Source organism: Ischnura elegans, chromosome 8 (genome assembly GCF_921293095.1).
Source record: "Ischnura elegans chromosome 8, ioIscEleg1.1, whole genome shotgun sequence".
Classification (NCBI taxonomy): Eukaryota; Metazoa; Arthropoda; class Insecta; order Odonata; family Coenagrionidae; genus Ischnura; species Ischnura elegans.
In genome coordinates, this window is record NC_060253.1 from 22,961,911 (window position 1) to 23,098,065 (window position 136,155).

The window sequence follows — 136,155 nt, forward strand, 5'->3', positions numbered from 1 at the left end:
TTGCTCAGAGAAATGGAAAGAAATAACCGCCATCCTGCGATCAGAAAGAAATCACTGATGATTATTTGTTTTATGGTTTTATGAAGCGGAATCCTTAGATTAGCCTTCGGAAACTAGAGGAAACCTCAATGGCAAGAGCAATAGGCGACTGGGCGATGGTTTTACAGGACGATTGTGAGTGCATTTTTTTCCGAAATATCAGGTCTTTATGTGAAACACGTATTTTCCGTTGGAAGTGTATACAATCATGATGAAAGTGGTTCCACTACCGCTCAACTCCAAGGAAAAGTGATAGCCCCAAAAGGTGGAAAACAAGTAGGTGAAGTTACCTCCTTTGAAAGTGGCTCCTCGATGACATTGTGCTATATTATAAATGCTAAGGTTAACACAATTCCTCCATTTTTTGTGTTATCTAGAGTGAAATTCCTCCCAAAAATACAGCTTAACTTATGAGACCAATATGTGACGAAAACCCATCTGGATGGCAACTATCAATTTATTTTTACTGGTTTTAAAGCATTTCATCGATCACACAAAGTGTTCTAACGTAATACTACATTGCCAATTTTACACAACCATGAATCGCATATTTCTGTTGATGCTATTGAGTTAGTAAAAATGAATGGGGTGGTAATGTTTACTTTGCCACCTCACTGTAGTCATATACCGCAATCATTAGATTGTGTTTGGCCCTTTGAAATAATATTTAAATTACTGCGAATGCCCCAGAAACCACTCAGGAGAGAGAATAAAAATTTGCAACTTGGCAGAGCTAGTGGGTACAGTATATAAAAAAGAATTTTAATTCAATAATATTATTTCTACGTTTAGTTCAACCGGGGTATGCCCTGTTAACCCAAGTATTTTTAATGACAAGCACCTTGCACAAGCTGGCCAATGTCGAAGATCAGTTTGTAGCACCTTGTAGCCATTGTGATCAACTACCGTTTGAACAATACTGTTATCCGTTTCATGGGGCTGTTGGAAGATATCTCCGTTGAAGTGGAATTGGGCCCTGTGCATATGCCCACAGTTCCTCAGGCATGGGCTTATGGTCAATGTCACTTAGATTGTTATTGATAGAACCTTTGTAGAAGTGATGAGCCCGGTAGAGGAAGAGATGAAGATTCCAGATGAGTTTTTTTTTTCTAGTTGAGCGGAAGTTCAGATTGAGCAAATACTGAGAGTTGAGGGATAATAAAAACCGTATTAGAGGAAAGAATGTTTGGAAAGCAAGGGAGAGGAAGGAAGAGAATGATAGTAATGAATAAAACGAACAGGAGCAGGCCAGGATGATCTAAAAAAAATACTTGCTGCAAATCTACTGGAAGAATACTTGAAAAAAGGAGAAATTACGAAGGCCCAGCTGACCATGTGATGAATGGGTATTTTAAATAGTGGAAGTTCTACATGTTTGGGTTCATGTGAGGTGCTGGATTTAGACTACTCGTTAAAATATTTCACGATAAAAAATGATGTAATACTTTCCTAGCGAATAATTTGCATGAAGCTGTCTCATGATCTCAACAAAAAATCCAATCTTTAAATATCGCAAAAGTTTCAATGGACTACTCATTTATCAGGGAGATCAGGGAGACCGAATATATTTGACTGAACAAAAAATCATTGAAATTTGACTAAGAATGGTTGGCGAAACATTGGTCATGAAGCCAATCATATTGCTGGAGATGGCAATAAAACTGAAGCCATAAATGCAATGATAATGAGAACAAACATAATATCTGGACACCTGATAAAGTGAGTGAATTCGGAATTGTACAACGAGCATGCATATTACGGTTATACAACCAATTAAGGTGTGATGTCGTATAAAAGATAATGAGCGCCGATAAAATAAGTAGAATAAATTCCCTCTTTTTGAGAAATAAATGCAATTTGAATCCGAACGTCAACATCTAAAAAAAAAGATCTATTACACGGAAATTTAAAAAAAAATTGTTGCCAGGTATAAAAAACGATTTTTAATAATACTTTTGTTGCCAGGCATAAAACAATTTCTTCAAGTAAATATGAATTTAAATACATATTTACTTGTAGAATTTATTTTTTGGATTTTCAGTTTTTTTTTGGTGAGTGAACTCGGAATTGTAATAGGTGCATGCATATTACGGTTATACAACCAATTAAGGTGAGATTTCGTATAAAAGATAATGAGCTCCGATAAAATGAGTACAATAAATTCCGTCTTTTTGAGAAACAAAATGTAATTTTAACCTTTACGTTAATATCTGAAAAAAAGGACCTACAAAACGGAAATTTAATAAAAAATTGTTGTCAAGCATTTTTTTGCAAAACTTTCTTTTAAATGCTTATTTACTTGCAGAAAATATTTTTGCTTTTTCGTTTAAAGAATGAATATCAACCAATATTTCCTTCTTTCGCATGGATATCCGGCTTCCTACTTTTCGATAACTAGAGGTTTCCCGCGGTCAACATAAAAATTTTAATGCATATAAAAATTCATACATTGCTCTTTTTCTAATTGATGGCAAAAAATATAATTAATGCTTACATAATTTAATAACAATAAAATGATTAATCCCTAATCTATTTATTCATTACTGGCTTGCGATACCTATCCATCTTTGCCACTCCATTCAAATGTGTTGTGTGATGATTTTGAAATATATAAAATAAGCGGCTTTAATATATTTGCACTCGAGGAAGGAAATAGCCTGAGAGCTCGAAACTAACTTGTTATCGCTAAAATTTGACAGGAAAGTAACGACGGATGCAGTTTATTATCAATATAAAGGCGGAAGTAGATTGAATATCGGCTCATTTACGGGCGTGAATTGTCCAAAGGAAGAAGCAGTATTGACTTGAGTTCAAGAAATCTGCGAGCTGAGAAACATATTAACTAAACACGAACCAAGAATGAGTTTCTTCGATCATATCATGACCAGGTGTGTCTTGGCGTGCGTTTGTGTGGTGGCTGCTCTATTGACTATCAACGGACAAGGTAAGTCGTTTACATTTGAATGAATTAATTGTGATGATGTGAGCCACAGCCCATGTTACTAGAACCGAATATCTTAAATTTGGCGATATTAGGTAACTCTTAGAACAGTGCATCAATAACATTAGTTTTCGGCTTCTGCGGCCATGATTGAAATGCTAAAATACGAAACCGCGTGATATCAGACTGGTAAGTGATAATCTCCCTAAAACCTTTTACAATGAAGCGACCCAGAAAAAAATCCAGAATAATGAAGTGAGTCAGCATGTAATGAATTTATAGGTATCGGATCAATTATTTTATTGCTATTAAATTTAATAAGTATCTATTATAATAAATTTTTCTCATCGGTTAGAATCCACCTTGATGAGCAATAAAATCATTTTTTTATGTGTTAAAATTTTGACGTTGATTGAGGGGAAACCTCTACTTATAGAAATGCAGGGAGCCGGATACGGAAAGAAGGAAATATTGGTTGATATTGATTTTCGAATGAAAATGGAAAAATCTTTGATGCTAGTAAAAATGCAATAAAAAAACCGTTGTTTGTGCCTGGCAACAAAGGTTGTTTTTAATATCCGTTAACCATATACTTTTTCTAGGATTTGACTTAAGGGGTAAAATTGCATTTTATTTCTTAAAAAGACAGGATATATTTTAATGATTTTATCGTAACTAAAATCTTTTTTCACTTTATTATACGACATCACACCTTACTTGGTTGTTTAACCGTAATATGTATGCTTCATGTAAAATTTTCTAAAAAGGTAATGAAAAAAAAAAGTTGTTCGTGGTATTAAGGTGTCTTAGGTGGAAAGTCGAAAACTTTGGCAATGTCTTTTAATACTTGACATCTTTTTTTCTGTTCAGTTCTTGTACAAAATTAAGCTTTCCATTAGTCAACCAATAAAACACAAGAACTGACTTCGTTCATGTCCACTTAGCATACATGTTTTCGGACCTTGTTGGGTTTGGATTATATTTATTTTGAGTATTGGACCGCATTAACATCGGCAAATCGGAAGCTCTCATTCATTCTGGAACCTCACTTGATAATTTGACGCGAGAAATATACATTATAGGCTATATATTTGTAGCTGAAGTATTTCGATTTCTTAAGGTAGAAAATCAAAAACTTTGCAATCATGAAATAAATTTGTCGGAGGTTTAGAGTATGGATATTTTGAAAGTGAAATAAGCGAAATGTAAATATGAATATTGAGCTTCAACCGTGATATTATGCCCAAAAAGCATTCCAAACCGAATATATAAGACGAGGAAGAAGCTAGCAAATAAGTGGTAATTTTCATGATTTCCTCTGAATGAGAAACTAAAGCGATATGGAAGTCATTCCCAATATGGCCGAAAGCGTAATTCCTCGGATCCCATCAAAAAGGAGGTATCATCATTCCATTTTGATAAGATAAGGATTCGTTACACATTTTTGATAGGGCTATTGCTTTGAGTTGGAAATTCAACGGTATAAAATATCCTCTAATTTAAAAACCTTCTTACGATATCTAATAAAATTATAGCGATATCCCTAAGTTTCTCCGCTTGTACCACTAACTACTAAACTCTCTCCTGAATATCCTAAATTAGTAATAAATGCGCATAAAATCTATTGCAATGTGTGATTCAGCATATTTTAAGGGTAAGTAATAGGGAAGTTAAGCACAGGAAAATGTTTCTCTTTTTTTATCTGGGACTTTTATTTGAATGGAATATTTTGGGTAATAAGGTAACGTCTACCATTCATTGGATTTTTGATTTACAGATCTGAATGCAGTAAAGAAGATTGGCATGGCATCAGTCACTGTTCATGACGGGATGCATGGTCCCCCTCAAATTTTGAGAGGGAAAAATTTGTCTTTGCTTCAATATTTTGCATCTGGAAGAGAAAGTATTTCAATGTGTATTATAGGAAACTTCAATTACCATACGACAATCTTAAGTTCATTAGGATTCATACGTAAGTGTATGCAACTTTAATTTTATTTCTGGCCAGTTTTCATATGCATGTTATCAGTCGATGTTATTCATTGCACGTAAATTTTCCAATTTTTTTAAATAGCCTAAATCGAAAGATTATTACTCCTGGAGCACGTTTTCACGCTTTTAGATTTTTAAATGACGGTATCTATTTTTCGCGATTAAATGAAAAGTGAAAATTTTAAAGCGCGCGAAAACGCGACGGCTAAGCATGAATGCTGGGAAAAGCCCGTGCGACGCCTGGCAGCCGCATTGTGAGGCCGCCTGGGTGCTAGGCTATGAACGCCGCTACGATGCTTGCTCCTTGCTGCCGAGGACGGCGGTAGCATTGAGTATCCTGCTAGCAGAGCGCTTGGCTTATTATTATATAAGGGGTATTAATACCCTATCAAATGAAGGAAACTTTCCGATCATAGGCACTTTTTTTGGTGATTATTAAGAGATGTATCCCTGAGCTCTGTGCCTCATGCATGTATTGGTAATCTCAGACGATGTAAGCCTCCTATCTACTCGTATATTATCGAAGTCCCTGTGACGTCACGTGGAGTGGAATCGCATGGGCGCCTATCTGGCTTTTTCAAGAGAGGTTAAAATTGGCCATCAGCATTCGTCTACACTGGGATTTCTAAAGCTAAATACTTTGCATATTATGAATACAGTAACGGTGGGTAACGAATCGCAATCAATGCCTTTCGTTTATTTTGATGAAGGAGAATACCCTATTGGTGTGAACTCAAGGCTAGCAAAAATATAGCGCTTGACACGGCGAAGCGCGATAGTTATTAGCTAACAGGTACATATATACAAAACACAGCAAATGAACAGTTAATTCGAAAAAGAGAAAGATAAATTAATTATGGCACTAAACCACTACAGTTGAATTCCTTTATAAGTGGACATGGTCCTTTTTCGGTCCATAATCGCATTACAGATGTATTTACTTATAATGGCGAAGTCTACAACAAAAACAATCAATGTAATAAAAAATCACCTACCTTAACTTCGCCAAAAAGCCTTTGAATGGGGGAGTCAAATGGTGCCAGGTTGAATAAAGGCAATTTATTGCAATATTATCTTAAATCTATTGTAACACATAATAAAATTATTATTTTTCAATAAGGCAGATGAAATTATATCGCAGTAATGTTTTTCCAATATTTATGTTATACTTTATTATATGCGTATTTTCATTTTTCAACTTTTAACGTGGTGTCTCATCTTCAGAATATGAGAGTTTCCAGATGGATGATTACCATTCCGGAAACAGCAGTGTGCCAGCTCTATGGGACTGCACCACGGAAAAAAAATTGAAGATTTTAAAGCGAAAAGTAAGTAGCTCCTTCATTTGAGGTACTTTCATTCTATTGGAAATGTCGCGTTGAAAAAGTATGCCATTATTTTATGCAAAGTGAACTTTGATCGTGCTCTGAATAATATTCATTTTCTTATGCTACTTATCATTAAATGCTTTTCAAAATTTGCATATCTTCCTAATTTATGTTTTTCCATTTCCGTAATGTAAGGTTTCAGATAAGTCAAATATCTTGCTACTCTTGAATTTAGATTATACTATGTAAATAATGTACATCTTCTTATTCTCTCTTGGCGCTACGGCCTTTTGTCAGCTTTGGACTCCGTTACAACCTCCCTCCAATACTCTATCTTGATGGCCTACTTCCTCCATCTTCTAAACCAGGGGTCTTCAATATTTTTTATTGCAAGGACCAAAAATCGCTTTCACATCGTCCGGAGAGCCAAAATGCTCCACTTCATCTTACAATCACATCATTAAAATAAAAAATATAATTCTTTCAAAGAGTTCAAAATAATTTCAAAGTTAATTTAGAAAAAAATAAAAGTTCAATCAATCAATGCATTTTTTACATTGTTTTTTTGACGAGTTTGTCAATACATAGTTTATAATGTGTGGCGTGAAAGAATATTTTATTTGGCCTGACGCAAGAAATTGGCCGAACGGTAGTATGCGGCTAGGGGACAGTGGGTTGAAGACCTTTGCTCTGAACTATCAAAGTAGACAGGTTTGCTGCCACCCGCATTGTCAATTCAGGCGTGGGCGTCCTTTTCTTTATAGGTTGAATAATTTTCCTTCCCAAGCTATTTTGGACACACAATACTCTAGAATTCTGTTAAAACGAATAGAGCTTACCCCCAGCATATTGTATTAGTGACGGATACAGATTGGGGGCGCAGGAGGCGCGCGCCCCCTGCCACTGCGGGCCGCCAGTATTGCCAAACATTGCAGAACCACAATTATAAAACATTTTATATCATAAGATGGAATTCTCTCTTATATGTGTGTAATAAATTTTATTAAAATTGTCTTAACTCAGCATAAGACTTTATTTTTTATGATTGGAATAAAAGTAAAATTAACTCAAGATATCATTTGCGCCCTCCCCCCTTGAGTTTTTTTTCTGTATCCACTACTGTATTGTATTGCCACATCGAAATTGCTTGAGTAATCGATAAATTGTTTCCTGCAGTTGAATGTAATGATTTTTCTAATTTGGAAGTTGGAGGTACTGTGGTACAGTTCGTGACAGAGGAAGTCCATATTGCAACGCGATAAAATGCTACAGAAATAGGTAAAGGAAATCCAGGAATACCCCTTTCCTCAGTACATAACGATGTCTATTTTTAAATGTAGGAACTCTTATTTTTGGAGCCTGCAAAAACATGCGACTACTGTATGTGTCGCGTCACGGGGCCGTTGCGTCCCGCCCAAAATGCAAGTAATGCAGGGCCGGAACAAAGCCTTACGTTTACAACGAAATAAAATAATAAAGAAAAGGTAGAATGACGGACAGGAAACCAAATCTTGATATATTGAAAAGGAATGAAAATATAAAGGAAGACAGGAAAGGGTTGGAAAAGAAAATAAGGATGGGAATCCCGCCTTACTTTGGCCTTCGCCAAACTCTGCACCCCGTGCGTTGTCAGTCTTACCGTCAACATGTAGATCCTCGCCCGAGCTTCGTCGAGATAAAAAACAAAACCTTCCTCTTCACCTTGATACAGGCGAAAAGATACTCTGGTGCAAAGCATGACGGTAATCTTTGCTTCCTGGGCTTCTAGAGCCATCTATAGGCGAAGAGGAAATAAAGAAACGAATACCAAGTCAGGCGGGAAAAAAGAAGAAAGGAGGGAAACTAATCTTTAAAAAAATAGAAGAAACATAAGTCTGTTTCGGCCCGAACAGTATGCGTATTTAAAATTGTGCTATATGAATTCCTAAAAGCCCTATACATTTCAGCACAATTCTTCGGCCTCGACCAAAAGCCCTCATTTACCCTCTGAAAGACCGACAGTTCAGTACACGTTGCGTCTCATAAAAACACTTTGAACGCGGTCATTATAAAAGTAATCCCAATAATCAATAAAAAAGCCCCAATTTAGTCAAGCAAATATCTCATAATATTGCATTCCTCACGGTGATCTAGCGATTTGATCGATGGATTTTTCTTCCTCATAGAATAATCCTCCAAAATTGCTAGAATAGCAATGGCTTTGCCTGGTTTCGCTATTTAGTTGGACCCTCTCCGCTTCTATCGCGTTGAGGTGTTTCGCCCCGTCCCATCCCCTCCGAACCTATCCTACCCCAGAGTCGTCGAAGGGCTCCTATCGCGGCGGCGCCTCTTTCCTTTTTCCTTCCTCTCCAGCCCCTCCCCGGGTGATCAGGCGTATAAGTCTCTGGCTTGGTCCCCGGCCCCGGTGAGTTGTATCCCTGAAGGGCTCCCTTTGAGCCCTTAATCCATTCCTCACGGTGATACGTTGTGGTGAACATATTGAGTTCGGTGCTGTGAATCTGATATGATCATTTACATTACGTTGTATTGCACTACTAATGATAATCAACGTTTAATTTTAATCATATTGGATCATTGCTAAAGTATAAGTTAGTAATTTTGGAATAAAGACCTTTTTAAAAAAGGTTTTGCTGAAATAATGCAAAGCTCGAAGTGCGATTTGACTTTTCTTTCGAGTACACATTTTAAAGTTAATTTCTCTTATGCCAATCATTTTCAGCTGCCGATCTCTTGAAAAACTTTCGAGTGAATCTTTTCCTATCAGATCCAAAGGAAAAAAGGAAGGTTCAATATTGGATAAGCAAGGGGAAAGAAGCGAATGCACGTGGAAGATATCCAATGAGCACTTTATTGACCTTGAGGCCAGAAAAACCGACTTCAGTCGAAGGTGTTGAATTGCAATTGATGTGGACTTTGTGTGAGTGATCTCTTCCGTTTAGTTCATCACAATAATCTCTCCCAGTATCGAATGGTGCATTTTAATTATTTTTGCACCCAAAAATCGGCAAAGAAGTTTATTTAAAATTTACTGTGAAGAGCTTGATAAAAAAAGACTATTGGAATTTGGAATCAAAGAAAGGTTTTCCATTTTACTAGAAATCTGCTCCTTTAAGGGTATTTTTTCCCAAATTTCTGGTTCTATGGAACAACCCTCACCTGTATCACAAAAAGCATCAGCTCTTTTATCATACTAGATATATCGGAGGAATGTAGTACATACTATCAGAAAAACTCATAAGATTATTCTGGGATTTTCAAGGTTGGCCATTCCTATTTGAAAATACAAAAATTTGAAATACAGGACATTTTCAAAGAAGCAAAATATTAAAACTGTTTCCGAAATGTCAACCATCAATAATTATGATTTTTCATAAAATCTTTAAAAGTGAACGATAGTAACTTTAAATGCTTAGTAAGTAGGATTAGATAACTGAATAATAAGAGGAACCACATTACATTGCTTTCAGAATGTGTATACTCATCGCTGAAAATTTTAACGAAATATATTGAATAGATATTCACCGTGATCAAGGAACTCAATTGCTTCATCATTATCATTTTCCATTCACAGATTTTAAACATGTCGAAGTAAGTGTTGATCTCACCAATTATTATAGTTTTATATTGACGGCAAATAATCAGTCATTGTCTCCAGCATTAACAATTGAATTCAACGGTGGCATTACAATTAATAACTATCTGGAAGTAACCCTTGAGCCACGAACGCTAATATGGAAATTTCCATTGAAAGGAGTTAAAATAAACATGGAAAACGGTAAGTTAACCTTGTAATTAAAAGAATATATCATTTGAAGCCTCGGATTTATTTATTATAATAGATCACTAGGGCATACTTTTTGCCTGGGAGTGTCTCAAAAAAGCCAAATAATTACTAGCTAATAGTGAAATTCCACACTTGATATTTTTCCAAATACAATAATATTTTCCGCTGTAGTATACATTACCTCCGAGTGTTAAAATTTCGGTAAGATCGACAGTTGCATCACTTACAAACTCCGGTCAAATTTGGCCTATTAATTGTTAAATACGCGGAGGTCATGGGAAAAGATTATTCTAACGGCCGAGGTGACCGATTAAAATCTGAAGGGAAATAAATACTGGAAAAATGACTCTCTACGAATACCTATTAAGTTACTTCCCACTATCTCAAAAATATTTCGCTAAAAACGTAAACAAAATCAGGCAGATGGTAAGGTTTCAGTTGTTTCAGTCACCAGGTTTTTCAATTTTACATTATAGTTTATATTGTCACTAAATAAAAACAATTGAAATTTGTAATTACTCTCCAAAACTCTGAAAATTGAATGACATAATTCTGCCGCATAATATTAAATGTTTTCTTTAAAATGCGCAAATCCAATGTCCACAGGCAGGGAATATCTGCCCGTAATGCCCCTTTAAATGCCAATGGCACAATTGTCACAAGAATCTATGATTTAAATTTGACAACATAATGCGATTTCAAAAAACTAAAGCACGGAATAAATATTGCTGGTCATAGACTATTAAAAGAAGAAAAAATTTCGAAATATTCAGGACAGCTCCATTTCTTATACTAGGAACCCCACTGGAAAATTCAATTGAATGTATCCTTTGGTATGTTGACTAAAGGCCTGGTTACACGGCACATTACAATGTACAAGATTCTGTACATTTTTCTGAATGGTTTTCTGAACAGATTCTTGTACATTCACATGGACATGATACACGAATAGGTGGTTAAATGGTACATTTTTTCGGACATTTTTGCGAACATTTTTAAATGAGCAACAAATTATTTCAACTTCAAATATAAACTAGTGGGGAACATGCTCACTTTTTTTAAAGTACTAGAATAAGAAGATCCTTACCTCAAATATACTTCCCGAAAACTTCGCGGATGAATAATGTCTTCTATCTGAGCTATGAATATTTAAAAAATAATCTTCATCGACTGCTTGAAAACACGTGACGGTGCTTGCGCGCGTTTCATCACGGCACGGTATTCACTGATGACAGACTGAGGAAGTGGATAGAAAAACTGCCCATGCAGGGGCTGAAACGAAAATTTGGCGAATATAATTGCTGCTTAAACGTCAAAAGTTCGGATTGAGAATATATTGGGTTGACCAGGCGTTGTAAAATAAAGGGAATTGTTTCGGGGGATTTGGAAAGATCAAATTAATATAAGTTGATTGCAGATTGTGATCTACATTACACACCTAAATGTTTGCTTAATGCAGTAAGTGTATTGCAGCATGGATCTTAAATAGAAAAAAGTGTGAAAACCATATAAATAATGCATATCGTAAAACCATATAAAGTGCCCCTTCGTCTAGTACCCCTATTTACTCGCCGGAGAAGGTTTTTCCTTTTGCTCCAGGGAAAAAAATAAGAGGAATAAGTGGTTGTTGATCCACAGAATGGAGTTAAATATGGGGCGGCCGCACCTCCTGCCTCGCCGCCACACCGCTTGCCCAGAGGCAAGTTAAAGAGCGCTCCGTCACCGCCTCCTTCCAGCAGTCCGGATAGCCCAGCGGTAGTGCGGTCGCCTCACCAGCGGGCGGCCCGGTTTCGATTATCCATGCCGGAAAGTCTTATTATTTAATTTTTCTGGCCTTCTAGAATTCTCTCCTAGAAGTTTCTTTAATGTTCAAGAAAAGTAAGTTAGAATATTCTGGAAATGGGCAAATTGAATATATACAGCGGCCTTTCGGCCGGCAGTTCAGTGTGGAATTGTACACGAATCAATAAACATCGTCCAAACCATTCCAACGAATCTTCATTGATAGCAGCCTACTTCGACGACTGCTACAAATACATTATCTATATTGTCAACGGGATACTCTCAACATAAGTACGCTCATTACGAAGTGTTACCGTAGTGTTTTATCGAGTCGCCAGTTTTTCTCGGATGATCACCAAAATTAGGATGTATCACTTGTATCACTTTGTAAACAACTCTAAAAATTTACTTATTATTCTGCCCATTGTAGGATCAAATTATAAGGAAATTGGCTGTTTACGAGAATAAATACTGATTATGATCAAACCACGGGGAAAAATAAGGAATGTAATGGGCGCCCGGCCTCTCGTCGCAAGGAGCCTCTAACAACGAACATTAACGAAGTGTCTGTCGCCGATATCGTACAGATTTGGTAGGATAGTAGTGTTTCATAAAAAAGCACATTTTCAAAAATTTTCGTGCCCTTAAGGCTTGTGACACAATAAACAGGACATTACAAAGGCAGTTGAGTTTTAGACCTGAAAGCGAGTGTGTCGTGATTTCTCTCCATCCTCCTGTGAATCGGCGCATGCTACGGTAATGTACGAGAAATTGGAGGCTCTTGGCAAGGTAAATTCTATATTTATTAATGCGAGTGCCCATAACGTTCGCTTCATGTCAAAGCAAAATCTAAAATTTCGACTCGTTTTTGCAGTCGGTCTCGGTTCAAAAACAGGAACTCGAGTAAATTCAGCGTAAATAGTACTTGAAACCTACTTCTTTCCCTATTGAATGCTTTTTTATTACTTTTTAACAATCATTTGTATCTCAATCTTGGACGCTTCACGCGCTTCACACATTTTGCGCCTTTACATTCGATCCTTCCTTTTACCCATCCCATTTCTTATGTTTCATCCTATCGCTACCCATATCCAATCAGTGAAAAATCCAAAACAAGTAAGACGTCAAAATAAAAATAACTATCGGAGCCGTAAGTAAGCAAAGAAGTCGCCAATACGAGCCAATGAACTATATATGTTGTTTTCGTAGTCTGCCACCACGTGACTCTGATATGACTGTGTTATGAGCCAACTTGTACGATTCTCTGAACGAAATTAGAACAGGCGTTCAGAAATTCATAAATTGTTGCTTTTTCGCGTGGTTACACGATGAATTTTCGCGTTCATTCTGAAACTCAGACATTCTCACATTATCTTGCAGACTCTATTCTACCATGTAACCAGGCCTTTATATAATGAAGGTTAGTCGCGAAATAAGCGACTTTCCTCGTTGAAGTGTAAACATGATGCTAATGCAATCTGTCAATAAATTATTCTACTCATGGTATCAGGCAGGGGCGAAGCTAGGAATTAAGGCTTTGGGAGGTTTAGGTGCAACTAAGACCGGGGTGTGTGGTGGTATCGAATACCCAACAGGATAAGCTGTAGGTGCGAGATAAATAAATTGCGGAATTTTAAGATAAATGGTTCAATATGGTGAGGTTTACGGCTTTCTGAGGGATATTTTGTTAAAACTTACATTATTATATTAGAAACATCAATCCCATAAAGTAAACAAAATTAAACTTAAAGGTATCTCTGAGCTCTGGGGGGGGGGTTATATCCCCCAAACCCCCACCCCCCCTTCGCTACGCCACAGGTATCAGGAAAGCCTTTCAATGGTACACAAAACACGCGAAGATATCATGACGCCGAAAGGCCTCCAACAATTGAATCCACCCTGCGTGAATCCATGGCAGCGAAGGAAATTAGATTTTTAGGTAGGGTTACTGTTGAATTGGCGAGGAATAACGTGAGTGCGCTGTGTCAGTCATTAGCTTCATCGCTTCGCCCTTGTATTTAATTTGTTGACGCTGGCCATGAGGTTCAAAAGGAGGCGATTATGGGTATAAATATTTATGGGTGTCAGTGAAAATAGGCTCGGTACAAGTAATCATGACAGCGTAAGTACATCTTTTCATCATTTCAGTTGATCTCATTAAGAGGTTGTTGTTATAGTGCTTATAATATTCATCAATGCCATCCAGTGAGCATTACATTATTTAGAAAACTAAGAGACATCCAAGTAATGTTCCGTAAAGTATACCCTTTGATGAATACCTGTTTTCATATAAACCATGCATTTGTCGTATTCAGGTAATATGGGGAGCACTTTCTACCTTCTATGTAGTCGGTTGCCGCATAGCACCACTAAAATTGTTTGATGAAAGGACAAAATAGCTTATTTGTACTCATAATTGTGATTTTCTCTTCCTAATTTATATTCTTCCGTTCCAGGTTCTACTATTGACGTTAAAGAAGAGGAAATGTTTATTAAGGGTTCCGGTTGGGCTACCCATCCTTTCAAGGATTTTATTCACGCAGGAAGAAGTTTCTCAGGCGCACATTCCTATATAAAAATACTTTTGAAAGTAACAATCAGCTCACGAGTGACAAGCATTAAAATTACATTCAACGATACACTTGGTAAGGTTCATTAAGTTGATTGAAGCTCATTCCAGCCTTTTTATGGGGGGCTTAAGATTAATTAACATGAATGGTGAAGTTACGTGAATTATTTTGATTTCATCAAAGAAAACCGCATGTAAATCTGAGTTTTTCTTCACGATATATTCAATCATAAATATAACGAATTTTAAATCGCGTCAAAATCTCCCTTACTCCGAAGCCGCTGCCAACGAAGCCTAGATGACGTCATAGGTGCCGAAAAATCACACGAAGCAATTGTTGTGTTTGTTTGTTTGAGTTGCCAGCAGTTGTGAGAGCTTCGTTGGTGAGACGTGTTGATTATTTTCAATTTAAAGCAAAATATCCGGCGATAAAGCCTCGGAAGCCTTTTCTTATTCTTGTTATTTATAATATTAATATCTGAGTAAGCGCATAAAAAATGAAAGTGGAGCAGTTAAAACAAACTTTAAATACCTAAATGAAATCTTGGTATGAGTCTGATCCACAGTCGTTGGAGGGGCATACGTTAATTGTACGTTGATTTTGTCGACGGCACCTCATTAATTCATGTAATTAGCACAATTTTCATGTTCTATAGTGTCCGTTATGCTTTTGTTTACATTAACTTCATCCATTTCTCATAGTTCGTCGTTTAGGACTGCCAAAGCTTGAATAATAAGGTGAATTCGAGTCAATGCAACTTTTTCTCGCTGCTTGGAGATTTCTACATACATCTTTTGTGTCAAAATAGCTATTGCAAGCAATTCTATTATGGTCTTAAACAAAAAGTCCATTTAACTAAGTTTCAATTATAAATAAGCACCAAACAAATACTCGTTATGAATAAAAACAGGAGACACAATTGAATTCATAAATTTACACGATGACATAACTATGAAAGAAAAAATGGAAAGTCTGTGGGCTAAGCATTTTATTTTATCCAAAAATCCCGGTAGTAACTTTGCTTGAAAGTTGTGAGGCATAAAATAATTACGTTTCTCTATTGATATTCGCTCGTCTCCTCGTAGTGCTTTTGGCTTGTAGATAAATTGTTTGTAATTTTGATTGTCCGTTATCTTACTTATCTCCTTTCGTATGCTATTTTACAAATATTAATCTGCTTTCAGGTAACCTTTTCTTTTTAGAAATACTACCATAAAAAAGTTATCAGGGTGAATTTGGACCATGCAAAAAGAAAGATAAAAATTGTCAACGTAAAGAAACCTTAGGCAGCAAATGTGAAATCCGATATTCTGATCCGAAATTCGATGTCTTGCATAATTCAATATAACATATTTTAAACTACCTGACCTGTTTACACTATCCGTACAATGAAATGAATTTATCTGGAATTTCATAGGCATTTGAAAAATAACTATCGAGGTGACCGTTTGGTATTTATAAGCGTTGAGAATAGATTACATAATTAAAAAGATAAAATGACAATTTTCTGCCTATGAGCGGTTTAAAAGAGCTCCACAATTAGCTAAGAATAATTTTTCTTTTTTCACAAAAGCATTTTTGGCGCTTCAAATTAACCTTTAGAGCCTTATGTTTAACACATGCATTAACATTCCTATGCATAAGCCATACGCAATGTCATCTCTACTCGGCCCCCTGGAGACATCTCCGTTTAATAGCGTAAATCGATTTTCAATAATTGAGTTGGCAAACATTAATTGAAGCTACATTAAAAATTAAGCATAAAAAAGTTAAATCTTAAAAGATATATTCACATGCTGATACCAACGTTTTAATCACCATCATCTATTGATTCAATTGACGGCTTAAAAACACCTGAAACATTCAATCTTTGTTTCGATTCGATGTTCGTTCTCGCTGCGGCGATTTCACTCGCTTCTACTTGAATACGTCCACAGTACTCACTTTATGAATTGCCCTTAACATTTTCAATTTTAAAGGGCTGATAGCGAGTCGAAACATTATTGAGTGCTATGTTCAACTCATCAAGCAGAATAGCATTTTAGATTCCTATGTTTCTATTTTGGGTACCGCAAAACTGTGTCTATGTTCAATTGCATTAAACATACAGCTAGAATGAAAAATATACGTTGAAGTATTTTCAGCGTGGGGGACAATGGTTTTTTAAAACACGTGCTTTGTTTTTTACAATCTCATTCACAGAAATGAAGTTGGGCGACAGGCAGCTGTCCATGCATAAAGCACTTGAGCCGAAGGAAGGTGAGGAACTTCGCGTCATCTATACTCTGCCGTCACCTCTTACAGAGCGGTCGGAGATAAATATGAGCATCAGTCCATCGCAATGGTATATTGAAAAGATATCCGTGATCCCGGCATCGGGAGGTAAGGGAGCAATCATAAAGTTCTATTTACCATAGGAGGCCCCACTATTCTCGTCTTCCGCGACTTCATTGATTCCCGCCGTTAGCCGTAAATTCTGGAGCTCCAGTCGACAGTACCTATGCATGTCCACATATTTATTAGCCCTCAAAAGGTACGCTAAGCTAACAAATTAAATCGTTGAATTCTTACAGTTAATCTAATGCCAGCTAAATGCAAATATTTAATGATTAAAAACGATTTGATTCTGTCTAGCGTATATCTTTCGGGTGTACGTGTATTGATAAGAATCCTAGAGACTACAGCGCCACTGTCTACAGTAACATGTGGGAATCATTGTAGTCACGAGAGTGGATAATCCTGCATACAATATTTATGGGAGTACTATACGATGGTTCCTATTTTTGCCACAATTCCTTGGGATCCTAATCTTCGTTGAGACGCGTAAAATAAATGAGGTCAAAGTGATGGTGTAGTAATCCAGAGTTTAGGCCGTCCTTAATTTGTAGCATTTTGACCGACAGAATGAAAAAGTAAGGGGAAGCAATACTTATTTTCATCTTGTTACGTGTTATACTTACCTTCATCGAGTGGGATGCTATTAATTGGGAACAATCTTACATACTGACTAAATATGGTGAAAACTAATAAAACCACCTTTACAGGACTCAGAAAATAACACATTTCCAAAATTTGGCATTGATATTTTGTATAATACATAAAATTTGGCTGGATTGGATAGTAATCCGACATGTCAGAGGGGATAACTTAAGTGGTAATTAAATTTCGATCAGCAATGGAAATGATATCATCCAAAGGCCTCGTTACATTGTACATTGACACGTGCGAGTAGATGTGTGAATAAAAGATATTTACACAGAGGTAATAGCCGTCGAGCCTATCCGGGTTACGCGGGGAAAGGTGAGGCTCGCACATGTCATATTGTGTTATTTAAATCACATACTACATTCACTGCAACGAAATGTAAGAAATGTAAGTGCTCTAACGAAGTTGGGAATAGCGTTTATTAAATATCTTTATGGTTCGGGGGAAAAACGTATTCCCATATCTATCCTTTCGGCAAAACATCTCTTTTAATTTATCGCTTCTATCGGACCTGGAATACATGTGGGAATCACAAATATCGCGATCGTGAATTGTTTTGAGCAGAAATCAGTGCCAGTAGACTAAGGAGTATTGCCAGTTGGATCGCAAAAAGGAGGACAATTGTCTTGTTTTAAGTGAAAATGGGAGATCATTGAGTTTCTTACGAACAACAATTTTCGATATAGTGTCTGAAGGAGTCACCAATAGAATATGAGACCTCTCAGTCAAGAGCATGGCCAGAACTTTATTTTGTGAACAGGTCATATTTAATCGAGGTCAACCATCCCCTTTTAAATTAAGTTTTAATGCATCAATTGAATGAGAGAATTGAAAATAAAGAAATAAAAATTTGTGAGGTTCACTAGTACTGTAATATGGGCACGACCCGGGTTTCATAACGTGGTTACATCTACAGGTGACTGATCTTACATGCCTCTTATATTTATAAACACACATGACAAGAAGTAATGAGGGCCCAGGGGACCCCTACGAGAGTACAACACACGGGGCCGGGACACGGCAATCGTGCTGATAAGCCCGATCACCCGGGGACGGGGAGGAAAGGAAGGAAAAAGGAAAGAGGCGCCGCCGCGATATGAGCCCGACGTTGCCTCTGTGGTAGGGAAAGGGAAGGAAGGGATGGGACGGGGAAAAACACCTTAGCGCTATAGAAGCGAAAAGGGCCCACACACTAGCGAAACCAGGCATCAGTAATTACTGTGCCAGGGATTTTAGAGGATTATCCTATATGGAAGAATGTGGGAGCACTATACGATGGTTCCTATTTTTGCCACAATTCCTTGGGATCCTAATCTTCGTTGAGACGCGTAAAATGAGGTCAAAGTGATGGTGTAGTAATCCGAAGTTTAGGCCGACCTTAATTTGTAGCATTTTGATCAACAGAATGAAAAAGTAAGGGAAAGCAATATTTATTTTCATCTTGTTAGGTGTTATACTTAACTTCATCGAGTGGTTTGCTCTTAATTTGAAACAATCTTACATACTGACTAAATATGGTGAAAACTAATAAAACCACCTTTCCCGGACTCAGTAAATAACCCATTTCCAAAATTTGGCAGTGATATTTTGTAATATAGTAAAAATTTGACTGGATTGGATAGAAATCCGATTTTCGATCAGCAAAGGAAATGATATCATCTAAAGGCCTCGTTACACTCTACATTAACCTATCCTATCCTCAATGACCTACCATAGACTATTGTGATTTGGATAACTCAATGCACCCTGTTAATCCTTTCTTTCTTCCCCACACCGCTACCTTCCTTAGCTCTCGTCTCCTCACCCACTTTAACCCCGCCCTCCCCTCACTGGTCAGATACTGATCCTCACAGGAAAAACCATCGCCCCAAGTCAAGACTGCCCCTTTCCCCCCATCCTTATACCATTCCGTGCTAAACCCCCACCCCCGCCCTCTTATCCAGTCCTGTTCCTGCCGATAGATGTCCTCAATGTCTATGTATGCATAAATATAATATGGTTGTAAGATCAGTCATCAGAAGATGTAACCACTTTACGAAACGCGGGTTGTGCCCATAATAAAATAATATTGAACCTTACAAAGTTTCATTCCTTTCTTTTCAATATGGAGAGTTTTAACAAAAGAAAGCCTGAATTTATCAAGTAGTATGAGAGAATTACATGAAATTGTTGAAACATGCATTATGAAACGGAAAGCTATTCATGAATCCACACGCTGACTAAAAATCGCATTTAGCCGGTCGGACACCGCATTTTCCGGGAAACTGAACTAAATTTTAGGAGTGTAGAGGGGTGTTCATGTCCCCGAGGCACCCTTTCTTGTTACGAGTCTACACTTGATCATAATTCCGCATTTACAGACAATCGTATGAATAAACTCAACAAAGATAGATGGAACTGATAATTGGCTAAAATGCAAATTAAAAATTAATGTCCTGAAGCCAATCCTTCTCATCTTTATCTTCACCTTCGGCAAGGTTAAAGAAAATTCTCCAACAAGATGAGAATAGCTTCGCCAACCGAAAAACTGGCTTCAGAGACTTTAATTCCTGTTATATTGGGCTAAAGGACATATATTTGCGAGCCCATTGGATCATTCATGCCTTACTGCAAATGGGCAATGACATACTTGCCGGTCTATTAGGGCGCGTGGCAGAGGATGAGAGAAACCAGCAATCGATTTTTCCTACCACTTAGTACTTTAAAAAAGAAAACCTGACAATGATTGTCACCTCATATATTTTTTATTTTCTATAATCCCCAGCACATGCAATGCCATGCTCTCCAGACGATGGATGCATCACGTCTAATGCTATGTGCATGAATAGGACTGAATCAGACGTAGTAACTAGATGGACGTGCCAGTGCACACGAGGTAACGACTACATTGAGGTGGATGACAAATGCTCAGGTGGGTAATGGATTAAATCTGCATCTACGCACGACCCCGAAAGCCGCCTAAAAAGACATGTGGCAGGGGATGTTATGTCATCAGCCGTTTACACATTAAACAAAATGATCAAATAAAATTTCGACTGGCAGAATGAATTCCCACATCTATCCGTTCGGCAAAATATCTCTCATAATTTATCGTACCGGGAAATATATTGGGGCTCTAGTATTATGTTCACTGTGTCGCTATTAAATATATCCATTCTCAATTGTTCAAGCAATCTAATCCTAGCGCGCAGCCTCCAGCGGCTCCCAGCCTGATTCTCTTAACATCCATTCTCTTAACGGTGACTGTAAACCCGTAGTGGTTTTTGACGAACTGCGCAATTTACTTTGTACTTCATCCAGTTCACGGATCAAATCTACCGGCACGATATCCCATAAGGTCACTGCAAAACCAAGGTGCGGTCGGACGATTGCGAAATATCACCTCTTTGTTTTATTTTCTCATCCGAAAATCTTTCACCAATACTAAAAACACACTTACAAAAAAATATAAATAATACATATCATTGTCCCTCCAAATATGTGTTCATTGAACTAAATAAATGAAATGCAGGGAACGGTTGGAGACGAATCAAGATTGTCTTACTATTATTATGACTAGTCCTACTTTTATTATTATTATTAAAAAAATATATTTTCACAGTATTTTTGCTTGTTTTATGCGCGGTACGGGTATCACCAAGCACTCTCGTCTTTATACTCTGTGTTGAAAATTTTTCTGGCAATCCGGCAAGTATTTAAAATTGCTGCTTTTTGTGTTGTAATATACAAGTTTTTCGGCAGTTCAAGAGTTTGAAGACATTGATGGATTGAATGAGGCACTACTCCTGTGGTAGAGATAATGATTGGTATTATGTGTACTTTATCTGATTTCCTCAATCTCTTGATTTCATCTTTAAGTTCTTCATACTTTTCCATTTTGTTGATGTAGGCTGTCGTGATATTATGCGAATCAGGTACGGCAATGTCTATCAAGTACGTTTCATTGTGCGTTTTATCTTATCTTATACTACTAGATCAGGTCTATTGCTATGGACTGTTTTATCGGTAATAATTGAACGTTCATTCTCGCGGCTGAGCTTAAAGCCACCGAGTGCGTCCACCGGGTTGCGGATGGTGGGTCGACCTTTAGATATAGAGGTTAGCTGCGAGATAAGCGAGTTCTCTTGTCAAATAAGCAGTCGTGGACAAAAAGCGGCGGTATTCTGAGGGGGTATTGGGCTACCCTTGGGTAAGGTAGACTATTTAAATGATACCAAAACCTGTGAAGATACCGTGACTTGGCGACTGGGGGCCGCCAATAATTATACCTCTCATCAGCCGGGGGAGAGGGCAGCAGCTCTTCTTCACATGTGCGAAGGTGGAGACCAAACTGGTCGGTACAGCGACACACATTCCACTACGGGTGTGGTAACATTTACTTTAACGGCTGTAGTACTGCGATGTGGAAGGCAAGGGGAAACCACCACATTATCATCCCGAGGAGTCACAGCTACTCCACTCAATTTATATAATGACATGATGGAATTCTCTCGGGTAAAATATTCCGGAGGTAAACTAGTCCCCCATTCGGATCTCCGGGCGGGGACTACTCGAGAGGGTACATCGGTCAAACGAGATAGAATGTTACGGATAGGAACATGGAACGTCAGATCACTTCGTACCTGCGGTAAGCTAGAGAACTTGAAGGTGGAGATGCGAAGAATGAACCTCGATGTATTAGGCATCAGCGAAATGAAGTGGCCCCAGGAAGGAGACTTTTGGAGTGGAAGCTACAGAATGATACACACGGGATCGCTAAATGGTAATGCTGGAGTAGGCATAATGCTTAGAAAGAGCGCCGGGATGCGTGTTAAAAGCTACCTGCAGTTTAATGAAAGGATAGTAATGGTGAAGATAGATACTAAACCCGTAGCTACTGTAGTGGTACAGGTTTACATGCCTACGTCAGATTATGAAGACGAAGAAGTAGAAGATGTCTACCAAGATATAGCGGAAGTTATCAAGCAGGTAAGAGGGGAAGAAAATCTTATTATTTTAGGGGACTGGAACGCTGTCGTCGGCGAAGGTCAAGACGGAATAATAACTGGGAAATATGGGTTGGGTAACCGAAATGAAAGAGGAGAAAGGCTACTTGAATTCTGCACAGAGCACAGGCTAGTGGTTGCCAACACTTTATTCAAAAATCCCCTGCGAAGAAGATACACGTGGAAGATTCCAGGAGACCGTAGAAGATTCCAAATCGACTACATTCTAGTGAAACAAAGATTCAGGAACCAGGTGAAGGACTGCAAAAGCTATCCAGGGGCATATATCGATAGTAACCATAACCTAGTTATGATGAAATGCCACCTTAAATTTAAAAAGTTGAAGAAAGCCGTGAAAAACATATCGCAGGTTGAAAAATTGAGGGAGGTTCAGCATCAACTGGCTTTTAAAGAGGCCGTACAAAATAAAATAGGGGAGGATACGACCAACAAACCAATGGAAGAGAGTTGGAAAACCATTAGAAGTGGTCTGCAGGCGGTAGCTGAGGAAGTTCTTGGTAAAAGAAGAGTCGTTATGAAAAAACCATGGATCCCACAGGAAGTATTAGATCTCATTGAAGAAAGAAGAAAATACAAGGCTGCGAAAACAGAGGATGGACAGAATCGTTACAAGAGGATAAGGAACGAAATATGTCGTAAAGCGCGGAAGGCTAGAGAAACGTGGATGAAAAGCATTTGCGAAGACGTGCAAAACAATCTTAAACATGGAAAAGTAGAGGCCGCTTATAGGATAGTGAGGAACCACTTTAAGGAAAGGGGCGTAAGATGTAATACCCTTAGGGACAAAAACGGAGAACTATTAACTGAAAACGAAGAAAAAGGGAAGAGATGGAAGGAATATCTGGAAGATTTGTACAAAGGAAGTCGCCTCAGAACGAATTCTATCGAAAACGAGAGGGAAGTGGATGCCGATGACATGGGAGCCCCAATTTTAAGATCGGAATTTGATGCGGCTGTAAGAGACCTCAGGATAAATAAAGCGTCTGGCATTGATGACATTCCTGCAGAACTAATCAAAAATTCAGGACAGAAGACGTTGAACCAGCTATACAAAATCATTAGTGAAATGTATACGACAGGTGAGATACCAAAGGATTTCGAGAGGAACATTATAATCCCTATTCCTATGAAGAAACGAGCGGAGAAGTGCGAAGATTTTAGGACCATAAGCCTTACTACACATGCATCAAAGATACTGACAAGCATCATCTATAGAAGAATAGAACGAAAAGCAGAAGAGTACTTGGATGAGGACCAATTTTGATTCAGAAAAAACAAAGGCACAAGGGAAGCAATATTGGCCCTAAGACTGCTCATAGAAAAGAGAATGGAAAAGAACAAGCCAACATTCGTTGCGTTTGTGGACTTAGAGAAAGCATTTGATAACGTGGATTGGAGCACAATGCTTGGAATCCTAAAGGAAATTGGGGTTCTTTATAATGATAGAAGAATCATCCACAGTTTATACAAAAACTAAGTAGCCGTGATAAAATCAGGGCCCAGCTGTGAGGAAGCAAGAATTAAGAAAGGAGCGCGACAAGGCTGTACATTGTCACCCGTAATTTTCAACGTTTACATTGAAAAAGCCATTAAGGAAATCAAAGAAAAGGCATTGGGAGTGAATATCCATGGAGAAAAAATAAGCATGCTAAGATTTGCCGATGAGATAGCCGTTATAGCAGAAACAGGGAAGGATTTGAAAAATATTCTGATTAATATGGGTAGGGTAATGAGTAGATATCAACTGAAAATAAGCACGAAGAAAACCAAGATCTTAGAATGCAGCAGAATTGAAGAAGTCAAGACCAACATTAAAATAGGGAGGCAAAAACTGATAGAAGTGGATGAATTCTGTTATTTGGGAAGCAAGATAACTAGTGACGGGAGAAGCAAGAAAGAAATTATCAGCAGAATAGCCCAGGCGAAGAGAGCATTCCACCAAAAGAGAGACCTGCTTACAGCGGGAAACTTAAATATGGATGTAAAGAAACAATTTATAAGAACCTACATCTGGAGTATGCTCCTATACGGAAGTGAGACATGGACAATGACCGCAGCGGAGAAAGCAAGCATAGAGGCCTTTGAAATGTGGTGCTACAGAAGAATGATGAAAATCAAATGGATCGACCGAGTTAGTAACGAGGAAGTCCTAAGAAGGGTAGGAGAGAAGAGAAGACTCATGAAAACCTTAATAAGAAGACGGAACAACCTTATAGGCCACATCTTGAGACATGATAGCCTGATGAAGACAATCGTCGAAGGACAGGTGGAAGGCAAGAATGGAAAAGGAAGACCTCGAACAAAATATATGGAACAAGTAAAGAGAGATGTGAAAGAGAAGAAATACGTAGGAGTGAAAAGATTAGCTGATAGGAGAACTGAGTGGAGAGCTGCGTGAAACCAATCCTAGGATTGTTGACCAGTGATGATGATGATAATAAGTCTTGCAGTGATCGTTTTCAAGCATGGTTTTAGGTGTGTACTTATAATAAGGAACTCCATCATCTATGAGTTTATACTTCAGAGCTAATATCTGGTGGATGATGTTGCACATTTGATTGTGACGGTGCAAATAGTCTTTTTGTGAGTTATTGTGAGTGAGTCTTATAAGTTAGTGCATCCAGTTGTGATGTGCTGTATCGTCTCAGAGGCATTATCACATTTTCTGCATCTGTCATCCAATACATTTGGGTGTTTAATAATATATTTATCATAATGTTTTGTTTTCACCACCTGGTCTCGTATTGCGATCATAAATCCTTCTGTTTCTTCGGAAAAGTTGCCCATGCCTGTGCCATGCGTGCGATGCATCTTTATCGATTTCAGGGGCCTCTGGGGCATGAGTGTGTCTTCCGTGAAGGGATATAGCTTTCCACATTGACATTTTACTGTCCATAGCAACAGTGGTTTCACTAATTTACGTTCTTTCGTCAGATAGGTTTAACAATGTGTATTTATTGTCTACGTCGAAGATGGATCTCGGGAGATACGACGCACAGTTCTTGCTGAAAAAGTATTTCCGTAGCTGAGAAAGATGTGAGTTGTGCTGATTCTTGATGTCTACGATACCCCTTCCACCAAATTTTTAGGGCAACGTGCTCCTCTCTATATTCGAGTTTTTATGGAGCATGTTTTCCTCTGTCATTTGGGACAGAATTTTTCTTTTTAGGTAGTCTAGATTTGTTTGTGACCATTTGATTACATCAAAGGAGTATGTCAGAAGAGGGATGGCAAAGGTATTAATTGAATTAGTGAGGTTTTTTCTGTTTAATTCCGTGCAAACAAGTTTCTTGACTCTATTTTGGAATTCAGTCGAAAGTTTTTGCTTTATCGTAGAGTGGTCTAGTCGTCTTGCTTGTTGGAATCCAAGGTATTTATAGGTATGTCCCTCATCCATGGCCTCTATTATTTGCCCATCCTGCAGTGGATATCATTCCTTTGTACTCTACATCGGACCATTGTGATAGTTTTACATTTATCTATTACTATTTTCCGTGTTTATATCCATAGAAAATATTTCAGTTAACCGGACTAATTGATTTAGATTATTATTAGATCCTGCATACAGCTTGAGATCGTCCATATAGAAAAGATGTGATAGAGTATGGCATCTTGGTGTCCTTTCCTTTTTATTTTGACTCAATATTGAGTATTATTCAGGATGTTTAATAAAGGGTTTAGCTAGAAGGCAGAATCATAACGCACTAAAAGAGTCACCTTGAAATATTTCCCGTTTGATTTTGATATTATTTGTCTGTAAAAGACCCTCGTCAGTTATTTTGTGCAAGATAGTGCTCCATTTTTTTCATCACGGTATGGAGACTTTTAATAACTTCTGGGTGAATTTTATAGATGTTTAGTACTTCTATTAGCCAGGAATAGGGAACAGAGTCTAAGGCTTTTTTGTTATCTATGTAGCAACTGCGTAGGTTCCTCTTCATTTCCTGTATTGGTTTAAGAATTATTGAATCAATTATCAACTGTTTCTTGCAAGCTTTGTTTCCTCTGCGACACCCCTTTTGTTCTTCCGTAAAAATGTGGTTCTCATCTATATGGTTGTTGATTACTTCTTTTATGCAAGAGGTGAAAATTTTATAAAATGTTTGTAGACAAGTTATCGGTCTATATTTTGATGGATCGTTACATGCAACTTCTTTTGGCAAAAAATTTGTTTCACCTTCCACTAAAAAAGCTGGAATGTTTTCTGGAAACTTCGAAAATTCGTTTATGCATTTTAGCAGAAGCTTATGGCGGCTGGTGATTTTTTTTGTACCAAAAGTTTTGTACATTATCACTTCCTGGGTCTTTCAAGTTATGCGTTCAGCTGAGAATTTTTTCAAGAATTTCAATTGTAATAATAGCGGGAAGCATAGTTTCTATGTCTTCCGCTGCTGTTCTTTCATTCCTCATCCAGGTTGTATTTCCATTATGGGATGTATCATTCGACCATATATTTGACCAAAATTTCTCCATTTCCTGAGAGTTAAAACTACTCAGGTTTTTATTTTCACAAGAAATGGATTTCTTCTGTTTTTTATTTCCCAATGTTCTGTAAAAATTTCGTTGATTTTTTTCAAATTGGGAATTCTGTTGTTTTCTTCTTGTGCATTTATTATAGATATCTGTTGAGTCTCATTTTTGTGGCTGCAAGTTTTTGCTTGAGGGTGTCAATAATTTCTTTTACACTTTCATTTGGTTTGTCGTAGAGAGTGTGGGAACGGTATTTTATGAATGCCTCTTCAACTTTTTTTTTCAATGATGTATTGGGATTACCAGTGGAAAACTGGATTGAATGTGCAAGATCTTGTCTTATTGCATCCACTTTCCGTTCTAACCGGATTTTCCATCTTGGTTTTGCCAAATGCTTTCATTAAATACCATTTATATGACAGTTGATTAAATATATATGATTGTTTGAATTTCTATTGCAACAATAACTATTGTTGTTGCTATAGTTAATAACAATTAAATTGCCATATTCATATATGGATTCGTTGAAAATGGAATTATAATACTTATTTACAGTGTTAAAGTCTCACTTGTTCGCTGTTATTGAAAACTTATATTGTTATATCTGCGAATTTTGTTAAATTAACTTATTCCTGAAGTTTTTGTTTTTTTCATTTATAATAATAATATTATTATTATTATTTGTTACGAGAAAATACGTACGCATGATAGATCAGTTTATTTCATGGTGCCATTTCATGCGCATACGTTTACGGCCAGCTTCAGTAGTCTCAGGAAAAAGTGGATTCTGGGAAGCACTTTCAGCTGTCGCAGCCTGTGTAGGTGTTGCGGTGCTGCTTATGTGGCGGGCTGTATTTTCTTCGGGTCTCCCGGTCAGCACTCGCCTCCTCAGTGCATGACCACCGTCAGTTCGCATACTGTTACCTCCAGCGACGGCTCCTAAGGCACCCTGGCGATCCCCATGCAGCGGCAGGCCATCCGAGGCTTCCGATTTAGTCTCCATCATTAAGAATGGGTATTGCCTTTTATACCTACGGCCAGGTACAGAGACAACCGCCCCTAACATGGTGACAAACGATGACCAGGACGCCGCCCAATATGGAATCAGACGCGCCTGGATTTCGGTTTCCGTTTTGGTCCGAGGGTGGTATTTTATTTCCCACCTACCCTGCATATCTGCCGAGCATTCCCCTATCCGCCACCTGGGGACGCGCCCGATGGGGGACGGAAAACCCGTCACGGGTTATTATTATTATCATCATTATTATTATTATTACTATTTTTAATTTTATTGTTATTCCCAAAAATTAGTACATTTTCCGCCTACATACGGTTTCCAGTTGACGTTACTTATGCTTACGTGTGCCGATGCTCTTCTAAAAATAGTCTCCTAAGAACCCAAGCAGAAGGTAGTTATTGAGGAACAAAGCCGACAGGGGAGTGCACGTTAATATGCGAATGTCAACTACTACATTAATTATCGGTAAAAATACCTCATCAATGACTTGTTGTAACGTGGAAAATTTGAATGCGAGTAAATTGAGTTGTTTTAATTTACGCAAGCTGATCTTTATTTTTCTATTCTCTTTTCAGTAGATACTGCTTATGGTACCCTTACTAGAATCGAGCTAGTTCCAGTAAAAGAAGACACTGGCGCTATGCTGAATTATTACATCCAGCCTAACGGAGAGTATTGTTTGAAAGAAGAACGTTGTTTGCTTGACCTCAACTCGTATTGGCCCATCCAATGCAAAGTTACTTCACGGCTCCACAAGGATTTTTCCATGAATTACAGACATTTTTACTATCCCCACTGGAGGGACTGTATGATATTATTACAAAAATGGGAGGGGCTACCTCCCAACATAACAGGAGAGGCTAAAATATGGTGCCCCATTGAAATAGACGATATAGAAGGACTACTATCTTGTCGTCATGAACTCATTGAGTTACATGCAACGATGCTGTTCCGGTTCACGGTATGTTATTTTTGTAATTCGATACCTTTCATACCCTTCTTAACTCAAATTCAGCAACAATTTTTTCTATATTTCTGTTACGGAAATGTATTAAGCTAAGATTTTTGTCTTCCTTTTCAAGTTTTCCTTTTCATTGACACTTTATGCATATGTGTTTACGAGATTACAATTTAATTAATTTATTTATTATTATTCTATTAGGTCCCTTTAAATTCTTAAAACCCCCATTAAACTTTGTAAACTCCGAAAGAAAGTTACCTTCCTTGTCCCCGTGGATCAAGATTTCGGAGTCTACAATATGCTTACAGCTAAATCAAATTTACACAGTGAAATGATTGATTAATTGACACCAGGAAATAATTGACAGCGAAATAGAAAGTGTGTGGTGTACAGTTAACAGCGAAACAAAAGAAATATTCATGTTTGCTCTTTTTATAGGCCTCCTAACTCCGAAGTTATTATTATATACCAACTAAAAAAATAAACATCCGCATTTCCTCTGGGAGACAGTAAAAATGTAATAGTTATTAGGGGAAGATTTTAATTTTCTATCTACAAATTGGTGTACTTACACTGTAAAGCCGAACTGATAGAATAGTGAAATCAGCGAGATACTACCCAAAGTACATGCAAATCACTCCTAACTTCATGAAAGAAATCGATATTATTGACGGTATAAGTGAACACAGAGTAATTTTTGATACGTTAAAAATTGATGCAGTGACAGCTACAAAACCAAAACACAATATTTAATTTTTTTATAAATTCAACATCATTAAATTTGGCGAGATGCCTTATGACTCCTACAAAAAATTCGTAGCTATACCAGAGGATAAAAGCACATATGTAACATGTAAACACTCCTTAGAAATTCTGCGCCAAGGAATCAAAAAGCACATTCCGCAAACACAGAAATGTGATATTAAAGAACCAAGTTGGTACAACAATGATGGCATAAGAGACCACAGGAAAAAGAGTAAGCTATACAACTTGTCCATTACGTTTGATAATAAGTGGAAGGAAATACAAACAAAAGAAAGTTATGCTGTACACGCTCAATACCCAAGAAATCAATGCGGGCTGCACTGCGAAAGTTCAAAAGAAAGGTACTTGATGAATTACTCGAAGAAAATTCGAAATCGTTTTGGTGGTATGCGAGAGAGCTTCGGGAAAAACCCTCAACCGTATATTCGTTATTTGATAAAGATGGTAAACTTGTCACCAAAAATATGGAAAAAGCTAACATTTTATAATTAAAAACATCAGGATTAATTATAAACATTGCGATATTATTCCATCGAAACACAATTTGTTCATACAATACAGACAGTCCTGAATTTTATTTAGATAACCCATGTACCCAATACCCGCGCGTGTCCTTAAGGGGTTAGCTTCACATATCGTGCCTTACTCTGAGATTAAGAGAAGCAGCCTTGACCCAGGCAACTATCGTCCAATTTCGTCAACGTCGATTATAGGCAAGATACTCGAGCATATCGTTGTTAGCAATATCATGACTTTCTTGGACTCTCGTAACCTCCTCCATGGCTGTAAGCACGGATTCCAAAAAGGTAGATCATGCGAAACAAAACTCCCCCTCTTTCTCACTGAGAGAGATTTTTTACCAAAACCAAAATGAAATATTTCGAGATGGGCTTTTTATGAAAAACGTTCTCGCATCCCTACTCACATATCCTCTCACGGCCATCCATAAAATTATTGCAATTTTAGGATGCCGTGAGTGTTCTCTTCACTTTCAGCTCCTCCCAATACCATGAAGTGACAGATCTACTCGATACGTATACGACTCAAAATCAACAAGAGAACACGACGTACTACATATTGGAAAGCTTGGAGGAAGACACAATCCGCGCCCGTGTGTCTTTCCGCGGTCTCAATGACGAGTTCCAGGGCGAGGATTTGGACTGGAATGAGCGCATTCGCAACATGAGAGACTACTTGGAGAAGCACAAGCCAGGTGCCGTAAACTTGAGGAGCACCAGGTATTGCCATCCGGAGAGAGGACACGGGTTGACGTGGCCAAAGACTCCCCAGGGAGGCCGCACGCTTCCCGAAGAGTCTTGTCCGAATAGCGACGACACCATTGGACCACTTCGTAGTTGCCAGGGTGATTTCTTCGAGGTAAGCATGAAATACAATACGCTTTCTTATACTTAAAAAAAAATTAAAAATACGAGTCCCAAAAAGGAAAACTAAAATGCACAGACCGTTCCCCGTGACAAGACATTACCACTGGCAGAGAAAGATAGGGTCTACGGAGGCTCCAACCCTCGAAAGCTAAAACTGAAAAAAGCATTACTTATTTGAAAATTTTAATGATTGAATTAAAACGTTTTAAAGTAAAGAATTAAATTGTAATGCATAAAAGAAACTTACCATGAGGTAAATTTACTAAATATGTACATTAATATTTGTTTTTAAAACTTTATTCTTAGGATAATCAGGTACCAGTTAAGTATTTCTCAAATTATTTGTAACCTCCCGGAGCTCTGCTACTGCTTAGAGGTTATCCTCAAGGCTTCATACCTAACCACACCCCCCCCCTTTCTCCCTACCCTAGATCCGCCACAGGAGTCCTCTCAGAATAATAATAATATCCTTATTGTCGACTGGTTACTGCTCTCTAGTAACATCAATTACTCGAACTTCCTGTCGACTTTTGGGATTGGCGGTAAATAAAATACTGAGACTATTGTAAATAAAAAACACTAAGACGGTTCTAGGTCAAATACTGAGACGGATATTTTCAAAACGCACATCCTTAAAAACATACTCCCAAATGGCATAAATAGTTGTTTCATCATGTAAGACACTGCACAAAGCGTGCGCCACGGAAGAAGAGGCGGTAGCATGAAGTGATTATGGCATAAAATATGTGATTAAAATAAAAATATTTTTTCCGAGCAAACAATATTAAAAACTATTAAAGCGCTGTTTTAAATTTCTTGAAATTTTGGATCTATAACCTTTACTGTGCTAAAACTTGAACGAGTACGGCTTGTCCCCCTCTATTTTTGATCATAGGCACGCCTTTGTACTTATGTGTGTTGTCACGGGTAGAAGGGTTTAAGACATTCCAACCGCATAGCTATTGAGCATATCAGTGAATGAGCAGAGTTGACCTATAGTAGTCATACTTTGTAACGGTTGACACCCGTCACCCCATTTTTCTTCATCCCATCCCGCACCCCTGTTTTTGTCCGTGGTTCCTGGCATTTATTAGTCAGGACCAGTTCAAGACATCAATTTCACCATATCTACCGAGTTCTAACGCACGTAGGTTTTCAAAAGTCAAAATAAATTATCATCGAGGAAGGACTTTGTGTGACTTCATGCCAATCAAAAGTCCATTTGTGGTCGACAGGTCACTTGAGCAACCGAGTCAGTAGGGGGTAATTGCTTGCTACTCTTCCGCTGCCGCCCCGAGGATCACTCGTTGCGCCTGAATATCTTCAGTACCAGTATATCATATCATCTGGTATGTTATCATTTCTTCATTTGAGATTGTCCCCAAGTGCTGAGCGCCGACTGTGTCGTATTCTATACATTCTGCACTCTCTCAGGCGAGGTCGATGACAAAAGACTAGTTTTGGTGTTATTCTACAATTAGTGGCATTAGGAAAGGGGATTACCATTCATTGATACCATTTTCCAACTATTTTTTTATGTAATTACAACAACAGGACCCTATATATAATCAATACCACTTATTTATTCATCTTTTATTTTTGTATGCAACCCTTTTCTCGTAATAGGGTCGTTTCCTTCATCAAAGAAATCGAAAGGCATTGATGGCGATTCGTTTCCTATCATTCGTGTATTCATAATACGCAAATTATTTGGGTTTAGAAAAACCGGTTTAGACGAATGGCAATGGTCAAATTTATCCTTATTTGAAAAAGGCAAGATTAGCCCGCATGCGAAGCCTCTCCACGTGACGTCACAGGGACCAAGTTTCTACACGAGAGGATAGGAGTTTTACATAGCCTGAGGTTACCAATGCATGCATGAGGCACAGAGCTCAGAGAAACACGTCTTAATAATCACCTATTAAAACTGGCTAAGGTCGGAAAGGTTTCTTCGTTTGATAAGGTATTAATAATCCTTATTTAAGCCAAGCGCTACCAGCTAGCATGGTACTCTGCTACCTGCTAGCATTCTGCGTCGTATCAGCGCTCAAAGCATCGCCCCAAGATCGCCTCACTTGAGGCAGCGGGAACCAGGACGACGTCACACGGAGTTTTCCCAGCATTCATACTTAGCAGTCGCGTTTTTGCACGCTTGAAAATTTTCACTTTTCATTTAATCGCTAAAAATAGATACCGTCATTTAAAAATATAAAAGTGTGAAATACGTACTCCAGGAGTAATGATCTTTTGATTCAGGCAATAAAAAATAGTAGGAAACCACCCTATTGTTGCATTATTTTTAGATATCATGGTCAATATAAGTGGTAAATATCACAACAATTACAATTTTTTTAATTGGGTTAATATTTTTCAGCACAATGTCTGAAGAGGAATGAGGCAAACGCAATTTTTCTGCGGAAAATACTAATAATATAATAAAATTTCAGGTCTGAAGAGGTTTAAGCAGGCGAATGTCACTCAGTAATTTTGGGCATTTCTTCCACGAATAAGTCGTTAACATAAGGTCACTCAGATGATATTGAGCAAATAACACTCACTTTCACCTCAAAATTATATTATTTTTCTGAATTGTGCAATGGAGATCCGGTTGTATTATTTTCAACGTATTGCAGTTTTTTCACATCTTTTTGGCACCAATTTATTTACATTTCCATGCTGTGTTACATACTGTCTTTTGCTAAAAAATTACATCTAATCCCAAAAAGTTGAGATAACTTCTGACTACTCTTCATTTATACTAGGTATGCTCAGATTTAAACCTATCTTTTTTAAAAATATAGACTTTTTCCAGCCATTTCAAGGTGTCCTAAGGACGTCCATTTGACAGCCAGACATCCACAACCCAGACGGCACAGAACCCTCCGTATCTAATTCGTATGTACATAGTACCCATTGACTACGGGGATACTGTGCCGCTCCGTCGCTTTTCGTCAATGGATAATTTCCATTCGCGGCCTGTTGACGAAGCGCGTACGCAGCATGTGAATGTCCGCTACGAAGCACGTACGATAGGATACGAAGCGCGCAGGAACACAGCACTCAGGCTAATCTCAATCGATTAGGTCAAAAATTAGATATATCGTAACTCGCACGATCGAAAAATGTATCGAACGCAACACAATCGATAGCTACCGACCGTAGCGAGAACCTTAATACGAATCATTATGAATTGTAAGTTCTCAACAGGTAAATAATACTATATCATGGTATTTAGAATTCATGATACAGTATTATTTACCTATTGAGAACTTACAAAACTTATTCGGCCACTTAAATAACTGCGAAAAATGAGATTCTCAATGCTAATTCACGCATCCCCAGCATCCAGCATTCTTAAGTGGCTCGTACCTACTTGGAAACCTTGAGATGTTAATAAGAGTTATTTTTTATTAATTTTGACACTAAATAAGACATCACATAGCCCACGAGCATTAAAAAGCTTACCCTAAAGCCTGACGAAATAAAATTTTTAAATAAAAATTGCCGATGAAACAGGATTGCTAACACATCTGCTATTAGTATGATCGAATTCATCAAAATGCAAGCAAAAATTAACGTATAGTTCAGTCTCAGCTACTAAAACTTACCCATATCAGGCGCTAAAGTACTTGAAAAATTATTTGGGATGAGTAAAAATCTCTAGGTCACTGCAGTAAATGTATCAATCCTATTAAAAATATGAAAGTTCTGCCAAATCACCAGCATAAACACTTGTAAAATAAAACATGGTATCTCTTAGATCACACCTCCGATTTTATACTTACTTTGCATGAAGTGACTACCACAAGAAATTTAAAAGAGGCAGGAAAGAAAAAACCCACAGAAATACAATACATATATTATGTATTTTCTATTGTCAACCACGATAATATTTCCAATTTTCTCTTCTATCCCACATCTAATTTAGCGAAACAATTACTCTTATTCTCTTTCGAATAGAAAATTATTTAAAAGAGGACTGGTCGATACATACAAACTATCGTCAATACTTTCTCCGATGAACGTCCACTATCACAGCATCAACTTGCACAAATCAAATCCACATCCACAAATATGTCACTTCTGCCACAATGTCCGTCTTCTTGGCGACAGGTAACAGTGAAGCAATGGTACCTTCCTCCAATCTGGGTGCCTTCAATTCAGCAAGAATTTTCTCCTCGTCTTCTCGTCCAAGGCCACAGATTATTTTCTGATATCACAAGGTGCGATGTGAAGCTCACACACCTAAAATTAATAAATAATAAAATACCATGTAACTTATTAGGTCAAATCATTTCCAATTATTGGTATTTCTGCATGAGAAATCAAATTACTAGGCTCGTAAATATAGTAAATATTTGTATGCCTGATATTTTTATTGTTTTAAACTATAGCATAAGATAATTTGAAATGATAAAAGACGACGTGTAATACACCATAGGGATGCTAAGAAACAATGTTCGATCCTATAAACTCGGCAGCTTATTCCTAGTTTCTCCTTTAACCACACGTTTACTGAATGAATTAATACAAAAAAGACAACTAAAATGCAAGAATTTTCAAAAGAATTGCTGTTACAATATTTTGAATGACCATTTTTAGTACTGAATAGTACTATAGTACTTCAGTACTGAATAGTTCGGGATGTTGATGCATCAACATCCCGAAGCCACTTCTAACTTAAAATTACATCCAAATAATTACAGCGAGAAAGAGTACATACCTCACAGTTTTTCGTAGGGGTTAAATGTTTTCTTCTCATCGCCCAAATGCACTTATTCTTCAACTCAGGATCTTTTGGAAAGCTAAAAACTTGAACCATGTCCCGGAGTTTCCATTTCATCCCCACAATACACACACGAAAGGCATTTTTAACAAAAATATCTCACAAACACGTTTCTGAAGCCCAGTGAATGAAATTAAAGAATAAGGGAAACTTCACCATTACCAGACACTCTATTTTTCACAAACTTAACCACAAAAATCTCTGAAATGTGGTGAGACGTGACGTAAACGATGCGATCTCCAACGGCTTCTCCCAGCTTGTGAAGGCATGTGATCTTTCTAGGAGGATATTGCACGATGGCACCACCTGCGAAAGAAAATAGTCCCAGACCTAATACAGTTTTATCGATGAGATACAATTTTATCGATGCATATGAATTTGCCAGTCCTCTTGCATCTTTTTTCGTCATTAAAGGAAATAAAGAAACAAAACCTTTTAAGTAACTTCCTAAGAGCGATTTTTGTATCTTGATGGTCCACCCTCGTATTCAGGTATGAAAACTTCCTGTGCCGTCTGGGAAGTCTCTTCTGAACATCCTTTCGATGTCTATTTCATGCCATTAAAAATGATATCCTATAAAGGTCACGCAACTTCTGCCAACTATTCATTTATCCTATGGTCAGATTTGAAAATACCTTTTCTTAAAAATATATAGACTTTACTTATGCTGCTATATGTGCCTATCCTACCCAGGTAGTAAATTATCCTTCTTTTCCAGGGCGTTTATTGGGAGCCTTTACCATCACCAAACGACTCTCGTGTACTATGTCGTCAACCTCCGCAACGCTGGGAGCGATTATCAAATTTGAGTCTTGGCGTGGAGCAAGGTGATTCCTTCGAGAAGTTCGCGAAGGAAGTGGAAAAATATTCTAATTTATCAGCAATTGAGGTGAGATACCTGGAGTAAGCGTCGTGCCATAATACTGAATGATGTCATTATTTTCTTCAGGTCATGGTACAAGTAAGACTGACAATAAGGATTTTGTCCATTTTTTTCTTATCTCTGCTCCTAAAGTTTATAATCATTGTAATATTTAATGGAAGCCGTTTATATCTAAATTTTCATTCCATATTATATGTATCCAATCCACAACTGGAAATCCAAGCCTTTCGAAAAACAAGACACTCGTTTAGGGAATTCCTTCATTGCATAATTTAATTTTTTGGTGATTTCATTCCTCCATTAGGCCTGATTTCGATATTATCTTTTGATCGCTCCCAACTCTGTTGATTTCCAGATCAGTATCATCACGGAAGTTTTAACTATGGTTGCAGACAATATAAGCGATGCTTCAAAGTTGTCTCGCCAAGATATTATTTCTGCTCTAACACTTGCTAACACTGTTTTGGACACAAATCCCATCGAAATCATGGCATCAGACAACGCATCAGGGACTTCAAATGACTTTCGTCTGGCGACTGAGAAGCTGATGGTGGCTGCTGCGACGAAAGATGTTGAGCCTATTTCTCTCGAGCATGTGTCTGGATTCTCAGCGCTTCCTGAAGCAGGAGTCAGAGGATTCAAGGGTATGAATCAGCGTAAAGAGTGAAGACTAGCTAAGATGTTAATCCAGTTTTCCATAAGCTTAATCGTATACGTATAAGAGTCTAACGACATGACACATTCATAAGCACATGTTATCGTGTGAATGCATGAATAACACAGGCCAACGATAAAAAAAACTTTTTTAGTGACAATACCTTACTATTATGTTTTTTAAGCTGCTGAATCCAAGTAAGATGCTTTAAAAAATGCATCGCTCACCGTTTATTCACATTTTACTGTTAAATTTATGAAATCAAGTAATATTTTTAGAAATCAACAGCTTTTTTTTGTTAATATAAAATTGAAAAATTAGGTCTAATGAACGAATACAATGGGGGATTGCAGTTGGCACTTCATCGAAAAGTGCAACAAGCGATTCAGCGCAAAAAATCTACACAAGAAGCTTAAAGGAAAAAAGGGAAAGAAAATGTTGACCAATTCCAGTTGACAAGTGAACCCTGTATTATCACGCTACATTACTATTGTTAGTAATTTAACAGTAATTACAAACAATTTTATGATGTAACACCGTGCTTCATTGATTTCCCTATACACCGTATAGGGAAAATAAAAATCTATTAATATCAGCTTTTAAAATGAAATATTTTCAAACAATATTTTTTTGTTGGCCTGTGTAATCGAGAATGGTTTACCGCGCGAACCACCAAAACTTAAGGACATGAATGATCAGACAGGAATTTGGTTTATAATTTAGTTCATTTGTTTGAGTTTGATTCATGTCCAGCGATGTCTCAAGTAACGTTGGGTAAAACTCCAACCATCTTCAATGAGAATGCTTTTATTCTCGCTGAAGACAGTGGTGAACTAAATCCTAGAAAGTTCGTTGACCAACACTTCATCTACCCTATAGAAGAGGTTCATTTTCTGCTTTAAATGCAATTGATGGTGTATCACGAACATTTTATTAAAACAATTTTGAAAAATTAATGGAATTTGGCAATATATTATCGCCTTAGCTCATTAACTAATTAATTTTCAATTTCAATTTTTCAAAAACATTTTTGTAACGTTAATCCCCTTGTGCAAATCTATCTCTTTAAGCTTAAGAATCAATAAAAGTGGATATTTATATTTCACTGTTTTATAAATTGACAATCACATGATATTAAATGAAATAAAACTTTATATTTTAAATAAACTTTCGTCATTTTTTTAGGCTACCAAGAGATGAACGGCAATGGGTCAATGGCGGTAAATATGACACCTATATTCTGGAATAAAGATAACGAGAATGACAACGCGTCAATGGTCGTCATGCTCCTGGAGAACCCAGACTTTTACACTGGCATTACAGCCATTTTGTACAATAAAAACAGTTTATATCCTGTGAAACCATTCGAGTCTTATGAAAATGTCGCCCAAGTTGGCTCAACAGTCGTCTTCAGCGCACATCAAATGGATGGAACAAATAACAAATCACCAATAAAATTACTTCTACTTTTCTCAAAAGGTGAGTATGAATGTAGATATACACTGGTGCCAGTGGCACAGTGAGGGGGGGCGTTTCGGGGATTAAACCCCCCCAGAGCTCAGATGAATTTTTAAGTTTAATCCATTTCACTTAATTGGATTAATATTACTTACAGAATAATGTAAATATTAATAAAATATCCCTGAGAAGGACGCAAAACTCACCATTTTGAACCATTTATATGAAAAATATTTTTAGGGGAGGGTACCCGCACCTCCCGCTTACCCTGGCGGGTATTCCACACCCTCAGACCCCCCAGTGCTTAGCGCCCAACCCCGTTTGCCTAGCCTTAATTCCTAGCTGCGCCCCTGCCTGATGCAGCTGGGAGAAGAGGGTGCATTTTAATAAGAGTTATAATATTTGTGGACTTGCCCCTCCCCAGGCTGTTTTTCTTTTTTTAATGTATTTCACCGATTAAGGTCCCAGACGGCACAGAACCCTCAGTATCTAATTCGTATGTACATAGTACCCATTGACTAAGGGGATACTATGCCGCTCCGTCGCTTTTCGTCAATGGATATTTTCCGTTCGCGGCCTGTCGACGAAGCGCGTACGCAGCATGTGAATGTCCGCTACTAAGCACGTACGATTGGATACGAAGCGCGCAGGAACACGGCACTCAGGCTAATCTCAATCGATTAGGTCGAAATTAGATATATCGTAACTCGCACGATCGAAAAATGTATCGAACGCAACACAATCGATAGCTACCGACCGTAGCGAGAACCTGTAAGTTCTCAATAGGTAAATAACACCATATCATGAATTCTAATTACCATGAAAGACTCACGACCGACAAAGTTTTTACTCGGCCACTTAAATAACTCTGCGAAAAATGAGATTCTCACGGCTAATTCACGCACCCCCAGCATCCAGCATTGTAAAGTGGCTCGTACTTACTTGGAAACCTTGAGATGTTAATAAGAGTAAATTCTTATTAATTTTGACACTAAATAAGACATCACATAGGCCACGAGCATTAAAAAGCTTACCCTAAAGCCTGACGAAATAAAATTTTTAAATAAAAATTGCCGATGAAACAGGATTGCTGACACATCTGCTATTAGTATGATCGAATTCATCAAAATGCAAGCAAAAATTAACGTATAGTTCAGTCTCAGCTACTAAAACTTACCCATATCAGGCGCTAAAGTATTTGAAAAATTATTTGGTATGAGTAAAAGTCCCTAGGTCACTGCAGTAAATGTATCAACCTATTAAAAATATGAAAGTCCTGCCAAATCACCAGCATAAACACTTGTAAAATAAAACATGTTATCTCTTAGATCACACCTCCGATTTTATACTTACTTTGCATGAAGTCACCATCGCAAGAAATTTTAAAGAGGCAGGATAGAAAAAACCCACAGAAATACAATACATATATTATGTATTTTCTATTGTCAACCACAATAATATTTCCAATTTTCTCTTCTATCCCACATCTAATTTAGCGAAACAATTACTCTTATTCTCTTTCGAATAGAAAATTATTTAAAAGAGGACTGGTCGATACATACAAACTATCGTCAATACTTTCTCCGATGAACGTCCACTATCACTGCACCAACTTGCACAAATCAAATCCACATCCACAAATATGTCACTTCTGCCACTATGTCTGTCTTCTTGGCGACAGGTAACAGTGAAGCAATGGTACCTTCCTCCAATCTGGGCACCTTCAATTCAGCAAGAATTTTCTCCTCGTCTTCTCGTCCAAGGCCACAGATTATTTTCTGATATCACAAGGTGCGATGTGAAGCTCACACACCTAAAATTAATAAATAATAAAATACCATGTAACTTATTAGGTCAAATCATTTCCAATTTTTGGTATTTCTGCATGAGAAATCAAATTACTATAGGCTCGTAAATATAGTAAATATTTGTATGCCTGATATTTTTATTGTTTTAAACTATAGCATAAGATAATTTGAAATGATGAAAGCCGACGTGTAGTACACCATAGGGCAAGCTAAGAAGCAATATTCGATCCTATAAACTTGGCAGCTTATTCCTAGTTTCTCCTTTAACCACACGTTTACCGAATGAATTAATACAAAAAAGACAACTAAAATGCAAGAATTTTCAAAAGAATTGCTGCTACAATATTTTGAATCACCATTTTTAGTACTGAATAGTACTATAGTACTTCAGTACTGAATAGTTCGGGATGTTGATGCATCAACATCCCGAAGCCACTTCTAACTTAAAATTACGTCCAAATAATTACAGCGAGAAAGAGTACATACCTCACAGTTTTTCGTAGGGGTGAAATGTTTTCTTCTTATCGCCCAAATGCACTTCTTCTTCAACTCAGGATCTTTTGGAAAGCTAAATAAACTTGAGCCATGTCCCGGAGTTTCCATTATATCCCGACATTACACACACGGAAGGCATTTTTAACAAAAAATATCTCACAAACACGTTTCTGAAGCCCAGAGAATGAAATTAAAGAATAAGGGAAACTTCACCATTACCAGACACTCTATTTTTCACTAACTTAACCACAAAAATCCCTGAAATGTGGTGAGACGTGACGTGGACCATGCCATCTCCAACGGCTTGTGAAGGCATGTGATCTTTCTAGGAGGATATGGCACGATGGCACCAGATGGCACCACCCGCGAAAGAAAATAGTCCCAGACCGAATACAGTTTTATCGATGAGATACAATTTTATCGATGCATATGAATTTGCCACTCCTCTTGCATCTTTTTTCGTCATTAAAGGAAATAAAGAAACAAAACCTTCTAAGTAACTTCCTAAGCGCGATTTTTGTATCTTGATTGTCCACCCTCGTATTTGGGTACGAAAACTTCCTGTGCCGTCTGGGGTATGTTTCCATTACGTTCTTAAAATGCATGCTTGCAGTCTTACCTTCTCTTATCAATTGCCAATATGGCTCACTCCCTTTTATTCCATCTAAATTTTCTTCAAAGTCTCCTACGTCTCTCCCTCGTATACCTAACTTTCTATCATCCAACACCGTTTTCAACATCCCTTACCCGCTAAGTACTCGCTCCATTCATGCTTCCTGTCTCCTTCGTATCTCATCTAAATGCTGTCTCTCTTAACCCACCGCGTTCAGCACTTCCAATCCACGTAGTGTGCACTCATTCCCTCGTTCTCTTTCTCCCTTGCACCCTGCTCTCCTGCTAATGCTCTACTGGCGCCATAAATTGTGAACGGAAATAATGCGAACTATTGACAGTAACGAAATGTGAAACCGCAGGGTAGTGTTAGGACATCTGTTGGTTGATTTAAGAATCAATTTCACCATGCCTCTCGGTTTGTTCACGTTTGTAATTTGGACTGCTTAGTATTTTGACTTTTCTGGCACTGATTGGACGCTCCTTCTACACATAATGAACACAAAGTACTTATGCCGTTTTCCAATTCGCAATTATTCACCCTTCGTGCACTTTTCGATCGTTAACTTACGGATGTGACGACAGCAAGGGTGGATCCAATCGGCGAGGGCGCAAGGGAACGAAGGGTAAGTGAGCAAGGGAGCGCGGATGCTCCCTCACTACCTTCCCCTCGTAGGAAGTGGACGTCAAAATGGCGGCAATGGAAAACTCGGAAATCTTGAACTGGAGTTGTAAGTAATTTTTTGTTTATTATGTGAAGAGAGAGCGTCCAATCGGTGCCAGAAAAGTCAAAATACTAAGCAGTCTAAATTACAAACGTAAATAAACCGAGTAGTAGGGTGAAATTAATTCTTAAATCAACCACAAGATGTCCTAACCCGACCCTGCGCTTCACATTTCGGTACTGCCAATAGTTCGCATTATTTTCGTTCACACTTTATGGCGCCAGTAGAGCATTTGTAAGGGAGCAGGGTGCAAGGGAGAAAGGGAGCGAGGGAATGAGTGCATACTACGTGGATTGGAAAACGGCCTTACAGCTCCAGTTCAAGATTTTTGAGTTTTCCATTGCCGTCATTTTCTCGTCCATTCCCTGCGATGGCACGTTAACGAGGGAGCATCCGCGTTCCCTTGCTCACTTACCCTTCGTTCCCTTGCGCCCTCGCCGATTGGATCCATTCTTGCTGTCGTCACATCCGTAAGTTGACGATTGAAAAGTGCACGAAGGGTGAATAATTGCGAATTGGAAAACGGCCAAATTATTCTTCCTAAACGATTATTCCTCCTCTCAGTCCACTTCACTTTCTCCGTTCATCCTCACACTCACATCTCGAACGTCTCCAGTCTTCTCCCGCCATCCTTCCTAAGTGCCCGCGTCCATATTTCATTTACGTTTCGCACCCGTCTCTTTCCGCCAGTGGGCTTATTTCGTCCGGCTTCAAAAATCAAATAATAAGTGGATAAGTTGTTGCAAGCTTTGCCAACATATTTTTGATAACTCGACAGCAAAAAGCAGTGCGCATTTTACACAAGAGCCTCATATGCTCAGAATTGTAGGACTTTATAGCCATATGGCTACGGTGGGTGGAAAAAGGTTAACAGAGTCATCTGCAAGTCCACATTGCGTGCGAACATTCAACAAAAGAAACTTTATTTTATGTAGAAGGGGATTCTAAACCTCACATCTCGAACGTCTCAAGTCTTCTCTCGTCCTCCTTCCTTAGTGTCCGCGTTTCCGCGTAGAAAAGCGCTACTCTCCAGATCAGACTCCTCACTTACCTTTTCTTTGAACTCTTACATAACGATTCTTTCACACAGTGGCGCCGACTCCATGGGGCCCGAGCCCCCCCCAAAACATTCGTTACAGATGTGAGGAAAAAATGAGTCAGGCTTATCGATTTTCATCGCGGTGTCCAGAAATAGAGATTCGAGTGATCAGGGTTCTAATGTTTATCATATGACTCTTCTAAAATGCTTAAGAAAACTTAAAATTCACTACTTATAAAATTTACCGAGGCAAGGTCCCCGGTTTGGGCCCCCCAAATATTTTTTGTAAGTGGGCACCCCTACTCTCCTAAGACCCTTCACGTTCATGAACGCCTCCTTTGTTAACACAATTCTATACCTCATGTCGTTACTGCTGTATCCGTTTCTCGTTAGGAAGGCAAATGTCCGTTTCCGTCTGTTACCAAAAGCAAATGGACAAATATCACGAATAAAATACTAAAATATACCGAAAATCCCAATTGAAAAATTATTTGAGATATGCTATCACACTATTTATCAAAGATTATTATGTTGACATTGTTTCTTCTTAAGATAGTTGGAAATTCAGATCGGGTTTTATGAAGGCTTTCTCGAATGAAGGCCGCAAGCTATGCAAAAGTCTGCCGGAATTAATTTCCACCCAAAAACTTTCTGATAAAAGTTAGCGAATATTTAGGTACGTTGGCCGTGTTTTTGTTCAATTAATCAACTTGTTTATTAAGAATGACCCGAATCCATTTAGCTAAACAGGGTGGTAATGTGGTCAGAAATTATTATTTTCAAGTGACCTTATCAGAATGGATAAATCTTCAAGGAAAGCATATTTTTGGAAGAGGGAAAGTTGAAATAATTTATACAATGCCATTCCCAGTTTGCTACTAGGGTCTTTCAATATGTTTTTAGAATTTCCGATAGATTGCGCTCTTAAAATCAAAAATTAATTTTTCCCAGCAAGCAGTACTTTTGACTTGTCGACTGTTTGAATTGCTGTATCCATGCCATAGTTTCATTGTTGTTGCCAATGGAGAACTTGCACATTTTTTGAAAAAAATAGAAGAGATAGAAGACGTTAAATCTTGCACAACGCAAAAAACCCGAGGGCTAGGTAAGGCTTCGTTCCCGAGATAAAAATTCTCAAAGTTGTCGAAAATCCAATGGCGCGAAAAACGGCGTTCGAAAGGGGGCGTGGTTGTTTCCAAGGGTCTGACGTCATATATGCCGTTCCGAGTACTCCGAGGCAGTACTGCAGCGGGGGCCGCCGTTCCGGCCGCTTCCTCCGGGACTCTGGGCGGCACTAACGGGGAAAAGGTGCACGGGCGGAGTTTTGGGGAGGGCAGCGGAGCCTTATATGGTAATGAAATGTAACTTAAATGGCAAATTGTCAGAAAAATTGCGTACAATTTTTGTCAATGAAATAGCTGCAGGATTGATAAATTTAGAAAATAAGATAATTAAGAAGTGTGATTAGTTATTGAAATTTAATGAGTCAGTGAGAGCTTGTCTATTATTATTGCAATACTTGTAAATAAAGGTATTAAAAACATTCTACAAACCTCTGAAATCAGTATTTTACCATAAGTTTAGAAGCACCTCATATTTTCTCAGGTAACTCACATTTTCATATTCACATTACTTACATTTTGCCATCCAGAATCCAACCATTCCAATTATGGAATACATAGATAGATTGTTAACATAGACAGTTGACTTCTGGTGAAATTTAAATGGATTAAGGTTTTAAAAGAAATTGTGAATTAAAATCCATTAAAACATTTTATTGAAATCATAGGGCTTTAATTAACAGTGGGAATATATTTTTTCTCCAGAATTCTCTGGCCCAGTCAACCAGTGTCTTCGCTAAATTTGTATCATAATTGACAATTTTAATTTCAATTTTGGAAATGACTTGTACTTAGAGCCAGCAACGCACAATATTCCTTTTTCCTTCCTATAAAACAACATTTGGAGTTGCAGTTGTGCATGGCATCTACTGCCCACTTTCCCACATTTGCTAACATAAGTCTTGCATGTTTCAGATGTGGGACGCTTCACCTTTACCACATATTCAGAACTAATCAGGCGATGCCACAAATTCAGGGAGTTCAGCTTTCAATAAAAGTCCTGTATTTTCAAAACTAACACCCAACTCTCGTCTTAATGTCTTAATTACATCACCTTCTAGGCCCTTCCCCCTCTTCATTGGCCCTGTGATTTTAAAGGGTCGAGCACCCAACAGCTGCTCAGCCAGGGCACCACCACCATCCATCTTACAGTTAGCCTCTGTATAAATCATTGAGGCACCCAATCGTGCATACCTCAACTTATGCCACAGGTGACATGATACCTGCCCAACAGTCAATGATGATGCTTGTAAACAAAGGGGCAGGGTCATTTTTGACTTAGCAAATTGAATGAAGTCCTCATAGAGCTCCTTGTGTAGGCTTTCGCGGTGTGGTGAGGATTCAGCAGACAGGTTTTCGGAGTTACTACCGCGTAGATTCATCTCTGCAGACGACAGTTTCGCCGGCATCGCAGCAGGCTTCTTGCACCGGCCTCCGACGGGGTGTTTAAGAGACGGGCGATACCACGGATCTCCACTTCATTGACCTGAAGAAGCCTGCTGTAATGCCGGTGAAACTGTCGTCTGCAGAGATGAACCTACGCGGTAGTAACTCCGAACACTTTTCAGCTGAATCCTCATAGAGCTTATGGGTCAAATTTTGAGTTTTAAATAAAATGCCCAAATAAAATAAGCCCAACTGCTCAAGGGAGTGAGAGGGAGAGTTGTAAGCCAACAGAACACATTGATCGTCATTTTCCCTGCAGTCCATCCATACCCGGTCCTTGAAATCACCAATTCCAAGAATTGGGTCCACAGGCTTCAAATTTCCTAGATCAGTGGCCATAAGGAGTTGGTTTCTCACACCAGACAAAGGTGGTTTGCGCCAATAGCACTCAGTTTCAGTTGGGGAAGGCTCTAAGCTTTTGTTGTGGAGCCACACTAGGAAAGCCAAGGAAGGCATGCTTGCATCCCCCTTAAATTGAAGTGGTAAACTTTGCATCATTAGTCATCTTCCATACAAATAATTTACATTTTATTTTTTACAAATTATTATTTTACATATTACCATCGATTCTACTAGCATATTTCGTCTATAAAAAACGTCGGTATACGTCTAAACTTTGATGAAATAACAATAAATTTAAGAGTTACTTGAAACCATTACAAATAAACATCATAACATAAAGGTACTTATAAAGCCATTAACTGTGGTCTCAGCTACTAATAAAGATATGCATGAATTAGTTAATAATTAGTTCTAATGAACCATTACGCCGAAGCATAATAATTACCCGACGACGCTGTGCAATCGTGACAGGCAAGGCTCAAAATCGTCTTCGGCGCTTCGTCGAATACTATGGTGGCATTATAATTTTTGGCCGTAACTTTACGTTCCAGAAAAACACTTCACCCGGCATAAATTATTAGATCTTTGTAATGGCACACGTCAAGTCACCCTCTCAATGTATTCTTTTCTCATAGATCTGAAATAGAGATTCATAATGTAAACATTGCGAAAAGGTCACATGTATTATCAAAACTTTGCTAATAATGACGACCTACTGCAACAGAATTCACATGAAAACAATTTATATATTCATTTATCTTGTAAATAATATAAAATACTTACCGCAAAGCCTTTACAATTCGTATTTCAGCTGATGTTTATTTGTCACCGCTCATTAAGTACTCCATCATTATGGGAGAATCGAGTTCGGGCAGATTTCCGGACCCCTCACGAATATATCCAGCTTCCATGCCGATAATTCTCTTAAGTGTAAAATAAAAACAGATAGCGTACTTCTTTAAACTTGTACTACAGCGCAGGAGATGTATATCTCAAGGTTAATCCACTTTCCAGCGTCTCGAACTGATAAACACTTTGTTATGCCTGGTTACCATGCCACGGAACGGCATATATGACGTCACGCGTCATAAATGCCGTAAAACGATATCATTATTTTCAGGGCGCGATTGTTCAGTTAATATGCGTCACTCAGATTAAAGAGAAGTATACACATTAAAGATTTTTGATTTTCTATACGATGCATGAGTTAAATTGCCTATACAAAATCCTTGCAAGTTCTCCATTGTAAAGAACAACTTTCATTTGTTTTTACAAATTGATAAAGTTGATTTTCGTGCGGTGATAAAATACTTGTTTTTAAAGCGGGTAACACCGAAGGAGTCAACGGTGAGCTGTGTGAAGTTCATTTCACATCTGCTTTTGTAATTGCAACTATTTAAAATTGAATAAGTGAATTAAACCGTGGCCGATGCATTAGAGCCGATCGGAAAAATCGATTTTTTTCAAATCCATCAGTCATACTGAAAAAGTTCTGGAACCTTGCTCAAATGCAGTTTAGGGGGGAAGGGTCAAAACTCTAAAAATGCATAATTTTATGATCTCAAACTAAAACAGCGGATAAAATGCGTCTGCCATTATGAAAATGCCAATGAAAGTACTGCACATCTCATCATCATCATAAGGCAGCAATCCTAAGATTGCTTTGATGCAGCTCTCCATTTCTCTCTTCCTACCCACTAACCTTTTCGTAGCAATGTATTTCTTCTCTTTTACATCCTTTTTAACCCGTCCCATGAATCTCAAAAAGGGCCGTCCCTTGCCCTTCTTTCCTTCAACGATTGTCTCCATCAGGTCATGTGGTCTACTAAGTTGTCCCGTCTGCTGCTTAAGGTTTTTAGGAAGCTTCTCTTTTCTATCACTTTTCTTAGGACTACCTCGTTACTTACATTGTCAATCCATTTTATCTTCATCATTCTTCGGTAGCACCACATTTCGAATGCTTCCACTCGACTTCTCAATGGCATCTATACCGGGGATTCTCTTTTTGCTTTCAGGACCGTTCAAAGGGGCAGAAAATAGCAAATGCGTGTTCTGGAAGGAGAGCGCTCGTCATTGGACGGATGAGGGATGCAGGCCTGTGTGCGACACCCACTTGGTACCACCAGACATGTTCGGATGCATCTGCGACCACCTGACCGACTTTGCTTTGCTCGTGTCCCTACCGCCTAAGAATGGCGAGTGGGAAATAGACGATGCCCAGATCTCAACGGTCCACATCGTCTCCTCTTCAATCTCCCTGCTTTGCCTCGTGGCCATGTTCCTCTATGCTGCACTGTGCCCGCATTGGTGTGAATCCCTGTATGTGAAGATCAACCTGAACCTCAGCGCCTCAGTGGCCCTCTCGCTGGTGATATGTGTCGTCGAAGAGATTCGAAGGAAGGCCATCCACGAATGTGGCCAATCCATATGGTGCATCGTCCTCGGAGGTTTTCAGCACTACTTCATGGTCGCCTCATTCTGCTGGGTCGCGGTGGTCTCAGTCTTCCTGTCCTCACAATTCCACCCGAGCAAAGTGCTACGGGTATGTCACCCATACATTTGATGATTGGATAAAGTACAACCGTTTACAGAACGTGGCACAAACCACGTGGAAGATTTGTTACGGCCTATATTGGCTCGTAAAAAGCAGTCATGCAAATCTAACCTCGACATTACATTAAGCATATATATTTTTAATTGCAGGAACTTCTTTCCACTTTATCAACTTCTATGTTCAAGATTGTAGGCATTTATTACAGAGGAAACGGCGACTTGTGCATGCATTGACGGCATTCAATATGGGGTCTGACAAGGAGACATCGCCAAAGCGATGTTCGGGATCTGGATGCGGATATTATTTTCTAAAACTATATAGGTAAGATAGAAAAAGTGTCACGGCTTTCTTCCACATAGGCCCGGGTTCGAGAGATATTCGCATGTAAAGATTTTGGAGCAAGACGTCCCTTGAGTTAGCGCCTCCTCATAACTGTGGCCGAGGAGGTGCGGTCTGGGGCGCTAATCCCTAAACCTATAGGTGGTATCCCGGGCTCGAGTCCCAGTGTCGGCAAAATTTTTTCTCTCTTGCAATTTTTGAAATCACTGTTACATTTTATCCCCATTTGTTTTATTTCGTTACTTCGCGAATTTTTAAAATTTAATATCAATTTATGGATTTTAAACGAAACTCTGAATTGTGCCTTACCACGCGAATTAGAGGACGTATATAATTACTTACACGTGAATTTCCGCGTAATGTGCTCGTCGTGTGCATCGGTGCACACCTCTGCCTCGAATCAATTAACCGATTGCACATCTACTCATGAATCGTTCCCCGGTTTTTGACGCGTGTGCCTCCACTTTCATGTCTATTTTCCATTTTTGAAGCACTGGTATTTTCTGGCTTCAACGTTTTTTATTCAAAATATCATTTCCACTAGGCATTGCCTCCATTATATTTTCTTCGCAGCCCACCCACTGTTTTCCCAACAAATCTCGATCTTTATAACAGAATGTCCTTCCACTCACCATGCCTCCCTTATGACCTGCCTTCTAGGGCCCTTCAAAGACTTCCGTCCCAACAACCCTCCGTCCACAGCTGACCCTCGATAATCCCTGAATGAAGCGCCGAGGCCCAATTGTGTGAAAATGGGCGCGAAAGGTAAACAAATAAGACCTCGAAAACGACTTGAGTACGCTGCTGGAAAGCAGGATCATTGTACTTGATGGATAGGAGGGGAAACTGGCTAGGGTCAGTAACTGAATGTGAGGATAGGCAATGATGTTTATTTTTGTTGAGAAGAAATACTTGAGATTACGAATATACAAAGTGGCTGTGGGAGCAATGGCTAGGGCGAGGATGATCAAATTTCCCGGGAATTTGCGGGTAAATCGTTATATACGCCCCTAATTCGCGTGGTAAGGCACAATTCGGAGTTTCGTTTAAAATCCATAAATTGATGTTAAATTTAAAAATTCACGAAGTAACTAAATAAAACGAATGGGGATAAAATGTAACGGTGATTTCAAAAATTAAAAGCGAGAAAAAAAATTGCTGACACTGGGACTCGAACCCGGGATACCAACAAAAGGTTCGTGTTATAATGCCTTAGACCGCACCGCTACGGCCACAGTGTTAAAGTTGCTTACTCAAGGAACCTCTTGATGCGCAAAATCTTTACATGCGAATATCTCTCGAACCCGGGCCTATGTGGAAGAAAGCCGTGACACTTTTTCTATCTTACCTATATAGTTTTAGAAAATAGTATCCGCATCCAGATCCCGAACATCACTTTGGCGATGTGTCCTTGACAGTGACATGCACTTGGGCACATTTTTCAATGGGATATGTTGTGCATCTTACAACAAAACAATACCAACTTTTGGAGATCTTTCCAAAGAATTTTAGTAAAACTAAGCAAATGTGGAGGAAGTACGTAAACTGGTACTAAAAGTCTTTTTTAATATTTTTATCACCTTTTCTGTGGCCAACCGACTGCTTTTTCAATTGTTACACTCTTCATAAAATAAAACAGGTTGCTAATAACATGCTACCCAAGGGAAATATACAATTCTCATTTAATTCTGAAACATTTTAATAAAAATTATCACATCAGAGACCATTAAAACCATAAGGCTGCGTTACTATGAGGTAGGTTCAGGATAGAACTGATGAGCTGCCTCAAGATATCAAAATAAATACAATGCATTTTAAATATAGTGCACAAAATATATGAGAAGTATTCTAGGAAAGAAATAGGAAAATTATACTGTATACTTGCAATGTGTGTGGCACTGATGCTAATAATAGATGGAGAGCATTTACGGGTCATGGCTGTAAAAGGTTCCTCCAACATACGGGAATGCTTCATTGCGTAAGCACATATAAATATATAAATGTAGGCAACTAATAGTCGATCATTGCCAAACGCCCTAGAGGTGTCCATGGGTGCAGTATTTACATAATTAAGTGGGGGAGCGGGCCTCTTGAGCCGCCCCTGTCATATTCATTCGGGAGGAGAATACTATGTATTAGCAATGCCTATCATTGGTTTGGCCACGATCAAGAGTATAACATGGCAGCAGCAGCCATTTTAAGTGCATTAGGCTGGGAGCCGCTGGAGACTCGGAGGCTGCGTACTAGGCTTAGAGTCCTTGAATAATTGAGAATGGATATCTTTAAGAGCGACACGGAGAGCATGATATTAGAGCTACACTATATTTCCAGGTCCGATAGAAGCGATAAATATGGAGAGATTTTTGCCGAACGGATAGATATTTGAATTCGTTTTTCTCCCTACCGTAAAGGACTCTAATAAATGCTAGTCGCAACTTCGTTAGAGAACTTTATTTTTGTGTTAACCGCTGGTGTCCTAACACCCCCTGCCACATGCCTTTTACGTGGCTTGTGGGCTATTATGTAGATGTTGATAACCTTGATGACAAGAGGAATGGCACCTCTAAGAGCACTTGAAGAATATTTGTCAAATTCAGTGATGATTTCTTTATTTAGAATATGTACCCTTGATTGTGAGTGCATTTTGGGTGTTCTCTGCCTGAGAATTCTTAGCAATAATTTAAGATGATGGATGGATATTAGATGGTGGAGTAGAATCTTTGTAAGGTTACATTAATTAATTTAAAGCAAGGATACCCTATGATAGTTTAATATGCCAGAATAATAATATACGTTATTAAGTACCATATTGTTCCCTGGCCAATCCCAGCCAAAGCATGATTCATTTACCTGATTCAGACTGCCTAATTTTTTCTTAATTCTCCACGTTTAAGGGGAGTGACCTTGCTCTGAGATTGACATGTAGATGTAGATTTATACATTTTTTCATCTTTCTAAATGTTCTGTTTCAGACAAGAATGACCCACCTCCTCCTCCGTTCGTCCACCATTGGCTGGGGCCTTCCAGTGATCCCTGTTGCTGTCAGTATGGGCATTGACACACGCCTCTATATCCACCGCCCCGGCACAGCTTTCTGCTTCCCCGATGGAAATGCCTTTTATTTCGGCGTGCTGACACCCACGGCTGCTGCCATGTTGACGACAATCGTAGCTTTTGCGTTCATCATTTGGACCATCTTCTGCTACAAAAGCCCCATTCCAGTTATATCCACAAAACCAAAACTCCTCCGCCGATTCTGCTCAGCGTTCATCTTGTTGTTTTCCCTTGGATTCTACTGGGTGATTGCTCTGCCCCTCCAGCTGCTCACGTGCAAACCGACGGCGTACCGATATTTCAGACTATTTGTCGCCTCCACGGTGGTATTGCAAGGGACGTCGCAGTTTTTGCTACTCATCGCCTTAAAGAAAAGCGCTCGGACGATGCTGTCCTAGCGATTGTCTACAATATTCTCCAATCTAAAGAGTTCTTTGTCGTCATCGAAGAAATACACAGTGATCAAAGATAATAGCGACAAGTTCATATGCTACCTATCTTCGGGTAAATTTCCTGTAAAAATGGATTCTTCCCACGACCTGCAGGATTTTAAGCAGTGTTAACCAAATTAATGCATCAATCTTATATATAAAAATGAATCGCAAAATGTGTTGGTAAGCGCATAACTCAACAACGCCTGGACCAATTTGGCCAATTCTTTTTTTAAAATGTTCGTTGAAGTCCAAGGATGGTTCTTACGGCGAGAAAAAATCGAATAATTGCCGGGAAAACTCTAAAAACAGCCCTTTTCTTTTTCACATACAAACGTTTTTAACGTTTGTATGTGAAACGTTTTTTAAAGTAGAATCAATTTGAGCTTTATTGCTATTATATAAAGTTCATATTAAATTACAAGCACTCACTGTTATCTAAGAAATGTAGGTGTGTAATATAACATTTTAATTACTAAATATATTCAAAATATTAATTAAATTGAAATTACATTTTAAAAATTTAATTCGAGCTGATTGTAAGCCCAGCCGTGGCCCAGATCGAGTTGACACTTCACTACCGTGTTTGTAAACAAATCTCCAAGCAATTGTTGACAAACGGTAATGTCCGTGTTCCTGTCGAGGAATCGAGTAGTTTTAACTCATTTCCTTGGAATGATTGCAAATTAGTTTCAGCGGGAGGTGAGCTCATCAACAAAGAGTTCCAGAACATGATTGATCACCAAAAGAATCAAAGATGGTTGATTTAGCGAGCAAGAACGAAGATGTGGATGACTAAAACGAGGTAAATTCAAATAGTTCGTACTCTGCATGGATTCGAATCTTTTAAATGTGTAACAAACGAAGACGAAATCACCAACTATCTATCTGAATATTTTAAGTCCTTGGACGTACCTGGCTTACTAAGGCACGATTTACAGAAAAATGTAGTTTCTGTGCTCATGATCTTTCGAAGCCTAAACCAACCATAACTATCCAACGGAACGTGTTTGGTCATTAAAAAAATTGGTGATGAATGTGATTCACGCAACTTTACTCAAAGGAAAATTCAAAGGTTAGGAAGTCCTCATTCCGTAGATTCCATGATCTCAACTCATATGCCCTTTTGAGCTTAAACGTATTCAATTTACAATTCGTGTTGCATTCGTGATAACGATTAAAAAATCGCATTGTCATTTTTTCAGTTTTTGGGTTGTTTGTGCTCATGTGCTAATGAAAACCCATGATTTTCTCATGGTCAATTTAGCGTGCTATGTTCACGAGTCGATAAACCATCCTCTGTATTTCTTCCTTCGCTTCAAGTGCGTAGCTAGGATAGGCGGTTTTTGGTGCAGCTAAAACCACGGGTCTGTAGGGTATAGAAAACTCGCTAAGGTCAGCGGGAAGTGTGGGGGCACTTCCCCCAGACATTTTTTAAGATAAATGGTTCAAAATAGTGGGTTTTGTGGCTGTGTGAATAGTTAAATATGTTTTGTTTGTTAGTCATCCGTCCCCCTAATATTAATAACATAATCTTTCATAAAAAAATTCTCTAAGCCCTTGGGGGGGGGGTTTATCCCCCAAAACCTCCCCTCGCTGCGTCACTGCTTTGCTTCGCTATATTTATTTAGCTTCATCCGCTTCATCTTGCGCCTGATAACAAAACAAAAACTGTCGTTTCTCAGAAGATGCTTGACGCAAGACATTAAACCCGAATGTGTAGGGCCCACCGTGGTGCGTTTACGCATGCAGTACGTTTACGCATGCAGTACGTTTGCGCAGTGCATTTTTTTCCAAACAGAGATACTAAAACTGGCGCGCCTTAAGTCATTTAATGCGAATGCTGCTTCATAGGGGCTTTTCTTGCACGATTTTGAGTATCAGTCAAGCGTCGGTCTGGGGTCGTGTCAACCTCCCCCCTGAATGGGCCAAGTGTATGCAACAGACTTGGACCTAAAAACATTTTTTTACAGCTAATAACGCAAATAGCCAACAACTGAATGCGTATAATTTTTATTTCATGAACTGCTTTATTAAACCACAATGCCCAAAATTTCTTAAGCTAAAACATAAGAAAATTTGTTGAAAAAAATCCGCGTAAACGTGCTCCGATTCACCCTATGTAGATTCGATAAAGAAAATGTCTTTCTGACAAGCAATTTTGGTTCTCATTTACGTAGTTTTATTGAATTTGTATCCTTATTTTATTATAATAAATTAAACATGATTAAAAACGATGCAGCCGCTCTTGATTTATAAATGGTGTAAGTAAACTGCAAGTTCATTGATTGTTAGGCGGTACGAAGTTCGCCGGGTCAGCTAGTAATGTATAAAAATGCATCAATAATGCTCTTAAATTAAAGAATCATGACCTTAGGCCCAGATTCGCCGAAGCTATCTCTTACGTTCCTGACTCAATTGTCAATCATTTTTGAGATTCACATTTCAGCCACTGCAATTATGTCCATTGGATATCCCGGCTAATATCCATGGATTTTCATTTGATGTCTTCTGGACTTCCAGTGGATGTACAAATGTCTTACTTGTTGACATCATTTCAGTGGCTGGAATGTGAATCTCAAAAATGATTGATAATTGAGTCAGGAGAGTAAGAGATAGCTCTGGTGAATCTGGGCCTAAGGTCATGATTTTTAAATTAGGCTTTAGTCATATTCATTTAATTTGTCGAAGGCATGTACATAAGCTCTAAACCTACTTACTCTTTTCAATTACGAGTTATGGTGTGGTGGTGGATGTACAAATGTCTTACTTGTGGACATCTATAGGATGTCTTTTTCAGGATTTTGAAAAGATTTGGCAATTATTTCAAATTATCGGTATTTGATTCATCAGCCCCCAAGTGAGTAGGTACATTATTAAAATTCCTATTTCCCAAATTTTGTATTCAATATAGTTAGGATCATTTTCTCCAAGTGGTTTTCTTGAATGTTTACGGTCCACAATAAAATCGTAGGCATACTTAAGTAACTCTGAGACTTTTCATTATAATTTGACATTAAGCATATCAACATTTAGATAATATATTCTGTTGAATAATTTTTTAATACAATTTTTGGACCAGTTTTAGACGGTAGGAGCAAAGTGAAAATGATGAGCTTGACAAAAATTAAACTATAATACAATGTGGCCTGAATATATTTCTATACGCTAAGTAAGTTTCAAAATATTACTGTGATTCTTATAGGCTTTAGCCATATTCAGTAATTTTGTCGAAGGCATGTACATAGGTTCTAAACCTACTCACTCTTTTCAATTACGAGTTATGGTGCCATGAGACGAAAACTGTTGCCATCTGATTCAATTTTCCTAAGATCGGACATTGTCATTGTGCTAATAGCAAAACCATATTTTTTCATTATTGTTTTGTTTGCTGTTATTTTAAGTCTAATTTTTTGTCAATTTGACTTATTTACTCTATACTCAGTGTATTAAGGCCATAAATAATTAAATAAATTGAATAAAGAGCCAGAATAATAAAGAGAAACTAATTCATTATTGAAAAATGTTTATAATACCTGTGAAAATATCATTTTTTACAGTTTTTTCTGACGAAATTGCAACTTTCATCACGTTTTTAAGTGCCAGAATAGCGTCAAAATCCATTTCCAGGCATGGAATTTCCTGAACTTTCCTGTGGGAGGGCCCCATCATGAGCCCCTGGCGGGGGCCCTATTCACCCCAGATGGCCCCTGACTATAAGAAGTAATAAATACCAAAGAAATGAAGCCGGAATATTTTGTTAAATACAAACTAAATAGTAAATATAGATAATAAATTAAAGCTATCAAATAAAATAAATCAACTGCATTAAAGAAGACTTGCAGCAATCAGGTCAATTGCAGCACTCATGGTGGTAGCCAAAGAATTCATATTAGGGGAGACTGGGGCACAGTGGGATACGGGGTACAGTGGGACAATTGATTTATTTAAACAATTTAATCCGTCAAAGAGCAATGGTAATAAAATTAAAGAAGTCACATCACGACAAATAATGCACAAAAATCTTATTTAATAATGTTATGTAGCTTCGCGTAAATGTTATTAAATATGTTTTTTTGCTATAATTTTCGTAACTTTAATTTTGTGCAATTAATATTTATGCAATTATTATTAGGTTCATAAAAAAAGGACTAGTCGAATACATTGTTTAGAGACTGTTTATATAATATTTTTTTAAACATATTTTCCAAAAGTAACATGTTTTGAATTTTTTCTGACAAAAATAAGGCTTCAGGACATGCGGAGCACAGTGGGACACCTCAAATTGGGCCACAGTGTGACAACTTGGATTGGGTCACAGTGGGACACGGATTGGGGCACTGTTGGACGCCGACTTACAGCCCAGGTGCTTTGAATTATCAATATAAATACGCTCTAATTTCATGCCATTGTGACTTTATAGTGTTTTGGCTCCATATTAATGCTTTAGGATTTGAAGCAGTATATTTCAATGCAACAATGTAACAACAAAAGTACAGAATGACAACAGCAATGCACGTAAGAAAAGTAAAGCCGAAGTGTATAACTTGTGTGAACCCCGATCATATGAGATAATTTGTCAAAAATGTTTTGAATTCCACTGTTATATAGATGTGCTCTTAATATGGAACAGTTCAGTATTGGCTATAAGCGAGCTTTAGGTAGTGAGGAGAGAGTCTCATAAATATTAGTTGCTGCGATATTTCTCATTTCCATAGGCATGCTCACGGAACATTCAGTAATATTCGCGAAAGGAAGAATATAAGGCAATTAATATTGATTTTTAAAGAGAAATATGAGGCAAAAGTTTTGTTGCGTATTATCTATTTAATTTAAATTATTTATAAATTGAATTTTTGATATTCATAGCTTATAAAATTAATTACCACCACAGTAAACTGTGAATAACAACTGCAGCACAACTGCAGCACAGACCTTCTCCCCTGCACACGAAAAAATTAGCGTATGAGATTGCTCAGAGAAATGGAAAGAAATACCCGCCATCCTGCGATCAGAAAGAAATCACTGATGATTATTTGTTTTATGGTTTTATGAAGCGGAATCCTTCGATAAGCCTTCGGAAACTAGAGGAAACCTCACTGGCAAGAGACATGTGCGACTGGGTGATGGTTCGACAGGACGATTGTGAGTGCATTTTTTTCCGATCTACCAGGTCTTTATATGGAACACGTATTTTCCGTTGGAAGTGTATAAAATCATGATGAAAGTGGTTCCACTACCGCTCAACTCCAAGGAAAAGTGATAGCCCCCGAAGGTAAAAAACAAGTAGGTGAAGTTACCTCCTTTGAAAGCGGCTCCTGGATGACATTGTGCTATATTATAAATGCTAAAGTTAATACAATTCCTCCATTTTTTGTGTTATCTAGAGTGAAATTCCTCCCAAATATACTGCTTAACTTATGAGATCAGCATGTGACGAAAACCCATCTGGATTGTCGACTAACAATTTATTTTTACTGGTTTTATAGTATTTCATCGATCACACAAAGTGTTCTAACATAATACTACATTGCTAATTTTACACAACCATGAATCGCATATTTCTGTTGATGCTATTGAGTTAGTAAAAATGAATGGGGTAGTAATGTTTACTTTGCCATCTCACTGGAGTCACATACCGCAGCCATAAGATTGTGTTTGGCCCTTTGAAAAAAATATTAAAATGAATGAGAATGCCCCAGAAACCACTCAGAAGAGAGAATAACAATTTGCAACTTGGCAGAGTTAGTGGGTGCAGCATATAAAAAAGAATTTTAACCTTATAATATTATTTCTACGTATAGTTCAACCGGGGTATGCCCTGTTAACCCAAGTATTTTTAATGACAAGCACCTTGCACAAGCTGGATAAAGTCGAAGATCAGTTTTTGGAACACTTTATAGTTTTATTTAGAACCCGAGGAGAATTTTGAAAGCCCAGGACATCCCGGGCTGAAACATCCTTTTCGAGGGCAAAGGTGCCACCCCTGAGGAAATACGTCCAAAGTCTATCAGGCTAATATCTAAAAATACTAGAAAGAAGAAAAGACAGGAGATCCATACGGATACACTAGTTAAAAAGGGACTGGAAAATTAATATCATCAAAGGAAAGGGCGAAAAAAACAGCCTGCTTATAAGAAAATGTTGAAAAATGAGAGATTAAAAAATTAGAGATTTTCATATGAAAGGACTACAAAAGGGGATTGGAAATGGAAGAAATAGCTACAATCTTAGAATAAAGTCACTAAATTTAACATAAAGGACAGTTGAAATTACTTAACCCATTAAAATAATTAAATTTTGATGAAAAACATTGCAAGCAGTGATTTAAAATTTATAATAACATGACTAAATATTTTTCATCCGCACATGTATCTTGAATAATAATTTTCTTGATTTCTATGTTCGCTGGCATATATATTTCACCTATTAACGTAAATAAATTCATTTGTACCCACAAGTAATTTAAAATTTGTATTTTATTGACTAATGCAAGCCTGTCCCACTCTGCCCCAACCTGGGGCAGTGTGGGATACTTTTCATCAAAGAAGAAACTTAAATATTTCAACTTTTTTAAGTTAATTGTATTACTTGCGGATTTTTTTCATAAGTTTTAGAATATATTCTCCAAGCATTGGTACCAAAATTTTTCATTAACAATAATTCTGTGGGAAATAAAAATGAAATGCTAAAACTGTCCCACTGTGCCCCGGTCTCCCCTACCTCCTAACCATGGAACAATTGGAATCCCTTTTGTAGGGCCATTGTGATCAACTTCCGTGGGAACAATACTGTTATCCGTTTCATGGGGCTGATGGAAGATATCTCCGTTGAAGTGGAATTGGGCCCTGTGTATATGCCCATTATTCCTTCCTTCCAGTTCCGCAAGCATGGGCTAATGGTCAATGTCACTCAGGACATTATGGATAGAACTTTTGAAGAAGTGATGAGCAAAGTAGGTGAAGGGATGAAGATTCCAGATGGGATTTTTTTTCTAGTTGAGCGGAAGTTCAGATTGAGCAAATACTGAGAGTGAATGGATAATAAAAACCGTGTTAGAGGAAAGAATGTTTGGAAAGCAAGGGAGAGGAAGGAAGAGAATGGTAGTAATGGATAAAACGGACAGGAGTAGGTCAGGATGATCTAAAAAATACTTGCTGCAAGTATCCTGGAAGAATACTTGAAAAACGTAGAAATTACGAAGGCCCAGCCGAATATGCGATGAATGGGGCTTTTACATAGTGGATGTACTACATGTTTGGGTTCATGTTTGGTGCTGGATTTAGACTTCTCATGAAAATATTTCATGATGAAATATGATGTAATACGTTCCTAGCGAATAATTTGCATGAAGTGGTCTAATGATCTCCACAAAAAATTCAATCTTTGTATATCGCAAAAGTTTCAATGGACTACTCATTTTCTGTCATCAGGGAGACGAATATATTTGACTGAACAAAAAATCATAGAAATTTGACTAAGGATGGTTGGCAAAAAATTGGTCATTAAGCTAATCATATTGCTGTAGATTGCTATAAAACTGAAGCCATAAATGCAACGATAATGGGAACAAACATAACATCTGGACACCTGATATAGTGAGTGAATTCAGAATTGAAATAGGTGCAAGCATATTACGGGCATACAACCAATTAAAGTGTGATGTCGTATAAAAGATAATGAGCTCCGATAAAATAAGTAGAATAAATTCCGTCTTTTTGAGAAATAAAATTCAATTTTAACCCTTACGTCAATATCTGAAAAAAAGATCTGCTAAACGGAAATTTTAAAAAATTGTTACCAGGCATAAAAAAACGTTTTTTAAAAAAACTTTTGTTCCCAGGAATAAAAAAATTTTTGCAAGTAAATATGAATTTAAATACATATTTACTTGCAGAAATTTTTTTGGCATTTTCACTTAAGTAACCATATCAACCAATATTTCCTTCATTCGCATGGATATCCGGCTTCCTGCATTTCGATAACTAGAGGTTTCCCGCGATCAACAAAAATTTTAATGCACATAAAAATTCATATACTGCTCTTATAGATGGCAAAAAATATAATTAATGCTTTTATAATTATATAACAATAAAATGATTGATCCGGTATTATTCATTCATTACTGGCTTGCGATACCTATCCATCTTTGACATTCCATTCAAATGTGTTGCTGTGATGATTTTGAAATACATAAAATAAGCGGCTTTAATATATCCGGACTCGAGGAAGGAAATAGCCTTTAGCGCTCGAAATTAACTCGTTATCGCTAAAATGTGACAGGAAAGTAACAACGGATGCATTTTATTATCAATATAAAGGCGGAAGTTGATTGAATAGCGGCTCATTTACGGGCGTGAATAGTCCAAGGGAAGAAGCAGTATTCACTTGAGTTCAAGAAATCAAAAAAGAGGCAAGTGAGAATATTGGCAAGAAGAGAGCTGCGAAACATAGGAATTTTTAAGTGGGACCAAGGATGAATTTCTTCGATCATATCATGACCAGGTGTGTCTTGGCGAGCGTTTATGTGGCGGTTGCTCTATTGACTATCAACGGACAAGGTAAGTCGTCATATTTGAATGAATTAAGTATGATGATGTGAGTAACAGCCCCTGTTACTAGAACCAAATATCTTAAATTTGGCGATATTAGGTTAACTCTTAGAACAGAGCATCAATAACAGTAGTTTTCGGCTTCTGCGGCCATGATTGAAATGCTAAAATACGAAACCACGTGATATCAGGCTGTTAAGTGATAATCTCCTTAAAACCTTAAAACAATGAAGCGACCGAGAAAAAAATCCAGAATAATGAAGTGAGTCAGTGGGTAATTAATTTATAGGCATCGGATAAATTATTTTATTGCTTTTAATTTAAATAAATATTATAATAAATTTTTCTCATCGGTTAGAATCCACCTTGATGAGCAATGAAATCATTTTTGTATGTATTAAAATTTTTACGTTGATTGAGGGGAAACCTCTACTTATAGAAATGCAGGGAGCCGGATACTCATGCGAAAGAAGGAAATATTGGTTGTAACCAGACTCCTCTCTCTCTCTCTTGGGTTGGGTTCGTGGGTTGCCTGCGGTCGTTGGTGAGAAAAATAGCGAAATGAAACAGACGTTACTTTTCAAATCTAGTTATATTAAATCCTATACTGGATACGATCAACAACACTCTTGTAAGCTTGAACGACAGGAAAAATAGAATCCCGGGAGGTATTCAGGTGCCCGATTCTCCCGTGAAGAAGCCTTTCCTCCGTCCTTGCGCTGCTTCCGCATGCACCTTCCCCCAGTGTGTGTCGTCCGTCCTCCCTGTCGCTGCTTCTGCTCCTTGTTCGTATTCCGGCCGCGCTGGCGCTGTCAGTCCAGGAGCGAACACCGGATTGGTCACAATATTGATATTCGAATGAAAATGGAAAAATATTTTATGCTAGTAAAAATGTAATAAGAAACCGTTGTTTGTGCCTTGCAACAAAGGTTTTTTTAAATATCTGTTAACCATATACTTTTTCCAGGATTTGACATAAGGGGTAAAATTACATTTTATTTCTTAAAAGGGTAGGATATATTTTAATGATTTTATCGTAACTCATCATCTTTTTTAATTTTATTGTACGAAATCACACATCTCTTGGTTGTATAATCGTAATATGTATGCAACATGTAATATTTTCTAAAAAGGTAATGCAAAAAAAACGTTGTTCTTGGTAATAAGGTCTCCTAAGGTGGAAAGCAGAAAACTTTGGCTGTGTCTATTAATATTTGACATCAATTTTTCTGTTCAGCTCTTGTACAATTTAAAGCTTTCCATTAGTCAACCAATAAAACACAAGAACTGGCCTCGTTCGAGTCCATTTAGCATACACTGTTTCGGATCCTATTGGGTTTTGAATATATTTATTTTGAGTATTGGACCGCATTAACTTCGGATAATAAGAAGCTCTCATTCATTCTGGAATAAATTGACGAATAAAATAGAATAAAAGTCTATATGTTTGTAGTTTAAGTATTTCGATTTCTTAAGGTAAAAAATCTAAAACTTTGTATTCATAAAATAAACTTGTCGGATGTATCGAGTATGGATATTTTAAAAGCGAAATTAGCGAATTGCATATATGAATATTGAGCTTCAACCGTGATATTATGCCAATCAAAACCATTTCAAACCGAGTAATATACGATGATGAAAAAGCTAGCAAATAAGTGGTAATTTTCATGATTTCCTCTGAATGGGAAACTAGAGCGATATGGAAGTCATTCCCAATATGGCCAAAAGATAATTTGATAAGATAAGGATCCGTCACACATTTTTGAAAGGGTTTTTGCTCTGAGTTGGAAGTTCAACGGTATACAATATCCTCGAATTGATCTTTATACGGAACATTTTAAAAATCTTCCGATATCTAATTAATCTTACAACGGTATCCCTAAGTTTCTCCGCTTATACCACAGACTACTAAGCTCCCTCCTGAATATCCTAAATTAATAACAAATGCGTATAAAATCTGTTGCAATATGTGATTCAGCATATTTTAAGGGTAAGTAATAGTGAAGTTAAGCACTGGAAATTATGTTTCCCTTTTTTTATCCGGGACTTTTATTTGAATGAAATATTTCTGGACAATATGGCTACGGCTAACATTCATTGGATTTTTTTATTTACAGATCTGAATGCAGTAAAGAAGATTAGCATGGCATCAGTCACTGTTCATGATGGGATGCATGGTCCCCCTCACATTTTGAGAGGGAAAAATTTGTCTTTGATTCCATATTTTGCATCTGGAAGAGAAAGTATTTCCATGTGTATTTTTGGAAACTACAGTTACTATTGGAAAATATTAGAACCATTAGGATTCATAAAGAAGGGTATGCAACATTAATTTTATTTGTGGATAATTTACATTTATATGTTATTCATTGCACGTAAATTTTACAAAAGGTTTATTTCCAATTTTTTTTATTGCTTAAAACGAAAGAATATTACTCCTAGAGTACGCTTTCACACTTTTAGATTTTTATATGACGGTATCAATTTATCGCGACTAAATGAAAAGTGAAAATTTTAAAGCGCGCGAATACGCGACGGTTAAGTATAAATGCTGCGAAAAGCCCGTGTGACGTCTGGCAGCCGTGAGGCCACCTGGGTGTTAGGCTACGAACGCCGCTACGATGCAGTTTCCTTGCTGCCGAGGACGGCGGTAGAATTGAGTACCCTGCTAGCAGAGCGTTTGGCTTATTAATATATAAGTGTTATTAATACCCTATCAAATGAAGGTAACTTTCCGATCATAGGCACTTTTTTTGGTGATTATTAAGACATGTATCCGTGATCCCTGTGTCTCATGCATGTATTGGTAATCTCAGACGATGTAAACCTCCTATCTACTCGTATATCATCGAAGTCCCTGCGACGTCACGTGGAGTGGAATCGCATGGGCGCCTATCTGGCCTTTTTCAAATGAGGTTAAAATTGGCCATGAACATGCGTCTACACTGGGATTTCTAAAGCTAAATAGTCTTATATTATGAATACACTGACGGTGGGTAACGAATCGCAATCAATGTCTTTCGCTTATTTTGATGGAGGAAACTACCCTATTGGTGTAGAACTGAAGGCTAGCAAAAATAGAGCACTTGACACGGCGAAGCGCGATAGTTGTTAGCAAACAGGTACATATATACACACACAGCATATGAATATTAAATTCGACACAGAGAAAGATTAATTAATTATGGCACTAAACCACTAAAATTGAATTTCTTTATAAGTGGAAATGGTCCTTTTTCGGTTCATAATTGCATAACACATAAATTTTCTTATAATAACGAATTCTACTACTAAAACAATTAATGTAATAAAAAAGTCATCTATCTGAACTTCGCCATCAAGCCTTATAATGGGGGAGTCAAATGGTACCAGGTTGAATAAAGGCACTTTAATGCAATATTATCTGAAATCTATTGTAACGCATAATATAATTATTATTTCGCAAATAGGTAGATGACATTTTATCCCAGTAATGGTTTTTCCAATATTTATATTATACTTTATTAAAGGCATATTTTCATTTTTCAAATTTTAACGTTTTGTCTCATCTTCAGACGTTAAGTATTTACGGTTGGTGGGTTATCAATCCGGAAACAGCAGTGAGTCACATCTATGGGACTGCACCGCGGAGAAAAACGCTGAAGATTTTAAAGCGAAAGGTAAGTAGCTCCTTCATTTGAGATACTTACATTCAATTTGAAATGTCGCGTTGAAATAGTAGAACACTATTTTATGCAAGGTAAAATTTGATCGTGCACTGATTAATATTCATTATTTATGCTACTTCTTATTAAGTACTTTTCAATTTTGCATATCTTCCTAATTTAAGCTTTTCCATTTCCCTGATGTAAGGTTTCAGATAAGTGAAGTACCTTGCTAATCTCGAATTTAGATTATACTATGTAAATAATGGATGAACATCTTCTTATTCTTTCTTGGCGCTACGGCCTTTTGTCAGCTTTGGACTCCGTTACAACCTCCCTCCAATACTCTATCTTGATGGTCTACTTCCTCCATCTTATAAACCAGGGGTCTTCAATATTTTTCATTGCAAGGGCCAAAAATCGCTTTCACATCGTCTGGAGAGCCTAATGCTCCACTTCACCTTACCAACACATTATTAAAATAAAAAATATATTAATTTCAAAGTGTTAAAAGTAATTTCAAAGTTGATTTCGAAAAAAAATTAAAAGTTCAATCTATCAAAGCAATTTTTGACATTGCTTATTTTTGACGAGTTTGTCAATACATAGTTTATAATGTGTGGCGCGAAAGAATATTTTCTTAGGCCTCTTGGGGAAGCAAGAAATTGGCCGGACGGTAGCATGCGGCTAGGAGACCGTGGGTTGCAGACCTTTGCTCTGAACCATCAAAGTAGACAGGTTTGCTGTCACCCACTTTGCCAATTCAGGCGTGGGCGTCCTTTTTTTTTTACGTCGAATAATTTTCCGTCCCAAGCTATTTTGGCCACACAATACTCTAGAATTTTAATCGAACGAATAGAACTTACCCCCAACAAATTGTATCAGTGGCGGATACAGGTGGGGGCGCAAGAGGCGCTCGCCCCCACCATTGCGGGGCCGCCTGTATTGCCAAACATTGCAGAACCACAATTATAAAACATTTTATATCATAAGATGGAATTCTCTCGTATATGTGTGTAATAAATGTTATTGAAATTGTCTTAACTCTGCATATGACTTGATTATTTTTTATTAGAATAAAAGTAAAGTAAACTCAAGATATCTTTTGCGCCCTCCGCCCCTTGAGTTTTCTTCTGTTTCCACTACTGTATTGTATTGCCACATTGACATTGCTTGAGTAGTTCATAAATTGTTTCCTGCAGTTGAATGTAATGATTTTTCTAATTTGGAAGTTGGAAGTACTGTGGTACAGTTCGTGACAGAGGAAGTCCATATTGCAACGCGATAAAATGCTACAGAAATAGGTAAAGGAAATCCAGGAATACCCCTTTCCTCAATACATAACGATGTCTATTTTTAAATGTAGGAACTCTTATTTTAGGAGCCTGCAAAAACATGTGACTACTGTATGTGTCGCGTCACGGGGCCGATGCGTCCCGCCCAAAATGCAAGTAATGCAGGGCCGGAACGAAGCCTTACGTTTACAACGAAATAAAATAATAAATATAAGGAAGAATGAGGGACAGGAAATAAAATCTTGATATATTGAAAAGGAATGAAAATATAAAGGAAGACATATATGGGTTGGAAAAGAAAATAAGGAAGGGAATCCCGCCTTACCTTGGCCTTCGCCAAACTTTCCACCCCGTGTGTTGTCAGTCTTACCGTCGACATGTAGTTCCTCGTCCGAGCTTCGGCGAGATAATAAACAAAACCTTCCTCTTCGTCTTGATACAGGCGAACAATTGCGCTGGTGCAAGGAATGACCGAATTCTGGGCTTTCTGGACTTCTATAGCCATCTATAGGCGAAGAGAAACAAAAGAAACGAATACCAAGGCAGGCGGGAAAAAATGAAGAAAGGAGGGAAATTCAAGTTTCAAAAAATAGAAGAAACATAAGTCTGTTTCGGCCCAAACAGTATGCATATTTAGTTTTGTGCAATATGAACTCCTGAAAGCCCATTCATTTCAGCACGATTCTTCGGCCTCGACCAAAAACCCTCATTTACCCTCTGGAAGACCGTCAATTCACTACACCTCGTGTCTCATAAAAACACTTTCAACGTGGGCATTGAGGAAACTAAGAATCGTCCCAATTTCGTCAAACAGACATCTCATGTTATTGCATTCCTCACGGTGATCTAGCGATTTGATCGATGGATTTTTCTTTCTCATAGAATAATCCTCCAAAATTGCTAGAATAGCAATGGCTTTGCCTGGTTTCGCTATTTAGTTGGGCCCTCTCCGCTTCTATCGCGTTGAGGTGTTTCGCCCCGTCCCATCTCCTCCGAACCTATCCTACCCCAAGGGCGTCGACGGGCTCCTATCGCGACGGCGCCTCTTTCCTTTTTCCTTCCTCTCCAGCCCCTTCCCGGGTGATCAGGCGTATAAGTCTCTGCTTTGGCTCCCGGCCCCGGTGTGTTGTATCCCTGAAGGGCTCCCCTTGAGCCCTTAATCCATTCCTCACGGTGATACGTTGTGGTGAACATATTGAGTTTGGTGCTGTGAATCTGAAATGATCCTTCACATTACGTTGTATTGCACTACTAATGACAATCAACATTTAATTTTTATCATATTGGACCATGGCTTAAGTAGTAGGTAATAATTTGAAATGAAGAAATTTTTCGAGAGAGGTTTTGATGAAATAATAAAAAGCTCAAAATGTGATATCACTTTTTTCCGAGTACACATAAAAAATTTAATTACTCTTATTGCAATCATTTTCAGCTATCATTCTCTTGAAAAACTTTCAAGTGAATCTTTTCCTATTAGATCCAAAGGAAAAATATATTTATTTTTTGTCACACAACGGGGAAGGAGTTTATGCAAATAGAAGAGAATCATCACAAATCACTTTATTGACCTTGAGACCGGATCGACCGACTTCAATCGAGGGAATTGAAGTGCAATCGATGTGGAGTTTGTGTGAGTGACCTCTTCCTTTGAGTTATTTACTAGAATATTTCCCAGCATCGAATGGTGCCATTTAATTATTTCTACGCCCATAAAATCGGCACAGAAATTTATTTAATATCGTGCGAAGAGCATGATAGCCTTATATTATTGGTATTTGGAATCAAAGAAAGGTGATTTTCCATTTTACTAAAGATCTGCCCCTTAAAATGTGTTTTATTACCAAATTTCTGGTCTTATAGAACAACCCTAACCTGTATCATTCAATGCGTCCGCTGTTTTATCTTACGACATATATCATAGGAATGGAGTACATTCTATAAGAAAAACAAAAAAGATTATTCTGAGATATCCAAGGTGGATATTCATATTTGAAAATACACGACTTTGAAAAACAGGACTTTTTTCAAACAGCAAAATATTGAAACTTATCTCGAAAATTTATTTATTTTATGAATTCAATCATCAATAACTTTGATTTTGCATAGAATCCTTATAATTAATCGATGGTAACTGTAAATGCTTAGTAAATAGTATTAGATAACTGACAAATGAGAAGATTATCATTCCGTTGCCTTTAGAATATGAATAATTGCTGATAATTTCACCAAATTTTTTTCAATTTCAATTCACTGTGATCAAGGTACTCAATTGCTTCATTAAAAAAATCATTTTCTTTCCACAGTTTTTAAAAATATCTCAATATATAATGGACGGACCAAGATATATGGTGTTTCGTGGACAGCGAATAATAAGTTATTGACTCCAGCACTAACAATTGAATGTAATAGTACCATTACAATTCATCAAGGTCTGATTGTATCCCTTATGCCTCGAATGCCTATATGGCAATTTCCATTGAAGGGAGTTGAAATTAACCTGGATAACGGTAAGTTAACCTTGTTAGTAAAAGAATATATTATTTGAATCTTTGGATTTCCTTTGACAGCATACATATTTAGGGCATCCTTTTTGCCTGGAAGTTCTCTAAAAAATCCGAAAAAATCTCTTAAAAGCCAAACAAAATTACTAGCTAATACTCAAATTCCACAATTGATGTTTTTTCCTAATACAATAATATTATCCGCTTAATTCCACAACATATATTTCCTCCAAGCTTAAAATTTTCGGTAAAAACGACAGTGGGAACGAAACCTTTAGGACGGGCTCGCGGGATACACTCCTGGGGCAGGGACTATAAGCGATCAGCTTTTTTCCTCTGCCACCAGAAGGGGAAGGACGGGAAGGAACAAGGAAAGGAGGCGCCGCCGCGATGAGAGCCCGACGACGCCTCCAGGGGAAAGACGGGGAAGGAAGGGAGGGGACGAGGAATCCTGCACCGTCACAAGGCGGGCAGGTCCTACCATTAGCGAAACCAAGCTTACGCAATTAATATGCTACCAATTTTAGTAGATTTTCCTATGAGGAAGAAAAATCTATCGATCAAATCGGTAGATCGGTAGAATCAAATCTCCTTCGGTAGCTCAGTTGGTAGAGCGGTGGACTGTAGAAGGTAAAAACGACAGTTGGATCATTTACACACTTCGGTCAAATTTTGCAATTAATTGTTTAATACGCGGAGGTCATGGGAAAAATATTATTCCAATTCGGCCAAGGTGGCAGATTTAAATATGAAGGGAAATAAAAACTGGAAAAATGGCTCTCTAGTAATACCTATCTATTTACTTCCCATTATCTCCAAAATATTTGCTAAAATCTTAAACAAAATTAGGCAGATGGTAAGGTCTCATTTCTTTCTTCACAAAATAAGTGAAAAATGAGAAAAAAACAAAAAAAACTTGTAATCACTCACCATAACTTTGAAAATTGAATGAGATAACTGTGCCACATAATACTAATTATTTCTTTTAAATGCGTAAAACAAATGACCACATGTATAGAAAATTTGCCCCGAGTGCCCCTTTCAAAGAACCTAATGTCATTAAAATCTGTGCAGCCGTTCTCGAGTTATAAGTGTTCTAACTAAAACGATTTTCGACTTTCTTATATATACACTAAGCGATAATATAAGTATGTGGCCGATCGAGGCGAACGAACAAAAATTGTACTAATAAAAACATAGACACACGTAAAAAAAGGGGACACTCACAAAAAACGTTCAGACGTTTCAGCGGATTGATCCGCTATCCTACGTGTGTCTTTTTTTACGTGTGTCTATGTTTTTATTAGTACAATTTTTGTTCGTTCGCCTCGATCGGCCACATACTTATATATATATACTCGCCCCTCAATCTCCACACCCTCGAATTGGCATGCATCTGGCGTTTGCAAGCCAACAAGCACCCTGGTCTGAATGTATCTTGTTGAGTTAGCCCCGCCCCAATACATCCCTCCCATCTTCCCCCCACCTTTCCCCTTTTTCCAACACACTCCTTTTTCCAACACACTCCTTCCCCACTCAGGGTGCGGTCCAATGAATGCTACTTTCGCTACCAGACGCTACTGACGGAAGTGCTCCGGAGCACCGGTCCATAGGCGCTACGTTCGCTACGAGAATTTCTTTTCGGACCGGTCAGGAGCGAAGTCAAAATGGCGGAAATGAACGAGGGCGGGCAAACTGGGATTATGAAATCGAAGAAGTTGGTTTTAAATGCGAATTGAGGTGATTATGGTAATAGAATGTTAATAAATATATTCGAATATCATTTAAATGCATTATATTTTCCAATATCGAGGTTCCACTAAGTAAAGCAAGAAACTTTGGACCGTATTTATCACACCTACCCTCGCCTACCCCTTCTAAATGAAACTCATTACCCAAGAAAAGGAAAAAGTAGGTACTCTACTGTTTTCTCAGTTGAAACATGTCAATTTATTATTGGTAAAGACTATTAAAAACATTAATCCATTTATTTATTTTGATTAATCCATTTCATGTAAATCCTATTTTTCTTCAGATTTTAATTTATGACATGAGTTGATTTGTCGTTATGTGTTCTTACAATCCTATCTTATATTACATGCCCCTTTTAATAATTTTTTGTTGCCTTTTGTATGCTAAGGCTGCTTCCAGAGACATTAGAGTTCACTTTGGGGGAGATACGAGAATATTTGCGGATAGATAGTTCTTGCAATATATTTATTTAAAACACGATTAAATTTACATCTATTTACTAAGTGCGTCTACTCCGTTACTTCGTAGTCACTTTTATAGGAGAAAAGTGTCCACATTCAGCGTCCAACATCTGCAACGTGAGTAAACTCTCCATTGCCTCAGTGCATTCCCTTCGAATTTCCGCCAAAAATTGACTCGCTCCTTCGCTGACCCAAGTTTTCAGGGGATCGTCTGGAGCTGGTCTGGAGCGAGGCGGGAAACGGGTGTATGACGTTTTCCGTGACGTCACAGCCTAACCTGTAGCGCTCCGTAGCGAATTACGGACCGCTTGGTGGCGCTCCGAAGCATTGGTAGCGTTCAACGGACCGCACCCTCAATCTCTCCTTGACTGATGAAGCGGCTACAACCGCGAAAGTCTTTCAGTTTTATTTTTCGTGTGAGTGTTTTCTTCTTTTTTTTCGGTTCCATGTTTTATACACAATGTTTTGGAAATTATGATATGCACGTAGCACGTAATATAAATAGTTCATGATGTTAATTCTGAGATTGAGAGGGGTAGTGCATTGGCCAATATAGAAAGCAGGGCAGAAATTACAGTGAAGAAGGTAAATGATGTTGGTGGAAGTACAAGTAGTGGAGGGGAAAATAGGTAGGAATTTAAGCTTGGGGAGAAAAGAGGCAGGGGGTGGAGAGAATATCTTGCAGGTTTTACACCTGGGACGATTGCAAGGTGAGGGTGTGGAGATAGTGACTGACTGCAACTTTTGGAGAGGGCGGGTGGCTTTTATGTTTTTATAAACAATAACTGCATCCATTTCTCGTATTTACCGGAGAATTCGTCGTTTAGGACTGCCAAAGCTTATATTATAAGGTGAATTTCAATCAATGAAACTTTTTCTCGCTGCTTAGAGATTTCTAGAAACATCTTTTGTGCCAAAATACCTATTGCAAACAATTTTATTATGGTCTTAAGCAAAAAGTCCATTTAACTAAGTTTCAATTATAAATGAACACCCATGAAATACTCGTTATGAATAAAATCAGGATACACATTTTAATTCATAAATTTACACTGTGATATAACTATCAAAGGAAAAATGGAATCACTAAAAACTGCTACGTGTGTATGCTAAGCATTTTATTTTCTCGAAAAAATTCCCGGTAGTAACTTTAGTTGAAAGTTGCAAGCCATAACAAAATTAAGTTTCTCTATTGATATTCGCTCGTCTGCTCGTTGTGCTTATGGTTTGTACATAAAATAATTGTAATTATGATTGGCCGCTATCTTACTTATCTTCTTACGTGTGCTATTTTATATATATTAATTCTACATTCATTTTAATATATTAATACGGGGATTAATCTGCTTTCAGGTAACCTTTTCATTTTAGAAATACAACCATAAAAAAATTATGAGGGTGAATTTGGACCATGCAAAAAGAAAGATAAAAATTGTCAACGTAAAGTAACCTTAGATAGCAAATGTGAAATCCGATATTCTGATCCGAAATTCGATGTCCTGCATAATTCAACATAACATATTTTAAACTACCTGACCTGTTCACACTATCCGTACAATGAAATGAATTTATCTAGAATTTCGTAGGCATTTGAAAAATAAATATCAAGGTGACCGTTTGGTATTTATAAGCGTTGAGAATAGATTACATAATTAAAAAGATAAAATGACAATTTTCTGCCTATGAGCGGTTTAAAAGGGATCCACAATTAGCTAAGAACAATTTTTCTTTTTTCACAAAAGCATTTTCCGCGCTTCATATTAACCTTTAGAGCATTATGTTTAACACATGCATTAACATCCTTATGCATAAGCCATACGCAATGTCATCTCTACTCGGCCCCCTGGAGACATCTCCGTTTATTAGCGTAAATTGATCAGGGCAGGCCAGAGTTGTATGTGTTCCTTGCATTAAGATAACGATAGTAAACAAATATATCTACTGAAATGCCAAAGAACATAAGAATCGACGTAAATTTCATGTATATTTAATTTCATGTAAATTTAATCATATCAAATTTTTCAATAAATGAGTTGGCAAACATTAATTGAAGCTACATTAAAAATTAGGCATAAAAAAGTTAAATCTTAAAAGATATATTCGCATGCTGATACTAACGTTTTAATCACCATCATCTATTGCTTCCATTTAACGGCTTAAAAACACCTTAAACATTCAATCTTTGTTTCGATTCGATGTTCGTTCTCGCTGCGGCGATTTCACTCGCTTCTGCTTGAATACGTCTGCAGTACTCTCTTTATGAATTGCCCTTAAATTTTTCAATTTTAAAGGACTGATAGCGAGTCCAAGCATCATTGAGTGCTATATTCAATTCAGAACAGCATTTTAATTCCATTGTTTCTATTTTGGGTACCTCAAAACTGTGGATTTCTTCAATTGCATTAAACATTTAGCTAGAATGAAAAATATACGTTGAAGTATTTTCAGCGTGGGGGACAATGGTTATTTAAAACACGTGCTTTGTATTTTACAATCTCTTTCATAGAAATGAAGTGGGCGAGAGGAAGCTGTCCATGCATAAAGCACTTGAGCCAAAGGAAGGTGAGGAACATCCCGTAATCTACACTCTGCCGTCAGAGCGGTCGGACATAAATATGAGCATCAGTCCATCGCAATGGTATATTGAAAAGATATCCGTGATCCCAGCATCGGGAGGTAAGGGAGCAATCATAGAGTTTTATTTACCATAGGAGGCCCCACTATTCTCGTCTTCCACGACTTCATTGATTCCCGCCGTTAGCCGTAAAATCCGGATCTCCGGTCGACCGTACCTATGCATGTCCATATATTTAATAGCCCTCAAAAGGTAGGCTAAGCTAACGAATTAAATCGCTGAATTCTAACAGTCAATCTAATGCCATCTATATGCAAATATTTAATGATTGAAAACGATTAAATTCTGTCTAGACTATATCTTTCGGGTATACGTGTATTGATAACAATCCTAGCGAATACAGCGCCACTGTTTACGGCAACATGTGGGAATCATTGTAGTCACGAGAGTGGATAATCCAGCATACAATATTTATGGGAGCACTATACGATGGTTCCTATTTTTGCCACACTTCCTTGGGATCCTAATCTTCGTTGAGACGCGTAAAATAAATGAGGTCAAAGTGTTGGTGTAGTAATCCAAAATTTAGGCCGACCTTAATTTGTAGCATTGTGACCAGCAGAATGAAAAAGTAAGGGTGTCGTATCCTCCGCTTTAGAGTCGCTGAGGGGTCCTTGCTGGGAACGGGTCCTCATGAGTAGACTGGGAGAAGGACAAAAAAATGACACACAACTACAATCTTAGTTTTACCCAAGTTTATTTGGTCGGTTGGTGACACATAGTGGCCTACTCTGCGTAGGCTTGATCTAACAATAGCAGTTTGCCTGAAGGGCTTCAGGCCGCGGTCTGCGGGCCTAGTTGGTCCTGGGTGCTGGTCGCCTGGAGGGCCGCTTCTGGGGCGAGGGCCAGAACAGCATCCTCACCACCCTCGGGTCGCTGATCCTCCGGGGTAGGCTGGTCACGGTTGCGTACGGGGTGAGCGGCGAGTCGAGGAGTCGCAGTTCGTACGGCGGCGGCGTCGGCGGGCTCAGGATCGGCCAGGGGCTGGCTGCTGGTTTGGTTGCCCACTGGACGTAGTCCTCGTAGCTCGGTGACTGCGTTGGTGGTCTGGCCGCTGGTGCTGTCTCCGGTGGCGGCGTCGAGCTGGAACCTCCAGGTTGGCTCGGCTGGCGGCGCGCTGCTTCCACCTGTCGCTGGCGGGCTCGGGCGGAGTTCCGGGCGAGGCGGGGTCGTCTCGGCATCCGTCCTCTGTGAGGTCTGCACCGTGGGGTGAGGTACCGTGTCGCCAAAAGCGCGAGTACGGCGTAGGGATGAGGATGTACTCTCTCCACCCCCGTAGTTGCTGAAGGTGACGACTCGAGGCTGTGCGCGCTGCGGTCCGACTCCTTGTCCTCCCTCCTCCGTTCCGCCTTTTCGGGCCCTGGGGCCCCCCTTATATTTGGAGCTGGGCCCTGCTGCTAGGCAATGAGCGTTCGTTTTGGGGCCCGGGGTAGGGGAAAAGAGAAAGTCACTGCGTCGTTGGCGTGGGTGGAAAGGGAAGTGAGGAGAGGTGAGGGGAGATTCGGGCTTCCCGGCCACGTGGCCCGATGACGTCCACCCGTCCGCCCCTTTTCCTTGGCGTGGGGGGTGGACGGTGACGCAGGGGAGGTTAGGGGGGGAGGGTCCACGTGGTCGTCCTTAGTGCCGGGAGATTTGAATTTCTTGGCGCGGGCTTTGGCCATGTTGGTGGCGCACATCAAGGGAGAGCAATACTTATTATCATCTTGCTAGGTGTTATACTTAACTTCATCGAGTGGGATGCTCTTAATTGGTAACAATCTTGCATACTGACTAAATATGGTGAAAACTAATAAAACCACATTTACAGGACTCAGTAGATAACACATGTCCAAAATTTGGCAGTAATATTTTGTATAATAGACAATATTTGGCTAGATTGAATAGTAATCCGACATGTCAGAGGGGATAACTTAAGTGGTAATTAAATTTCAATCAGCAATGGAAATGACATCATGTGAAGGCCTGGTTACACTGCAAATTAACAAGTGCTAGTTGATGTGTGAATAAAAGAGATTAACACAGAGGTAATAGCCGTTGAGCCTATCCGTGTTACGCGGGGAAAGGTGAGGCTCGCACATGTGATATTGGTGATATTGTGTTATTTAAATCACAAACTATACCTTCACTGCAACAATATGTAAGCAATATTCAAGTTCCATTCTCAGAAATACGTGGAATATGCAACAATAGTACAAACCCATGACAAAATATATTAGCTGTGTGTGACAACGGTACTTGCCTATGCCCGAAGTACTACAAGGAAAAAACATTGAAGTGCCTGTCCCGTGGGTACATTTATTTTTATTTTCATCGTTTCCTCATCTGGTTCATATACACCTGATTTATTTAGGATTATGTGTGTAAGGAATTTCATGTTTCAACATTTCGGGTGCCACAAAAGCTTACTCGGACACCTAATATCGATGTATTCATGCGTAATCTAAGAATACTGTTCATTGTTCTGGGATGTGGGAGTATTTTTTATCTTGTATAAGCATGAACAGGGGGAAGAAAAATGGGAAGGTCTCCATTGAAGTCAAGAGTATGAGTAAATAGTTATGATAACTTAGGTATCAATAATCTCACAACCCGGAACCACGAACGGCACGAAGATGATGCGTTGAAATTAAAGACACACAAAGTGAACATATCCTACGTCCATAGTATCTTCCATTTCCTATAATTATGTTCCATTATATCTTGAATCACGCCATTTTTCATTTGTGGTTATTTAATTCACAACATAATTTCCAGTCTCCAATATTTTAATGATTTGGAAATGGAAGAGGAAATCCAAGTACGTTGTAAGAAGCGTGCCATTTGTTCTGAATACCGAGATATCTTTCACTGAAAGTGCGCCATTTTAAGGTATTTCTAGAGGCCCAATTTTATAAATACAAAATGGTATAAACCAAGGTAATAGGGGATAACTCAATGTACCCCGTTAATCCTTTCTTTCTTCCCCAACACCGCTACCTTCCTTAGCCCTCGTCCCCTCACCCACTTTAACCCCACCCACCCCTCGCTGGTCAGATACCGATCCTCACAGGAAAAACCCTCGTCCCAAATCAAGGCTGCCCCTCCCACTGCCCCATTCCATTCCGTGCTTAACCCCCACCCCCGCCCTCTAAACCAGTCCTGTCCCTTCCGATAGATGTCCTCACTGTCATATGTATGTATAAAGATGCATGTAAGATCAGTCACCTGAGGATGCAACCACTTTACGAAACCCGGGTGGTGCCATTATTAAAATAATATTGAAACTTAGAAAGTTTTATTTCTTTCTTTTCAGTAGGGAGAGGCTTACCAAAGTAAAGCCTGAAGTAATCAGTCTTATGAATGAGATATTTACGTGAAATTGTTTAAATATCCATTCTTAAACGGAAAGCTATTCATGAATCCACATGCTAACTAAAAATAGCGCTTAACCTGTCGGACACCACATTTTCCGGGGAATTGGACTTAATTTTAGGAGTGTAGAGGGGTTCTCATGTCCCCTTGGCACCCTCTCTTGTTACAAGTCTACACTTGATCATAATTCAGGATTTACTGACAATCGTATTAAAAATTAAAAATTAATGTCCTTTAAGCCAATCCTTCTCATCTTTATCATCGCCTCTGGAAAGGTTAAATAAAATTCTCCAACAAGATAAGAATAGCTTCGCCAACCAAAAACTGGCTTCAGAGACTTTAATTCCTGTTATATTGGGCTTAAGGACATGTATTTGCAAGCCCATTGAGTCATTCATGCATTGCTGACTGGGCAATGACCTACTTGCCGGTCTATCAGGGCGCGTGGTACTTACCTTACCACTAAGTACTTTAAAAGAGAAAACCTGACAATGATTGTCACCTAATGTATTTTTTATTACCTATTATCCCCAGCACATGCAATACCATGCTCGCCAGACGATGGATGCATTACGGCTAATGCTATGTGCATGAATAGGACTGAATCAGACGGAATAACTAGATGGACGTGCCAGTGCACACAAGGAAAAGACTACATTGAGGCGGATGACAAATGCTCAGGTGGGTAATGGATTAAATCTTCATCTACATACGACCCCGAAAGCCGCCTAAAAAGACGTGTGGCAGGGGATGCTAGGTCATCAGCCGTTTACACATAAAAAGAAAATGATGAAATAAAATTTCGAATAGAAGAATGAATTCCCACATCTATCCGTTCGGCAAAATATCTCTCATAATTTATCGCTTCTGTCTGACCTGGAAATATACTGGGGCTCTAGTATTATGTTCACTGTGTTGCTCTTAAATATATCCATTCTCAATTGTTCAAGCAATTTAATCCTAGCGCGCAGCCTCCGAGTCTCCAGCTTCTCCCAGCCTGATTCTCTTAACATCTGGATAACGGGGACTGTAAACCCTTAGTGGTTTTTGACGAACCACGCAATTTACTTTGTACTTCATCCAGTTCACGGATCAAATCTCCGGCACGATATCCCATAAGCTCACTGCAAAACCAAGGTGTGGTCGGACGATTGCGAAATATCACCTCTTTGTTTTATTTTCTCATCCAAAAATCTTTCACCAATACTATAAACACACTTGCAAAAATAATATAAATAATACATAACATCGTCTCTCCAAAAATGTGTTCATTGAACTAGGTAAATAAATGACATGCAGGTAACGGTTGGAGACGAATCAAGATGGTCTTCCTATTATTATGACTAGTCCTACTTTTATTATTATTATTTAGAAAAATCTATTTTCACAGTATTTTTGCTGGTTTTATGCGAGGTACGGGTATCACCAAGCACTCTCGGCTTTTTACTCTGTGTTCAAAATTTTTCTGACAATCCGGCAAGTGTTTAAAATTGCTGCTTTTTGTATTGTAATATACAAGTTTTTCGGCAGTCCAATAGTTTGAAGACATTGATGGATTGAATGAGGCACTACTCCTGTGGTAGAGATAATGATTGGTATTATGTGTACATTATCTGATTGCCTCAATCTCTTTCTTTAAGTTCTTCATACTTTTCCATTTTGTTGATGTAGGCTGTCGTGATATTATGCGATTTAGGTACGGCAATGTCTATCAAGTACGTTTCATGGAGAGTTTTATCATGCACTACTAGATCAGGTCTATTGCTATGGACTGTTTTATCGGTAATAATTGAACGGTCATAATAAATCTTGCAGTGATCGTTTTCAAGGATGGTTTTCGGTGTGTGCTTATATACTCCATCATCTATTAGTGCAGATAGTCTTTTGGTGGAAGGGGTACCGTAGACATCAAGAGTCAGCACAACTTAAAACTTTCTCAGCTACGGAAATACTTTTTCAGCAAGAAATCTACGTCGTATCTCCCGAGATCCATCTTCGGCGCAGACAATAAATACACACCGTTAAACATATTTGACGAAAGTTCGCAAATTAGTGAAACCACTGTTGCTATGGACAGTAAAATGTCAATATTGAAAGCTAAATCCCTTCACGGAAGACACACTCATGCCCTGGGGGGCCCTTAAATCGATAAAGATGCATCGCACGCTGGCACAGGCATGGGCAACTTTTCCGAAGAAACAGAAGGATTTATGATCGCAATACAAGACCAGGTAGTGTAAACAAAAAATTAGGAAAAATATATAATTAAACACCCAAATTTATTGGATGACGGATGCAGAAAATGTGATAATGCCTCTGAGACGTTACAGCACATCACAAGTGGATGCACTAACTTATCCCAAAAAGACTATCTGCACTAATAGATGATGGAGTATACCCAGGTAAAAATATTTGGTCTGTAACTAATCTGGATCAGGTCTGTAACTGGTCTGAAAGGCTAAATTTTGTTCTGTAACTGGTCTGTAACAGAACTTGACTGGTCTGGATTTCAGAGAGGCAAAGGGAAATGGTCTGTAACTAGTCTGGAGTTCTGGTCTGTAACTGTACTGTAATATTCGATGGTCTGCATCTAGTCTAGATCTATTCTTTAACTATGCTGAAATATTCTATGAGTTTTAACTGGTCTGGAACTATTCTGGAAAAATTCCAAGTGAGTCAACTGGTCTGCATTCTGATGTGACATGAGATATGATATTTTATTCGGTCATCTGCAATTGCTCTTAAATTTATTTGTAACAGTGAAATTATTATAATATATATCAGGCATTGATACTTAATGGAATTAGGAATCCTGGGCTATGGAGTGGTCAATTTTTAATGTCCAATAATTTTTTTCAAGAAGGGTTACAATTTTATATTTGTTATTTCATAGATGAATTTCACATGGGTTCAAAGGTACCAACTGCCCACAATCATGGCTTGCGGAGAGTTGCATTATTTGGATGGCATTTGAAAGGGCTGCATCATAAATTGAGACTAATATCAGAAGTACTTCTGATATTAGTCTCAATAGTCTCAATTAAGCGTTTAAGCAAGCTTGGTAAGATAGTAAAAAATGAATACGCGAGGTAAAAATAAATATTACTTCTAAATGATTGCACAAGCAATGAAGGTTGAAATATCAAATAGGGTTTTAGAAAGTTAAGCAGTCAATAAAATAATTTGCAATGGTTTATTCTAATTCCAATGTATTTCCCAATTTCAGGCAAAACTTTTTGCCCGCAACTTCCACTGTAATAAAAATGAACTCCTCCATGGTGGGTAGACATAGGGTAAATGAAGGGTAGTACCCTCCATGGTGTGTAGTTAACCCTCCATCAACCCATGCTCCACATTCCAGGGAGGGTAAGGCAAGGTTAGCACTACAATGGAAGAAGCTAATTCTTCCGTGGCACTACCTTTCCTTAGATCTCCTTCACTCACCAAACATCTACACTTACATGTTTCATACTAACATACCTACTTCTTTCAAAAAATTGCATTGCATTTCTGTAGGGAAGGGGTGCAGTTAATGAGCTGATTGTAAGAAAAATTTAATATCTTCCAGCTAGTAGCGCTTACACACTTTATTTGGGCTATGGAAGCATAAAATAATACACTTAAGTATCTATTTGCCCCCTCAAATGCAAATGAATCTCAATTCAGAACACCGTGTATAAAATGGTAATACGGTGAACGTAATGCATCATTTCAGTAACCCATTAAAATTAAAGCATTTGTTAAAGAGGAAAATATCTGAAAAGTCCCTCAGGTACCTTCGTGAAGGTACACCTTGCACCTATAAGAAGCAGGTGCACCTACTCCAGAGGAATTTAATTATGTAAAAGAATGTAGTAACTGCGGTCAATACATATTTTGCGGATTAAAAATTTGAGTTACAATTTTTTCCCATTATATAACGTATTAAAAATCGTATTTTGAAACTTGCGCCAAAACAACCGGCGGCCATCTTCTATACCACGTGACCTAACAGCCATTGGCACTGGAATGTTTACATGTTTACATTCGTAGATACAGTAGTTTCCGACTTTGTGAATTAATCTGTGCCTTAAAACCGTATTTTACAAGTAACTGTATGTTTAAGAACGTATGGATGAGGAAAATATAACGTTTTTCAAAGTGAAAACTTCCAAAAAGGAATCGAAAAAAATACTGTCTCGTGCCAATTGCATACTACTATCACAATGAAATCAACGCCGGATAAAGTTTTTATTTACCGGGTTTGCGGAAAAAGTGGCTCCTTGTAGCACGTAGAGATTTAAAGAAGATGCCTTGGTCAGCATCAACCCATCTCTGCTGCGCTGACTATTTTAATGTAAGTACATGGAACATATTTTTACAATCGAGAGTAAATCAACGAACTTAAGCATCAACAATTTTTAGGACAAATGCAATTAATGAACTACTTCTTTCAACCCAATAGTTATATAAGATTATTTATTACTACGCTCTCACTGTGGTTACAATTTAGGTTGATCTTTGGCTTAACTTGTATATTAAAAATACTATTCATTCAGATCGATTAAGTTGAAATATTTCAAATTACTGTTCTCGCGTTAGGAACCGTTTTTTAACAGTTTCTCATGGCAAAAAAGTAATATTAGTCTCACGATAAATGCATTCGTGCATGAAGGGTTTTTCTTGAAATTGAATAACCACATTAGAGAATATGTGGAACAATTTTAAGTTACTTTAAGTACTTATTACTTAGCTGGTTATTAAATTTTACAATTCTCATTTTCCAGGATTGATGGCGATGGACACTAGACGTTTTCTCTACTACAATACATGTTAACTGTGTTACTAATACTGGAGAATGTTTTGAGTACATCAATAAATGTTAAAGTGCCTGTATGGATTTATTTTATTGCATAGAAAATCATCCACCTCCATACGAATCCAAAATTTCCTGTTGCAAGGGATATGTTATTGATGGTTTGTCAAAAGTCATATGCTAACATGTTTTATCAACTTAGAACTTTTATGGGAGTTCACAGCTGAAATGCAGTTGCCATGTGTGAGAAAAATGAATATCTTACGATCGGGTTGACATTTGTTAAATTCTGAATTTCATTTGCACTCATACTGGCATAATCTGGAGATACATCAACTCTGAGCTTTTGATTGTTGTAAGAATTACTTAACTTTCTTGCCCCTTACAGCTGAAGACATCCATAGAGATGTATCATCAAAATTTACAATGTATTAAATTATGTAAGAATGCTATTGTAACAATTGAAGATTACTGCTATCCAGTATGCCTTTATCTCCGTCATATTTGGCTGGCTGGGAAATGCCTTGCGTATGCTTCTCAGATTTATTTCTTTAGGCTGTTCCCTTTTCCTTACTAGCTGAACTGAACCAGTCAGTTCAATGAGATTGACTGGTCTTTTAGTTATCCTGAGTCTCAGTTTAAGTAGTATAAACCAACTAGTCACTAGAACAGATTAGTTTCAGACCACATAGTCTCCCTGAGAACAGACCAGTTACAGACCAAGCTATACCTGGATCCAGACCAGTTTACCCACCCGTTGTCCAGACCAGTTGCAGACCAAACTGGTCTGGAGTAATGTTTCAATTTCTTCCCAGTTCCAGACCAGCTGCAGACCTTTAGCTCCACCCCGGTTCCAGACCTGTTCCAGCTCAGTTACAGACCAAATACTTTTACCTGGGATGTCTAACTTCCACCAATTTAAGCCTGAATCTGTTGAACCTATCTTAATTGGTAGAATACTTAAATAACAACAAGAAAGGCAAATTAGTTAGTGATGCAAGCGGAGAAACTAAGGGATATCGTTTAAGAAAAGTCTTTTATAAATGTTCCGCACAAAGAAGGATTATAAGTTATTATGTACCGCTGAACTTCCACCTCAAAGCAAGAACGCTTTCAAATATGGTTGACGAGTTATTAACTAGAAATTGAAAAAGATTGAAAACCAATTGTTGCATTTGTAATAGAAAAATCCTCAAATTCGTATTTAGCCGTAGACTACCGAAAACTTTATTGATTTTTTTAAAGAATATAAACAATTGGCTTTCGATTTCGAAAAAGTTTGAAAGTTTAAACTTCATTAGTTGATTAACAGCAACTACTGTGTTGTGTGATGATTTTGAAATATATAAAATAAGCGGCTTGATTATGTTTGGGCACATGGAAGGAAATAGCCTTTAGAGCTCGAAACTAACTTATCGCTATCGCTATCGCTTATCGTTATCGCTAAAATGTGCCAGGAAAGTTAAGACGGATGCAGTTCATTATCAATATATAGGCGTAAGTAGATTGAATATTGGCTCATTCACGGGCGTGAATTGTCCAAAGGAAGAAGCTGTATTGACTTGAGTTCAAGAAATCTGCGAGCTGAGAAACATATTAACTAAACACGGACCAAGAATGAATTTCTTCGATCATATCATGACCAGGTGTGTCTTGGCGTGCGTTTATGCGGTGGCTGCTCTATTGACTATCAACGGACAAGGTGAGTCGTTTACATTTGAAGGAATTAAGTGTGATGATGTGAGCCGCAGCCCGTGTTACTAGCACCAAATACCTATCTTAAATTTGGCGTTATTAGGTAACTCTTAGGACAGTGATAAAAGCAATGAAATCATTTTTGCTTGTATTCAAATTTTGACGTTGATTGAGGGGAAACCTCTTCTTATAGAAATGCAGGGAGCCGGATACTTATGCGAAAGAAGGAAATATTGGTTGTCATTGATTCTCGAATGAAAATGGAAAAATCTTTCATGCTAGTAAAAATGTATTAAAAAAACCGTTGTTTGTGCCTGGCAACAAAGGTTGTTTTTCATATCCGTTAACCATATACTTTGTCTAGGATTTGACATAAGGGGTAAAATTGCATTTTATTTCTTAAAAAGACAGGATATATTTTAATGATTTTTCACTTTATTATACGACATCACACCTTACTTGGTTGTTTAACCGTAATATGTATGCATCATGTAAAATTTTCTAAAAAGGTAATGAAAAAAAAAGTTATTCTTGGTATTAAGGTGTCTTAAGGTGGAAAGTCGAAAACTTTGGCAATGTCTTTTTATACTTGACATCTTTATTTCTGTTCAGTTCTTGTACAAAATCCACTTAGCATACATGATTTCGGACCTTGTTGGGTTTGGATTATATTTATTTTGAGTATTGGACCGCATTAACATCGGAAAATCGGAAGCTCTCATTCATTCTGGAACCTCACTTGATAATTTGACGCAAGAAATATACATTATAGGCTGTATATTTGTAGCTGAAGTATTTCGATTTCTTAATGTAGAAAATCAAAAACTTTGCAATCATGAAATAAATTTGTCGGATGTTTAGAGTATGGATATTTTGAAAGTGAAATTAGCGAAATGTAAATATGAATATTGAGCTTCAACCGTGATATTATGCCCAATTAAAAACATTTCAAACCGAATATATAAGACGAGGATGAAGCTAGCAAATAAGTGGTAATTTTCATGATTTCCTCTGAATAAGAAACTAGAGCGATATGGAAGTCATTCCAATTTCAGTAAGCGCAATTTCTCGGATCCCATCAAAAAGGACGTATCATCATTCCATTTTGATAAGATAAGGATTCGTCATACAACTTTAAAAGGGCTATTGCTTTGAGTTGGAAGTTCAACAGTATAAAATATCCTCCAATTTAAAAACCTTCTTACGATATCTAATAAACAAAGCGATATCCCTGAGTTTATCCGCTTGTACTACTAACTACTAAGCTCTCTCCTTAATATCCTAAATTAATAACAAATGCGTATAAAATCTGTTGCAATATGTGATTCAGCATATTTTAAGGGTAAGTAATAGTGAAGTTAAGCACTGGAAATTATGTTTCCCTTTTTTTATCTGGGACTTTTATTTGAATGAAATATTTCTGGACAATATGGCTACGGCTAACATTCATTGGATTTTTTTATTTACAGATCTGAATGCAGTAAAGAAGATTAGCATGGCATCAGTCACTGTTCATGACGGGATGCATGGTCCCCCTCACATTTTGAGAGGGAAAAATTTGTCATTGCTTCCATATTTTGCATCTGGAAGAGAAAGTATTTCAATGTGTATTTTTGGAAACTACAGTTACTATTGGAAAATATTAGAACCATTAGGATTCATAAAGCAGGGTATGCAACATTAATTTTATTTGTGGATAATTTACATTTATATGTTATTCATTGCACGTAAATTTTACAAAAGGTTTATTTCCAATTTTTTAATTGCCTAAATCAACAGATTAGTACTCTTGGAGTACGTATTTCACGCTTTTAAATTTTTGAATGACGATATCTATTATTCACGATGAAATGAAAAGTGAAAAATTTCAAGCGCGCGAAATCGAGACGGCTAGGTGTGCATGCTGGGAAAATCCCGCGTGACGTCTGGCAGCTGCTGTGTGAGACCATCTGGGAGGCTATGAACGCCGCTACGATGCAGGCTGATTGCTGCCGAGCACGGTAGTAGCGTAGAGTACCCTGCTAGCAGAGCGCTTGGCTTAAATGAGGGTTATTAATACCCTATCAAACGAAGGAGACTTTCCAACTACTGGAAATTTTAATAGGTGAATATTAAGAGATGTTTCCTTGAGCTCTGTGCCTCATGCATGAATTGGTAATCTCAAACGATGTAAAACTCCAATTTCCTAGTATAGCATCCAAGTTCCAGTGACGTCACGTGGAGTGGCATCGCATGGGCGCCAATGTGGTCTTTTTCAATTGAGGTTAAATTGACCATTAATATTCGTCCAAACTGGGGTTTCTAAAACCAAATACTTTGTATATTATGAATACACTAATGGTGGGTAACGATCGCAATCAATGCCTTTCGTTTATTTTGATGAAGGGAACTACCCTATTGGTGTTCAACTCAATGCTAGCAAAAAGAGAGCGCTTGACACGGCGAAGCGCGATAGTTGTTAGCAAACAGGCGCATATGTACACTCACGGCATATGAACAGTAAATTCGAAACAGAGAAAGATAAATTAATTATGGCACTATACCACTGCAATTAAATTCCTTAATATGTGAGACTTGGTCCTTTTTGGGGTCATTATTGGATAAGAGATGTATTCACTTGTAATAACGAATGCTACTATAAAAAAATTAATGTAATCCAAAGTACAGCTACCTGAATTTAGGCATCAAGGCTTTTAATGGGGGCAGTCAAATGGTTCCAGGTCGAATGAAGGCAATTTAATGCAATTTTATCTGAAATCTATAGTAACGCATAATAATATTGCAAATAATATATATAAAATTTATGAATAATACATATAAAATAATATATATTATAATAATATTTGCAAAAAGGCAGATGACATTTTATCGCAGTAATGTTTTTTCCAATATTTATGTTATACTTTATTATAGGCATATTATCATTTTTCAAATTTTAACGTTGTGTCTCATCTTCAGGCTATGGTATGTTATGGTTGAATCGTTATCAATCCGGAAACAGCAGCGAGTCAGCTCTATGGGACTGCACTACGGAAAAAAACGCTGAAGATTTTAAAGCGGAAGGTAAGTAGCCCCTTCATTTGAGATACTTACATTCAATAAGAAATGTCGCGTTGAAATAGTATACCATTATTTTATGCAAAGTAAAATTTGATCGTGCACTGGATAATATTTATATTCCTATACTACTTTTTATTAAATGCTTTTCTAAATCTGCATATCTTCCTAATTTAAGTTTTTCGCTTTCCCTAATGTTAAGGTTACAGAGAAGTCAAGTATCTTGCTACTTAATTTAGGTATACCGGGACTAGCCGCGGTGATAACTTTTACGGAGTCACCCGCAATGCACAAATTGTGCATAAAATCCACATATCTTGCTACTCTTGAATTTTAGATCATATTATGTAAATAACCGATATACATCATCTTCTTTCTTCTTGATGACCTTCTTCCTCCAACTTCTAAACCAGGGGTCTTCAATTTCTTTCATTCAAGGGCCAAAAATTGCTTTCATATCGTCCGGAGGGCCTTAATGCACCACGTCACCTTAAAATTACATAATTCAAATAAAAAATACATTTCTTTCAAAGTGTTCTAAGTAATTTCATATTAATTTCAAGAGAAAATTGAAAGTTCAATCGATTAATGCGATTTTTGACATTGTTTATTTTGTACGAGTTTGCCAATGCATAGTTTATATTGTGTGGCGCAATAGAATATTTTCTTTAGCCTCTTGGGGACGCAAGAAATTGGCCGGGTGATCGCATGCGGCCAGGGGACCGTGGGTTAAAGACCTTTGCTCTGAACCATCAAAGTAGACAGGTTTGCTGCCACCCTCCTTGTCAATTCAGGCGTGGGCGTCCTTTTCTTTTTACGTCTAATAATTTTCCTTCCCAAGCTATTTTGGCTACTCACTACTCTACAATTCTAATCAAACGAATAGAACTTACCCCCAACATATTGTATTAGTGGCGGATACAGATTGGGGGCGCAGGAGGCGCGCGCCCCCTGCCATTGCGGGCCGCCAGTATTGCCAAACATTGCAGAACCACAATTATAAAACGTTATATATCATAAGATGGAATTCTCTCTTACATGTGTGTAATAAATTTTATTAAAATTGTCTTAACTCAGCATAAGACTTTATTTTTTATAATTGGAATAAAAGTAAATTAACTCAAGATATCATTTGCGCACTCCCCCCCTTGAGTTTTTTCTGTATCCACTACTGTAATGTATTGCCACATCGAAATTGCTTGAGTAGTCGATAAATTGTTTCCTGCAGTTGAATGTAATGATTTTTCTAATTTGAAAGTTGGAGGCACTCTGGTGCAGTTCATGACAGTGGAAGTCTATATGCAACGCGATAAAATGCTAAAAAAATAGGTAAAGGAAATCTAGGAATACCCTTTTTCCTCAATACATAAGGATGTCTATTTTTAAAAGTAGGCACTCTTATTTTTGAAGCCTGCAAAAACATGCGACTACTGTAAGTGTCGCGTCATGGGGCCGTTGCGTCCCGCCCTAAATACAAGTAATGCAGGGCCGGAACTAAGCCTTACATTTACAACGAAATAAAATAATAGGGAAAAGGAAGAATGAGGGACAGGAAACAAAATATTGATGTATTAAAAAGGCATGAAAATATAAAGGAAGACATGAAAGGGTGGAAAAGAAAATAAGGAAGGGAATCCCGCCTTACCTTGGCCTTCGCCAAACTCTGCACCCCTTGCGTTGTCAGTCTTACCGTCAACATGTAGTTCCTCGCCCGAGCTTCGTCGAGATATAAAACAAAACCTTTCTCTTCACCTTGATACAGGCGAACAGATACGCTGGTGCAAAGCATGACGGAAATCTGTGCTTCTTGGGCTTCTAGAGCCATCTATAGGCGAAGAGGAAAAAAGAAACGAATACCAAGTCAGGCGGGAAAAAAGGAGAAAGGAATTAGGAAATTAGGAAAAGGGAAAGTAATCTTTTAAAAAATAGAAGAAACATAATTCTGTATAGGCCCATACAGTATGCGTATTTAAAATTGTGCTATATGAATTCCTAAAAGCCCCATGTATTTCAGCACAATTCTTCGGCCTCGACCAAAAGCCCTCATTTACCCTCTGAAAGACCGACAGTTCACTACACGTTGCGTCTCATAAAAACACTTTGAACGCGGTCATTATAAAAATAATCCCAATAATCAATTAAAAAGCCCCAATTTGGTCAAACAATATCTCATAAATTTGCATTCCTCACGGTGATCTAGAGATTTGATCGATGGATTTTTCTTCCTCATAGAATAATCCTCCAAAATCGCTAGAATATCGCTTTGTCTGGTTTCGCTATTTAGTTTGCCCTCTTCGCTTCCATAGCGTTGAGGTGTTTTTCCCCGTCCAAATCCCTTCCAAACCTATCCTACCCCAGAGGCGTCGAAGGGCTCCTATCGCGGCGGCGCCTCTTTCCTTTTTCCTTCCTCTCCAGCCCCTCCTCGGGTGATCAGGCGTATAAGTATCTGGCTTGGTGCCCGGCCCCGGTGTGTTGTATCCCTGAAGGGCTCCCTTTAAGCCCTTAATCCATTCCTCACGGTGATACGTTGTGGTGAACATATTGAGTTCGGTGCTGTGAATCTGATATGATCCTTTACATTACGTTATATTGCACTACTTATGATAATCAACATTTAATTTTAATCATATTGGATCATTGCTAAAGTATTAGATAGTAATTTTGGTATAAAGACCTTTTTAAAAAAGGTTTTGCTGAAAAAATATAAAGCTCTAAGTGCGATTTGACTTTTCTTTCGAGTACACAAATTAAAGTTAATTACTCTTATGCCAATCATTTTCAGTTGCCGATCTGTTGAAAAACTTTCAAGTGAATCTTATCATAGCAGATCCAAAGGAGGAAAGGATGGTTCATTATTTCATAAGCATGGGGAAAGAAGCGAATGCAAGCCGAAGATATTCAATGGGCACTTTATTGACCTTGAGGCCGGAAAAACCGACTTCAGTCGAAGGTGTTGAAGTGCAATTGATGTGGACTTTGTGTGAGTGACCTCTTCCGTTTAGTTCATCACAAGAATCTCTCCCAGTATCGAATGGTGCATTTTAATTATTTTTGCACCCAAAATATCGGCAAAGAAGTTTATTTAAAATTTACTGTGAAGAGCTTGATAAAATAAGACTATTGGAATTTGGAATCAAAGAAAGGTGATTTTCCATTTTACTAGAAATCTGCTCCTTTAAGGGTATTTTTTCCCAAATTTCTGGTCTCATGGAACAACCCTCACCTGTATCACAAAATGCATCAGCTCTTTTTTCATACTAGATGTATCGAAGGAATGTAGTACATACTATCAGAAAAACTCATAAGATTATTCTGGGATTTTCAAGGTTGGCCATTCCTATTTGAAAATACAAAAATTTGAAATAAAGGACATTTTCCAAGAAGCAAAATATTAAAACTGTTTCCGAAATGTCAACCATCAATAATTATGATTTTTCATAGTATCTTTAAAAGTGAACGATAGTAACTTTAAATGCTTAGTAAGTAGGATTAGATAACTGAATAATGAGAAGAACCACAATACATTGCTTTCAGAAGGTGTATATTCATTGCTGAAAATTTTAACGAAATATATTGAATAGATATTCACCGTCACCAAGGAACTCAATTGCTTCATCATTATCATTTTCCATTCACAGATTTTTTACAAGCTGCAGTAATTAATGGATCGGGCATTTCTTATGTTGTTACATTGACTGAAAATAATCAGTCATTGACTCCAGCATTAACAATTGAATTTAAGAGTGGCATTACAATCAATTATTATCTGAATGTCGTCCTTCAAACACGAACGCCAATATGGCAATTTCCATTGCAAGGAGTTAAAATAAACCTGGAAAACGGTAAGTTAACCTTGTCAGTAAAAGAATATATATCATTTGAATCCTCGGATTTATTTATTATAAAAGATCACTAGGGCATACTTTTTGCCTGGGAGTGTCTCAAAAAAGCCAAATAATTACTAGCTAATAGTGAAATTCCACACTTGATATTTTTCCAAATACAATAATATTTTCCGCTGTAGTATACATTACCTCCGAGTGTTAAAATTTCGGTAAGATCGACAGTTGCATCATTTGCAAACTCCGGTCAAATTTGGCCTATTAATTGTTAAATACGCGGAGGTCATGGGAAAAGATTATTCTAACGGCCGAGGTGACCGATTAAAATCTGAAGGGAAAATTATACTGGAAAAATGACTCTCTACGAATACCTATTATGTTACTTCCCACTATCTCAAAAATATTTCGCTAAAAACGTAAACAAAATCAGGCAGATGGTAAGGTTTCAGTTGTTTCAGTCACCATGTTTTTCAATTTTACATTATACTTTATATTGTCACTAAATAAAAAAAATTGAAATTTGTAATTACTCTCCAAAACTCTGATAATTGAATGACATTATTCTGCCGCATAATATTAAACATTTTCTTTAAAATGCGCAAATCCAATGTCCACAAGCAGGGAATATCTGCCCGTAATGCCCCTTTAAATGCCAATGAATAATGTTTTCTAGCTGAGCTATGAATATTTAAAAAATAATCTTCATCGACTGCTTGAAAACACGTGACGTAGCGTGCGCGCGTTACATCACGGCACGGTATTCACTGATGATAGACTGAGGAAGTGGATAGAAAAACTGCCCATGCAGGGGCCGAAACGAAAATTGGGCGAATATAATTGCTGTTTTAACGTCAAATTTCTGATTGAGAATATATTGGGTTGACCAGGCGTTGTAAAATAAAGGTGATTGTTTGGGGGGAATTGGAAAGATTAAATTAATATGAGTTGATTGTACATTGTGATCTACGTTGCAAACCTAAATCGTCTGCTTAATGCAGTAAGTTTATTGCAGCATGGATCTTAAATAGAAAAACGTGTGAAAAGCATATAAATCATGAATCCCGTAAAACCATATAAAGTGCCCCGTCGTCTAGTACCTCCACTTACTCGCCGGAGAAGGTTTTTTGCTTGTGTTCGTAAGGACAAAAATAAGAGGAATAAGTGGTTGTTGATGCACAGAATGGAGCTAAATACATTATTTTTATATACATTGCCAACGGGATATTATCAACGTAAGTACAATCATAAAGAAGGGTTACCGTAGTGTTTTATCGAGTCGCCAGTTTTTTTTTTGATGACCACCAAAATTAGGATGCATTACTTATTTCCCTTTGTAAACAACCCTAAAAATTATTATGCCAATTGTAGGATCAATATAAGGAAATTGGCTGTTTACGAGAATAAATACTGATTACGATCAAACCACGGGGAAAAATAAGGAATGTAATGGGCGCCCGGCCTCTCGTCGCAATGATTCTCTAACAAGGAACATAAACGAAGTGTCTTTCGCCGATATCGTTCAGATTTGGTAGGATAGTAGTGTTTCATAAAAAAGCACATTTTCAAAAATTTTCGTGCCCTTAAGGCTTGTGGCACAATAAACAGGGCATTACAAAGGCAGTTGAGTTTTAGACCTGAAAGCGAGTGTGTCGTAATTTATCTCCATCCTCCTGTGAATCGGCGCATGCTACGGGAATGTACGAGAAATTTGAGGCTCTTGGCAAGGTCTCGCTGTGTCACAGTCATTAGCTTCATCGCTTCGCCCTTGTATAAAATTTGTTGACGCTGGCCATGAAGTTCAAAAGGAGGCGATTATGGGTATAAATATTTATGGGTGTCAGTGAAAATAAGCTCGGTACAAGCAATCATGACAGCGTAAGTACATCTTTTCATCATTTCAGTTGAGCTCATTAAGAGGTTGTTGTTATAGTGCTTATTATATTCATAAATGCCATCCAGTGAGCATTATATTATTTAGAAAACTAAAAGACATCCAAGTAATGTTCCGTAAAGCATACCCTTTCATGAATACCTGTTTTCACATAAATCATGCATCTGTCGTATTCAGGTAATATGGGGAGCACTTTCTACCTTCTATGTAGTCGGTTGCCGCATAGCACCACTAAAATTGGTGGTTCAGAGGACAGAATGACTAATTGGTACTCATAATTGTGATTCTCTCTTCCTAATATCTATTCTTGTTATTCCAGGTTCTACTATTGACGTTAAAGAAGAGGACATTTTAATTGACTGGGAAAAAGAGGGTTCCGGTTGGGGTTTCTATCCTTTCAAGGATTTTACTCTCGCAGGAAGAAGTTTCTCAGTCGAACATCCCTCAGTTGTCATGCTGTTGAAAGTAAGAATCACCTCACGAGTGACAAGCATTAAAATTATATTCAACGATACCCTTGGTAAGGTTCATTAGAATCAGTTGATAGTTGCTAATTCCAGCCTTTTTTATGGGAGGCTTAGTATTAATTAACATGAATGGTGAACTTACGTGAATTTTTTTGATTTCATCAAAGAAAACAACATGCAAATCTGAGTTTTCCTTCGCAACCTATTCAATGATAAATATAACGAATTTCAAAGCGCATCAAAGTCTCCCTTACCCCTAAGCCACTGCCGATGAAGCCTCGATGACTTCATAGGTGCCGAAAAATCACACGAAGCAATTGTTGTGTTTGTTTGTTTGTGTTGCCAGCAGTTGTGAGACCTTCGTTGGTGAGACGTGTTGATAATTTTCAATTTAAAGCCAAATATCCGGCGATAGAGCCTCGGAAGCATTTTCTTATTCTTGTTATTTATAATATTAACGAGTCGATTGGGTGCTTGCATTCTTCAAGCGGGTAATAAGGAGGGTGAAAACATTGTTGTGTCACGTGTTGTCGAGTATTGTGTCCATAAGTGTTTAAAATATTCAAAAATTTCCCTGCCGGTTTTTGAAAGGGTAAGGAACTTAATTGTTTACTTTTAAAATTATTTGTTATTTTCAATATGATTTCATTTGACGGATAGTTCATTATTTGAATAGGCTAAGTTTAGCACTGAGACATAATTGGAATAAGGTTTTTAAAATTTCAAGACAGTGATGATTTTGTGGTTATTTTTCAACTCTTAAAGTCCAAAAGCGTTGTGATAAGCGAAACTTGAAAATGAAACGCAGATTCCTTAGATAAATATATGAAGATGTACCACTCGCAAAACATATGTCCATAATGCAGTGTGTAAAATACTAAATTGTAACGATTCCCCAAATTTCTTTGGTACTAAAAAATAGTTATTCTCAAGATACTCCAATTTGAAAAAAATAGCTTTGGCATATTTGCTATCATTATCGTATCGAATTATCAAGTATACTGAAGTGTATTGAAAATTCGCAATCCTGTTCCAGTCTTCGATCATCAACCCTAAAATTCCTGGTCAACTATGTACGTGGATAGAAAATCCTGTATGTAATAACGATTCGATATATTTTAAGAAAAAGCATATTCAATATATATAGATCGTGAGACTACACGCAAAGCATATTTCAATTGGGCATTGTGAGGAAGACCAAGATGTACCCATTCACCAAATTTCATTGGTCCAACGTAAATACTAATCATGTTATGCCAATTCGCGTATTTGCTACAATTATCGAATCGATCTTTCGATAAAACTGCTATCTGCACTGTAATATCCGCAACGCCGTAGATTTTAATTCCAGTTAATAGAAATCTTCTCTATATTTCCTGGTCAACTATGTCCTTGGATGTAAAATCCTATATGTTATAGCAATTCGACATATTTTAAGAAAAAGTAGATTCGATATATATCGAACGTGAGACTAAACGCAAACAATATTTCAATTAGGTATTGTGAGGAATCCCAAGATGTACCCATTCCCAAAATTTCATTGGTGCAACGTATATACTAATCAAAATATGCTAATTTCAGCATTTGCTATAACTATCGAATCGATCTTTCGATTATACTGACATCTGCACTGTAAAATCCGCAACGATATTGATTTTATTTCCACGCTATGGTCATCTTCTATATTATTGCTGGTCAACAATGCCCGTGGGTGTAAAATCCTAAATGTTATAGCTATTCGATATAATTTGTGAAAAAGCAGATTCGATATGTATCGAATGTGAGACTACATGCAAAACATATTTCCATTGGGCAATGTGAGGAATACCAAGATGTACCTATTCACCAATTTTCATTGGTCCAACGTATATACTAATCCAGTTATGCCAATTTGCGTATTTGCTACAATAATCGATTCGATCTTTCGATTATACTGACATCTGTAATGTAAAATCCGCAATGACATTTTTTTAATATCCTGTCTATGGTCATCTACTATATAATTCCTGATCAAAAATGCCCATGGGTGTACAATCCTATATGTTATAGCTATTCGATATAAATTGTGAAAAAGCAGATTCGATATATATCGAATGTGAGACTACATGCAAAACATATTTTCATTAGGCATTGTGAGGAATAAAAAGATGTACCCATTCATCAAATTTCATTGGTCAAACGGAAACACTATTGAAGTTATGCCAATTAACGTATTTGCTAGAATAATCGAATCGATTCTTCGATCATACTGACATCTGTACTTTAAAATCCGCATTGCTTTTGGTTTAACATACAGTCTATGGGTATCTACTATATAATTTCTGGTCAAATATGTCCTTGGATGTAAAATCCTATGTGTTATAGCAATTCGATATATTTTAATAAAAATTATATTCGATATATATCGAGCGTGAGACTACATACAAAACGAATTTCCATTGGGCATTGTGAGATATACAAAGATGTACCCATTCACCAAATTTCATTGGTCCAACGGAAACACAATTGAAGTTATGCAAATTAACGTATTTGCTATAATAATCGAATCGATTTTTCGATCATACTGACATCTTTACTTTGAAATTCGCAATGTTTTTGGTTTAATTTCTGGGATATGGGTATCTACTATGTATTTTCTCGTCTACTATGTCCTTAGATGTAAAATCCTATATGCTATAGCAATTCGATATATTTTAAGAAAAAGTAGATTCGATATATATCGAGCGTGAGACTATATACAAAACATGTTTCCATTGCGCATTGTGAGGAATACCATGATGTACCAATTCACTAAATTTCATTGGTCCAACGTATACACTTATCATTTTATGCCAATTTCCGTATTTGCTATAAAAATCGAATCGTACATTCGACTATACTGCCACCTGTATTGAAAAATTCGCATCCTATTGATAACCCCTCCATTCGATGGCCATACCCTTATCCCTCTCTTCTCTACTATCCCCGCTTTCAAAATTTCGCCTATGTTCTTATATTGGTGACGTATATAGGGCGATGCGTGTATTTCTTACGGGGACCTAATACAAAAAGATATAAATTCATATTGATATATCTTCGTTATGAAACAATACTCATCTAAATAATTTATGTGTACGCATAATTCATTTCTTCCCTTACATATTGTTATAATTTTTATCCCCGTAACTATGTAAATAGGTCTGAAAAATGGCTCAATCGAATGCAACCTTTTATCGATCATAACTTCGACTGTAATCGCTCGATTCGCTTGATTTAACTTTTGTCGAAGAAAAGACATTAACAGTAGTATTATATGTGACTTTCACATTCATGCCTTGATTTATAAAAAAGTTATTAGCGATTTAAACGTAACCAAGGAGATTGGTATCGATATAACTCGCACATGAATCGATCGAGCGAAATGGTCATCATTGCAAAAGTTGACCATTTTGATTAAAGTATTACCCTAAAAATTTCATTCATGTAGCTGGAACGGTTGCTATGATATTCAAGATTGTATGCTCCACAAAATAATGGCGACAATGATTTTTCGCGTGCAGGATATTTTTCGGAATTTAATTATGAATTAACCAAGAGGGATACGGAGAAAGTGAGCTCAAACGTGAGGGTACGAAGTACCCTCTAACGGTTTTTCCAGAAGAGTCCAAATTTTCATATGGCACATGTCTCAAGGCTGAAATCCGAGTTTGAAATTTCGCCCTTCACGACAATGTAAATCGAAATCGTTTATTCCTCGGAATTGTTTCGACATATGAAAATTCCAAGATAGCCAAAAAATCAACCAAAAAATTGTCTACCAAATAAGTCAAGGAAAATGTCGTACGATTATTGCAAGTTGGTCAAAAAATTCCTAAACTTTTTCCATAAGAAAAGCATAGAAAACGTTCAAAAAATAATAAAAAATACTAAATATTAATTCGTCGCAATGACAACCATACCAAAAAATCGACCAAAAAATCTACTTTATGTCCATTGAATATCATGTTCCTCAAACGTTTAAAAGTACGAAATAAAAGCGATAAAGTTGTAGTCCCATAAGGCTCCCATGTTAATTCAAGTCGATATATCTCGAAAACCAATCGACTTTTTCAAGTTTTCAGATTTTTTCTCCCGATGAATTTTTTTTTACTTTTGCGTCCAATAAGCCAAATACCCACACCTATCACAGTTTGGGCTGCGAATATTGATGAGTCAGTCAGTGGCATATCGATTTGCCATTATATATTAGCTTAATTAACGAGTCGATTGGGTGCTTGAATTCTTCAAGCGGGTAATTAGGAGGGTGAAAACATTGTTGTGTCACGTGTTGTCGAGCATTGTGTCCATAAGTGTTAAAAATATTCAAAAATTTTCCTGCCGGTTTTTGAAAGGGTAAGGAACTTAATTGTTTACTTTTAAAATTATTTGTTATTTTCAATATGATTTCATTTGACGGATTGTTCATTATTTGAATAGGCTAAGTTTAGCACTGAGACATTATTGGAATAAGGTTTTTAAAATTTCAAGACAGTGATGATTTTGTGGTTATTTTTCAACTCTTAAAGTCCAAAAGCGTTGTGATAAGCGAAACTTGAAAATGAAACGCAGATTCCTTAGATAAATATATGAAGATGTACCACTCGCAAAACATATGTCCATAATGCAGTGTGTAAAATACTAAATTGTAACGATTCCCCAAATTTCTTTGGTACTAAAAAATAGTTATTCTCAAGATATTCCAATTTGAAAAAAATAGCTTTGGCATATTTGCTATCATTATCGTATCGAATTATCAAGTATACTGACACGTGTATTGAAAAATTCGCAATCCTGTTCCAGTCTTCGATCATCAACCCTAAAATTCCTGGTCAACTATGTACGTGGATAGAAAATCCTGTATGTAATAACGATTCGATATATTTTAAGAAAAAGCATATTCAATATATATAGATCGTGAGACTACACGCAAAGCATATTTCCATTGGGCATTGTGAGGAAGACCAAGATGTACCCATTCACCAAATTTCATTGGTCCAACGTAAATACTAATCATGTTATGCCAATTCGCGTATTTGCTACAATTATCGAATCGATCTTTCGATAAAACTGCTATCTGCACTGTAATATCCGCAATGCCGTAGATTTTAATTCCAGTTAATAGAAATCTTCTCTATATTTCCTGGTCAACTATGTCCTTGGATGTAAAATCCTATATGTTATAGCAATTCGACATATTTTAAGAAAAAGTAGATTCGATATTGTGACGGAACAGGCCCGTTTCCCTGCCAGCCCGTCGACCCGTCTCAGCCCTCACGCTCCCGAGTGTTACCCCCTCCTTCTTTCCTTCCCCGACAGCTCGCCACTCCGAAATCTGGTTTCGGTACAATGTGATTTTGGGAAAAATATTGCAGAAGAATACGATCTTAGATCGTTTATTAGGGCGCCACCCAAAACCGCGGCCCACGAACTAGCTTTGCCGGTAGAAGCAAGGACGTTCCAAACTCCCAGGATTAAATAATTGTTAATACGGGTGGACAATATGACAATGCGGACACTGGTTGTTTGACTCACGCACGGACAAGGGTTTGAGGATCCGACGAATGAACACTGACCTTTTACATTATGCACAAAAATCACCATTTATTATTGAGACTTTGGCGAAAACAACGAAAAACCATCGACGCACTGATGAAAATCACCCTTGAACAATACTAAGCCTAATCTACAAACTAATGATGGATGAATGAACACAAGCAAAAAGATGAAATACCCTTGATGACACAAAGAAATAAGAATTGAAAAGCCATTACATGTTCCTCGTCTGCCTCCTGGAAAGACGGGAAATTATGATACATTAAATTGCCCTTATTTACGGGCGTAAGACGTGCAATCAATAGTCCTTTTCTGCTCAATTAACTATTTAAAAACTCGGTGCAGTTATTGACTTTTTGCAGTCTCGCATGAACTCTTGCGAAAATGACTTGATTGGTCTTTACATGAATCACCGGTATTTGGATGAAGTAGACGGACTTTAGAGTGGTAATCTTTACCCTCTTGGTACTGCTTGAAGCACTTGGGAATGTGATAATACGGGAATAATTACTGGAGATTGATACTTATGGGCATGGCAGTCTGTGGTTCCCGACGACTCCGTCGCCAGCGATTCGGGGAGCTTTTTGGCTGCTCCGGATGAAAACGGCCCACAAGCGCAGCGACGGCCTCACTTTCGGCACAGATGTCGCCTTCTCAAACGCCTGGGCCAGCACCTTTATCCGTGCTCCGGAATCAGAAACTGCTCCACTTCCCCCGGTCGCTCTCCGTCACACACCTCTGCAATCACAGCCGTTGCCTTTCTTGGGTCTCCTTCCCTCTCACAGCTGAGCATTGACTCCCAGCTCCCAATTATGTGCTCTCTCTCTGCTGGTACCTCGAGACAGGCTTGTCTCCCTCTCGACCAACAGACCAGTACCGTGTCCGTTCACCAACTGACTTCATCCCCACTTCTCCTCCTACCACGTAACCTCGCTATTCCCGATTTTTCCGTTACGGGAAGCTGACACACGTCACTCACTTTGAATTTTAGCCAATCACGTCACTGCACAAGTGGCGTGATCGCCTTACATCCTATGGGTACAATTGAATGGGAACTAAAACCATGGTATTTTACCGTCTTATACTACATGAAGGTCAGAGTCACTTCGCCCGATCCACGTAATCTTCCACGGGGAAGATCGTAGCCGCGTGAGGCGCGCTGACATGGGACGAAAAGAAAAAATATCGTGACCACCCGTCACAATATATATCGAACGTGAGACTAAACGCAAACAATATTTCAATTGGGCATAGTGAGGAATCCCAAGATGTACCCATTCACAAAATGTCATTAGTGCAACGTATATACTAATCAAAATATGCTAATTTCAGCATTTTCTATAACTATCGAATCGTTCTTTCGATTAAACTGACATCTGCACTGTAAAATCCGCAACGATATTGATTTTTTTCCACGCTATGGTCATCTTCTATAAAATTGCTGTTCAACAATGCCCGTTGGTGTAAAATCCTAAATGTCATAGCTTTTCTATATAATTTGTGAAAAAGCAGATTCGATATGTATCGAATGTGAGACTACATGCAAAACATATTTCCATTGGGCAATGTGAGGAATACCAAGATGTACCCATTCACCAATTTTCATTGGTCCAACGTATATACTAATCAAAATATGCTAATTTCAGCATTTGCTATAACTATCGAATCGATCTTTCGATTATACTGACATCTGCACTGTAAAATCCGCAACGATATTGATTTTATTTCCACGCTATGGTCATCTTCTATATAATTGCTGGTCAACAATGCCCGTGGGTGTAAAATCCTAAATGTCATAGCTTTTCTATATAATTTGTGAAAAAGCAGATTCGATATGTATCGAATGTGAGACTACATGCAAAACATATTTCCATTGGGCAATGTGAGGAATACCAAGATGTACCCATTCACCAATTTTCATTGGTCCAACGTATATACTAATCCAGTTATGCCAATTTGCGTATTTGCTACAATAATCGATTCGATCTTTCGATTATACTGACATCTGTAATGTAAAATCCGCAATGACATTTTTTTAATATCCTGTCTATGGTCATCTACTATATAATTCCTGATCAAAAATGCCCATGGGTGTAAAATCCTATATGTTATAGCTATTCGATATAAATTGTGAAAAAGCAGATTCGATATATATCGAATGTGAGACTACATGCAAAACATATTTTCATTAGGCATTGTGAGGAATAAAAAGATGTACCCATTCATCAAATTTCATTGGTCAAACGGAAACACTATTGAAGTTATGCCAATTATTTGCTAGAATAATCGAATCGATTCTTCGATCATACTGACATCTGTACTTTAATATCCGCATTGCTTTTGGTTTAACTTACAGTCTATGGGTATCTACTATATAATTTCTGGTCAACTATGCCCTTGGATGTAAAATCCTATGTGTTATAGCAATTCGATATATTTTAATAAAAATTATATTCGATATATATCGAGCGTGAGACCACATACAAAACAAATTTCCATTGGGCATGGTGAGGAATACAAAGATGTACCCATTCACCAAATTTCATTGGTCCAACGGAAACACAATTGAAGTTATGCAAATTAACGTATTTGCTATAATAATCGAATCTACTTTTCGATCATACTGACATCTGTACTTTGAAATTCGCAATGTTTTTGGTTTAATTTCGGGGATATGGGTATCTACTATGTATTTCCTTGTCTACTATGTCCTTAGATGTAAAATCCTATATGCTATAGCAATTCGATATATTTTAAGAAAAAGTAGATTCGATATATATCGAGCGTGAGACTATATACAAAACATGTTTCCATTGCGCATTGTGAGGAATACCATGATGTACCAATTCACTAAATTTCATTGGTCCAACGTATACACTAATCATTTTATGCCAATTTCCGTATTTGCTATAAAAATCGAATCGTACATTCGACTATACTGCCACCTGTATTGAAAAATTCGCATCCTATTGATAACCCCTCCATTCGATGGCCATTCCCTTATCCCTCTCTTCTCTACTATCCCCGCTTTCAAAATTTCGCCTATGTTCTTATATTGGTGACGTATATAGGGCGATGCGTGTATTTCTTACGGGGACCTAATACAAAAAGATATAAATTCATATTGATATATCTTCGTTATGAAACAATACTCATCTAAATAATTTATGTGTACGCATAATTCATTTCTTCCCTTACATATTGTTATAATTTTTATCCCCGTAACTATGTAAATAGGTCTGAAAAATGGCTCAATCGAATGCAACCTTTTATCGATCATAACTTCGACTGTAATCGCTCGATTCGCTTGATTTAACTTTTGTCGAAGAAAAGACATTAACAGTAGTATTACATATGACTTTCACATTCATGCCTTGATTTAGAAAAAAGTTATTAGCGTTTAAAGCGTAACCAAGGAGATTGGTATCGATATAACTCGCACATGAATCGATCGAGCGAAATGGTCATCATTGCAAAAGTTGACCATTGTGATAAAAGTATTACTCTGAAAATTTCATTTCTCTAGCTTAAACGGTTGCTAAGATATTCAAGATTGCATGCTCCACAAAAAAATGGCGACAATGATTTTTCGCGTGCAGGACATTTTTCGGAAAATAATTATGAATTAACCAAGAGGGTTACGGCGAAAGTAAGCTCAAACGTGAGAGTTCGGAGAACCCTCTGACGGTTTTTCTTGGAGATTCCAAATTTTCATATGGCACATGTCTCAAGGCTGAAATCCGAGTTTGAAAATTCGCCCATCACGACAATGTTAAATCGAAATCGTTTATTCCTCGGAATTGTTTCGACGTACGAAAATTTTAAGATAGCCAAAAAATTAACCAAAGAATTATCTAACTATTTGGCAAAGGAATTTGTCGTGCGATTATTGCAAGTTGGTCAAAAAAATTCCTAAAGTTTTCCCATAAGAAAAGCATTGAGAGCATTCAAACAGTAATAAAAAATACTAAATATCAATTCGTCGCTATGGCAACCACACCAAAAAATCGACCAAAAAATCTAGTCCATGTCCATTGAATATCATGTTCCTCGGGCGTTTAAAAGTACAAAATAAAAGCGATAAAGTTGTAGTCCCATAAGGCTCCCATGTTAATTCAAGTCGATATATCTCGAAAACTAATCGACTTTTTCAAGTTTTCAGATTTTTCCTCCCGATGAATTTTTTTTTACTTTTACGTCCAATATTCCATATACCCACACGTATCACAGTTTGTGCTACTAATTTGTGTCAATCACCCAATCAATCAATTACTTTCCCACTTTAAATATGTAACGAGTCGATTGGGCGCTTGAATTCATCAAGCGGGTAATTAGGGGGAGTGGAAACATAGTTGTGTCACATATTTTCGAGTCATGTGCCCATAAGTGGCTTAATATTCAAAAATTTCCCCGCCGTTTTTTGAAAGGGTAAGGAACTAAATTTTTCACTGTTAGAAATATTTGTTATTTTCAATATGATTTTATTTGACGGATAATTGATTCTTTGATCCATTAAGTTAACCATTGACACATAATCGGAATAAGGTTTTAAAAATTTCAAGAGAATGTTGATTATGTGGTTATTTTTCAACTGTTAAAGTCCATAAGCATTGTGGTAAGCCACTCTTGAAAATACAACGCAGATTCTTTAGATAAATATATAAAGATATTCCACTTGCAAAACGATTGTCCATAATGCAGTTTGTAAAATACTGAATTGTAACGATTCCTCTAATTTCTTTGGTTTTAAAAAATAGTTATTCTCAAGATATTCCAATTTGCAAAAGAGATTTGGCATATTTGCTATCATAATCGTATCGAATTATCAAGTATAATGACACGTGCATTGAAAATACGCAATCCGATTGATTTACCTTCCAATCATTGATCATCAACACTAAAATTCCTGGTCGACTATGTGCGTGCATGCAAAATCCTATGTTATAACGATTCGATATATTTTAAGAAAAAGCATATTCGATATGCATCAATCGTGAGACTACATGCAAAACATATTACCTTTGGGAATTGTGAGGAATACCAAGATGTACCAAGCACCAAATTTAATTGGTCCAACGGATACACTATTCAACTTGTGCCAATGTTATGTATTTGTTATAATAATCGAATCCATTCTTCGATTATACTGGCATTTGTATCGTTGAATCCGCAATGCTATTGATTTAACTTACAGTCTATGGCTATCTTCCACATAATTATATTGGTCAACTATGTCCTTGGATGTAAAATGCTATATGTTATAACAATACGATATATTTTAAGAAAAAGTAGATTCGATTAATACCGAACGTGAGACTATACACAAAATATGTTTCATTTGGGCATTGTGAGGAATACCAAGATGTACCCATTTGCCAAATTTCATTGGTCCAACGTATAAACTAATCAAGTTTTGCAAATTTGCGTATTTGATAGAATAATCGAATCGATCTTGCGATTAAACTGCCATCTGTACTGTAAAATCCGCAATGCTATTGGTTTAATTTTCAGTCTGTGTGTCTACCATACAATACCTGGCCAACTATGCCCTTGGATGTAAAATCCTATATGTTATAGCGGTTCGATATATTTGAAGAAAAAGCATATTCGATATATATCGCACGTTAGACAACATAAAAAGCATATTTCTGTTGGTCAGTGTGAGGATTACCAAGATGTGCACATTCGCCAAATTTCATTGGTCCAACGGGTATACTTTTCAAGTTATACTAATTTGTGTATATGCTATAATAATCGGATCGATTTTTCGGTCATACTGACATCTGTACGGTAAAGTCCGCAATCCCATTGGTTTAATTTTCAGTCTATGGGTATCTACTATTTAATACCTGGTCAACTATGCCTGTGGATGTAAAATCCTACATGTTATAGCAATTCGATTTACTTTAAGAAAAAGTAGATTCGATATATATCGAATGTGAGACAACATACAAAGCATATTTCTGTTGGGCATTGTGAGGAATACCAATATGTACCCATTCACCAAATTTCATTGATCCAACGGTAAATCTATTGAAGTTATACCCATTTACGTATTTGCTATAATAATCGAATCGATTTTTCCATCATACTTACATCTGTACGGTAAAGTCCGCAATCCTATAGGTTTAAAATCCAGTCTATGGGTATCTACTATTTAATCCTTAGTTAACAATGTCCTTGGATGTAAAATCCTACTTGTTATAGCAATTCGATATATTTTAAGAAAAAGTAGATTCGATATATATCGAATGTGAGACTACTTACAAAACAAATTTTCATTGGGCATCGTGAGGAATACCAGTATGTACCCAATCACCAAATTTCATTGATCCAACGGTAAAGCTATTGAAGTTATGCCCATTTACGTATTTGCTATAATAATCGAATCGATTTTTCGATCATACTGACATCTGTACTGTAAAATCCGCAAGGCTATTGGTTTAAAATCCAGTCAATGGGTATCTACTATTTAATCCCTAGTAAACTATGTCCTTGGATGTAAAATCCTACATGTTATAGCAATTCGATACAATTTAAGAAAAAGTAGAATCGATATATATCGAATGTGAGACTACGTAAAAAACAAATTTTCATTGGGCATCGTGAGGAATACCAATATGTACCCAATCACCAAATTTCATTGATCCAACGGTAAATCTATGGAAGTTATGCCCATTTACGTATTTGCTATAATAATCGAATCGATTTTTCGATCATACTGACATCTGTACTGTAAAATCCGCAATGCTTTTGGTTTTAAATCCAGTCTATGGGTATCTACTATTTAATCCCTAGTAAACTATGTCCTTGAATGTTAAATCCTACATGTTATAGCAATTCGATATATTTTAAGAAAAAGTAGATTCGATATATATCGAACGTGAGACTGAATACAAAACATACTACCATAGAGTATCGTGAGGAATACCAAGATGTACCTGTTTACCAAGTTTCATTGGTCCAACGTACACACTTATCAAGTTATGCCAATTTGCGTATTTGCTATACTAATCGAATCGTACTTTAGACACTGCTGACATCTGTACTGTAAAATCCGCAATCCTATTGATATCCCTTCTATGGTCACTCCCTTATCCCTGCCTTCTCTATAATCCCCGCTTTCAAAATTTAGCCTATGTTCTTATATTGGTGACGTAATTGGACGGGATGCGTGTATTTCTTACGGGGGCCTAATACAAAAAGATATAAATTCAAATCGATGTATCTTCAGTAGGAAACATAATTCATCTAAATAATTTATGTGTGCGCATAATTCATTCTTTTCCTTACATATTGTTAAAATTTTTATTTCCGTAACTGTGTAAATAAGCCGAAAAAATGGCTCAATCGAATACAACCTTGTATCGATCATAACTTCGAGTCTAATCAATCGATTCTCCTGATTTAACTTTTCTCGGATGAATGACATTTTCAGTCGTATTTTGTATGACATTCATGTTCAAAACTTGATTAATAAAAAAGTTATTAGCGATTAAAGCGTATCCAAGGAGATTTGTATCGATATAACTCGCACATGAATCGATCGAGCGGAATGGTCATCATTGCAAAAGTTGACCATTTTAATAATATTATTACTCTGAAAATTTCATTCCTCTAGCTTAAACGGTTGCTAAGATATTCAAGATTGCCTGCTCCACAAAAAAATGGCGACAATGATTTTTCGCTTGCAGGACATTTTTCGGAATTTAATTATGAATTAACCAAGAGGGTTACGGCGAAAGTAAGCTCAAACGTGAGGGTTCGGAGAACCCTCTAACGGTTTTTCTTAAAGATTCCAAATTTTCATATGGCACATGTCTCAACGCCGAAATCCAAGATTGAAAATTCGACCACCTCTACAATGGAAAGTCGAAATCGTTTATTCCTCGGAATTGTTTCGACATATGAAAATTCCGAGATAGCCAAAAAATCAACCAAAAAATCTTGTATCTTGCGTTTTAAGGAATTTGTCCTGCGATGATTGCAAGTTGGTCAAAAAAATTCTTTACGTAGTGCCATAAGAAAAGCATGGGGCACTTTCAAAAAATCATAAAAAATACTAAATATCAATTTTTCGAAATGACAACCACACTGAAAAATCAACCAAAAAATCTAGTTTTCGTCCAGGAAATCTCATATTCCTGACGCATTTATAAATACCGAAAAAAACCTAAAAAATTTTAGTCCCATAAGGCTCCCATGTTAATTCAAGTCGATATATCTCGAAAAGTTATCGACTTTTTTAAGATTTCAGATTTTTCCTCCCGATGAATTTTTTTTTACTTTTTCGTCCAATATTCCATGTAGCCACACATATCACAGTTTAGGCTGCTAATTTGTATCAATCACCCAATCAGTGAATTAGTTTGCAGCTATTATAGGGACGTTAACTAGTTATCATTTTATCGAAATGACAACCACACTGAAAAATCAACCAAAAAATCTAGTTTTCGTCCAGGGAATCTCATGTTCCTGACGCATTTTTAAATACCGAAAAAAAACTAAAACATTTTAGTCCCATAAGGCTCCCATGTTAATTCAAGTCGATATATCTCGAAAAGTTATCGACTTTTTTAAGATTTCAGATTTTTCCTCCCGATGAATTTTTTTTTAATTTTACGTCCAATATTCCATATACCCACACCTATCACCAGTTTGGCTACTAATTTGTATCAATCACCCAATCAGTGAATCAAATCGCAGCTATTATAGGGACGTTAACGAGTCGATTGGGTGCTTGAATTATTCAAGCGGGTAATTAGGAGGGTGGGAACATTGTTGTGTCACGTGTTGTCGAGCATTGTGTCCATAAGTGTTTAAAATATTCAAAAATTTCCCACCCGGTTTTTGAAAGGGTAAGGAACTAAATTGTTTACTTTTAAAATTATTTGTTATTTTCAATATGATTTCATTTGACGGATACTTCATTATTTGAATAGGCTAAGTTTAGCACTGAGACATAATTGGAATAAGGTTTTTAAAATTTCAAGACAGTGATGATTTTGTGGATATTTTTCAACTTTTAAAGTCCAAAAGCGTTGTGATAAGCGAAACTTGAAAATGAAACGCAGATTCCTTAGATAAATATATAAAGATATACATACCACTCGCAAAACATATGTCCATAATGCAGTGTGTAAAATACTAAATTGTAACGATTCCCTAAATTTCTTTGGTACTAAAAAATAGTTATTCTCAAGATATTCCAATTTGAAAAAAATAGCTTTGGCATATTTGCTATCATTATCATATCGAATTATCAAGTATACTGACACGTGCATTGAAAATTCGCAATCCTGTTCCAGTCTTCGATCATCAACCCTAAATTTCCTGGTCAACTATGTACGTGGATAGAAAATCCTGTATGTAATAACGATTCGATATATTTTAAGAAAAAGCATATTCAATATATATAGATCGTGAGACTACACGCAAAGCATATTTCCATTGGGCATTGTGAGGAAGACCAAGATGAACCCATTCACCAAATTTCATTGGTCAAACGGATACACTAATCAAGTTATGCCAATTTTAGTATTTACTAAAATAATCAAATAGATTTTTCAATTATACTGACATCTGTACTGTTAAATCCGCAATGCTATTGGTTAAACTTCCAGTGTATGGGTATCTACTACATAATTCCTGGTCAACTATGTCCTTGGATGTAAAATCCTACATGTAATAGCAATTCGATATATTTTAAGAAAAAGCATATTCAATATATATAGATCGTGAGACTACACGCAAAGCATATTTCCATTGGGCATTGTGAGGAAGACCAAGATGTACCCATTCACCAAATTTCATTGGTCCAACGTAAATACCAATCATGTTATGCCAATTCGCGTATTTGCTACAATTATCGAATCGATCTTTCGATAAAACTGCTATCTGACTGTAATATCCGCAATGCCGTAGATTTTAATTCCAGTTAATAGAAATCTTCTCTATATTTCCTGGTCAACTATGTCCTTGGATGTAAAATCCAATATGTTATAGCAATTCGACATATTTTAAGAAAAAGTAGATTCGATATATATCGAACGTGAGACTAAACGCAAACAATATTTCAATTTGGCATTGTGAAGAATCCCAAGATGTACCCATTCAAAAAATTTCATTGGTGCAACGTATATACTAATCAAAATATGCTAATTTCAGCATTTGCTATAACTATCGAATCGATCTTTCGATTATACTGACATCTGCACTGTAAAATCCGCAACGATATTGATTTTATTTCCCCGCCATGGTCATCTTCTATATAATTGCTGGTCAACAATGCCCGTAAATGTAAAATCCTAAATGTCATAGCTATTCGATATAATTTGTGAAAAAGCAGATTCGATATGTATCGAATGTGAGACTACATGCAAAACATATTTCCATTGGGCAATGTGAGGAATACCAAGATGTACCCATTCACCAATTTTCATTGGTCCAACGTATATACTAATCCAGTTATGCCAATTTGCGTATTTGCTACAATAATCGATTCGATCTTTCGATTATACTGACATCTGTAATGTAAAATCCGCAATAACATTTTTTTAATATCCAGTCTATGGTCATCTACTATATAATTCCTGGTCAACAATGCCCGTGGGTGTAAAATCCTATATGTTATAGCTATTCGATATAAATTGTGAAAAAGCAGATTCGATATATATCGAATGTGAGACTACATGCAAAACATATTTTCATTTGACATTGTGAGGAATAAAAAGATGTACCCATTCACCAAATTTCATTGGTCCAACGGAAACACTATTGAAGTTATGCCAATTAACGTATTTGCTAGAATAATCGAATCGATTCTTCGATCATACTGACATCTGTACTTTAAAATCAGCATTGCTTTTGGTTTAACTTACAGTCTATGGGTATCTACTATATAATTCCTGGTCAACTATGTCCTTGGATGTAAAATCCTATGTGTTATAGCAATTCGATATATTTCAATAAAAATTATATTCGATATATATCGAGCGTGAGACTACATAAAAAACAAATTTTCATTGGGCATTGTGAAGAATACAAAGATGTACCCATTCACCCAATGTCATTGGTCCAACGAAAACACAATTGAAGTTATGCCAATTAACGTAATTGCTATAATAATCGAATCGACTTTTCGATCATACTGACATCTGTACTTTGAAATTCGCAATGTTTTTGGTTTAATTTCTGGGATATGGGTATCTACTATGTATTTCCTTGTCTACTATGTCCTTAGATGTAAAATCCTATATGCTATAGCAATTTGATATATTTTAAGAAAAAGTGGATTCGATATATATCGAGCGTGAGACTATATACAAAACATGTTTCCATTGCGCATTGTGAGGAATACCATGATGTACCAATTCACTAAATTTCAATGGTCCAACGTATGCACTTATCATTTTATGCCAATTTGCGTATTTGCTATAAAAATCGAATCGTACATTCGACTATACTGCCACCTGCATTGAAAAATTCGCATCCTATTGATAACCCCTCCATGCGATGGCCATACCCTTATCCCTCTCTTCTCTACTATCCCAGCTTTCAAAATTTCGCCTATGTTCTTATATTGGTGACGTATATAGGGCGATGCGTGTATTTCTTACGGGGACCTAATACAAAAAGATATAAATTCATATTGATATATCTTCGTTATGAAACAATACTCATCTAAATAATTTATGTGTCCGCATAATTCATTTCTTCCCTTACATATTTTTATAATTTTTATCCCCGTAACTATGTAAATAGGTCTGAAAAATGGCTCAATCGAATGCAACCTTTTATCGATCATAACTTCGACTGTAATCGCTCGATTCGCTTGATTTAACTTTTGTCGAAGAAAAGACATTAACAGTAGTATTACATATGACTTTCACATTCATGCCTTGATTTAGAAAAAAGTTATTAGCGTTTAAAGCGTAACCAAGGAGATTGGTATCGATATAACTCGCACATGAATCGATCGAGCGAAATGGTCATCATTGCAAAAGTTGACCATTGTGATAAAAGTATTACTCTGAAAATTTCATTTCTCTAGCTTAAACGGTTGCTAAGATATTCAAGATTGCATGCTCCACAAAAAAATGGCGACAATGATTTTTCGCGTGCAGGACATTTTTCGGAATTTAATTATGAATTAACCAAGAGGGTTACGGCGAAAGTAAGCTCAAACGTGAGGGTTCGGAGAACCCTCTGACGGTTTTTCTTGGAGATTCCAAATTTTCATATGGCACATGTCTCAAGGCTGAAATCCGAGTTTGAAAATTCGCCCATCACGACAATGTTAAATCGAAATCGTTTATTCCTCGGAATTGTTTCGACGTACGAAAATTTTAAGATAGCAAAAAAATTAACCAAAGAATTCTCTAACTTTTTGGCAAAGGAATTTGTCGTGCGATTATTGCAAGTTGGTCAAAAAAATTCCTAAAGTTTTCCCATAAGAAAAGCATTGAGAGCATTCAAACAGTAATAAAAAATACTAAATATCAATTCGTCGCTATGACAACCACACCAAAAAATCGACCAAAAAATCTAGTCTATGTCCATTGAATATCATGTTCCTCGGAAGTTTAAAAGTACAAAATAAAAGCGAAAAAGTTGTAGTCGTATAAGGCTCCCATGTTAATTCAAGTCGATATATCTCGAAAACTTATCGACTTTTTCAACTTTTCAGATTTTTCCTCCCGATGAATTTTTTTTACTTTTACGTCCAATATTCCATATACCCACACCTATCACAGTTTGGGCTACTAATTTGTGTCAATCACACAATCAATGAATTACTTTCCCACTTTAAATATGTAACGAGTCGATTGGGTGCTTGAATTCTTCAAGCGGGTAATTAGGAGGGTGGGAATATTGTTGTGTCACGTGTTGTCGAGTATTGTGTCCATAAGTGTTTAAAATATTCAAAAATTTCCCTGCCGGTTTTTGAAAGGGCGAGGAACTTAATTGTTTACTTTTAAAATTATTTGTTATTTTCAATAAAATTTCATTTGACAGATAGTTCATTATTTGAATAGGCTAAGTTTAGCACTGAGACATAATTGGAATAAGGTTTTTAAAATTTCAAGACAGTGATGATTTTGTGGTTATTTTTCAACTCTTAAAGTCCAAAAGCGTTGTGATAAGCGAAACTTGAAAATGAAACGCAGATTCCTAATGATAAATATATAAAGATGTACCACTCGCAAAACATATGTCCATAATGCAGTGTGTAAAATACTAAATTGTAACGATTCCCCAAATTTCTTTGGTACTAAAAAATAGTTAATCTCAAGATATTCCAATTTGAAAAAATAGCTTTGGTATATTTGCTATCATTATCGTATCGAATTATCAAGTATACTGACACGTGTATTGAAAATTCGCAATCCTGTTCCAGTCTTCGATCATCAACCCTAAAATTCCTGGTCAACTATGTACGTGGATAGAAAATCCTGTATGTAATAACGATTCGATATATTTTAAGAAAAAGCATATTCAATATATATAGATCGTGAGACTACACGCAAAGCATATTTCCATTGGGCATTGTGAGGAAGACCAAGATGTACCCATTCACCAAATTTCATTGGTCCAACGTAAATACTAATCATGTTATGCCAATTCGCGTATTTGCTACAATTATCGAATCGATCTTTCGATAAAACTGCTATCTGCACTGTTATATCCGCAATGCCGTAGATTTTAATTCCAGTTAATAGAAATCTTCTCTATATTTCCTTGTCAACTATGTCCTTGGATGTAAAATCCTATATGTTATAGCAATTACACATATTTTAAGAAAAAGTAGATTCGATATATATCGAACGTGAGACTAAACACAAACAATATTTCAATTGGGCATTGTGAGGAATCCCAAGATGTACCCATTCACCAAATTTCATTGGTCCAACGGAAACACAATTGAAGTTATGCCAATTAACGTATTTGCTATAATAATCGAATCGATCTTTCGATTATACTGACATCTGCACTGTAAAATCCGCAACGATATTGATTTTATTTCCACGCCATGGTCATCTTCTATATAATTGCTGGTCAACAATGCCCGTGGGTGTAAAATCCTAAATGTTATAGCTATTCGATATAATTTGTGAAAAAGCAGATTCGATATGTATCGAATGTGAGACTATTTTTAAAACATATTTCCATTGGGCAATGTGAGGAATACCAAGAGGTACCCATTCACCAATTTTCATTGGTCCAACGTATATACTAATCCAGTTATGCCAATTTGCGTATTTGCTACAATAATTGATTCGATCTTTCGATTATACTGACATCTGTAATGTAAAATCCGCAATGACATTTTTTTTATATCCAGTCTATGGTCATCTACTATATAATTCCTGGTCAACAATGCCCGTGGGTGTAAAATCCTATATGTTATAGCTATTCGATATAAATTGTGAAAAAGTAGATTCAATATATATCTAATGTGGGACTACATGCAAAACATATTTTCATTGGACATTGTGAGGAATAAAAAGATGTACCCATGCACCAAATTTCATTGGTCAAACGGAAACACTATTGAAGTTATGCCAATTAACGTATTTGCTAGAATAATCGAATCGATTCTTCGATCATACTGACATCTGTACTTTAAAATCCGCATTGATTTTGGTTTAACATACAGTCTATGGGTATCTACTATATAATTCCTGGTCAAATATGTCCTTGGATGTAAAATCCTATGTGTTATAGCAATTCGATATATTTTAATAAAAATAATATTCGATATATATCGAGCGTGAGACTACATACAAAATAAATTTCCATTGGGCATTGTGAGGAATACAAAGATGTACCCATTCACCAAATTTCATTGGTCTAACGGAAACACAATTGAAGTTATGCCAATTAACGTATTTGCTATAATAATCGAATCGATTTTTCGATCATACTGACATCTGTACTTTGAAATTCGCAATGTTTTTGGTTTAATTTCTTGGATATGGGTATCTACTATGTATTTCCTTGTCTACTATGTACTTAGATGTAAAATCCTATATGCTATAGCAATTCGATATATTTTAAGAAAAAGTAGATTCGATATATATCGAGCGTGAGACTATATACAAAACATGTTTCCATTGCGCATTGTGAGGAATGCCATGATGTACCAATTCACTGAATTTCATTGGTCCAACGTATACACTTATCATTTAATGCCAAGTTGCGTATTTGCTTTAAAAATCGAATCGTACATTCTACTATATTGCCACCTGTATTGAAAAATTCGCATCCTATTTTTAACCCCTCCATTCGATGGCCATTTCCTTATCCCTCTCTCCTCTACTATCCCCGCTTTCAAAATTTCGCCTATGTTCTTATATTGGTGACGTATACAGGGCGATGCGTGTATTTCTTACGGGGACCTAATACAAAAAGATATTAATTCATATTGATATATCTTCGTTAGGAAACAATAATCATCTAAATAATTAATGTGTACGCATAACTCATTCCTTCCTTTACATATTGCCATAATTTTTATCCCCGTAACTATGTAAATAGGTCTGAAAAATGGCTCAATCGAATGCAACCTTTTATCGATCATAACTTCGACTGTAATCGCTCGATTCGCTTGATTTAACTTTTGTCGAAGAAAAGACATTAACAGTAAAATTATATATGACTTTCACATTCAATCCTTGATTTAGAAAAAAGTTATTAGAGATTTAAGCGTAACCAAGGAGATTGGTATCGATATAACTCGCACATGAATCGATCGAGCGAAATGGTCATCATTGCAAAAGTTGACCATTTTGATAAAAGTATTACCCTAAAAATTTCATTCCTATAGCTTAAACGGTTGCTAAGATATTCAAGATTGTATGCTCCACAAAAAAATGGCGACAATGATTTTTCGCTTGCAGGACATTTTTCGGTATTTAATTATTAATTAACCAAGAGGGATACGGCGAAAGTAAGCTCAAACGTGAGGGTTCGGAGAACCCTCTAACGGTTTTTCTTGGAGATTCCAAATTTTCATATGGCACATGTCTCAACGCCGAAATCCAAGATTGAAAATTCCACCACCTCTACAATGGAAAATCGAAATCGTTTATTCCTCGGAATTGTTTCGACGTACGAAGATTCCAAGATGGCCAAAAAATTAACCAAAAAATTCTCTAACTTTTTGGCAACGGAATTTGTCGTACGATTATTGCAAGTTGGTCAAAAAAATTCCTAAAGTTTTCCCATAAGAAAAGCATTGAGAGCATTCAAACAGTAATAAAAAATACTAAATATCAATTCGTCGCTATGGGAACCACACCAAAAAATCGACCAAAAAATCTAGTCCATGTCCATTGAATATCATGTTCCTCGGACGTTTAAAAGTACAAAATAAAAGCGATAAAGTCGTAGTCCCATAAGGCTCCCATGTTAATCCAAGTCGATATATCTCGAAAACTAATCGACTTTTTCAACTTTTCAGATTTTTCCTCCCGATGAATATTTTTTTACTTTTACGTCCAATATTCCATATACCCACACCTATCACAGTTTGGGCTACTAATTTGTGTCAATCACACAATCAATTAATTAGTTTCCCACTTTATATATGCTAACGAGTATATTGGGCGCTTGAATTCATCAAGCGGGTAATTAGGGGGGGTGGAAACATAGTTGTGTCACATGTTTCCGAGTCATGTGCCCATAAGTGGTTTAGTATTCAAAAATTTCCCCGTCGTTTTTTGAAAGGGTAAGGAACTAAATGTTTCACTGTTAGAAATATTTGTTATTTTCAATATGATTTTATTTGACGGATAATTGATTCTTTGATCCATTAAGTGAACCATTGAAACATAATCGGAATAAGGTTTTAAAAATTTCAAGAGAGTGCTGATTATGTGGTTATTTTTCAACTGTTAAAGTCCATAAGCATTGTGATAAGCCACTCTTGAAAATACAACGCAGATTATTTAGATAAATATATAAAGATATTCCACTTGCAAAACGAATGTCCATAATGCAGTTTGTAAAATACTGAATTGTAACGATTCCTCTAATTTCTTTGGTCTTAAAAAATAGTTATTCTCAAGATATTCCAATTTGCAAAAAAGAATTGGCATATTTGCTATCATAATCGTATCGAATTATCAAGTATACTGACACGTGCTTTGAAAACACGCAATCCGATTGATTTACCTTCCAATCTTTGACCATCAACACTAAAATTCCTGGTCGACTATGTACGTGCATGCAAAATCCTATGTTATAACGATTCGATATATTTTAAGAAAAAGCATATTCGATATGCATCAATCGTGAGACTACATGCAAAACATATTACCTTTGGGAATTGTGAGGAATACCAAGATGTACCAAGCACCGAATTTAATTGGTCCAACGGATACACTATTCAACTTGTGCCAATGTTATGTATTTGTTATAATAATCGAATCCATTCTTCGATTATACTGGCATTTGTATTGTTGAATCCGCAATGCTATTGATTTAACTTACAGTCTATGGCTATCTTCCACATAATTATATTGGTCAACTATGTCCTTGGATGTAAAATCCTATATGTTATAGCAATACGATATATTTTAAGAAAAAGTAGATTCGATTAATACCGAACGTGAGACTATACACAAAATATGATTCATTTGGGCATTGTGAGGAATACCAAGATGTACCCATTTGCCAAATTTCATTGGTCCAACGTATAAACTAATCAAGTTTTGCAAATTTGCGTATTTGATAGAATAATCGAATCGATCTTGCGATTACACTGCCATCTGTACTGTAAAATCCGCAATGCTATTGGTTTAATTTTCAGTCTGTGTATCTACTATATAATACCTGGCCAACTATGCCCTTGGATGTAAAATCCTATATGTTATAGCGGTTCGATATATTTGAAGAAAATGCATATTCGATATATATCGCACGTTAGACAACATACAAAGCATATTTCTGTTGGGCAGTGTGAGGATTACCAAGATGTGCACATTCGCCAAATTTCATTGGTCCAACGGGTATACTTTTCAAGTTATACCAATTTGTGTATATGCTATAATAATCGAATCGATTTTTCGATCATACTGACATCTGTACGGTAAAGTCCGCAATCCCATTGGTTCAATTTTCAGTCTATGGGTATCTACTATTTAATACCTGGTCAACTATGCCTGTGGATGTAAAATCCTACATGTATTAGCAATTCGATATACTTTAAGAAAAAGTAGATTCGATATATATCGAATGTGAGACTACGTACAGAACAAATTTTCAATGAGCATTGTGAGGAATACCAATATGTACCCATTCACCAAATTTCATTGATCCAACGGTAAATCTATTGAAGTTATGCCCATTTACGTATTTGCTATAATAATCGAATCGATTTTTCGATCATACTGACATCTGTACTGTAAAATCCGCAAGGCTATTGGTTTAAAATCCAGTCAATGGGTATCTACTATTTAATCCCTAGTAAACTATGTCCTTGGATGTAAAATCCTACATGTTATAGCAATTCGATACATTTTAAGAAAAAGTAGATTCGATATATATCGAATGTGAGACTACGTACAAAACAAATTTTCATTGGGCATTGTGAGGAATACCAATATGTACCCATTCACCAAATTTCATTGATCCAACGGTAAATCTATTGAAGTTATGCCCATTTACGTATTTGCTATAATAATCGAATCGATTTTTCGATCATACTGACATCTGTACTGAAAAATCCGCAAGGCTATTGGTTTAAAATCCAGTCAATGGGTATCTACTATTTAATCCCTAGTAAACTATGTCCTTGAATGTTAAATCCTACATGTTATAGCAATTCGATATATTTTAAGAAAAAGTAGATTCGATATATATCGAACGTGAGACTGAATACAATACATACTTCCATAGAGTATCGTGAGGAATACCAAGATGTACCTGTTTACCAAGTTTCATTGGTCCAACGTACACACTTATCAAGTTATGCCAATTTGCGTATTTGCTATACTAATCGAATCGTACTTTAGACACTGCTGACATCTGTACTGTAAAATCCGCAATCCTATTGATATCCCTTCTATGGTCACTCCCTTATCCCTGCCTTCTCTAATAACCCCGCTTTCAAAATTTAGCCTATGTTCTTATATTGGTGACGTAATTGGACGGGATGCGTGTATTTCTTACGGGGGCCTAATACAAAAAGATATAAATTCAAATCGATGTATCTTCAGTAGGAAACATAATTCATCTAAATAATTTATGTGTGCGCATAATTCATTTTTTTCCTTACATATTGTTAAAATTTTTATTTCCGTAACTATGTAAATAAGCCCAAAAAATGGCTCAATCGAATACAACCTTGTATCGATCATAACTTCGAGTCTAATCTATCGATTCGCCTGATTTAACTTTTGTCGGATGAATGACATTTTCAGTCGTATTTTGTATGACATTCATGTTCAAAACTTGATTAATAAAAAAGTTATTAGCGATTAAAGCGTATCCAAGGAGATTCGTATCGATATAACTCGCACATGAATCGATCGAGCGGAATGGTCATCATTGCAAAAGTTGACCATTTTAATAATATTATTACTCTGAAAATTTCATTCCTCTAGCTTAAACGGTTGCTAAGATATTCAAGATTGCATGCTCCACAAAAAAATGGCGACAATGATTTTTCGCTTGCAGGACATTTTTCGGAATTTAATTATTAATTAACCAAGAGGGATACGGCGAAAGTAAGCTCAAACGTGAGGGTTCGGAGAACCCTCTAACGGTTTTTCTTGGAGATTCCAAATTTTCATATGGCACATGTCCCAACGCCGAAATCCAAGATTGAAAATTCGACCACCTCTACAATGGAAAGTCGAAATCGTTTATTCCTCGGAATTGTTTCGACATATGAAAATTTCGAGATAGCCAAAAAATCAACCAAAAAATCTAGTATCTTGCGTTTCAAGGAATTTGTCCTGTGATGATTGCAAGTTGGTCAAAAAAAATCCTAACGTAGTGCCATAAGAAAAGCATGGGGCACTTTCAAAAAATCATAAAAAATACTAAATATCATTTTATCGAAATGACAACCACACTGAAAAATCAACCAAAAAATCTAGTTTTCCTCCAGGGAATCTCATATTCCTGACGCATTTATAAATACCGAAAAAAACCTAAACAATTTTAGTCCCTTAAGGCTCCCATGTTAATGCAAGTCGATATATCTCGAAAAGTTATCGACCTTTTAAAGATTTCAGATTTTTCCTCCCGATGAATTTTTTTTTACTTTTACGTACAATATTCCATATTCCCACACATATCACAGTTTGGGCTACTAATTTGTATCAATCACCCAATCAGTGAATTAGTTTGCAGCTATTATAGGGACGTTAACGAGTCGATTGTGTGCTTGAATTCTTCAAGAGGGTAATTAGGGGGGTGGGAACATTGTTGTGTCTCGTGTTGTCGAGTATTGTGTCCATAAGTGTTTCAAATATTCACAAATTTCCCCGCCGTTTTTTTTTAATGGGATCTTAATTGTTCACTCATAAAAGATTTATAATGTTCAATAGGATTTCATTTGACGGATAATTCATTCTATGGATAGGTTTAGTATAGCATTGAGAAATAACTGAACTTAGATTTCAAGATAGTGGCGATTTTGTGGTTATTTTTCATCTCTTAAAGTCCATAAGCGTTGTGATAGGCGAACCTTGAAAATGAAACGCAGATTCGTTAGATAAATATATTAAAAATATACCGCTCACAAAATATATGTCCATCATTCATTATGTAAAATACTAAATTGTAACCATTCGCCAAATTTCTTTAGTTTTAAACAAATAGTTTTCAAGATATTTCAATTTGCAAAATGGCCTTGATAATGGTCACGGTATTTCAACTAAACAGACATCTACTACAGACATATACTATTGATTTCTTTCTATTAAATTGTTGTCCCCAATAATTGCAAACAAATCTTTACCCGCAATGCTATAGATTTTATTCCTTTCATTGGTCATCTACTCTATAATTCCTGGCCAACAATGCCCGTAAATGTACAATTCTAAATGTAATAGCAAATCGATATATATTGTGAAAACGCAGATCGATATATATCGAATGTGAAACTACAAACAAAACATATTTCTATTGCTTATTGTGAGGAATACAAAGATGCACTCATTCACAAAATTTTATTCGCCTAACAGGTATAGTAATCAAGTTATGCCAATTTGCGTATTTCCTACAGTAATCGATTCTTTATTACGATCATGCGTACATCTGTACTGTAAAATCCGCAATGCTATAGATTTTAATTCCAGTCAATGGTCGCCTACTATATACCTCCTGGTCAACAATGCTCGTCGATGTAAAATTCTAAATGTAATAGCTAATCGATATTATTTAAAGAAAAAGAAGATTCGATATATATCGAATGCAAGGCTGCATAAAATATATATTTCTATTGGGCATTGTAAGGAATGCCAAGATAAACCCATTCACCAAATATCATTGGTCCAACTTACATAGTAATCAAGTTAAGGCAATTTGCGTATTTGCTATAATTATCGAATCGATCTTTCGATTACACTGCCATCTGTACTGCAATATCCGCAATGACATTGATTTATTTCCAGTCTACGGTCATCTACTACAGAACTCCTGGTCAACTATGTCCTTGGACGTAAAAACCTGTATGTTATAGCAATTCGATATATTTTAGGAAAAAGCATATTCGATATATATCGAACGTGAGACTACATACAAAACATATTTCCATTGGGCATTGTGTAGAATATCCAGATGTACCCATTCACCAAATTTCATTTGTCCAACGGAAACACTATTGAAGTTATGCCAATTTACGTATATGCTGTAATAATCGATTCGATCTTTCGATAGTACTGCCATCTGTACTGTAAAATCCGCAATGCTATTGGTTCAACTTCCACTTTATAGGTATTTTCTATATAATTCCTGGTCAGCGATGCCCTTGGTTGTAAAATCCTACGTGTTATAGCAGTTCGATATATTTGAAGAAAAAGCACATTCGATATATATCGCACGTTAGACTACGTACAAAACACATTTCTGTTGGGAATTGTGAGGAAAACCAAGATGTGCACATTCGCCAAATTTCATTGGTCCAACGGGTATACTTTTCAAGTTATACCAATTTGTGTATTTACTATGAGAATCGTATCGCTTTTTCGATCATACTGACATCTGGACTGTAAAATCCGCAATGATATCGGTTTAAAATCCAGTCTATGGGTTTCTACTATTTAATCCCTAGTCAACTATGTCCTTGGATGTAAAATCCTATATGTTATAGCAATTCGATATATTTTAAGAAAAAGTAGATTCGATATATATCGAGCGTGAGACTATATACAATACATGTTTCCATTGCACATTGTGAGGAATACCATGATACACCAATTCACTAAATTTCATTGGTCCAACGTATACACATATCAATTAATTACAATTTGCGCATTTGCTATAAAAATCGAATCGTACATTCGACTATACTGCCACCTGTATTGAAAAATTCGCATCCTTTTGATAACCCCTCCATTCTATGGTCACTCCGTTATCCCTGCCTTCTCTACTATTCACGCTTTCAAAGTTTAGCCTATGTTCTTATATTGGTGACGTAGATAGACGCGTTGCGTGTATTTCTTACGGGGGCCTATTACAAAAAGATATAAATTCATATTGATATATCTTCGTTAGGAAACAATACTCATCTAAATAATGTATGTGTACGCATAATTCATTTCTTCCCTTACATATTTTAATAATTTTTATCCCCGTAACTATGTATATAGGTCTGAAAAATGGCTCAATCGAATGCAACCTTTTATCGATCATAACTTCGACTGTAATCGCTCGATTCGCTTGATTTAACTTTTGTCGAAGAAAAGACATTAACAGTAGTATTATATATGACTTTCACATTCATGCCTTGATTAAGAAAAAAGTAATTAGCGATTTAAGCGTAACCAAGAAGATTGGTATCGATATAACTCGCACATGAATCGATCGAGCGAAATGGTCATCATTGCAAAAGTTGACCATTTTGATAAAAGTATTACCCTGTAAATTTCATTCATCTAGCTGAAATGGTTGCTAAGATATTCAAGATTGTATGTTCCACAAAAAAATGGCGACAATGATTTTTCGCTTGCAGGACATTTTTCGGAATTTAATTATTAATTAACCAAGAGGGATACGGCGAAAGTAAGCTCAAACGTGAGGGTTCAGAGAACCCTCTCACGGTTTTTCTTGGAGATTCCAAATTTTCATATGGCACATGTCTCAACGCCGAAATCCAAGATTGAAAATTCGCCCATCTCGACAATGTAAAATCGAAATCGTTTATTCCTCGGAATTGTTTCGACGCACGAAAATTCCAAGATAGCCAAAAAATCAACCAAAAAATTCGTGTCAGGCGTTTCAAGGAATTTGTCCTGCGATGATTGCAAGTTGGTCAAAAAAATTCTTTACGTAGTGCCATAAGAAAAGCATGGGGCACTTTCAAAAAATCATAAAAAATACTAAATATTAATTCATCGCATTGACAACCACACCAAAAAATCAATCAAAAAATCTAGTTTATGTCAAGGGTATGTCATGTTCCTCACATATTTATAAATACATAAAAAAAGTGAAAAAGTTTTAGTCCCATAAGGCTCCCATGTTAATTCAAGTCGATATATCTCGAAAACCAATCGACTTTTTCGAGTTTTCAGATTTTTCCTCCCGATGAATATTTTTTTTTACTTTTACGTCCAATATTCCATATACCCACACCTATCTCAGTTTGGGCTACTAATTTGTGTCAATCACACAATCAATGAATTACTTTCCCACTTTAAATATGTAACGAGTCGATTGGGTGCTTGAATTCTTCAAGCGGGTAATTAGGAGGGTGAGAACATTGTTGTGTCACGTGTTGTCGAGCATTGTCTCCATAAGTGTTACAAATATTCAAAAATTTGCCTGCCGGTTTTTGATAGGGTAAGACACTTAATTGTTTATTTTTAAAATTATTTGTTATTTTCAATATGATTTCATTTGACGGATAGTTCATTATTTGAATAGGCTAAGTTTAGCATTGAGACATAATTGGAATAAGGTTTTTAAAATTTAAAGACAGTGATGATTTTGTGGTTATTTTTCAAGTCTTAAAGTCCAAAAGCGTTGTGATAAGCGAAACATGAAAATGAAACGCAGATACGTTAGATAAATATATAAAGATATACCACTCGCAAAACATATGTCCATAATGCAGTGTGTAAAATACTAAATAGTAACGATTTCCCAAATTTCTTTGGTACTAAAAAATAGTTATTCTCAAGATATTCCAATTTGAAAAAAATAGCTTTGGCATATTTGCTATCATTATCGTATCGAATCATCAAGTATACTGTTTTGAAAATTCGCAATCCTGTTCCAGTCTTCGATCATCAACCCTAAATTTCTTGGTCAACTATGTACGTGGATAGAAAATCCTGTATGTAATAACGATTCGATATATTTTAAGAAAAAGCATATTCAATATATATAGATCGTGAGACTACACGCAAAGCATATTTCCATTGGGCATTGTGAGGAAGACCAAGATGTACCCATTCACCAAATTTCATTGGTCCAACGTAAATACTAATCATGTTATGCCAATTCGCGTATTTGCTACAATTATCGAATCGATCTTTCGATAAAACTGCTATCTGCACTGTTATATCCGCAATGCCGTAGATTTTAATTCCAGTTAATAGAAATCTTCTCTATATTTCCTTGTCAACTATGTCCTTGGATGTAAAATCCTATATGTTATAGCAATTCGACATAATTTGTGAAAAAGCAGATTCGATATGTATCGAATGTGAGACTACATTTAAAACATATTTCCATTGGGCAATGTGAGGAATACCAAGATGTACCCATTCACCAAATTTCATTGGTCAAACGGATACAATAATAAAGTTATGCCAATTTACATATTTGCTAAAATAATCAAATCGATTTTTCAATTATACTGACATCTGTACTGTTAAATCCGCGATGCTATTGGTTTAACTTCCAGTGTATGGGTATCTACTACATAATTCCTGGTCAACTATGTCCTTGGATGTAAAATCCTACATGTAATAGCAATTAGATATATTTTAAGAAAAAGTAAATTCGATTTATATCGAACGTGAGACTATAAACAAAAAATATTTCAATTGGGCATTGTGAGGAATACCAAGATGTACCCATTTACCAAATGTCATTGGTCCAACGTAAATACTAATCATGTTATGCCAATTCGCGTATTTGCTACAATTATGGAATCGATCTTTCGATAAAACTGCAATCTGCACTGTAATATCCGCAAAGCCGTGGATTTTAATTCCAGTTAATAGAAATCTTCTCTATATTTCCTGGTCAACTATGTCCTTGGATGTAAAATCCTATATGTTATAGCAATTCGATATATTTTAAGAAAAAGTAGATTCGATATATATCGAACGTGAGACTAAACATAAACAATATTTCAATTGGGCATTGTGAGGAATCCCAAGATGTACCCATTCACAAAATTTCATTGGTGCAACGTATATACTAATCAAAATATGCTAATTTCAGCATTTGCTATAACTATCGAATCGATCTTTCGATTATACTGACATCAGTTCTGTAAAATTCGCAAAAATATGGATTTTATTTCCACGATATGGTCATCTTCTATATAATTGCTGGTCAACAATGCCCGTGGGTGTAAAATCCTAAATGTTATAGCTATTCGGTATAATTTGTGAAAAAGCAGATTCGATATGTATCGAATGTGAGACTACATGCAAAACATATTTCCATGGGGCAATGTGAGGAATACCAAGATGTACCCATTCACCAATTTTCATTGGTCCAACGTATTTACTAATCCAGTTATGCCAATTTGCGTATTTGCTAAAATAATCGATTCGATCTTTCGATTATACTGACATCTGAAATGTAAAATCCGCAATGACATTTTTTTAATATCCAGTCTATGGTCATCTTCTATATAATTGCTGGTCAACAATGCCCGTGGGAGTAAAATCCTATATGTTATAGCAATTCGATATATTTTAAGAAAAAGTAGATTCGATATATATCGAACGTGAGACTAAACATAAACAATATTTCCATTTGGCAATGTGAGGAATACCAAGATGTACCCATTCACCAATTTTCATTGGTCCAACGTATTTACTAATCCAGTTATGCCAATTTGCGTATTTGCTAAAATAATCTATTCGATCTTTCGATTATACTGACATCTGTAATGTAAAATTCGCAATGACATTTTTTTTAGATCTAGTCTATGGTCATCTACTATATAATTCCTGGTCAACAATGCCCGTGGGTGTAAAATCCTATATGTTATAGCTATTCGATATAAATTGTGAAAAAGCAGATTCGATATATATCGAATGTGAGACTACATGCAAAACATATTTTCATTGGGCATTGTGAGGAATACAAAGATGTACCCATTCACAAAATTTCATTGGTCAAACGGAAATACTATTGAAGTTATGCCAATTAACATATTTGCTATAATAATCGAATCGATTTTTCGATCATACTGACATCTGTACTGTAAAATCCGCAATGCTATTGGTTTAATTTCTGGTCTATGGGAATCTACTATATATTTCCTGGTCTACTATGTCCTTAGATGTAAAATCCTATATGCTTTAGCAATTCGATATATTTTAAGAAAAAGTAGATTCGATATATATCGAGCGTGAGACTATATACAATACATGTTTCCATTGCACATTGTGAGGAATACCATGATATACCAATTCACTAAATTTCATTGGTCCAACGTATACACTTATCAATTAATTACAATTTGCGCATTTGCTATAAAAATCGAATCGTACATTCGACTATACTGCCACCTGTATTGAAAAATTCGCATCCTTTTGATAACCCCTCCATTCTATGGCCATACCCTTATCCCTCATTTCTCTACTATCCCCGCTTTCAAAATTTCGCCTATGTTCTTATATTGGTGACGTATATAGGGCGATGCGTGTATTTCTTATGGGGAACTAATACAAAAAGATATAAATTCATATTGATATATCTTCATTAGGAAACAATACTAATCTAAATAATTAATGTGTACGCATAATTCATTTCTTCCCTTACATATTTTTATAATTTTTATCCCCGTAACTATGTAAATAGGTCTGAAAAATGGCTCAATCGAATGCAACCTTTTATCGATCATAACTTCGACTGTAATCGCTCGATTCGCTTGATTTAACTTTTGTCGAAGAAAAGACATTAACATTAGTATTATATATGAATTTTACATTCATGCCTTGATTTAGAAAAATATATTAGCGATTTAAGCGTAACCAAGGAGATTGGTATCGATATAACTCGCACATGAATCGATCGAGCGAAATGGTCATCTATGCAAAAGTTGATTATTGTGATAAAAGTATTACTCTGAAAATTTCATTTCTCTAGCTTAAACGGTTGCTAAGATATTCAAGATTGCATGCTCCACAAAAAAATGGCGACAATGATTTTTCGCGTGCAGGACATTTTTCGGAATTTAATTATTAATTAACGAAGAGGGATACGGAGAAAGTGAGCTCAAACGTGAGGGTACGAAGAACCCTCTAACGGTTTTTCCAGAAGAGTCCAAATTTTCATATGGCACATGTCTCAAGGCTGAAATCCGAGTTTGAAAATTCGCCCATCACGACAATGTTAAATCGAAATCGTTTATTTCTCGGAATTGTTTCGACGTACGAAAATTTTAAGATAGCCAAAAAATTAACCAAAGAATTATCTAACTTTTTGGCAAAGGAATTTGTCGTACGATTATTGCAAGTTGGTCAAAAAAATTCCTAAAGTTTTCCCATAAGAAAAGCATTGAGAGCATTCAAACAGTAATAAACAATACTAAATATCAATTCGTCGCTATGGCAACCACACCAAAAAATCGACCAAAAAATCTAGTCCATGTTAATTGAATATCATGTTCCTCGGGCGTTCAAAAGTACAAAATAAAAGCGATAGAGTTGTAGTCCCATAAGGCTCCCATGTTAATTCAAGTCGATATATCTCGAAAACTAATCGACTTTTTCAACTTTTCAGATTTTTCCTCCCGATGAATTTTTTTTTTACTTTTACGTCCAATATTCCATATACCCACACCTATCTCAGTTTGGGCTACTAATTTGTGTCAATCACACAATCAATGAATTACTTTCCCACTTTAAATATGTAACGAGTCGATTGGGCGCTTGAATTCTTCAAGCGGGTAATTAGGGGGGGTGGAAACATAGTTGTGTCACATATTTTCGAGTCATGTGCCCATAAGTGGTTTAATATTCAAAAATTTCCCCGCCGTTTTTTGAAAGGGTAAGGAACTAAATTTTTCACTGTTAGAAATATTTGTTATTTTCAATATGATTTTATTTGACGGATAATTGATTCTTTGATCCATTAAGTTAACCATTGACACATAATCGGAATAAGGTTTTAAAAATTTCAAGAGAGTGTTGATTATGTGGTTATTTTTCAACTGTTCAAGTCCATAAGCATTGTGATAAGCCACTCTTGAAAATACAACGCAGATTCTTTAGATAAATATATAAAGATATTCCTTTGCAAAACGAATGTCCATATGGCAGTTTGTAAAATACTGAATTGTAACGATTCCTCTAATTTCTTTGGTCTTAAAAAATAGTTATTCCAATTTGCAAAAAAGATTTGGCATATTTGCTATCATAATCGTATCGAATTATCAAGTATACTGACACGTGCATTGAAAATACGCAATCCGATTGATTTACCTTCCAATCTTTGATCATCAACACTAAAATTCCTGGTCGACTATGTGCGTGCATGCAAAATCCTATGTTATAACGATTCGATATATTTTAAGAAAAAGCATATTCGATATGCATCAATCGTGAGACTACACGCAAAACTAATTACCTTTGGGAATTGTGAGGAATACCATGATGTACCAAGCACCAAATTTCATTGGTCCAACGGATACACTATTCAACTTGTGCCAATGTTATGTGTTTGTTATAATAATCGAATCCATTCTTCGATTATACTGGCATTTGTATTGTTGAATCCGCAATGCTATTGATTTAACTTACAGTCTATGGCTATCTTCCACATAATTATATTGGTCAACTATGTCCTTGGATGTAAAATCCTATATGTTATAGCAATACGATATATTTTAAGAAAAAGTAGATTCGATTAATACCGAACGTGAGACTATACACAAAATATGTTTAATTTGGGCATTGTGAGGAATACCAAGATGTACCCATTTGCCAAATTTCATTGGTCCAACATATAAACTAATAAAGTTTTGCAAATTTGCGTATTTGATAGAATAATCGAATCGATCTTGCGATTACACTGCCATCTGTACTGTATAATCCGCAATGCTATTGGTTTAATTTTCAGTCTGTGTATCTACTATACAATACCTGGCCAACTATGCCCTTGGATGTAAAATCCTATATGTTATAGCGGTTCGATATATTTGAAGAAAAAGCATATTCGATATATATCGCACGTTAGACAACATACAAAGCATATTTCTGTTGGGCAGTGTGAGGATTACCAAGATGTGCACATTCGCCAAATTTCATTGGTCCAACGGGTATACTTTTCAAGTTATACCAATTTGTGTACATGCTATAATAATCGAATCGATTTTTCGATCATACTGACATCTGTACGGTAAAGTCCGCAATCCCATTGGTTTAATTTTCAGTCTATGGGTATCTAATATTTAATACCTGGTCAACTATGCCTGTGGATGTAAAATCCTACATGTATTAGCAATTCGATATACTTTAAGAAAAAGTAGATTCGATATATATCGAATGTGAGACTACGTACAAAACAAATTTTCATTGGGCATTGTGAGGAATACCAATATGTACCCATTCACCAAATTTCATTGATCCAACGGTAAATCTATTGAAGTTATGCCCATTTACGTATTTGCTATAATAATCGAATCGATTTTTCGATCATACTGACATCTGTACTGTAAAATCCGCATGGCTATTGGTTTAAAATCCAGTCAATGGGTATCTACTATTTAATCCCTAGTAAACTATGTCTATGGATGTAAAATCCTACATGTTATAGAAATTCGATACATTTTAAGAAAAAGTAGATTCGATATATATCGAATGTGAGACTACGTGCAAAACAAATTTTCATTGGGCATCGTGAGGAATACCAATATGTACCCAATCACCAAATTTCATTGATCCAACGGTAAATCTATTGAAGTTATGCCCATTTACGTATTTGCTATAATAATCGAATCGATTTTTCGATCATACTGACATCTGTACTGTAAAATCCGCAAGGCTATTGGTTTAAAATCCAGTCAATGGGTATCTACTATTTAATCCCTAGTAAACTATGTCCTTGGATGTAAAATCCTACATGTTATAGCAATTCGATACATTTTAAGAAAAAGTAGATTCGATATATATCGAATTTGAGACTACGTACAAAACAAATTTTCATTGGGCATCGTGAGGAATACCAATATGTACCCAATCACCAATTTTCATTGATCCAACGGTAAATCTATGGAAGTTATGCCCATTTACGTATTTGCTATAATAATCGAATCGATTTTTCGATCATACTGACATCTGTACTGTAAAATCCGCAATGCTATTGGTTTGAAATCCAGTCTATGGGTATCTACTATTTAATCCCTAGTAAACTATGTCCTTGAATGTTAAATCCTACATGTTATAGCAATTCGATATATTTTAAGAAAAAGTAGATTCGATATATATCGAACGTGAGACTGAATACAAAACATACTACCATAGAGTATCGTGAGGAATACCAAGATGTACCTGCTTACCAAGTTTCATTGGTCCAACGTACACACTTATCAAGTTATGCCAATTTGCGTATTTGCTATACTAATCGAATTGTACTATAGACACTTCTGACATCTGTACTGTAAAATCCGCAATCCTATTGATATCCCTTCTAAGGTCACTCCCTTATCCCTGCCTTCTCTAATATCCCCGCTTTCAAAATTAAGCCTATGTTCTTATATTGGTGACGTAATTGGACGGGATGCGTGTATTTCTTACGGGGGCCTAATACAAAAAGATATAAATTCAAATCGATGTATCTTCATTAGGAAACATAATTCATCTAAATAATTTATGTGTGCGCATAATTCATTTTTTTCCTTACATATTGTTAAAATTTTTATTTCCGTAACTATGTAAATAAGCCCAAAAAATGGCTCAATGGAATACAACCTTGTATCGATCATAACTTCGAGTCTAATCAATCGATTCGCCTGATTTAACTTTTGTCGGATGAATGACATTTTCAGTCGTATTTTGTATGTATTCATGTTCAAAACTTGATTAATAAAAAAGTTATTAGCGATTAAAGCGTATCCAAGGAGATTCGTATCGATATAACTCGCACATGAATCGATCGAGCGGAATGGTCATCATTGCAAAAGTTGACCATTTTAATAATATTATTACTCTGAAAATTTCATTCCTCTAGCTTAAACGGTTGCTAAGATATTCAAGATTGCATGCTCCACAAAAAAATGGCGACAATGATTTTTCGCTTGCAGGACATTTTTCGGAATTTAATTATTAATTAACCAAGAGGGATACGGCGAAAGTAAGCTCAAACGTGAGGGTTCGGAGAACCCTCTAACGGTTTTTCTTGGAGATTCCAAATTTTCATATGGCACATGTCTCAACGCCGAAATCCAAGATTGAAAATTCGACCACCTCTACAATGGAAAATCGAAATCGTTTATTCCTCGGAATTGTTTCGACATATGAAAATTTCGAGATAGCCAAAAAATCAACCAAAAAATCTAGTATCTTGCGTTTCAAGGAATTTGTCCTGCGATGATTGCAAGTTGGTCAAAAAAATTCTTTACGTAGTGCCATAAGGAAAGCATGGGGCACTTTCAAAAAATCATAAAAAATACTAAATATTGATTCATCGTATTGACAACCACACCAAAAAATCAACCAAAAAATCTTGTTTATGTCAAGGGAATGTCATGTTCCTCTCATATTTATAAATACATTAAAAAAGTGAAAAAGTTTTAGTCCCTTAAGGCTCCCATGTTAATTCAAGTCGATATATCTCGAAAAGTTATCGACTTTTTAAAGATTTCAGATTTTTCCTCCCGATGAATTTTTTTTTATTTTTACGTCCAATATTCCATATACCCACACCTATCACAGTTTGGGCTACTAATTTGTATCAATCACCCAATCAGTGAATCAAATTGCAGCTATTATAGGGACGTTAACGAGTCGATTGGGTGCTTGAATTCTTCAAGCGGGTAATTAGGAGGGTGGGAACATTGTTATGTCACGTGTTGTCGAGCATTGTGTCCATAAGTATTAAAAATATTCAAAAATTTCCCTGCCGGTTTTTGAAAGGGTAAGGAACTTCATTGTTTACTTTTAAAATTATTTGTTATTTTCAATATGATTTCATTTGACGGATAGTTCATTATTTGAATAGGTTAAGTTTAGCACTGAGACATAATTGGAATAAGGTTTTTAAAATTTCAAGACAGTGATGATTTTGTGGGTATTTTTCAACTCTTTAAGTCCAAAAGCGTTGTGATAAGCGAAATTTGAAAATGAAACGCAGATTCCTCAGATAAATATATAAAGATGTACCACTCGCAAAACATATGTCCATAATGCAGTGTGTAAAATACTAAATTGTAACGATTCCCCAAATTTCTTTGGTACTAAAAAATAGTTATTCTCAAGATATTCCAATTTGAAAAAAATACCTTTGGTATATTTGCTATCATTATCGTATCGAATTATCAAGTATACTGACACGTGTATTGAAAATTCGCAATCCTGTTCCAGTCTTCGATCATCAACCCTAAAATTCCTGGTCAACTATGCACGTGGATAGAAAATCCTGTATGTAATAACGATTCGATACATTTTAAGAAAAAGCATATTCAATATATATAGATCGTGAGACTACACGCAAAGCATATTTCCATTGGGCATTGTGAGGAAGACCAAGATGTACCCATTCACCAAATTTAATTGGTCCAACGGATACACTATTCAACTTGTGCCAATGTTATGTATTTGTTATAATAATCGAATCCATTCTTGATTATAATGGCATTTGTATTGTTGAATCCGCAATGCTATTGATTTAACTTACAGTCTATGGCTATCTTCCACATAATAATATTGGTCAACTATGTCCTTGGATGTAAAATCCTATATGTTATAGCAATACGATATATTTTAAGAAAAAGTAGATTCGATTAATACCGAACGTGAGACTATACCCAAAATATGTTTCATTTGGGCATTGTGAGGAATACCAAGATGTACCCATTTGCCACATTTCATTGGTCCAACGTATAAACTAATCAAGTTTTAAAATTTGCGTATTTGATAGAATAATCGAATCGATCTTGCGATTACACTGTCATCTGTACTGTAAAATCCGCAATGCTATTGGTTTAATTTTCAGTCTACTATACAATACCTGGCCAACTATGCCCTTGGATGTAAAATCCTATATGTTATAGCGGTTCGATATACTTGAAGAAAAAGCATATTCGATATATATCGCACGTTAGACAACATACAAAGCATATTTCTGTTGGGCAGTGTGAGGATTACCAAGATGTGCACATTTGCCAAATTTCATTGGTCCAACGGGTATACTTTTCAAGTTATACCAATTTGTGTATATGCTATAATATTCGAATCGATTTTTCGATCATACTGACGTCTGTACGGTAAAGTCCGCAATCCCATTGGTTTCATTTTCAGTCTAAGGGTATCTACTATTTAATACCTGGTCAACTATGCCTGTGGATGTAAAATCCTACATGTTATAGCAATTCGATATACTTTAAGAAAAAGTAGATTCGATATATATCGAATGTGAGACTACGTACAGAACAAATTTTCATTGGGCGTTGTGAGGAATACCAATATGTACCCATTCACCAAATTTCATTGATCCAACGGTAAATCTATTGAAGTTATGCCCATTTACGTATTTGCTATAATAATCGAATCGATTTTTCGATCATACTTACATCTGTACTGTAAAGTCCGCAATCCTATAGGTTTAAAACCCAGTCTATGGGTATCTACTATTTAATCCTTAGTTAACTATGTCCTTGGATGTAAAATCCTACATGTTATAGCAATTCGATACATTTTAAGAAAAAGTAGATTCGATATATATCGAATGTGAGACTACGTACAAAACAAATTTTCATTGAGCATCGTGAGGAATACCAATATGTACCCAATCACCAAATTTCATTGATCCAACGGTAAATCTATGGAAGTTATGCCTATTTACGTATTTGCTATAATAATCGAATCGATTTTTCGATCATACTGACATCTGTACTGTAAAATCCGCAAGGCTATTGGTTTAAAATCCAGTCAATGGGTATCTACTATTTAATCTCTAGTAAACTATGTCCTTGGATGTAAAATCCTACATGTTATAGCAATTCGATACATTTTAAGAAAAAGTAGATTCGATATATATCGCATGTGAGACTACGTACAAAACAAATTTTCATTGGGCATCGTGAGGAATACCAATATGTACCCAATAACCAATTTTCATTGATCCAACGGTAAATCTATGGAAGTTATGCCCATTTACGTATTTGCTATAATAATCGAATCGATTTTTCGATCATACTGACATCTGTACTGTAAAATCCGCAATGCTATTGGTTTTAAATCCAGTCTATGGGTATCTACTATTTAATCCCTAGTAAACTATGTCCTTGAATGTTAAATCCTACATGTTATAGCAATTCGATATATTTTAAGAAAAAGTAGATTCGATATATATCGAACGTGAGACTGAATACAAAACATACTACTATAGAGTATCGTGAGGAATACCAAGATGTACCTGTTTACCAAGTTTCATTGGTCCAACGTACACACTTATCAAGTTATGCCAATTTGCGTATTTGCTATACTAATCGAATCGTACTTTAGACGCTGCTGACATCTGTACTGTAAAATCCGCAATTCTATTGATATCCCTTCTATGGTCACTCCCTTATCCCTGCCTTCTCTAATAACCCCGCTTTCAAAATTTAGCCTATGTTCTTATATTGGTGACGTAGACAGATGGGATGCGTGTATTTCTTACGGGGGCCTAATACAAAAAGATATAAATTCAAATCGATGTATCTTCAGTAGGAAACATAATTCATCTAAATAATTTATGTGTGCGCATAATTCATTTTTTTCCCTACATATTGTTAAAATTTTTATTTCCGTAACTATGTAAATAACCCCAAAAAATGGCTCAATCGAATACAACCTTGTATCGATCATAACTTCGAGTCTAATCAATCGATTCGCCTGATTTAACTTTTGTCGGATGAATGACATTTTCAGTCGTATTTTGTATGACATTCATGTTCAAAACTTGATTAATAAAAAAGTTATTAGCGATTAAAGCGTATCCAAGGAGATTCGTATCGATATAACTCGCACATGAATCGATCGAGCGGAATGATCATCATTGCAAAAGTTGACCATTTTAATAATATTATTTATCTGAAAATTTCATTCATCTAGCTTAAACGGTTGCTAAGATATTCAAGATTGCATGCTCCACAAAAAAATGGCGACAATGATTTTTCGCTTGCAGGACATTTTTCGGAATTTAATTATTAATTAACCAAGAGGGATACGGCGAAAGTAAGCTCAAACGTGAGGGTTCGGAGAACCCTCTAACGGTTTTTCTTGGAGATTCCAAATTTTCATATGGCACATGTCTCAACGCCGAAATCCAAGATTGAAAATTCGACCACCTCTACAATGGAAAATCGAAATCGTTTATTCCTCGGAATTGTTTCGACATATGAAAAATCCGAGATAGCCAAAAAATCAACCAAAAAATCTAGTATCTTGCGTTTCAAGGAATTTGTCCTGTGATGATTGCAAGTTGGTCAAAAAATTTCTTTACGTAGTGCCATAAGAAAAGCATGGGGCACTTTCAAAAAATCATAAAAAATACTAAATATTAATTCATCGCATTGACAACCACACCAAAAAATCAACCAAAAAATCTAGTTTACTTCAAGGGAATCTCATGTTCCTCACATATTTAAAAATACATAATAAAAGCGAAAAAGTTTTAGTCCCATAAGGCTCCCATGTTAATTCAATTCGATATATCTCGAAAACTAATCGACTTTTTTGAGTTTTCAGATTTTTTCTCCCGATGAATTTTTTTTTACTTTTACGTCCAATATTCCATATACCCACACATATCACAGTTTGGGCTGCTAATTTGTGTCAATCACACAATCAATCAATTACTTTCCAGCTTTAATAGGGACGTTAACGAGTCGATTGGGTGCTTGAATTCTTCAATATGTAATATCTGAGTAAGCGCAAAAATAATGAAAGTGGAGCAGTTAAAACAAACTTTAAATACATAAATAAATCTTGGTATGAGTCTGATCCACGGTCGTTGGAGGGGCATACGTTAATTGTACGTTGATTTTGTCGACGGCACCTCATTAATTCATGTAATTAGCACAATTTTCATGTTTTAAAGTGTCCGCTATGCTTTTATTTACATTAACTTCATCCATTTCTCATATTTCGTCGTTTATGACAGCCAAAGCTTGATTTATAAGGTGATTTCGAGTCAATGCAACTTTTTCTCGCTGCTTGGAGATTTCTACATACAACTTTTGTGTAAAAATAGCCATTGCAAACAATTCTATAATGGTCTTTAGCAAAAAGTCCATTTACCTAAGTTTCAATTATAAATAAGCACCAATCAAATACTCGTTATGAATAAAAACAGGAGATACAATTTAATTCATTAATTTACACTGTGCCATAACTATGAAAGAAAAAATGGAAAGTCTGTGGGCTAAGCATTTTATTTTATCAAAAAAATCCCGGTAGTAACTTTGCTTGAAAGTTGTGAGGCATAAAATAATTACGTTTCTCTATTGATATTCGCTCTTCTCCTCGTAGTGCTTTTGGCTTGTAGATAAATTGTTTGTAATTTTGATTGGCCGTTATCTTGCTTATCTGCTTTCGTATGCTATTGTACAAATATTAATCTGCTTTCAGGTAACCTTTTCTTTTTAGAAATACAACCATAAAAAAATTATCAGGTTGAATTTGGACCTTGAAAAAAGAAAGATAAAAGTTGTCAACGTAAAGAAACCTTAGGCAGCAAATGTGAAATCCGATATTCTGATCCGAAATTCGATGTCTTGCATACTTCAATATAACATATTTTAAACTACCTGACCTGTTCACACTATCCGTACAATGAAATTAATTTATCTAGAATTTCATAGGGATTTGAAAAATAAATATCGAGGTGACCGTTTGGTATTTATAAGCGTTGAGAATAGATTACATAATTAAAAAGATAAAATGGCAATTTTCTGACTATGAGCGGTTTAAAAGAGCTCCACAATTAGCTAAGAGTAATTTTTCTTTTTTCACAAAAGCATTTTCGGCGCTTCATATTAACCTTTAGAGCCTTATGTTTAACACATGCATTAACATTCCTATGCATAAGACATACGCAATGTCATCTCTACTCGGCCCCCTGGAGACATCTCCGTTTAATAGCGTAAGTCGATCAGGGCTGGCCAAAGTTGTATGTGTTCCTAGCATTAAGATACCGATAGTAAACAAATATATCTACTGAAATGCTAAAGAACATAAGAATCGACGTAAATCTCAAGTACATTTAATTTCATGTAAATTTAATCATATCAAATTT

General features: G+C 36.6%; 3 protein-coding genes and 1 long non-coding RNA gene across 4 annotated transcripts; 3 read left to right on the forward strand and 1 right to left on the reverse strand.

The window, feature by feature from the left end:
- Positions 1-28,858: 28,858 nt before the first annotated feature.
- On the forward strand, positions 28,859-59,804 carry LOC124163829 (adhesion G protein-coupled receptor L4-like). The gene is made up of 8 exons (XM_046540931.1): positions 28,859-28,876; positions 30,608-31,018; positions 36,531-36,701; positions 37,051-37,339; positions 38,536-38,829; positions 48,412-48,938; positions 52,262-52,588; positions 59,655-59,804. Exons 1-8 carry the CDS (start codon positions 28,859-28,861, stop codon positions 59,802-59,804), a joined length of 2,187 nt encoding a protein of 728 aa, XP_046396887.1.
- Positions 59,805-74,391: 14,587 nt separating this feature from the next.
- LOC124163831 lies at positions 74,392-76,861 on the reverse strand. Its single transcript, XM_046540933.1, has 2 exons — positions 76,822-76,861; positions 74,392-75,014 (listed from the first exon to the last, which is right to left on the reverse strand). The coding sequence occupies exons 1-2, from the start codon at positions 76,859-76,861 to the stop codon at positions 74,392-74,394; spliced, it is 663 nt and encodes a 220-aa protein (XP_046396889.1).
- A 4,022-nt stretch (positions 76,862-80,883) lies between these two features.
- Positions 80,884-81,843, forward strand: LOC124164032. Its single transcript, XR_006865936.1, has 2 exons — positions 80,884-81,304; positions 81,735-81,843. It is a non-coding gene; the product is annotated as an uncharacterized LOC124164032 (long non-coding RNA).
- Positions 81,844-83,306: 1,463 nt separating this feature from the next.
- Positions 83,307-92,782, forward strand: LOC124163832. Its single transcript, XM_046540934.1, has 6 exons — positions 83,307-83,465; positions 84,928-85,128; positions 86,417-86,521; positions 89,298-89,495; positions 90,154-90,357; positions 92,568-92,782. The coding sequence occupies exons 1-6, from the start codon at positions 83,381-83,383 to the stop codon at positions 92,780-92,782; spliced, it is 1,008 nt and encodes a 335-aa protein (XP_046396890.1). The 5' UTR covers positions 83,307-83,380.
- The last annotated feature ends 43,373 nt before the right edge of the window (positions 92,783-136,155 follow it).

Excerpts from the sequence above, each read along its gene's own strand:
- LOC124163829 (XM_046540931.1), top strand. Across the intron at positions 31,019-36,530 it reads GCCAGGGTGATTTCTTCGAG|GGCGTTTATTGGGAGCCTTT; the intron begins GTAAGCATGAAA and ends CTTCTTTTCCAG. Across the intron at positions 48,939-52,261 it reads ACCCGAGCAAAGTGCTACGG|ACAAGAATGACCCACCTCCT; the intron begins GTATGTCACCCA and ends GTTCTGTTTCAG.
- LOC124163831 (XM_046540933.1), bottom strand. The coding sequence starts at position 76,861 with ATGGCACCACCCGGGTTTCGTAAAGTGGTTGCATCCTCAG. Across the intron at positions 75,015-76,821 it reads TAAAGTGGTTGCATCCTCAG|CAGCAGGGCCCAGCTCCAAA; the intron begins GTGACTGATCTT and ends CTCATTGCCTAG.
- LOC124163832 (XM_046540934.1), top strand. The coding sequence starts at position 83,381 with ATGAATTTCTTCGATCATATCATGACCAGGTGTGTCTTGGCGTGCGTT. Across the intron at positions 83,466-84,927 it reads ATTGACTATCAACGGACAAG|ATCTGAATGCAGTAAAGAAG; the intron begins GTGAGTCGTTTA and ends TTTTATTTACAG. Across the intron at positions 90,358-92,567 it reads TAAAATAAACCTGGAAAACG|GTTCTACTATTGACGTTAAA; the intron begins GTAAGTTAACCT and ends TTGTTATTCCAG.